This window comes from Phocoena phocoena, chromosome 21, assembly GCF_963924675.1.
Source record: "Phocoena phocoena chromosome 21, mPhoPho1.1, whole genome shotgun sequence".
Classification (NCBI taxonomy): domain Eukaryota; kingdom Metazoa; phylum Chordata; class Mammalia; order Artiodactyla; family Phocoenidae; genus Phocoena; species Phocoena phocoena.
The window spans coordinates 12704412-12816898 of record NC_089239.1 but is presented as its reverse complement, the minus strand read 5'-3'; the positions used below and the strand labels follow the sequence as shown (position 1 = coordinate 12816898).

Here is a 112487-nt window from a genome sequence, read left to right as displayed (position 1 = left end):
AAACATCAGCCCAAATTAGCTAGATTTCACAGAATTCATGATTTGGAGCTAAACATATAGACTTTTATTCTGCCTCCTCATCCTTGTTACACAACATAGACACCACGTGAATTGCTTCTGAAGCAGCCTCTAGCTTAGGGAAGGCATATGAAAAACATTTCACTCTGAGGTGAGGGCCATGACTATTTATAAAGACACAGCTGTTTGTGTAATATACACAAAGTCTCCACCACTGATGCTTAAATAAAATAAACCTTTATAATAATTAAAACCATCTACATATTGGCAGCCTCGGTATTTCCAGATCAGAAGGGTGTGGTGAATGTCAAATTATATGAAGAAGGATCCAAGCTATTCACGCAATAACAATTTATGTCTTATCTCATGGATGCTTATAATACACCGCATACTCTTTGGTAGAAAGTGTGGTGACTTCTTCAGGGAAATATACTTTGCATATTTTAAAAAACATCCTTTCCTCCTGGCCTGTCCAAACCCCCCCATCCCCCAAAACAACTCAATATATCCACATGATTAATTCAACATGGTGCATAAATTTTTTTTACTATTTTATTTAATTGTGGTCTATGTATATAATTTTGCCATTTCAACTATTTTAAAATGTACAATTTGGTGGCATTAATTACATTCACAACACTGTGCAACTATCATCACTATTTCCAGAATTTTTCATCATCCCAGACAGAAACTCAGCACCCATTGAGGGATAACTCCCCATTTCCTCCTCTCCTCAGCGCCTGGTAACTTCTAATCTACTTTCTATCTCTATGAATTTACCCTAATTCTAGATATTTTATATAAATGGAATAAGACAGTAGATGTCTTCTTGTGGCTGGCTTGTTTCACTTGGTGTAATGGTTACAAGGTTCACTCATGTTGTGGCATGTATCAGAACTTCATTTTTTTAATGCGGTGGCTTAATTTTACATTTTAATTTTTCGCATTAAACAGTTGCTTGGTAGAGGAAAACTGAGGTAAGGCAAATAAATTCACTTCATTTTGCCATCAAACAAGAACTGCTTTTCAACTCCCCTCACCAGTTAATCCATCTCAACTAATTAAACAGATAACTGCATTCTCAAAATAGCCGACAAAGCAAATTAGCCCACATCTACCCAGATCAAGAGCTGTAGTCAATACTCTGCTCATCACCTGTCCTAGATTTCTCTAGCATCGACAGTCTCTGCTCCCTTGGAGCCTTTTGCCCGGCTTTCTTTTTTTTTTTTTTTTTTTGCGGTATGCGGGCCTCTCCCGTTGCGGATCACAGGCTCCGGACGCGCAGGCCCAGCAGCCGTGGCTCACGGGCCCAGCCGCTCCGCGGCACGTGGGATCTTCCCGGACCGGGGCACGAACCCGTGTCCCCTGCATCGGCAGGCGGACTCTCAACCACTGCGCCACCAGGGAAGCCCCTTTGCCCGGCTTTCTGATGCAGGCTGCCCAATCCTGAAAATATCTTTCTAGGACTCCACTTCTGTCTCAAGCATTCATCCCGTGAGGGAAGAAAACAGTCTTTTTCCTCTCAATCCATCTTAAATTCTCAGGCTGGGGCCCTCTAATTAGACTAACAAAAGGCAGACTAACAAGAGAAAAGCAAACAGAAGTTTATTAGCATGTGCAACACACACACACACACACACACACACACACACACACACACACACGAGTACCAAGAGATGAGTAATGCAAAGAAGGGGTGGTTAGAACTAGAGCTTACTTAGCATCTTTTTTTTTTTTTGGCCGCACTCCACGGTTTGAGGGATTCTACATCCCCGACCAGGGATTCAGGGACTGAACCCGCACCTCAGCAGTAAAAGCGCAAAGTCCTAACCACTGGACTGCTAAGGAATTCTCTTACTTAGCATCTTAACAAAAGAACAATAATTTTTTAGAGAAGAGACGAGATTTTGAGCAAAAATGACGTTGAGTTTCTAGGGTGGTAAATTGTGTAAAGGTAAACATTTGGGGAAACTAATGGAAGATAAGGGCTAGTTAGTAAAGTTTGTTATATAGCTTCCTCTGGTGCCATCTCTGGGGTGAGAAGGGTATAAAGTTGTCTCCATTGATTAACTTTTGTCCTTCCTGGTAGAGAGAGGAGGGGGCACACCTTCACAAATTTATGTCCTACTTTTAGGCAAATAGGGGGAGGACAGAGAGCTTTTCTTATATCTGCTTCTACTCAGTTGTCTTCAGCTCAAAACAATCCTTAAGCCCAGGTGGCATATTTTGTGCTGGCACATTCTGCGACCCTACAATCATCTCTCACAAGCTTTCTAAAAAAAAATTGCTATTGCCTCTGCTTGATAAGTTTCAATCTGCAAGGGTTAAAATACTGGCCTTGGAGCCAGAACTGGCCTGAATCTCTGCTCTACCACTTACCAGTAGTCATATGACCTTAAACCAATATTTAATCTCTGTAAACCTGCATTTCCTCACCTGTAATGGAAAGGATTATCTCAGATTGGGCTGCTATAACAAATTACCATAGACTGGGTGGCTTAAACAAAAAACATTTCTTTCTCACAGTTCTGGAGGCCGGAAAATCCAAGATCAAGGTGGCAAAAGAACCAGTGTCTGGTGGGAAACAAGCTCTCTCCTGTCTTTTTTTTTTTTCATTTTTTGGCCATGCCATGTGGCATGTGGAATCTTAGTTCCCTGACCAGGGATCGAACCCGTGCCCCCTGCAGTGGAAGCCGGAGTCTTAACCACTGGACTGCCAGGGAAGTCCCTGTCCTGTCTCTTCTTATAAGCACTAACCCCACCATGAAGCTTCCACCCACCTAATTATCTCCCAAAGACCCTACCCCCGATACCATCCCCCTGGGGGTTAGGTTTCAATGTATGAATTTGAGGGGGACACCAACATGCAGCCCATAACAAAGATTACATGAGATAATAAACGTAAAAAACTCACCACAGTATGTGGACTATAGCAGGTAATCACTAAATTATAGTTATTCTTATTATTAGAATCCAAGTCTCCAGTTAAATTCTTTTCAAAGGTCACTGATGATTTCCCAATTGCCAAATCTAATGGCCTCTGTGGTAGGTTGTATAATTGTTCATAATGATTCACTTCTTCTTCCTGAAGGAAGATTATACTGTCCACCCTGCTAAACATAGGAGTGGCATGTGACTTGCTTTGGCTAATGGACATGTGTAACATCTAAGGAGAAGCTTTAATTTAAGAGCTAGCTTGTGATTCACCGTCTTGCTTTTCCCCTGCCATATTCCAGATTGGGGTACTTTGTCAAGCCAATCCTGGAGTGAAGATAACATGGAGCAGAGCTATGGCCCATCCACAATAGACATGTAGCATGTATGAGAAATAAACTTCATGGTTGAAAGCCACTGAGTTCATCCCTAGCCTGACAGAGTGTGAATGCACTGAAACTTTTTAGCTTTTGCTCCCATAAAGCTAAGTACCAACCTATGTCCTACTGACTTCATCAAAACTCTTCCTAAGTAGTCAACTGATCTCCCCACACAACATCTATAGTTAGTCTCTCTCTACTTTAACACCATCCTTTTCTCAATCAGGGTCCATAGTATGAAAGTGAGTGGTCCCAATAACCCCTTGCCTGGCAGCGCCTTCATTATAAGCCATCAAAAAAACTTTCACTTAAAGAATGAACTCAAGGATGACTACAAATCTTTATTTTGAGTAACTGAGTGAGCGGTGATCCATGTACTGAGATGGGAAGCACCGGGAAAGAAGCAGGTTTGGAGGAGGAAGTGAGTTCATTTGACCACATTAAGTTGACAATGCCTATTAGCTACCTAGATGGAGCTGTTGGGTAGGCAGTTGGCTATAGGAGTTCGTTTAGAGACGGTACTTAAAGCCATGGAACTGGATCAGCTCATCTAGGGAGTGAATGAAGATAGAGAAGAAAAGAAGGCCAAGGATTGAGCGCTAGGACCCACGAAGGAAGACCACCAAGGATGCTGAGAAGGGGGCAGTGAAGAGAAAGAGAACCAAGAAAGAGTGGGTGTCCCAGAAGACAAGTGAAGAAATATTTCAAGAAGGAAATGTTGACAAAATGTCAAATACTGGTGGGAGGTCGTGCTAGATGAGACTCGAGAATTATCCATTAGGTTTCGTATCATACAGTCATTGGTGACCTTCACAAGGGCAGTTTCCATAATGTGGTGGGGATGAATGTCTGAGAACTGACAGAATGCCTAGACGACTCTTTTTTTTTTTTTTTTTTTTTGCGGTACGCGGGCCTCTCACTGTTGTGGCCTTTCCAGTTGCAGAGCACAGGCTCCGGACGCGCAGGCTCAGCGGCCATGGCTCACGGGCCCAGCCGCTCCGCAGCATGTGGGATCTTCCCGAACCAGGGCACAAACCCGCGTCCCCTGCATCGGCAGGCAGACTCTCAACCACTGCGCCACCAGGGAAGCCCCCCTGTATCACTTTTAATGGATAAAGAAAACCTCTACCAGAGCTCTGATTCCCTACCTCGACACACAAACAGACTTCCTCCTGGGTAGCTCTTGGCCGGGATGAAGTTATTGATTCATGCCTTTGCCTAAACCAATCGCTATTAAAGGGAAAGAAACCACTGACAACCTCAGGCAAACATGATTCATTTTTCTGTGGGTGGGAAGGGAGTAGCCTTTTTTGAGTGCATGAATAAGCAAAGTGAAATTTAGAGCAAAATTGAGGTTTTGCCAACAGAACTAAGAAGGGGATTAATTACTGAGCAGATAATCACCACGGTCTGCACCCATGTATGTAGAAGAATATATCATCAGACATATATGTTTTAAACGTAATGGGAAACTATACCCATTTTTATTTGCCTGATTGCTAGAGAAGTTGAACATTCTCTCATATACCAGCCATTCAGTTTTCATTTAAGTGAATGGTCTGATCATTTCTTTTGCCTACTTTAAATGAACAGCTTCTCATTAATTTATAGGATATATATACAGAAAGAGAGAGAGCTCTATATAGATACATCTCTATTTCTATATATTGTATATACTATACACTGGATACCAGTATACTGGAGAAATCTCCAGATAGATAGATGATAGATAGACCTGTCAAAAAGTGTTAACTTTATCAATAGGGAGAAGTTTAATGTTTTGGGATAATTTGATTCACTTGTCCCCGGTGTACTTTGATTCCACAAATAAACGTTTATCATCTGTGATGTTTGAGTGTGAGGAGGAATAAACAAATACTAGAGTGAAAAAAAACATGCTGTCTTCGGAGAGTTTAACAAAGATCTTGAGTGCAAGTCAGGCTGTGAAAAGTCCTCTAGAAGGTATAATCAAAATGCTTCGTGGAATTCCCTGGTGGTCCAGTGGTTAGGACCAGCGCTTTCACTACTGGGGCCCAGGTTCAATTCCTGGTCGGGGAACTAAGATCCCACAAGCCGAGGCCAGGCCAAAAGAAAAAAAGAAAAGTGCTTTGGAAAGAGGTCAGAGAATGTGCTTTGGAAAGAGGTCAGAGAATGTGCTTTGGCCGGGAGACAGGAGTCAGCGCTATGGAAGGGAAGTGCAGGATAGCACAGGCAGAGACCCAGAAGAGGCCATGAGAGGAGATGGTGCTGGAACTGGCGAATACACTATCTTTACCAGACAGAAGGTGTTGGCTAGGATGGAAGAGTTGTCCTGCCAGTCTGGCTGGAATGTGGAGTCTGAGATGGGACATAAGGCTGGAAAGGTAGATTGGGGCCAGTGTTCAAGTTTGGGGTTGTCCATCTGAGGAACCGTGGATCTATCTCGGAGGTTGGCATGGCATTAATAAGGATAAACACATCATTATCCCTAATCTTGAAGCAAACAGATCTTTTTGCCCACACAAAATGAAAAAAAAAAAAAAAAAAAGACATCTTAAAAAGCATTAAAAGAGGATTTCCTGGCGGTCCAGTTGTTGGGACTCCGTGCTTCCACTGTGCCGAGGGCCCAGGTTTGATCCCTGGTCAGGGAACGAGGATCCCACAAGCCGGCGTGGTGTGGCCAAAAAATAAAAGAGGCATTAAAAAATGTTCAGTGTTTGTTGTGGTTTGTTGTGAAAGAGTCTATTCCTTCCATTATCACCTCTTGTGTCAGCATCAATTCCCCTCCCTCCTTGGTTACTGGCTCCATCCCCTCAAGAAACATACGCAGATGTTTTTTTTCATCTTCAAATAGTTTCACCCAGCCCTCCCTAGCAATCTTCTTATCTTCAGAGATGGGCCTTAATAGGCAGAAAATGAATTCTTTTGAATGAGTGAGTAGTTTGAAGTTGCTGCTTTCTCAACCAAGGAATCTCCTTTTAGCCACTTTTATTTTGCTCTTTCTCCCTATAAATCTACTAAAATTGGAATCTCAAAAGTCCCCAATAACCTCCTGGGAAAGAAAAGAACAGCCCTGATGTCTGAGAATGGATCTGAGGCTCACAGCTGAACCATATCGTTCTCCTGTTGGACAAAAATCTCATAGATTTAGACAAGGTCGCCGTGCAGTACAAAATACCAAACATCCCCTCTCTTACTGAATGAGTTAATGCTGCTTCTTTACCAATTATTAGTAATGGGGGTTAGGGGAGCTGCCGCCCCACTGCAAAACCCAGTCATAGAATTGCCCCCCGCTTTCTGCTATCAGTCTACAGCCAACCTCTGCTTCCTGAGACCCTCCCCAAAGATACCCAGTGAAAGCCCATATCCTATAATAGGTTCTGTCAGAAAGAACTCTTACTAACACGCCCCATAACCCTCTATGTCACTCCTCACCACCACCAAGTAATAACCCACCTTGTTCAAAGACAGAGATTCCTGTGGTCTTTGGCTGAAGAACACTGACACTGCTGTGAACTTTCTTCTGCCTTTAGGCTCAGTGGCCTAAGACCCTTTTCTCTCTCTTCCTGGAGCTCCTTCCCCACGACTTTACTTCTGTTCTGTCCCTTTCTTCCAAGGTCTTCGCCCTTTATCCATCCCTTAAATGTGGGCATTATTGATGCTCTGGCCTCTTCTCTCTCTTCACACTCCTTGTCTTAAGGGTCATAGATATACTCGTGGCTTTAACTATGACCTCCAGGCATGTAATGCACAAATCTGTCTCCCTAGTCCTGACTTTTCTCCCAAATTCCAGCTTTTTTATTTCCAGATCCCTACTGAGACCACAAACTCAACATGTCTAAAACTTAGCACCTGCTCCCTTTCAACCAGTTTCTGTCTGTCTTGGTATTTTATTAATGGTCTTTCTATTAATGGTATCATCCTTCTCCCAGTTCTCATGCTGGAAAGGTCAGGGCTAGTTTTGACTCTTCCCTTTCCCTCAAGCCCCAGACTCAAATCAGTTCACAAATTCTGCAGATTCTTCTATTGCAAATTTTCTTGCACGTGTTCCTTTCCATTCCCACTACCACCACCCTAGTCCAGGCCCTTTATGAACTCACACAAAGACAGTCACAGCCTCACTGCTCATCCCCACCCAAGTCTCTACTTTTTTGCTATTTCCACCTTCATCTTCCAACCCCACTTTGATGGCATTTCCTCCTTTCACAGTCTTCAATGATTCCTTATTGCTAATCTTTTCATCCATTTATCAAGGTCCTCTCCAAACATCACAACCTAATTTTCTAGTGTCATCTTCCACTACTCCCAGTCATTCAATTCAACAGTACTGGGCACTGCAGTAAACAGGAGGAACACACAGTACAAAGATGTGTAGGGCATGCTCCCTGGCTTTGAAAGGAGCAAAGGACAGGTACATGGACACATACTTAATGGCAATGCACAAGTGCTGTAATAGATGGATAAGCTTTCTTGTAATTTAAGAAAATAAAACTGTATTAGTCACAGTTCTTAGAGAACCACTGAAAATTGACATGGGCTAATTTAAGTCAAAGGAATGGTATACTATGTACGGTACCTCACAGAATTTTGGGAGGGCTGGTGACCCAGGTTCAGAAGTTAGGCAGCCAGAGACACAGTGGTCAAAACCATGACTCTGAAATGGACCAGTGAGGTCAGCATTGCTGTCACGGTGTTGTAATCACTGTAGCTAGAAACCAACATGGCAAGCACTGGGACTGCCGCCAGGCTGCCCCTTGATATTATTACCACAACTGCCATCACTTGCCACTAGAATGGATTCTCCTATACCTGTTTCTTTGCATCACTGGTTTCTGAATAGTCAGGAATGGGTGCATCTGATCGGCCAAGCCTATGTCATATGCCTCCTCCCTAGCTGCAAGGGAGCCTGAGAAGTCACGCACCTAGCATTTTGGGGTTCTATGTGGGGAGTTGGGCTTTGTCTCCAAGGCTCACAAGGTTGGCATTCCCCAAACTTATGGAGTCTTGAGGTTGAACAGGCAAAAAGGACAAATGTCTACTTACACAACTTACAGAGAAAGAACTTTAAAGGGGAATTCTTTGCATAAAAATTTTATGTAAAATCTAGATTTAACCCCAGCTCTACCATCCACTTTTTATTTTTTGAAACTGCTCCTAACACATTAAATAGCACTTAAAATATACTATATAAAACCCAGAAATGACTGTATACAATTATTCTTACCTTTAAAATGTTGACTGTGGTCTTGATTGATGAATCAACATGCTAAATTACTGTATCAATGGTAATGGCAATAAAAGAGTATTTCTTAGAGTAGGGCACAATGGAAATCTTCTATATCCACCTCTTACAGCTCTTCATTTATATCCAGGAGGTCAGATTCACGGAAAGGTTCATGCAAAGTTTGTTGAAGACCTGAAAATCCTGCCTACCATTTTTCAAAAAGATTAAGGATTAAAATGTTGGCTCTTTTTTATACTATAGATCCTAGTGTCAAAAATCACACAGTAACAAACCTTTGTCCTCTTTCAGCCAAAGTTACTGTATGATATACCAGGAATATTATGAAACTGAAATAAAGAATATAGAAATGATTGACACTAAGTAGAAAGTGACATACACAAGGTGAACGCAGAGTGTAGACCTCGTATGTGACAAGGTGTTATGGGAACACATAATACATGCATAAGACCACAAAAGAAATGTCTTCACAAAGGTGTTTTTAGTCAAGCCCTGTAAAATGAGTAGATTGCTTTTAGTGTGTGTGATAAAAGGTGACCACAAATTGACCACTCTCCCCACTGAGAGCCAAAGTCCAATTCACTCCCTCTTAAATCCTTTGTGACTTGCTTAACTGATAACACTTAGCATTAGTGACATTCTAGAACTTCCAAGGTTAGGTCATAAAGCTTGCAGCGGCTGCCTAGGAAGCACGGAACAATCTCTGGGAGCCCTGAGCTTCCATGTAAGTCCATTAACTCGGAGACGACCATGCTGGAGAGGCCACACATGGGCAACTCTGGTTGACAGTCCCAGCTGAGGCCAGCCTTCCAGTCAGTCATCCTTGCCCAAGTGCCTTACACGTGGGTGACTGTTTTAGACTCTCTAGACCAGCCCATCCTCCAGTTGACTACCACCAAGTGATTTTTATCAACATCAACAGAAGAATCATCCTTGCAAGCTCAGTCCTGCTCCAATTTCTGACCCACAAAATCATGAGATATGATGATTGCTATTTTAAGCCACTAAGTTTCCAGGTAGTTTGTTATGTGGCAATATATAACCAGATCATGAGGTTCACAAGTGGGGAAGAACACTCCATACAAGGCTATCACATACTCTTGCGCTCCAACCAAGTTGAGCTCTATCATTCCCCACGGATACGTGGCCCACGTCTGCCCCACTGTGCCTGCCCCACGCTCTGACCTCCTGCACAACCCCCAAATTCCAGATCTTACCTGACCTCTTTCCTTCTCATAGCCTTCTTCAGTTCTCCCAGCAAAATGGTACTTTCTGCCTTCTCTGAACTTGTATACTTCCACCTCTCCAATGCCTCCCTAGGGTGGCACTGTCCCATTTTCCTCCAACAGTACAAATCTGTGTCTACTGTCCCAATTAATTAACAGTGGCCCCCTCACTCCCCAAAGTGTCCCATCCTAGTCAATAAATCATACGGTCACCCCGTGCTTAATGCACTGCTTTGAACTGCAGTTACTTGTGTAGAATTTTTTCTCCTATTCTAGATTATATGGTTATTCAAAGAAAGCAAGTACCATGTCTTTCCTCCGATAAACATCTACTGAGCACCTACAATGTGCTACCTTGTGTACCTGTACCTTCCCCAGTGCCTTGTGGAATGGAGGTGGCAAAGGGTGAGATCAGCTCGCGGGCTGGACTGAGCCGAGAACTGATGAGAACGAAGACCCACCCTTGGAAAAGGTTACTTCCAGGTTGGTTTACTCCAGAACCAGAAAAAAAGTAGTGCAGAGGGTTCCTGAGATAAAAAACACATGGTGTGGACTTCCCTGGTGGTGCAGTGGTTAAGAGTCTGCCTGCTAATGCAGGGGACACGGGTTCGAGCCCTGGTCCGGGAAGATCCCACATGCCACGGAGCAACTAAGCCCGTGCACCACAACTACTGAGCCTGCACTCTAGAGCCCGTGAGCCACAACTACTGAGCCCGTGGGCCACAACTACTGAAGCCCACGCTCCACAACAAGAGAAGCCACCGCAGTGAGAAGCCCGTGCACCGCAACGAAGAGCAGCCCCCTCTCACCGCAACTAGAGACAGCCCGTGCGCTGCAAGGAAGACCCAATGCAGCCAAAAATAAGTAAATAAATAAAATAACTTAAAAAAAAAAAAGAAAAAAAACACATGGTGTGAGAGTACACATGACCGCTGGGGCCTCTCCTTTTTCCTTCTGGAATCACACCCAAAGCTTGGGCCCTGTGCAGAGTGAGAAACCCACCAGGTCAGTGGAGCTCAGGACCATGGTCCACTACCTTTTAGGCTGGTGGAGGAGAGGGGGCAGTGTCATGTCAGTCTACGTCCGGGTTTTTAGACCCTGTTTGCTTGCTGCAACATTTACATTACCTGGTTACCAGTGGTATTTTTCTTTCTTTGAGACTGGACTTACTTGTCAGTGCAGCAGCCTAGCCATGGCTAACCAGAAAGACATTCAGTAAAAGCTTAATGACAGAGGTCAGTAGCATTAAGTCCCTGCTGAAAGCTGTGGAAAAATTTAACCAGCTTATGTAGCTAGTAAAGGCTAATGGAAATAAAATGCTAAAAACTTGGGCTTCCCTGGTAGCGCAGTGGTTGAGAGTCCACCTGCCCATGCAGGGGACACAGGTTCGTGCCCTGGTCCGGGAAGATCCCACATGCCGCAGAGCGGCTGGGCCCGTGAGCCATGGCCGCTGAGCCTGCGTGTCTGGAGCCTGTGCTCCACAACGGGAGAGGCCACAGCAGTGAGAGGCCCACGTACTGCAAATAAATAAATAAATAAATTAAAATTAAAATTAAAACCTATATGATTTCTAGACTGTGCTTCCAACTCAACCATTAAATTTGCTAAATGTTTCTTTTATACCTCTGGTCTTTATTTATAAAAGTGAAATCTCTTTTCTCCCCCATAAGGTCTTAAGCCGACTTAGGGTAGCTCACTATTGGCATCTGACCCTTCAATGTGAAATATCCTTAGAAAATGAACTGTTACCCATAAACTCATAACAAATTTTATAAGAAGACTGTAATTTTATTTTCAGATTTTTGGAAATAGTTTTCAAAACATAAAATGACAAGAATACATACAAAAACTGAAATCATTCACTGAACTGTGAACTCTTAGCAGAGGAAAGGACTTTTGAAGTACATGTGAAAACACGGATCACTTCTAAAATGTCCCTCTCACTTGTGCAACCAGCCTCCTCAAATCTTTCCCAAATTTGATGAACTTCATCTCATAAAAGTAACACAAACCATTTTTAATCATTTAGAACAAAAGAAAGAATAAAATACAGGAGGCAGGCCTCTCAAGTTACATGCTTTTAGAGAAAACTCACATCCTTGGAGCAGCTTTGTAATATGCAGAGCGCAGTACTGGCTTCAAAAAAAAAAAATGACTCTGTACTTGCGTTATTTAAATGTGAAGAGCAGCCGTCATCTTCCTCTATAAAAATTAGCAAGTGACATTCATTCAAGTACATTAATTTCACTGTACTTCATATGGTTTTATACTTAGGATGAGGCAAAAACAAAACAAAAAACAGCTAGCACAGAGCTATTAATAAAACAAATAGTAATTATTGAGAGATGTAATCAAATGAAAATCAATCCTGGATAACAAAACAGATTTCTAATTACATAAATAAGTTTACTGAAAATTTCCACTACTGGAAGATCCTGATTACAATAAAGAAATACATACAATGGGAATGGTAAGTAAATGTGATGATTTGGCTCCTTTCTGAAGGTCTAGTGGTCCAGCTGCTGGCCATACGAGTCTCTGGGTTCTCAACGAAGTGTGACCAGTTCTTCTGAAGAGGTAGGATGAATGGCAACAGTGTTATCAAAGTCGGATTTTGTTGCTCCCATTTTTACTGCGACCGCAAAACCCTGCAGCATTTCATCACATCCAATTCCCTGCATGTGGATCCCAACCACCTGCGACAGAAAAGACAAAAATCCTTCAAGTAAAAATTTTTATCTCCATAACTGTATGAGCCAGCTCCTTGTAATAAATCTCCTTCTAGGTACACACACACACACACACACACACACACACACAATTTTTTTTATCAGGTACACTAATAAATTTTTTATTAGTCATGAGAGATACCTGATATTTAAAAACCTCTAAAAAAAACTTACATCTCTAATCCCAATATAGCATAACACAGCTACATGGCCTGCGCAGCCCTGACGTCCCTCCCCTGCCTACCTCACTCAGCTCGCCCCACTCTGGACTCACCAGCTTTCCTCCTGTCCTGAGTATTCGCCATGCTCTCCCCTTTGCACAGGCTGTTCCCTCTGTCTGGACACTCTTTCCTCCCCTCTTTTAAGTGTTAAAGCCCATTCATTCTTCAGATAGCTACACCTGCCTTCCTGAGTTAAATTGTCCATCATGTGAGCTCTCAGTCCCAATATTTCTCCATCATGGTTCTATCACAATTGCAAAGTTGTATTCATCTGGGGACTGGACAATTACAGTCCATCTTTCCCAGGAGATGTTAATCTCTAGATGGAGGGGACCCTGCGCACTTCTGCTCCTCACTCTACCCTCCTGGCCGAGCACAAAGACAGCCCTTAGAGGCACTCAGCCCATACGTGCTGGCTGCCTGGACAAATGACCAACAAGAGGCATTTGTTTCAAATCACATTTTTCAGTCAGGTTTCTGAATATATTTTAAAATGACTAGTTAATATTCACCTCCAGCAAATACTTTTAAGGTCAGTAGACTACTGAAAAGCAAAGTTAGAGAATATAAACTAAATACGTTGCTTAAAAACAAATCAAGGATATACTTAATATTAATGAACAGTACATGTAAAAATGATTGATGCAAACTTAATGTTATACGTTTCTTTACAATTAAAAAAAAAGTATATCTCAAGTAAGACAAAGAAATCCCAAATCATGTACTGTATATACATTCAGCCAAATTTTTAGATATTGTGATCTAAACTGAATTTACAAAGAGCTTCTGGTGATAGCAGGAGCCTTATGTTATTTCTCTCCATACGGTATCCCAGTTCTTACTCTTCAGTTGATTGTCAGGTGATGTTGACCAAGTGAATGAATGATAAATGGCATAAAGAAATAACTGATATGAAGAGATAAGTAAGGACCTTGCTGATTCAACAACTGGAAATCTCAGGCTACTGAGGAACATTCAGGGCAAGAAACAGCAACCTTTATCTTCCTGCCAAACCACTTACTTTCTTCTCTTTGCACTGATTCTCTGCTTCTGTCAACTGTCAGTGATGTTGATTTTTATAAGCCAGAAGCCAGGGACCATCTTGTGGCTTTTGGTGTAAGGGCCACTGATTTAGATACAGACTATGTTCTTTTTTAATAAGAAAAGTTGGAAACCATACCTGAATCTTCAGTTAAATTACTGTTCCTCACAAAGCCATGTTCCCAAGGCATATTGCTAAGTTCCACTTTAATATTTAAATCAATTTATAGAAAAGCCCAAGAGGCTGACCTAATATCAAAACAACACCTATTTCAAAAATTATTAAAAAAAAAAAAAAAAAAACCTGTTCAAACTCAAATCACAATGAGATACCACTTTGCATCCGGTAGGATGGCTACAATAAAAAAAGACAGTAACAAGTGTTGACGAAGGTGAGGAAGAACTGGAACCCTCGCACGTCGCTGAAGGGGACATAAAATGACACAGCCACTTTGGAAAACAGTTTAGCAGTTCCTCAAAAAGTTAAACCAAAAATAGATAACTGATTATCTCAGAACATTTTACTAAATAAACTTCTTCCTCACTGATTGGTTATGTTAAGTCTAAATTTTTTACATTAAATTCTTACACTTACCAATATTTCTGAGTTGCCTATCTATTCTGGCCTACTGGTCAATGACAATCCCGACCTCTCCCCTTTATATTTTACGTGCTTTTTTTGGCCACACCGTGTGGCTTGCAGGATCTTAGTTCCTTGACCAGGGATTGAACCTGAGCCACAGCAGTGAAAGTGCCAAGTCCTAACCATTGGACTGTCAGGGAATTCCCCCCCCACCTCCACTTATGTTTTTAAAGTAGTGGAACCTTCTTTCTATGTGAAAGATTATGAAGAACCGCAATAGAGAGAGAGAGAGACAGATAAAGGTGGGACTGTGCCAGTTGAATCAGAGAAAGCTTTACCTGGTCTTCCCTTCCCACCTCACCAAAATACCCCATCCCTGCCAACCTTGAAGACAGTCTTGAGCTTACTGGATTTTTCCCATACCTTTTCCTCTTTGTTGGCACAAACCATTTTCATCACACATTTTGTTTTCCTTTTGGTAACTGCATGATACATTGGGGTAAAGCTGGTGGAATAAATCTTCACATTTTCTTTTCCATATTTATAAATGGCCTCATCTATAATGCACAGGGGGGAAAAAAAAGCATCTATCAGAGACTTAAACAATTCCAGAGCTATCAGAGAGATGGCAGGAAATACATAACCTGAATCAAAGTACAAGGAAATAATAAACAAAACCACAATGAGCTGGGGCTTCCCTGGTGGCGCACTGGTTAATAATCCGCCTGCCAATGCAGGGGACACGGGTTCGAGCCCTGGTCCAGAAAGATCCCACATGCCGCAGAGCAACTAAGCCCGTGCACCACAACTACTGAGCCTGCGCTCTAGAGCCCACGAGCCACAACTACTGAGCCTGTGCACTTAGAGACCGTGCTCTGTAATGAGAAGCCTGTGCACCATAACGAAGAGCAGCCCGCGCTCGCCGTAACTAGAGAAAGCCTGTGCGCAGCAACAAAGACCCAGCGCAGCCAAAAATGAATTCATAAAATATATTTAAAAAAAAAACCCACAATGAGGGACAATCTACAACATAAATGTCAATGTCATGAAAGACAAAAGACAGGCTGAGGAGTTATTTCTCTTGACTAAAGGAGACCAAAGAGGTATCAAAACTAAATATACTACATTATCCTGGAATGAACCCTGCACTTGAAGGGAAAACTGTTAAAAATGAAATTATTTGAGATAACAGGCAAACTTTGAATAAGGTCTAAAGTTTAGATAATATTGTATCCACTTAAATATTCTCATTTGAAGCTATGCTTCTGTAAGGGAATGGCCTTGTTCTTAGGAAACAGATACTGAAGTGTGTGTGCATGTGTATAGAGAGAAAATGATACGGCAAGTGTTACCAGTAGACAGGAGTCTTCTGTAGTATTTTTGCAACTCTTCTTTAAATTTGAAATTAGTTCAAGTAAAAAAGCTTAAAAAATCAAACAGATAGGGTGGAGTGGGGAAAGGAGTTATACTCTCAAAGTACTAGTAGCTGGGGAGGAAACTGGACCTGTGATGAGAAGTTAGTAGCTAAAAAGAAATATAACTCGGGGGCTAAGATAGATTTAGTCAGCTAACACACACCTAGTTTAACGTTAGCAGAGGAAGGGAAGAAACCATAAATGACCTTTATTTTTAAACACCTACCTTCTGTGAGTCCCACTGTCCCAATAGGGGGGTGGCTGAAGACCACCGTAGGGATGTTGTCGTAGTCTAACTTGGAATCTTCTTTGCATTCAAAAAGTCTATGGGCAAGTTTTCGGCCAGCAGCAATCGCAACTACAAAGATATTTTTAAATCAGTGTTTAGCTTATTGTTTATCTTAACATAGCAGGATTATTCTACTAACCGTTTATCCATCTGGCTTAACATACGAAGTTCTGACAAAGTCTTCTGTCAATGCTCATTACAATATCTAGTTCAATATAATAAAAGACCTATCCATACCTTAGTTAACAATTCAAAACTATTGGCTTATGTCAATTCTGTACATTCTATGATGACCAAAAAAAAAAAAAAAAAAAGACACATTTACAAGTTCCCAACCACCTGGCAAGTTACCTCTTAATGAGATATTAGCTTTTTGATATATTTATGGAGCACACTACATTAGTTTCGAGCATCCTCAATTCTACTTTATAACCACAGTCATTTCACAGGAATATTTTGTTTCTTTTTAAAACTATTTTTATTTCTTATTGATTTTTTTTAAAGTTTATCCTCCTTAGCCTGTTTTTATTCTTAATGGTCAAAAAAAAAAAACCCCTGAGTTCAGAAAAAGCATCAGTTACTAATTTTATTGACTTCAAATTGACAATTTTTTTTCCAAAATAAGGTATCAGTAGGATACATAAGAAATATTTTTCACCTCAACAAAATTTTCAGCTGTTAGATTATGTTATGAAGGTTCTGAAACTTTGCTTGTTAGTTTGCTTTTGTGGAGAGAGCTTCCTTAAAGAGCTAAAAAGCTTTGGGGGTGTGTTTCCATTCTGAGTAAGACCCGGGCTATTTTGGAAAGGATGGTGAGGCCCCGGAGGGGTACAGGTGAAAGCAGATGGATGGATACCACCAGCAGAAGCAGGACAAAGAGCTTGAAATGATGCCAGTTAACTCATGAAGTAGGCTGAAGTATGGGATTCTGAGGATGGGGATCAGGTTGTATCAAGACTAAACAGTCATATAAGAATACTACTTCTGGGCTTCCCTAGTGGCGTAGTGGTTGAGAGTATGCCTGCTGATGCAGGGGACATGGGTTCGTGCCCCGGTCCAGGAAGATCCCACGTACCGCAAAGCGCCTAGGCCTGTGAGCCATGGCCGCTGAGCTTGCGTATCTGGAGCCTGTGCTCCGCATCGGGAGAGGCCGCAACAGTGAGAGACCCGCATACCGCAAAAAAAAAAAAAAAAAAAAAAAAAGAATACCACTTCCTTCCACATCTCCAGATGACTGTATCATCTGTATAAAAATTTCAGTCTTCACCAAGCATTTTTTAAATCTTTTAAAGAAAAATAAATATTATTCAAAGCATTTTTAAAGGAAAAAATGAATATTACTCATAACATGTCAGGTTCCCAACCAACATCTATCTCAACACATTTTACCATTTTGATGACATGAAGACACTCAGCCTTTTAACTCTGCTTGAGCTGATTTGACTATGAAGAGCTGAACAGTTTTTTTGGTTTTTTTGGTTTTTTTGTGGTACGTAGGCCTCTCACTGTTGTGGCCTCTCCCGCTGCGGAGCACAGGCTCCGGACGCGCAGGCTCAGCGGCCATGGCTCACGGGCCCAGCCGCCCCGCGGCACTTGGGATCTTCCCGGACCGGGGCACGAACCCGTGTCCCCTGCATCGGCAGGCGGACTCTCAACCACTGCACCACCAGTGAAGCCCTGAACAGTTTTATATAACACACAGAGCCTCCCTTAGCCCCCAAAAGAAGAAACATTACCTGGAGTAAGAAGAGCTTTTCCACACACATCCCCAACTGCGTAGACACCTTTTACATTCGTATTCTGGAATTCATCTACTAGGATATGACCTTTGTCATCAGTCTGAATCCCCTAAAATTGTAAAGGGACATCATGTAAGTATTTGGCTCATCTACAGAAAAATAGCAGCTCACATCTCTGGATCCGCCTCACTTCAGGCACCTCTTCCGCCTGAATCTCCAAGAAACCACAAGACTCAACCACAAGATGAAAAACATCTTAGCAAGCTGGCAGGTTTCATATCCTTTGCTTAATTTAAAAGGTAAATATTTAACTCAGTTTTGAGGAGTTTTAACAGGATTTGTCTTTGCATTGTACGATTCAGCTGGCCAGGCAAGCCTGAAAAGGAATCACTCAACTATCAGACATGGTACCTGGCATCCCCATGGAGTCCACCTAAGACAGTGATTTTCAATTCCTTGGAAGCGCTCCTCCAGAAGCATGCTAACTCATACTTTAGACAGGCACAGCCTGAAGCAGTCATCAAAAGTAGACTTCTTTGAAGTTTACAGTTTTATCTTTAAAAATCCAAGCAAAATTTGTATTCTACTCTAAAAGATATCAATGTTTCCTTTAACCAAAATTTCTCCCTATACATTGAGTCAAATTTTTGCCCCAAGAATATGTGTCATGCTTATCTTGTGGCTTTGCAGATCCCCGGTGTATATACTCCCATGTGAGAAGTAGAAGGCCAGCAGGCATAGGGAGTAGGTAGTGTAGTGGTTAAGAGTAAAACCTTTGGAGCTGGGAGATCTGGGTTCAAGTCCCAGCTCTGCCACTTATTAGTTATGAGACCACCCATTTATCAACAAATACTTGACCCACACCCCAGGCTACTATACTTGACTGTCCTTCAAAATTTAAAAGAACAAATAAGAATGCTAACTATAGCACTGGTACATGAGCTTCATATCTGTACCCATCCCCGAGTGCCACAATGTCCATGACGAGTCACACAACCATCCATTAGGATTAGAGCTGCAGACAATAAGAAATAATTATAGGGCTTTAAAGAGACAGGTATCATAGTAAAAAAGAAATTTGTAGGGAGAAGGCTAGTCAGGAAATGGCGAGACGATGACCTGATCTAGGGTGATGACACCAGAAAGGGGAAAAAAAACCTTTATTTCCATTCCAAAGGCAGAAGCAATGGGATTTAATGACAAACTGGACACATGGAATAAACAGAAAAGAATCCAACAGAACCCACTCAAGTTTTGGGGGGTCTGGGGTTGGATCAGGGGAAATCACAGGACTATTGACCGATTCAAGAAGGTTTTAGGGGGCTTCCCTGGTGGCGCGGTGGTTGGGAGTCCGCCTGCCGATGCAGGGGACCTGGGTTCGTGTCCCGGTGCGGGAAGATCCCGCATGCCGCAGGAGCGGCTGGGCCCGTGAGCCATGGCCACTGGCGTCCGGAGCCTGTGCTCCGCGGCGGGAGGGACCACAGCAGTGGGAGCCCCGCGTACCGCAAAAAAAAAAAAAAAAAAAAAAAAAGAAGGTTTTAGGCAAGGAAAGTGGTCAAAAGGTACAAACTTCCAGTTACAATATAAATAAATACAATACCAGGGATATAACATCCAACACGGTGACTACAGGTAACACTGCTGTTAGGAGAGTAAACCCTGAGTTCTCAACACACAGAGAAAATTTTTTCCTTTTTTCTTTTCTACTTTTATTGTATCTACGTGAGAAGATGGATGTTAGCTGATCCTCTTGTGGAGATCATTTCACAATGTATGTAAATCAAACCGTGGTGCTGTATGTCCTGAACTTATGCAGTGATGTATGTCAGTTATTTCTCAATAAAACTGGGGGAAAAAAAATAGAACATCGTAGGCAGACTAGGTCAGCTTACCAGTTTGTTTAAATTCAGGCCGCTGGAGTTTGGGTCCCGTCCAATGGCCCAGAGTAGACAGTCAACATCTGGAATGGTGGTCAAGGTGGGTTTCCTACCAGGAATTGAAGTGACCATGCAGAGTTCCAGGCCTGAAGAAGTCTTTTTAACTTCCTTGACCTATTGGGAGATACAGTTTGTTAACTAGGGGTGTGGGGATGGGAAGGAAAGCAAATAAAGAGGAAACTAGAATTCTTAACATTTAAAAACTCTCCACTGAATCCTACATATGAGTTTTACATGCTGACACATGTAGTTTTGCCCAAAAGCCACCAACACTGGAACTCTCTGGAACCAGCTTAAAAACAAAGTATTTGGGCTTCCCTGGTGGCGCAGTGGTTGAGAGTCCGCCTGCTGATGCAGGGGACACGGGTTCGTGCCCCGGTCTGGGAAGATCCCACATGCCACGGAGTGGCTGGGCCCGTGAGCCATGGCCGCTGAGCCTGCGCGTCCGGAACCTGTGCTCCGCAACGGGAGAGGCCACAGCAGTGAGAGGCCCGCGTACCGCAAAAAAAAAAAAACAAAAAAAAACAAAGTATTTTAAAGCGTACTTCTTCAAAACTGTGATAAAATTTTAAACCACAAATCTAAGCACAGTGATTTGCAGCTGGAATCGGGGGAGGAAACGGCTGTAGCAGCATCATTAGAGAGTTCTTAAAATTGCACCACCCTTGCTCCTCCCTGGACATTCTTAATCAGGACTTGGGGGAGGAGGGTAAGATCAGGTCCAGAGAGTGAAGGGCAGACAGAGTTCAGTGAAAGTCCCAAGGGGATTCTGATGTTGACCTTAACCACCAGTCCAGGACTTCAGCATTTACAAAGCAACTTCACATTTATTGTTTTACTTATGATATGGCCTATGCTGAAAGGGCAAAGCTTTGGGGAAGAAAGTCATTTTTACAAGGCTAATGTTCCAGGAAAAATCTGACATGTAGGTGATTCCCTGAGAATAAAAAAAAATACAAAGTAACTTTGTCATTGTTTCCATCTATAAAACCCAAAGGTGTTCTTTCAAAAATAGAGTCCATGGGACTTCCCTGGCAGTCCAGTGGTTAAGACTTCACCTCCCAGTGCAGGGAGTGTGGGTGTGATCCCTGGTTGGGAAACTAAGATCCCACATACCTCACGGCCAAAAAGCCAAAACATAAAACAGAAGTGATATTGTAACAAATTCAATAAAGACTTTAAAAAAAATAGATTGCATAATAATATTTCCTGAAATAAATAAATAAATATAAACCTGAAAAATAAGGATGTTCAATGAGGCCTTTGAGCACAAAAATTGTAGATTTAGTTCTAACTAAACTAAATTCAACTTCCAGATTTCTAATCCTTTATACCTTGGATTTCATTAAAACATTAATGTGAAATGCAGCTTCTGAGGATAAAGAAAAGTCTTGGTAGTACTCTAGAAAAGAATAAACTGACTGGGGTAGAGGTAGTTTGTGTTTATAAAGCTAGTGGGGTTCACAACAGATAGACGACCAAGGGCCGTAAGCTCGCCCTGGGCTCGGTCATACCTGCGAGTACTTCAGCACCTCTATGCCAGCGTTCTCCAGCTCCTCAGTGCAGTTGGAACTGATTATTGAATCAAAACTTCTGAGCACCTGTATACACAGGCAGCAGAGGAATGCGTGGTGGGAAAGGATAAAACTTCATTAAAGATATGCTACAAACCTGGGAGGGAAATTTCAGTATCAACCCCCCTCTTATGTCCTTCTTCATTCACGGCTGCACTTGAGTGGAGTTTTTTTTCTTTTTAGTCATCTTTAAAAAATTATGGTTCTGAAGAACCCAGGGGCAGGACAGGAATAAAGACGCAGACGTAGAGAATGGACTTGAGGACACGGGGAGAGGGAAGGGTAAGCTGGGACGAAGTGAGAGACTGGCATGGGCATATATACACTACCAAATGTAAAATAGCTAGCTAGTGGGAAGCAGGCGCATAGCACAGGGAGATCAGCTCGGTGCTTTGTGACCACCTATAGGGGTGGGATAGGGAGGGTGGGAGGGAGACGCGAGAGGGAGGGGGTATGGGGATATATGTATACATATAGCTGATTCACTTTGTTATAAAGCAGAAACTAACACACCATTGTAAAGCAATTATACTCCAATAGAGATGTTAAAAAAAGAAAAGATTTAACCAAAATAAATAAATAAAATAAGTTGCTATAAAAAATTATAGTTAATTTACAACGTTGTATTAGTTTCGGGTATACAGCAAAGTGATTCAGTTATACATACACACACACACACACACACACACACACACACACACACAGTGTCAGATTTTCCTTTATAGATTATTATAAGATATTGAATATAGTTCCCTTTGCTATACAGTAGGTCCTTCTTATTTATGTATTTTATATATAGTAGTGTGTATATATTAATCCCAAACTCCTCATTTATACTCCCCCAACCCTGCTATCCCCTTTGGTAACCAGAAGTTTGTTTTCTATGTCTGTGGGTCTATTTCTGATTTGTAACTAAGTTCATGTGTATAATTTTTTTAGATTCCACATATAAGTTATATCATGTAATATTTGTCTTTCTCTGGTGAGTGGAGTTTTAATAAGTCTGTTTTCCGACATCACTACCAACGTCTGCATTACACCTGACTTCACCCACTCCTGTTCTAGAGTTAAATCCATAGGCAACCTTCATGCCTCTACTGTCTTTGCCATGTTCCTCTCCTCCCAAGCTCTTCTCTTTTCCATAAGAATAGGGACCAGAAATTCTCTTTCCCCTTTCAGTATTCCAGGGCCAGCTTTCCTGCTGATACAATTTAAGGGAAGATTCTTGAACAAAATCTCCTATTCTAGGCAGAAAAGTCAACAACATGGCCTTAGAGATTTTTTTTTAATACTAGTCTTAGTATTTGTTTAAGGTTTCAAGCTATGTATTTTAGGGTTCTAAATTTGGTAAAAATGGGATCCATTCCAATTAAGGTTCCCAACAAAGTTGAAAACACTGGTTTTTCTTCTGGAATGCTAGATGTTGTTCTATATGAGCCATGGCCGCTGAGCCTGCGCGTCCAGAGCCCGTGCTCCACAACGGGAGAGGCCACAACAGTGAGAGGCCCGCGTACCACAAGAAAAAAAATAATAATAGTTGTTACTGTCTAGCAACTTTTTTCTTTTCTTTTAATAAATTTATTTATTTATCTTTGGCTGCGTTGGGTCTTCATTGCTGCACGTGGGCTTTCTCTAGTTGCAGCGAGTGGAGTCTACTCTTTGTTGCAGTGCACGGGCTTCTCATTGCGGTGGCTTCTCTTTGTTGCGAAGCACAGGCTCCAGGCGCACAGGCTTCAGTAGTTGTGGCACGCAGGCTCAGTAGTTGTGGTTTGCGGGCTCTAGAGCGCAGGCTCAGTAGTTGCGGCACACGGGCTTAGTTGCTCCGCGGCATGTGGGATCTTCCTGGACCAGGGCTCAAACCTCTGTCCCCTGCATTGGCAGGCGGATTCTTAACCACTGTGCCACCAGGGAAGTCCCTAGCAACTTTTCTTTACTAAGGCTTCCTCCTTCTTTCTCTAGAGATTTCTTTGGGATAACACACAGGTGGGGTAAAGGTGGGAGGTCGTGATTTATTCATAGAGTAGCTCTAGAATGCAGTTATACCAGGAAGGGGAGAAGATGGAGAATGCACTGGGGATGGGGGAGGGCAGGAAGCCCAGATATATGTGGCTCTCTGCCACAAGCCAATTTTCCAAATGCAGGAATTATCCACTCTACTGATAAACTGATGTGATTTATTTACTTATTTATATATTAGATTCAGGCTACCTATACCTCTGCCTTTCTCCTGCCATCTAATTTGCTGGACATATTCCAGCAATGCAAAATAATACTGACCTATGAAAAACATTCTTCAGGACAAAAATCTCCTGGGGGTTAATTTTAGGACAAGTCTAAAAGCCAAAGAGAAAGTCCTCTGGAGTCCACACTGACCAGGATTATCGGTTTCCCTCATCTGCCCCACTATTTGCTCAAATACTCAGGAATTTGAGTCATTGTATTTGAGTTGTCAGGGATCTGATAAATGTTCCAAAGGCATTAAATGACTTGCCCAAGTCACACACTTGTTGGGGAAGGCCAGATTCTTAGGGACCAGATTCTTAGGGACCAGATTCTTAGGCCAACACTCTTGTTATTGCCCCACATGGTGTCTCGGAAAGCTCCAATACGGTGCCACGACCCAGTGGTGCTCAGTCACGATTAATCAACACAACACATAAAGCAACACTTAATCAAGTACTGAGAAACATGGAGGCTGAATTTTAGCAGAAAGAATATTGGCCTGAGCTTTCTCAGAATTTCATTGACTCTCAGTTTTGATATTAATTAGCAGTCATGAAACCTCACTTGGCCTTAATTTCTTCATCTACAAAATGAGGTTCCAGTCGATGAGATGATCTATAAGTTTCTTTTATTATTATTATCTTTTATTGTGGTGAAAAACACATACCATTAAATTTACCAACTTAGGGCTTCCCTGGTGGTGCAGTGGTTAAGAATCCGCCTGCCAGTACAAGGGACAGGGGTTCGAGCCCTGGTCCAGGAAGATTGCACATGCCGCAGAGCAACTGAGCCCGTGCGCCACGGCTACTGAAGCCCACGCGCCTAGAGCCTGTGCTCTGCAACAAGAGAAGCCACCATAATGAGAAGCCCACGTACCACAACGAAGAGTAGCCCCTGCTCGCTGCAACTACAGAAAGCCCGCACGTAGCAATGAAGACCCAACGCAGCCAAAAATAAAATTAATTAATTAAAAAAAAAATTACCAACTTAGCCATTTCTAAGTACGAAGTTCCATGGTGTTAAGTGTATTTACATTGTTGTGTAACCAGAACTTTTCCCTCTTTCAAAACTGAGACTCTGGGGGTGGTGGGGAGGGATAAATTAGGAGTTTGGGATTAACAGGTACATACCACTATACATAAAACAGATAACCAACAAGGACCTACTGTACAGCATGGGGAACTACACTCAATATTTTGTGATAACCTATAAGGGAAAAGAATCTGAAGAATAATATATACATATATAACTGAATAAGTATGCTGTCCACCTGAAACTAACATAGTATTGTAAATCAACTATACTTCAATAAAAAAATAAAAAAACCTGAGATTCTGTATCCATTAAATGATAACTCCCCATTCCCTTTCCCCCCCGCCCCTGGCAACCCCATTTCTACTTTTTGTTTCTATGAGTGTGACTACTCTAGGTACCTCATATATGTGGAATCATATAGTGTTTGTCTTTTTGTAATTAGTTTATTTCATTTAGCATAATATCCCCAAGGTTCATCCATGTTGCAGCATGTGTCAGAATGTCCCTCCTTTTTAGAGCTGAATAACATCCTATGGTATGGATATTCCTCATTCTGTTTATCCGTTCATCAGTGGACACAGGTTGCTTCCGCCTCCTGGCTATTGTGAATAATGTTGCGATGAACATAGGTGTGCAAATATCTTTGATACGTTTCCTTTTAATGCAAAGAATTTAGTAAATTTTTTGACTGAGTGTTAATAATCCAACACTATCTGATCATGTTAAATTGATTTTCAGAATATGAAATTAACCTGACAGTTGGCTCAATTTAACTAATATTTATATTTAAGGACGTATGTTGTATTAAGGCATGCTATCTACCACTTCATGATGGAAACACCAGCCAGTCTGATCAAATCTAAATCAGTATCATCAACTAGCAGTTGGTGGCTGGGAAGGATGTAAGCCCTTATTCAGATGCCTTCAAAGCAGCTCCATGTGGAACAGACCAACCAGCTCCACATGCTTTGCACCCTAGTATTTAATGACAACATAAGAGAAAGTTCTCCCTGTAGATTTTTAAAAGGATTAACATCAAGGAAAAGGACAGAATTTACCTTATCATGCCGTATGATTAGTGATGTCTTAGAACCCAGGGCAGAAAGGATCCCAGCTATTTCCACAGCAATGTAACCAGCACCAACGATGACACTGCGGCTACCATGAGAGTAGAGGGTTAAGATCGTTAAATAAACTTATTTTAGAATAATTTTAGATTTACAGAAAAGTTTAAGAATATAGATAGTATACCCCCTGCCCAGTTTTTCCTAAAGTTAACATCTTACATTCATAGCAGCACTATTTGCAATATCCAAGACATGAAAACAACCTAAATGTCCATCAACAGATGAATGGATAAAGAAGACATGGTACATATATACAATGGAATACTACTCAGCCATAAAAAAAGAATGAAATAACGCCATTTGTAGCAACACGGATGCAACTAGAGATTATACTAAGTGAAGTAAGTCAGAAAGAGAAAGACAAATAACATATGGTATCACTTACATGTGGAATCTAAAATACGACACAAATGAACTTATCTATGAAGCAGAAACAGACTCACATAGAGAATAGACTTGTAGTTGCCAAGGCGGAGGGGTTTGGGAAGGGATAGACTGGGTGTTTGGGGTTAGTAGATGTAGAATGGATGGACAAGTCCTACTGTATAGCACAGGGAACTATATTCAATATATAGTCCTGAGATAAACCATAATAGAAAAGATACAAAAAATAATGTGTATATATGTATAAGGGAGTCACTTTGCTGTACAGCATAAATTAACACAACATTGTAAATCAACTACACTTCAATTAAAAAAACATAAAGTTAACATCTTATAAACCATGGTACAGTTGTCAAAACTGAAACTGGAGGGCTTCCCTGGTGGCGCAGTGGTTGACAGTCCGCCTGCCGATGCAGGGGACACGGGTTCGTGCCCTGGTCCAGGAAGATCCCACATGCCGCGCAGCGGCTGGGCCCGTGAGCCATGGCCGCTGAGCCTGTGTGTCCGGAGCCTGTGCTCCGCGATGGGAGAGGCCACAACAGTGAGAGGCCCGAGTACTGCTAAAAAAATAACTAAAAAAAAAACTGACACTGGTACATTACTGTTGACTAAACTTCAGACTTTATTCAGATTTCACCTGTCTTTCCATTCATTTCCTTCTTCTGTCCCAAGATCCAATCCAGGATAACACAGTAATTTTAAATAGAAAATATCCTTCTGTAGAACAGAAATATATTTTTAGGTGTTTTAAAAATTCCTTAGCTTCATTTCCTCAGAGAGGAAATAGAAACCCTTTGGAGCTAGAGACGATTCCTTATGCAGAGATCTTTGCACCTAAAACTAAAATTGGCACCATAATTTTTTTTTTTTTGCTTGTCCGAGAAAGTCTTTATTTCTCCACCACTTTTTTTTTTTTGCGGTACGCAGGCCTCTCACTGCTGTGGCCTCTCCCGTTGTGGAGCACAGGCTCCGGATGCACAGGCTCAGCAGCCATGGCTCACGGGCCCAGCCACCCCACGGCATGTGGGATCCTCCGGGACCGGGACACGAACCCGCGTCCCCTGCATCAGCAGGCGGACTCTCAACCACTGCGCCACCAGGGAAGCCCTCTCCGCCACTCTTGATGGGTAATTTTGCAGAGTAAAGAGTTCTATGTTGGTGGGGTTTTTTCCTCTCAACACTTTAAATATTCCACTCTCTTGTTTGCATAGTTTCTGAAGAGTTGTTGTAATTCTCATCTTTGCTCCCCTTATAGGTCAGGTGTGTTTCATCCTTCTGGCTTCTTTCAGAATTTTTTCTTTGATTTTCTACAGTTTGAAAATTATATGCCTAGGTAGTTTTTTGACATTTATCCTACTTAGTGTTCTCTGACCTTCCTGGATCTGTGGTTTGGTGTCTGACGTTAATTTTGGGGAAAGTGACAGTCATTATTGCTTCAAATATCTCTTCTGTTCCTTTCTTTGGCATCACAATCCTCACCACCGTTATTCTCCTCTGGCTCAGTATTTTCCCTTGATCATTGCTAAATTCTATCAATCTTTGCAATATGATGAAAGGCCAATTTAAGCAAGCCATTTTAACTTGTAGCACAGATCTGCAATGAAACTAGATACCCTGAATAAATTCTGGTCTAAAAAAGCATCTTAAACACTAGATAAATGTTTGGGTGAAGGTCTGAGTCCATGGTGGAGAAGCTGAGCCCAGCCCTAGAGTAATCGCTGAAGCATACAGAATAAGTGCCCTTCAGCTGGAGCTAACCCTTTCAGGGCTGGAGTTCTCTAAAGCATGGTCCTACCACTGGTGCAATGCTTGGGTAAGAAGAAAGCAATCAGGGAAGAAGAAAGGAAATCTTTCTTTAGTACCTTCTACAAGTAAGGTACCTATGTTGTGACTCCCTGCCTTCAGAGGGCTATGGTCTAGATGGAGGATGAGGTATGAACCTGAATGGCTATGTATTAGAGGTAAGGATGCTCTTATCCTACAGCCCAGTGTATAAAAAGAGAAATGTCTAGTTTGGAAACTAGGAAGTAGCTCTTCTTCCATCTCTACCATCCTCTCTCCTATTATATGTTGACCGCTTTTCCTTTCTTTAGGTCTTCGCTCCTTACTTTCTTCTTTCCTCTCTCCATCTTCTCTCTCTTCCCCAAACATTTCTCATGTAAGTCCTACTTCTGTTAAGCATTGCGCTGGACACAATGGGTAGCGATCCCTGTCCTTGAGGAATTCCTGAGGGGAAACACGCCCAGGGGTCTGTTAAAGCTCAGAGGGCAACACTTAGTTCCTGCAGGGGAGAGGGCTCAGAAACACTCCAGATTCCTGAAAGATGAATAGCTCTGGCAAGGGTTGGGAGAAGTATTCCCAGTAGAATGGATATACGAGAAACACGTGTGAAACGTCTTGGCTTCTTCAGAGAGGAGACAAAAATCTGCAAGGAGCTCAGTGTTTCCCCCTCAGCTTCCACAGTCCCCTCTAGTCCACCTCGTACCACTAAAGTAACCACTGGAAACAATCTTTTTTTTTCTTTTTGGTTTAAAAAAAAAAAAGGAATTTATTGATTCATGTAACCAAGAAGTCCTGACTTCAGGTATGGCTGCATTTAAGTGTTCCAATGATGTGTCAGGACCTGGTACCTTAAAGATGCTCAGCTTTGCACTTCATGTTGGCTTCATTCCCAAGCTCTGCATTGTGATACAGAGACTGCCAGAGGAATGGCATGGTCTTAACAAGCTGAAGCTCAGGCTGGGGAGCTGCCATCCAGGCTTTTGGAGTCTTGATTTTTCTTTTTAATTAATTAATTTATTTATTTTTGGCTGTGTTGAGTCTTTGTTGCTGCACGCAGGCTTTCTTTAGTTGTGGTGAGCGGGGGCTACTCTTTGTTGCAGAGCACAGTCTTCTCATTACGGTGGCTTCTCTTGTTGCGGAGCACAGGCTCTAGGCGCATGGGCTTCAGTAGTTGTGGCTCACAGGCTCTAGAGCGCAGGCTCAGTAGTTGTGGTGCACGGGCTTAGTTGCTCCGCGGCATGTGGGATCTTCCCGGACCAGGGCTCCAACCCGTGTCCCCTGCATTGGCAGGCGGATTCTTAACCACTGCGCCCCCAGGGAAGCCCCTGGAGTCTTGATTTAAAACACCAGTCTTCAGTATATGAAAAACTCAGTAAGTTAGGTAAAAACTGTGAACCAAGCACAATCTCCTTCGTGCCCTCAATGCCTGTTGGTCTTGGAGAGTCTCCAGGAGAGGAGGGGGGGAGGCCGTGGCTCACCCTGAGGACATAGACACTTTGGCAGCCACACCTGGGAGCCCTCCACCACCTAGAAACAATCTTATATTCTGCTGAGTCCCCAGAGCACTTCTCTTTCCCTCATTATCGCCGTCAGAACCTCTTGTCCCACAATGTTCCACAGAATCCATGCTCCAGCCTCCCCTCAACCATAAGCCCAATGAGGGTAAAAGCTGGATCATACAGCCCAGAGCACATGTTACCTCGCCTATAAATTTGTTCCTTCTTTGATTATTTACTTACTTACCAACATAACAATGATAAAGGAGTCTTAAAAAAAGAAGACAAAAATCATATACCAATTGTTAATTCATTTTCCCAGAGTCTTGTTTATAACACGCATACATTCCTTTCTTCAACCTGTAGTGCTACCAGCACAAGTTTAATAAATGGTTTAAAAATAGGTAATGGACAGATATCTACAATGAAGCTTCTTTGAGTCCAGATTGAATTGTATCATTTAAACACAATGAGTCATGACCACATTTCTGCATATATTCTCACATGTCTCATATCCGTCACACCTAAAACCAAACAGATCACGAGGAAAGAAAGGCTGCTCTCTAACACACTGCCCTGCCCCACAGACAGCAAATCTAAAATGCCTGTTTGCTTTTCTCAAAGTCAGAAGATGACCTGGTCTGAATGTCGTAACAGGACATTTTCACAGCAGCTATGGGACTGCCAAGACGCCTTCTTGTCCCTGATGAACCACTTGTGGTTCCAGGTGAATGAAGGTAAAGGAACAAGCAGGGATTATTAGTCACCCTCCAGAAAGGTCTTGATGGAAAAGCACGGGATTAAGACTTCCCACTGCACTGGCAGTACCTACCGAGAGAGCAGCAGAGTTGAGCAATAATGACTCCAGGGTGAGTGCTGCTCAGAGGGAACTAAAGGCCAAACTCTGGGCTAACAGGGTCCCTCCTCCAGTTCCCAGGTGCCCTATCACTTATCATGAGTGAAGGGAGGACCCCTCTAATCAAGGAAGCCTGCAATTGGCAGCTTCTTCAAATTAGAGAAACAATCCTCCTCATTATGTTTTTTCTCTCTGTGTTATCTAAATCCATGACAGAAGTCTACTAAGGTTATTAGGACAAACATGTATAAAGGCCAATTTCAGAAAACCTATTTTTGTGAGACTGACAGAGCCTTCATTTATCCAGATGCCTCTGTACTAGCTGCTTTGAAGACCAGAATCACTTTAGACACATTATCAACTGATGCTCTATCAAGTTGAAGAAAGAAAAGAGTTTTAGGACTTGAGTGTTTATTCTCAAAACCACCCTGCATTTGAGTCTGGTCCTAAAAATTTTACAATGGCCTCTGACCAAAAGCATGAAAGATTTGAGTCATTTATTGTGGGCTACTCATGGATGAGATACCCAAGGTCATAAAAAGAGAAGAGGTAGAACAGAATTCTGGAAATTCCTACATTTAATAGTTGGGAAGAGGAGGTAGAAACTGAGGGAGAATGAACACGGAGGTCAGGAAGAAAAGCAGCTTACCTAGGCAACTCTTCCAGCTGAAAAAACCCATCACTGGTTATTCCTAGGCTGGCACCTATGTAGGAGAATGCAATATAGGTCACACAGATGGAGTTTTCCCTTGTAAAATAATCACAACATTTTATGTACGAACCAAACACTTTCTCAGCCATCACACTCTCTGTTTCGACAAGTTCTGTTAAAGTCTCCACTTGGGAAGCTGCCAATCAAATCTTCCCTGAGTCAACATTTTTATTTCCTCTGTAGAAATAAGAGTACTGATGACTAAGTAACTATTAAATTTCTTTGAGGAATTAAGAGCTCCTCAGCTTGGGACTTCCCTGGTGGTCCAGTGGTTAATAATCCGCCTTCCAATGCAGGGGACTCGGGTTCGATCCCTGGTAGCGGAACTAAGATCCCACATGCCTCAACTATAGACCCAATGGCAGCCAAATTAATTAATTAATTAATTAAAAAAAAAAAAAAACATCTCCTCAGCTCTCATGAATAGACTCCTTGCTGGCTCTGCTTCATTCTCCCGCCCCCAAATGGGCTCAGCCTTGGTTCTCTTCTCTCTGCTTTTTTCCTTCAAAGGTTTTAACCAACTCTCCCTTCATTGTGGGAGACTTCCAAATGTGTAGTTCCAGTTTTGACCTTCTCCCCAGGTTCTAGTTCCATATTTCTAACTGTCTTTCTATACCATTTAACTTTGTTTCAAACTCAGTTATTTTCAAAATAGAATCTTAACTTTATTTCCCAAGCCATATCCCTCTTGTTTACCACTTCAGCTGAAAAGACTACCTTCCATCAATAAGCCAAAGTCTTGAGTTATCAATCCGTAATTCCTTCTCTCAACAATGGCCATCTCATCAGTTATTTAAAATACTGCATTTCGCCAATTTCAATGTACAATGATTAAGGACCCATCCTGATTTCAGAGGTTTTAATGTGTCTTGGAGTCAATGAAATATACTAGCCGATTCATCCTTCTGTGTCTCTTATGTCTGTCCTCTCCTCCTAGCACCTGGCACATAGCAGTGGCTTAGTAACTGTCTGCAGAGCGGAACTGAGTATTTCCACCACATTTCAGACGCTAACCCTGTAGTTCAGAACCTATTACCACCTCCTGTACATTCTATTGCAACAACTTGCTAACTGGCCTTCCGCCTCTGTAGATCACTACCAGATCAGTTTTCTATAATTATCACTTAGGTCTTGTCACTATCCCATTTATAGGCTATTAATAACTGGTTTTCGTGAATGACAGAGATTCCTTAATTTGACTTCATAAATGTCCACAATTTGGCCCCAACCTTCTTCCAGTTTCAGTTCAATGTACTTGCTTCCAGATTTCACTGCCAGAAAAACTGGTTTAATTGACTGAATGTCCTTTAAAGACCTATTTCTTACCCACTGGCTCTTCTGGTCTTTCTCTTCTTCGGCACATGGTGCTCAATTTGTAAGCCCTTTTCCCAGGAAGTCTTTTTGGTCCATGACAGCTCATAGTAATCCGTCCCACCTCTGAGGACCCCGACCCTCACTGTCTGGCAATCACCTTGGAACACTTACCTTTTATTTTATTTCTTTGCATTTGTTTTTTATTACACGTTTTAAATTAATAAATGTATATCTTTTTTTTTTTTTTTTTTTTGTGGTATGCGGGCCTCTCACTGCTGTGGCCTCTCCTGTTGCGGAGCACAGGCTCCGGACGCGCAGGCTCGGCGGCCATGGCTCACGGGCCCAGCTGCCTCGCGGTATGTGGGATCTTCCCGGACCGGGGCACGAACCCGTGTCCCCTGCATCAGCAGGCGGACCCTCAACCACTGCGCCCCCAGGGAAGCCCAATAAATGTATATCTTAAAAAATTCAAAAAGCACCACAGAGCATCTAGTGAAAAGCAGGTCTCTTTCCCAACCCAGAGCTCTGGTCCTCTCCTTGGAGGGAGTTGGCACTGCAGGGTTTTGAGTGTCCTTCCAGAGATCCTAGTGCATCTGTACAGTCTCTCTGTCTTTTTAAAAAGACATAAACTGGGGCTTCCCTGGTGGCGCAGTGGTTGAGAGTCCGCCTGCCGATACAGGGGACACGGGTTCGTGCCCCGGTCCTGGAAGATCCCACATGTTGCGGAGCGGCTGGGCCCGTGAGCCATGGCCGCTGAGCCTGCGCGTCTGGAGCCTGTGCTCCGCAATGGGAGAGGCCACAACAGTGAGAGGCCCGCGTACTGCAAAAAAAAAAAAAAAAAAAGATGTGTATATCCAATCTTACCAAATAAATTTTAAGTTACTTGACAACAGCATCTTCACATTTTTTACAGTAGTTGTTCTTTAGCTTTTGGGGAGTCACAGACCCTTTTAAAAGCTGGTAAAATTTTATCGATCCTCTCTCCAGAGAAAAAAATACATAAATACACACACACTCAAAATTTTCCATATAAATTCAGGTTGGTCATGAGTCGTAAGAAGCCAGTCCATGGTCATGGGTCTTAAGAAGAAGTTGTATAAACTATGATCACCATCCACAAAGACCTTATAATCTACTTGGCGAAAAAGATACGGACAATGTTTCCTATGAGAGAACAAGGCAGTATGTTATAACTCATGCCTGTGTATACAAAGGTAGACAAGACTGTCTCGGAGATTCCTTACTTCTTTAATTTTCTAATTCTTTATATGACAGAAAAATATGCATATAAGAAGGTTTAATTAGCTGATGAAGTTACATCTCTACAAGATTTCTCTCTCTTAAAGAAAACAGTAGATATCTCATGACAAACTGAGGCTGAAAACAATCTCTACTGTGCCGAGAAGGGAAGGATGGGGCTTTTGCTGATTCTTCCCCCTGTGTTACTGTAGTATGTCTGAGCCTGGAGCTGGATGAAATATCTTCCTTTGCCCCGTCACTAGGTACCACTTAGGCCAATTACATTTAGGTTCTGCATAGACCTTCTCTCATGTGTCCAAGACAAAGAACTGGTACAGGGCAGATCCCCTGGCATGGCTTGTAAGGTGGCAAACAACGGTAAATTCTTTCTGACTATTGTTAACAAGCATACACCTTTGGAAGACTCACCAGGGATCTGGCTCTCCTGAGGAAGTGAGGGCACGCCACCTGTGGCAATCAGTATGTGAGGGGCAGTGTACTTTTCCCCGTTGACCTCCACTGTGGGCTGGGCATCACCCGTGAATACTGCATGGCCGCGGATGATTTCTATGTGGGACTGGAGAAGGAAGCATGGTCACTTTAGCCTGTTCTTAAGATTAAAAAACAAAGGGGTGGGGAAGGGAAGTACTGGGAGTTTGGGATTAGCAGATGCAAACTATTATATATAGGATGGATAAACAACAAGGTCCTACTGTATAGCACAGGGAACTATATTCAATATCCTATGATAAAACACAATGGAAAAGAACATGAAAAATATATATATTTATAACTGAGTCACTTTGCTGAACAGCAGAGACTAACGCAACATTGTAATTCAATTATACTTTGATAAAATTAAAAAAAAAGAAGAAGAAAAAGATTGAAAAATAAAACAAGGGAATTCCCTGTCCAGTGGTTAGGACTGGTCGGGGAACTAAGACCCTGCAAACCGTGTGGTATGGTCAAAAAATACCCAAAAAACAAACAAAAAAACCAAACAACAAAACTTGCTGCAACTTCTTGCATCTTTCCATTCTCTACTGAGGATTGTGATTTATGGTTTGCTGATGCTAAGACAACTCTCCAACGTTCGAGTTTCTGCAGAACTTCTGACTGTTAATTGATACTTAGGTTGGGGGTTGCCATTTGATGCTAGAAGTATGCAGTAAGAAAAAACAAAGGGACTATCTTGGGCCAAAACCCAGAGACTAAAAAAAAATATATGCAAGTCATTCCCACAAGGAAGAAGATTACATCTTTGTCCCCAAGAGTTGAAGGAGAAAGCCTTCCTCACTTAGAATGAAAACACACTGAAGAATGATGTGTCTGGAGGAAAGAAAGAAGGCTGAGAAAACAAAAGGATAAAGGTGCAGGGAGCTGAGGCCAAAGGGAAATACTCTGGCCAACGGAGGGAAAAGCAATGTTTCTGTTTTCTCAAACGAAGGGGGGAAGAATACCACAAAATTCCATGACCGTGAAGCTCTACACTAGAGGTGTTGAGAACTCAGACTTCATTTGCTCTTCCTGGCAGCCTCTGTGCCTGGGCCTGAGTTTGGACTGCCAGCAAGCTTCTGCCTGCCAGGATACACATACTGGCAAGAAATGTGGGCAACTCACAAGGATAATGGGATCCTGTAAGCACGATCACAGAATGGAGCGTTGCAACATTTTGGAACACACCTGGTTCTGAATTGAGCTATTTCCTCCTTTCTAATCAGCCCTCCAGGCCTGTTCTGCAGGTGCCCTGCTTAATCAAGGTGAATCAAGATCGATGCCAAAAGCCACAAGGCTCCTGAAAAACTTTCCTTCAGGAGGTAATGATTTCCTACCGGGTGCTAGACAAAAAGGAGACTGAGTCGAGTGGCAATAATATGGGTAATCGCTTGGGGAAGAAACTGATGAAATTTTTATTTTCATTTCCTAGGATATTTCACAGAAAGTTTCCTATTCCGAATTTCTGGATTGCCTGTGATTCCTTTTCCATAAGGTCATGGTAAATTCTGCTACACACCAAGATTTTTGAGTATTAAAAAATGCTATTTCCTAAGTAATTTTCCTATCTCTTTTGCAAAAGTACTTTAAGCTAGCTCCATTAAAAAAAATTTTTTTTTTATTTGGGTGTTGTAGTATAGCAAATGGCATCTCATATTCATGTCTAGCCACCTTAAAATCTCTTGAACTCAGTGCACAGGGGTCTGAAGACCAAATACTTTCCCCTTGAATTTGGGGGTTAAGGTCAGAAAATATCACCCTCCAAAAAAATAAACCCAATGAATGATAAGAATTAATATAAAAATTATGAGGTTAGCCATCTGTACAAGTAACTCACCCTAAAAAGGGGTTTATAAACACGTGCTAATGAGATTACAGTGGCCCAAATACCGTCCCAAATATACTGATCTAGTATAACCTAAGCTATGTTGATGTCTTAGAAATTGCAGAGTGAGACTACAGAGACCAATTAAGGGTGCTGGGAGTCACACTGTCAAGAAAAGGGAGAGTTGGGACTTCCCTGGAGGTCCAGTGGTTAGGACTCCGCACTTTTACTGCCAAGGGTGTGGGTTCAATCCCTGGCTGGGGAACTAAGATCCCACAAGCCGCACAGCGAAGCCAAAAATAAAGAAAGAAAAAGGAGAGTTGGATGGTGCTTCAGTACAGTCCAGTGGAACAGGAATGACAGCAAAGCATGAGGGTGGGAAAAGCCTCAGCAGAGCAAAGGACAACATACATTTGCTGAAGGCAAACACACCTTTGCCCAATTTTCCTGATTGGACTTCATTCCCCAAAACGTCCTTCTGAACCATAACATGGTGTCCTGAGTAGATTTAGCCACCAAGGACGAGGGTGTTCTCAGCAGACGAACTATGGCAGGTTTCCAGCCAGATAATGGTCCTGATTTTAATCCATAAACTGGCACATTGTTACATAATCAGGCTCTTATGTGCTTGGTTTCTGGAACTGAGTGGAGGGTCAGACAGGTGCAGGCAGGCATCAGGTGAGACCTGATTCGCCGACTTAGGCACATACGTCCCACTTTCCGTAGAAATAGAAATGAGACTGGCCTACCGAGTCCGACTTACATTCTTACAGGTCAATATCAAAACCAGTAATCACAAAAGAAAGAAAAGAAACAAGAGATAAATGTAAAGGCTATGTCTGGTCAGATTTGGTTCTCCGGCAGAGAACAGCTTCTTCTCAAAGTTCAAAACTTGGCACGCTCACCTTGATTAGATTATTCTGATAGATGGTGTTTAGGCGGCTCACGTAGGCATCCCGCTTTTCCTTTATAACCCTGCAATGAAACCGGAGTCAGTACTGAGGATCTGGACCCTCCTCTTTCAGTCGTAACTAGGGCCTCTGACCCTGAACACCTCGGAGCAGAGAATCAGACTGTCCATAAGAGCCCTGGGAGTGAGTGTCTCTAAAGGCAGGCACACCTTCCCCTGTGTCCGTCCACGTTCCGTATGTGCAGAACCCTTATTCTACTCTATGGAGAATGTTCACCTGGCACGCAAGGTTCGTAAATTTCTTTCTGCAAAGAAGGCAAGGAGAGCTGCTTTGGCACAGTGCCTAGTATATGGTGGCCACTCATTATTTCCTCAATAAATGAATGAATATGCTAAAATTTTAAAAAAAATTTATGGCTAGAAAAGTTCATGGCAGGGAATCCCCTGGTGGTCCAGTGGTTAGGACTCCATGCTTCCACTGCAGGGGGCTCAGGTTCGATCCCTGGCTGGGAACTAAGATCCTGCATGCCGCAAGGCATGGCCAAAAAAAAAAAAAAAAGTTTATGGCAGTTCCTTTAGAAGTTAAACACGGGGGGATTAAGAGGTACAAACTATTATGTATAAAATAAATAAGCTACAAAAATATATTGGACAGCACAGGAAATATAGCCAATGTTTTGTAATAACTCTAAATGGAGTAAAACCTTTAAAAGGTGTGAATCACTATGTTGTACATCTGAAACGTACATAATATTGTATATCAACTATACCTCAATAAAAAAAATAAATAAAAGGTATAAAACTTCAAAAATAGTTAAATATAAATTGCCATATGACCCAGCAATTCCACTTCTAGGGATAGTCCCAAAACAACTGAAAACAGGGACTTGTAGACCAATATTCATAGCATCATTATTCACAATAGACGAGAGATGCAAAAAGCCTAGGAGTCCATTGAAGGATGAATAAAGAAACAAAGTGTGGTATACAAATATTAGGGAACAGCATTCAGCCTTAAAAAGCAATGAAATTCTGACACATACCACAGCATGGACGAATTCTAAAAGTGCTACGCTAAGTGAAATATGCCAGGCATAAAAGGACAGATGTTGTATAAGGTACCTAGAATAGTCACATTCATAGAGACAGAAAACAGAATAGAGATACCAGGGGTTTGGAGCAAGGGAAGACTGTTTAACAGGTACACTGTTTCTGTTTGGCATGGTGGAAATCTGGAAATGGATGTTGGTGATGGTTGCACATATAAATATACCTAATGCCACTGAACTGACAACTTTAAAAGGGCTAAAATGAACCTTTCATGTTGTGTTGTGTATTTTAAAACCACTTTATTGATGTATGACTGACATACAAAAAGCTGTACATATTTAATGTATCAACTTGATGAGTTTAGAGATAAGTATATGCACAAGTAAGTCATCACTGCAATCAATGCCAAAAACATATCCTTTACCTCCAAAAGTTTATGTTATATACATTTTGCCACAATAATACACCCTCAAAAAATTTATGGCTTACTTCACTATGAAAGAAAAAATGTACGTTTGTAAACAGAGCCCTCTCAGCGTTTACACTTACCGCCAGCTGAATTTACCCTCACAGCTTTGAAAGCCATAATCAACGTGGTCATGCATGAATTCCGAGTGGACAGCTGTGTTCCACATTACCTATAAAAAAAAGTACCCAAGACAGTAGTGCATGAGTCCAGAGAAAAAAGAGAAATTTTTTTCTACAGAAAGGTAACTATATAATAGTAGATAAAGATACTGACCTCTAACTTACAAACAAAACTAAACATTTTAAAAGAGAAACTTCAGAAATATGACCAGATAGATTTCATAGTGAGACTTCTGAAATGTTGGGGGAAATTAATTCTACTGTTGAATTCCACAGTTTATATACTCTGTAAAAGCAGAATATTATATGTCTCACAGTTCTTCCATTCAAATTTACTACTGCTTACATTCATTTTAAGTTTCAAATTTCTTTAAGCCTTGCCTTCTGTGCTCAATTTAAGAAATAGAATTGCACCTGTAACTTTAAGATTTAGAAGGAAACTATTAGATCAAATTGAGCGCTGGAAACTTTAAGAAAATGGATTCCTATTAACTACAAACGTGTCCCTGTAAGGATATATGTAATCAGACGTGTGGAACTCAAAGGTTAGCTGCGTCTCCTGTGGGATGTAGCCTATAATCTGTAAACCAACCGATCATCATGAGAACTGAATTGAAACTGGCATCCAGAACTCTAGATGACAAACTACCATCTTCTTTGTCAGACACGCCAGAGACATGACTTTTATTTATTTATTTTTGGCTGTCTTGGGTCTTCGTTGCTGTGCGCGGGCTTCTCACTGCAGTGCCTTCTCTTGTTGAGGAGCACAGGCTCTGGGCGTGCGGGCTTCAGTAGTCATGGCACACGGGCTCAGTAGCTGTGGCTTGGGGGCTCTAGAGCGCAGGCTCAGTAGTTGTAACACACGGGCTTAGTTGCTCTGTGGCATGTGGGATCTTCCCGGACCGGGGCTCGAACCCGTGTCCCCTGCATTGGCAGGCGGATTCTTAACCACTGTGCCACCAGGGAAGTCCCACGACTTTTGACAAGCCTTTGATTCCTTCTTTGTACCTTCCTCCCTTTATGCCTAAAGAAGAATAAATTGATGACTGTGCTGGATTCTTTTAACTGAGGTGCAATTCTATCAACTGCTTACCACAATGGTACCCAAATACTGTCCTCAGAAACATCATTCAAGCAACTTGAGAAATGCAATTTTAGAGTGGCCAGGAGATACCCAACGTCACAGGCTATATGATTTTAACTTGGATAATTTATAGGGAAATAGATTTCTGTTTAAAAACAAAAACTACTAACATCAAAATAAAACAAAAAACCCATGACAATCTTGACACATCTTTCCAGGAGAAAAACTATTCTTGTCTCTCTGGGAAAAATTGATTCAGAGATGCCCTGGAGCAGGTGAAAGACCAGATGGCTTGAGGCAAACACCTCACTCCGTGCAAAGTCACCCAGGTTCCATGTAGTTAACCAGAGCCACATGTAGGAGGGACATCCATCCATCTGCCACCATCATCTACTTGGTCTTGGTCATATCAGCACTTGGGCTTACAGTGGGGTATAAACTTTTTTATTTCCTGGCTGGATCTTCTATTGAGAAAAAGTTATCCCCTGCATATGGACAGTGCTTTTCTTTTACACCATGACTATAAACATTTTGTTGGTCTTTGTTCCTTCTAGACCATCAGAAGCTTGAGACCAGACACTGTGTTCCATTCCCCGTTATCTCCCCTCTGTGTTCCCACAGGGACTTTGTCACTATGGGAACTTAACCACAAGGTTCATGGCCAGGATGAATTTCCTTTGTATATATGATGCAGTTAGTATCCAGGAGCTAGTATTTCTGTGGTTATCTCTCCAGCAGACCCTTCCTCCTTTCTTCCTGGCTGAAAATGCCACTCACTTGCCCATTCTCCCCTGCAGGGGTAGCTCATCCTAGCCAGGAGAATCTAAAGCAATCTGCAGGGGCAGTGCTGGGTGAGGACACCCTGCCTGGAGCTCCACGAGCCATCCTGTGGCCATGAGGGGGCAGGGGTTACCATTGACCATACACCTAGGATACCAGAGTGGAAAGATGGAGAGAAGCCAGGGTTCTTTCAGATATCCTTAAGTGCTAAGCCAATCTCAGAAGCTGCCTATCTCCAGGCCTCTTTATTTCTTCCTCCAGGCTTCTTAATAAATGACATTTAAAAATACAAATAAAAACTATCCTATTGAGCTTCCCTGGTGGCGCAGCGGTTGAGAATCTGACTGCCAACGCAGGGGACACAGGTTCGAGCCCTGGTCTGGGAAGATCCCACATGCCGCGGAGCAACTGGGCCCGTGAGCCACAACTACTGAGCCTGCGCATCTGGATTCTGTGCTCTGCAACAAAAGAGGCCGCAATAGTGAGAGGCCCACGCACCGCGATGAAGAGTGGCCCCGGCTTGCCGCAACTAGAGAAAGCTCTCACACAGAAACGAAGACCCAATGCAGCCAAATAAGTTAATTAAGTAAATTAAAAAAAAAACTATCCTATTGTTTAAGCCCTTTTAGTAGCTTTCTCAGTTATTTTTTGCAGCAAGAATTTTAACTGGCACATTTGAAAACACCCTTACTCTGATCATGATTTACCAAATATGTCAAAGGAGTGTGGAAGGAAGGAGAAGTAAAAGTTCTACCTTTTTGGGTACACATCCAACATTCACCTAGAAAAAAAAAAAAGCACATATTTTAAGATTATTAAACTCAAACCATCAAACAAACATGCAGGAGATGAATTCCAAGCATCAATCTAGGAGACTTCCTTGAGTTCTAAGTCACACTCTACAGCTACCTCCTTTTTTCTATTAGAGTTGGAAAACATAGGAACATTACTTTCCTTGTATGAGGAGGCAGAGAATTTTACTTATGAGTATTTTCTCAAGAAAAGCAGTTGAGGGCTTCCCTGGTGGCGCAGTGGTTGAGAGTCCGCCTGCCGATGGAGGGCACACGGGTTCGTGCCCCAGTCCCGGAGGATCCCATATGCCGCTGAGCGGCTGCGCGTCCGGAGCCTGTGCTCCGCAGCGGGAGAGGCCACAACAGTGAGAGGCCCGCGTACCGCAAAAAAAAAAAAAAAAAAGCAGTTGAGAAGACGAGGAGGAGGGGAAGGGGAGAGGAGGGAAAGGGAAGAAGGGAGGGAAAGGGAAGAAGGGAGGGAGGGAGGACAATTCCATTTCCGGGGGAGGGGGATGCTCTGCAGGGATGGTAATAGGTCAGGAGGTGGCCAAAGCCTGAGCTTGCACAGGTCCAAAGGAACAAAGCAGAGAGAAACAGCAGCACGGAGGTGAGAGGACCCACCAGCTGAATAAAGGCAACTGAACCATTTGAGCAATTGTCCTAAAGGATTTCTGGGAAACTTACCATGGCCTAGGCTGGGTAAAACACCCAGAATGTCCCCTTTGAGAAAATCTCTAGTGGAAAAACTACATTATTTTTCAAGATCAAAGGACAACTGATGAATCAAGCAGTCAAGTTCATCCATGCTATTATCTAGCCAGCTAGCTATTGATCTATCTCCATGCTTATACACTTGTTAGAGATAGACACAAACTTGACTCAGCCTTCTGGCAGCCTACACACAAAGGAAAACACAAATAGTTGTAAGATTTCACGTAAAAATTAGACAGTTGTTTAAGAAAGTAACTATTCATACCCCTTAGACTAGAAAAAAATTCCTTGCAACAGTCCTTGTAAACTGTGATGTACATGTTTATACACACATTTTTGTTTACATCTGTTTTTTCCTTTTGATCACATCCTAAAATAACTTGGAAAAAAATTGTGGTTAAGAGTAACACTAATTAGAATTTAGACAATGACATTGTACTGTAATTATGTAAGATGATAAATATCGCTACATGGCGATCATATTACAACCTATAAATGAATCAGAGTAACACACTGTACGCCTTAACCTTACACAATGTTACATGTCAAACTTACACAATTAAAAAATATTTTTTTAAAGAGTAAGACTGATTAAAACTGCACATACCATTAGAACTTAGCAATTCTAAATTTAGGAATTTATTACACAGAAAGAGTCACATGTTATGTTCAAGCATCCAAAGATACATGTATAAGGATGTTCCCTGTAGTGCTGTCACAGTGAATAACTGGACACAAGTTAACTACCCAACAGTACGGAAGCATTATTACAGGGAAATTATTGTACACTGAGCCTATGGAATACTCTGCAGCCGTTTAAAAGGACACAGTAGATTTCTATTTACTGTTACAGAAGGTGTTCTTAGGATATTAGGTGACAAAAAGAAAGCTGCAGAACAATTTGTTCTGCATGTTCCAACCTGCATTACATATAATTGCAAATGTACACATACATTTAAACAGTTTGAGCAAATATTCCATGTTCTTAACAGCAGTCATCTCTGGGGAGGAAGAAAACTTTCATATTTCCCTCTAAATACTTTTTATAATATCATTCATTACTGTGTAATTCATTTAGACCAAGAAATAAACCAAAATGATTTTATCTGGGTAGTGGAATTTAGATGGGTGATTCTTTGATCTCTCTTGTCTATTTTCAATATGTTTTTATAATACAATTATTTTTCTTTTATATGGAAACAAATGCCTTCTAGACATAACATGTCAGGTGCCTGTAAGCTCTGCTGATCATGACCATAAGGAAGGAGGCGGGCTCTCTTGGTGTCCAAAGAACACAGGTCTGGTGCCAAGTGTATGACTAACGTTAATTTTTTAGAAGTTTCTGAACTTTTTAACTTGCGACCATTCATTCACTCAGAAGTACTGATGAAGTGCTCACTGCTGCCAGGCATTATGCAAAGCAGAGCACTCAGTGGATATGGTCCCTGCTCCCATGGAGCCCACGGTCCTGACCTGGGAGAGGTGCTCAGCCTATCCAAGATGCTGGCTCAAGAGACAGCAGCAGAATCAGCCACATTCCCTAAAATTGCCAAGTCTTCGGCCAGAAATCAGAGGAAGAAGGTGGTAGAAAATTGTGAGCTTCGGGGGCTGGAGAATCTGTATTCCAGCACGGCACACTTTGGGTCCGGGGGCTATGGCTGAATGGAAGCCCTTGACCTTGAAGCACTCCTCCTATTTTGGCAGCTCCTAGTGATAGGCCTCCAGGGTTTCCGACGGTTTCAGAAACCTCGAACACTTCAGCGCAACACAACTGATTATCAGATGCCTCTCTGACTTGGAAGGGAAGAAAAGAACAATTGGTTACCTACAAAGCTGGGGAAGCCGGGATGGAGAGCTCTGTGCAGTCCTGTTCAAGCCTCCGTCTCGCTCTCCAGCTGAGGTTGCTTTAGGTTGTCAGAAAGAGAGCTCGGGGCGTAGAGTCAGACAGACAAGAGTTTGAATCCTTCACTTCCTGGAAGTTGGTGGGTAGCTTTCTAAACCCCTCTGAGCTCAGTTTCCCGTTCCACAGAACAGGAATGATAATACTTACATTCCAGAGATTTTGCGAAGATCAGAGATAATGTATGTAAATTACTCTCTTCTAACTCATGATCGGTGTGATGATGCCACTGACCCCTCTGAATTATTCCTGCAGTCTGCCAGCTCCCCATGGGTACAAAAGCCGTATGGCAAACAGAGGAGGTGAATTCCCCGGTGGCCGGCTCCCTTTCAGAAACAGATCAACAGATGGCAAAGAAAGCTTGCCTTCCAGAATGGGGCACTAGGGTCACGGGTTGTCAGGGCTCTGACCTCCCAGGAGTGCACACAGCTAAGACCTGCAGCATACCACGCTTTCCACCTGGCAAATCCCCCTGCAGAGCCCGCATTCTCTAGGTGGGCACTCACCAACAATAAGCCATAGGAACAGAGACAACCCAGTGCCAGAGAGACTCCTGCAGCTCTGCCTCCCTCTGCAAGCTGATGGTCCGTCTCTGAGAACTCCCTCTTCCAATCTAGTGCTTAGAATCCTTCCGTTCCGTGGGCCTGCCAGCACCGGCTCACAGTGAGGACGGGGGCCTCTCCAAACAGGGACAGAACATGTGAGGAGTCTGATGACACCTGTGGCAAAATTCAGAGGCTCTCCACTTCCCTAGGGCTGGCCCTCCTACCTTCAATTCTGCCCAGATAAGTAAAAACCGCATGCTGTGCCTGTCACTGGTTAATTTACAACCTCACCTGTCAAGAATGTCACCTGTGCTTAAGTAATGGGAAGCTTCCTTCCTCTGGTTTCCCCCTTTCTGTTCCCCATCACAGAGTTGCCTAATGGTTCCTATCAAGTTCAGGACTGATATGAGGAAGGAGCACTTAGAAGATGACCAGTCATCATTCACTAAGCAAAACAGCATTGGTTCATCAACATTCTTTCAGATTGTGCAAGACACTCTTCTAGGGGCTCAGAATTGCTGACCAGAACAGATAAAGACCCCTGTTTTTATCAGCTTTACACCAACAGTTATCAAGCGAGATGCTGTCTGGACACCACTTGCCCATGTCCTTTCACAATTCTGACACTAACTCTGATGTGTGTTTTACTTCTCCACACAATCAAGCAATTAACTCAATTCTGACACGATCTACCTGGAGACAGCATTAGATCCCAAAGGTGAAGGGCTCAGTCCTACAAGACTGTCCTATCCCCCCCGCCCCTACTTCAGTCACCAACCACAAGTCCAGGCTGTCAGCTGTGCTTCTGAACGACCGGCTATAGACCCAAGGTTCCAAAGACCCCTTCCCCTTTCTTGGGTTTGATTAATGTGCTAGAGTGGCTCACAGAACTCAGAGAAACATGTGATGAAACATTTTACTTACTAGATTACCAGTTTATTATAAAAAGTTATAATGTAACTCAGGAACAGCCCAATGGAAGAGATGTACAGGGCAAGGTACCTGGGAAGGGGTGTGGAGCTTCCGTGTCCTCTCAAAACCCCTGTGCTCACCAACCCAGAAGCTCTCTGAACTCTGTCCTTTCGGTTTTCTATGAAGGCTTTGTTACATAGGCACGGCTGACTAAATCATTGGCCACTGGTGACGGTCAACCTCCAGACCCTGTCCTCGCCTTGCCAAGGGCAGGGGGTTAAGGCTGACGTTCCAACCCTCTATCACATGGCTGGCTCCTCTACCAACCAGCCCCCCTTTGATGTTCTTTCCAGAAGACACCTCATTAACACAAACTCAGGTGTGGTTCAATATCCAGACACCCTTACCCCTCAGCATGTAGTAAATTCCAAGGGTTCCAGGAACTCTGTGCTAGAAATGGGTACAAAGACCAAATACATATTTCTTATTATAAATCCAATATCACACGCTGGCACGTATTAAACATTCAACATCCATGTCTTTACCTTCAAATTTCAGATAAAGGTTAGCCCAGTAAGGCATCTACCTTGAAAAAGAGAGAAAGAAAGAGGGAGGGAGCAAGGAAGGGGAGAGAGAGAGAGAAGAAGGGAGGGAGAGAGAAAGAAAGAGAGAGAGAGAGAGAGAAAGAAAGAAAGAAAGAGAAAGAAAGGAAGGAAGGGAGAAAGAGAGGGACAAAGAAAGAAAGAAGGAGAAAGTATTCTGTGTAAGGCAGAATCTAAAGCAAGAAAATGAACTGATACAAGAGGTATTCAAATGTTAGAACTAAAATTATTTTGGTTCAATTCTTATTTCAGCAGAACTTTAGATGAATGTGAAATCTCCAGTCCCAGGGATCAAACTTCAATGAACTCTTACTCTGGGGCAACCGGGGAGACCCAGACACAGCTACAAGAGTGTCAGTTCTGACACAGCTCTGGAGTGTCAGTTTCCTCTACCACCTGACACCCACTGAGCGATATCTGGCCCCAAATCTCTTGCTTCCCCCCCTCAAAAGAAAAAGGATCTGGGATCCCATATCCTATTTAATATCTCATGTTGTAACACTCACTGAATAAATGGTTACTAATTATGACTGTTTGAAATCCACTTACAAACGCGGAAGGTCATTAGAATTTCTGTAAAATTCCTTTAATTCCACTCTACCAGAAAAATTCTCTGCTGCTACTTGTTCAAGGTACCTTTCGCAAAGAAACAGGAACTCTGAGGGATCAAGAGGAAGTCTTTCCTTTTCTGGCCCTGCAGATTTAGTGGGTCCTGAGGCAGACGGCAAAGCAGTATTACTAAGACTGATGCAAAAGATTAAACAATCAGTAAGGTAAATCACATATATACACTCATATGTATAAAATGGGTAACTAATACGAACCTGCTGTATAAAAAAATAAATAAAATAAAATTCAAAAAAAAATAAGGTAAATCAAAAGACAAATTTCAATAATAGGATTTGCCTGCTTGAACTAACCCTACCCTTTCTGATCACTCCTTTCTTTGGCATTTATGAACACAGGCGTGCCGCATTTTATGAAACTCTCAACCCAGGAAACAAATTAGGATTCTTTTCTGGTTTTGAGGGATCCTTGTTAACACTGAAGGAACTAATGGCAGGGCTCCTTAAACTGAGATCTCCTTTTAGTAAATGTCCATTTAAAAATTCACGTTCAAATAGAAGGGACTTTCACTTCTATATTAACTTTTTACAATGAGCCAGTATTACTGAGAAGAAAATGAAAAACATTTTTGAAGCTGCTGTAGTACATGAAATATATGTGGTTTAGCACATTCAGGTGAACTTGGTTCTGTAATCCCCAAACATTTCTGAAAACAGTCCTTACTTAATGCTGCTCCTTGTTTATGAGGAACAAAAGGAATGAAAATCACGACAATCATTACAATAACGATAATCTCAGTTCCCCAGCACCATTCTCCTTCCAAGTCAAACCCATAAACGACATCCACTCTTGTCTGCTCATCTTTGTTCAGACTTTTCGATTTATGAACAAAATATCACCAGACTGACACAGGCTATCAACTTTTTACTTGCTAATACCTACTTTAAAACATACAACTCTTTACTATCATGCTCATTTCATATAAGAAAGGATGTTTTAACACCAAACGACATTGCCTTAAAATACTATATTGAACTTTATGAATAAAACCATTACACTGTCAAAAAATATTTAAAAATGCATGTTCAACCTTGGAACAGCATACTAATATAAGTGAAATAAGCTAGTCACAGAAAGACAGATATTACGTGATTCTACTTACATGAGGTATCTAAAATAGTCAAATTCATAGGCTCAAACAGTGGAACAGTGGTTGCCAGGGACTGGGGGGGTAGGGAGTGGGAGAGGGCAATGGGGATTTACTAATCAATGGGCCCCAAATCTCAGGTAAGCAGGATGAGTAAGTTCTAGAGATCTGCTGTACAACGTTGTACCTACAGTCAACGATACTGTACTGTATGCTTCAAAATTTGTTAACAGGGTAGATTTCGAGTTAAGTATTCTTACCGTTAAAAAAAAAAAAAGAAGAAAAGCATGTTCAGCCTACTGGGGATACAGACACTATAATACCAAAGTACACGCTATCACCTCCAAGTTAGTTGCTGATTTACATGTCGCTGAGTAGTTGTTTTCGGCCTAGATGAATACAAACAACCCACCAAGTGGCCTGTTTCTCAGGCCTCTTCCAAAGCCCCCGCTCCTCCTGCTGGCCTCTCCAACTGGTGTGTACAGCACAGCTCACTGTGACATTAATGATCAAGAAGGCTTTTGCTAGGTACAAACTTCCAGTTATAAAACAAACAACTTGGGCTTCCCTGGTGGCGCAGTGGTTGAGAGTCCGCCTGCCGATGCAGGGGACGCGGGTTCGTGCCCCAGTCCGGGAAGATCCCACATGCCGCGGAGCGGCTGGGCCCGTGAGCCATGGCCACTGAGCCTGTGCGTCCGGAGCCTGTGCTCCGCAACGGGAGAAGCCACAACAGTGAGAGGCCCGCGTACCGCCCAAAAAACAAAAAACAAGTCACGGGGATGTAACGTACAGCATGGTGACAATATATTGTTAATAACACTGTAGTCCATAGATGTATATTTTATTGAATGACATCACTTCTATGTGGAATCTAAGAATTACAACAAACTAATGAGTACAACAAAAAAGAAGCAGACTCATAGGTACAGAGAACAAACTAGTAGTTACCAGTGGGGAGGGAGAGAGGGGGACCATAGGGGCAGGGAAGTGGGAGGTACAAACTATTGGGTGTAAGATAGGCTCAAGGATGTATTGTACAACATGGGGAATAGAGTCAATATGTTGTAATAACTGTAAATGGAAAGTAATTTTTTTAAATGATATAAAAATTTTAAAATGAATAAATAAGACACTAAATTTCAATAATAAAGATTCACATTCATAAAAATACTTTATGTGCAAGCAAAAATGTTCACTTAACAAAAGAAGATCATTATATCAATACTTTGCAGTTTACACGGCTTGTCACTATTTTTTTAATAGATTTTTATTGGAGTATAATTGCTTCACAATACTGCATTAGTTTCTGTTGCACACCAAAGTGAATCAGCCATATGCATACATATGTCCCCACATCCCCGCCCTCTTAACCCTCCCTCCCACCCTCCCTTACCCACCCCTCCAGGTCATCGCAAAGCAACCGAGCCAATCTCCCTGTGCTATGCCGCTGCTTCCCACTATCCAACTATTTTACATTCGGTAGTGTATATATGTCGATGCTACTCTCACTTGGTCCCAGCTTCCCCCTCCCACCTCGTGTCCTCAAGTCCATTCTCTATGTCTACATCTTTATTCCTGCTCTGCAACGAGGTTCATCAGTACCAGTTTTTTTTTTAGATTCCATATATATGTGTTAGAATACGGTATTTGTTTTTCTCTTTCTGACTTACTTCACTCTGTATGACAGACTCTAGATCCATGCACCTCGCTACAAATAACTCAATTTCGTTTCTTTTTACAGCTGAGTAGTATTCCATTATATATATGTACCACATCTGCTTTATCCATTCATCTGTTGATGGACATTTAGGTTGGTTCCATGTCCTGGCTATTGTAAATAGTGCTGCAATGAACATTTTGGTACATGACTCTGTTTGAATTATGGTTTTCTCAGGGTATATGCCCAGTAGTGGGATTGCTGGGTCGTATGGTAGTTCTATTTTTAGTTTTTTAAGGAACCTCCGTAGTGTTTTCCATAGTGGCTGTATCAATTTACATTCCCACCAATAGTGCAGGAAGGTTCCCTTTTCACCACACCCTTTCTAGTATTTATTGTTTCTAGATTTTTTGATAGTATCCATTCTGATAGTGTGAGGTGATACCTCATTGTAGTTCTGATTTGCATTTCTCTAATAATAAGTGATGTTGAGCATCTTTTCATGCGCCTCTTGGCCATCTGTATGTCTTCCTTGGTGAAATGTCTATTTAGGTCTTCTGCCCATTTTTTCACTGGATTGTTTATTTTTTTGATGATGAGCTGTTTGTATATTTTGGAGATTAATCCTTTGTCTGTTGGCTCATTTGCAAATATTTTCTCCCATTTTGAGGGTTGTCTTTTTGTCTTGTTTATGGTTTCCTTTGCTGTGCAAAAGCTTTTAAGTTTAATTAAGTCCTATTTGTTTATTTTTGTTTTTATTTCCGTTACTCTAGGGAGTGGGTCAAAAAAGATCTTGCTGTGGTTTATGTCAAAGAGTGTTTTTCCTACGTTTTCCCCTAAGAGTTTTATAGTGTCTCGTCCTACATTTAGGTCTTTAATCCATTTTGAGTTTATTTTTGTGTATGGTATTAGGAAGTGTTCTAATTTCATTCTTTTACATGTAGCTGTCCATAAAAGCTGCTAAGAGGGTAGATCTTAAAAGTTCTCATCACAAGAAAAACTCGTAACTATGTATGGTGGCAGATGTTAACTACATTTAAGGTGGTGATCATTTCCCAATATATACAAATATCGAATTATTATGTATACACCTCAAAGTAATACAATGTTACATGTCAATTATACTGCAACTTAGAAAAAAAAGGTTTTGTCTGGTGACCAGTCCTTATTAGTAAGAACTGTATGCCTATACCACAAGAAGTGGGTCAGTCTTTACCACAGAATCAGTACAGTCAGAAAGAACACTGGAACACATGCTCCTACAGGCCTGGGGCAAAGGGAATAGTAAGTCAGAAATAACTTTTTCCTCAACCTGACTCTTCCCGTATCTACATGGGCAGAGAACTGAACCGCCCTGAATAGCAGAGACAAAGCTCCCAGAAGGCTCTAACTCACCTTGGCTTTGGACCATCTGTGCATTTCTTCTTGGTTTGCACTTGATCATGAGAAGCACTGTACCAGCAGACCTTGGAGATATTGCAGATTCGGTTCCAGACCACCGAAATAAAGTGAATATCGTAGGAGTCACACAATTTTTTTGGTTTCCCAGTGCATATAAAAGTTATGTTTAGGGACTTCCCTGGTGGTGCAGCGGTTAAGACTCCGCCTGCCAATGCAGGGGACACGGGTTCAAGCTCTGGTCTGGGAAGATCCCACATGGCGTGGAGCAACTGGGCCCGTGAGCCACAACTACTGAGCCTGTGCGTCTGGAGCCTGTGCTCTGCCACAAGAGGTCGCAATAGTGAGAGGCCTGCACACCGCGATGAAGAGGGGCCCCCGCTTGCCGCAACTGGAGAAAGCCCTCGCACAGAAATGAAGACCCAACACAGCCAAAATAAATTAATTAATAAAAAGTTTGAAATATTGCGAGAATTACAGAAATGTGACAAAGAGACATGAATGAGCAAATACTGTTGGAAAAATGGTGCCAACAGATGTGCTCACCGCAGGGTTGCTGCAAACCTGCAGTTTGTAAAAAAAAAAAAAAGCAGAACCTGCAAAGTGCTAGGAGTTATGCCTATATTTGCCTTTTTGGAGACTCCCAAAAACTGAACTTGAAAATTAACTCATGTATTTTTCTGCTCTCAGAAATTACTTAATCGCAGTAGGCACTAAAAGATTATTTTTAATTGAATCCTAGAAAAACATGATTTCTTTCAGTTTCCCTTCTTTAATGCCTAACCTAGTACTATTATAATTTTTGCCTGATCCAGAAAAATAAAGAGTAATTTAAGAGTGGAATCTGGGCCTTCCCTTGTGGTGCAGTGGTTACGAATCTGCCTGCCAAGGCAGGGGACACGGGTTCGAGCCCTGGTCCGGGAAGATCCCACATGCCACGGAGCAACTAAGCCCGTACGCCACAACTACTGAGCCTGCACTCTAGAGACCATGAGCCACAACTACTGAGCCCACGTGCCACAACTACTGAAGCCCGCGTGCCTAGAGCCCGTGCTCCACAATAAGAGAAGCCACTGCAATGAGAAGCCTGCGCACCGCAACAGAGTAGCCCCCGCTCACCACAACTAGAGAAAGCCCGCGTGCAGCAACGAAGACCCAACACAGCCAAAAATTAAAAAAAAAAAAAGAGTGGAATCATGTTGGAGACTTCCCTGGCAGTCCAGTGCTTAAGACTCCATGCTTCCACTGCATGGAGCGCAGGTTTGATCCCTGGTCGGGGAACTAAGATCCCACATGCTGCACGCGATGTGGCCAAAAAAAAAAAAAAAAAGAGTGGAATGTTATTAGAGCTACACCTGCCTCTTGACCTAGTTTACCCATCAGAAGTTTAGTAGCAGTACTGCTCTCATTGCTTATTTCACTCTGAACTTGAGGGGATCAGAATATGCCACCCCAAAACATGCTCCTTTGACATAAAAATTATTTTGAGGTAAAGACAATTAAGAAACAGCAGACACAGGAGGAACTCTGCTCTCCCCCCTTCTACCTAAAAGCAAAGCTTAAATTTCCCTTTATGAAGGTGTTTCCCACCCTTATCCTGTACCAGCAGCAGAAAAACCCTTATCACTGGAGATGGAAAGGTAGCACTGAGATGAATTTGCACAAAAAAACCTTACTAAAGTAACCCTTATCTTCCATTAGTTTCCCCCCATATATTTACCTTCCCACAATTTACCGCCTCTAGAAGCCCAAGCCCCCTTTCCTCTGTCTAGTCACTTTTCCACAATTTGTCACCCTTTGTTAAGTTGGCATTAAGCTCCCAGGCCTAAGAGTTCCTTTTTTTCCTCACTTCTTTTCTGTGACACTCATGTGTGCATATGAAATAAACCTTCTCTCCCATAATCTGTCCATTTTCTGTTTAATTTGCAGGCCCCAGCTACTGAACATAAATGGGAAGAGAGAAAGTTTTTCCTCCCCTAACACAATACAGAGCAAAGTCATTTCATACCTGAGTTTCTTAACAGTTTAAAGTGATAAACTCCCTCAAAGAAAAGTGAACTCTCAGGTACACCAACACAGGTCACTCATCTTGAAAATACCTGTTTGCTCGGAAGGGACCTACTCCATTGTATCACAGAAGAAGAAAAAAAAAAAGCATTCCGGAAAAGGAAAACTGAGGAGTCAGGAGATCAAGGCAAACAGTCACACCATACAGACCCCCATGGAAGGCTCTTACTCCAGAAGCATGAAATTATGAAACCAGGAAACGAATGACTCTAGGCCCAAACTCATTACCATCTGATGTCCACAACTGTGCAGGGTTCTCCAGATTCATTCTAATGCTTCCATAGGGTTAAAGTCTTCACACAGTTCCTGCTCCCCATGAAACCCCCGGCGCTGAGTTGGGCTCAGGTACACCAGAATCAGAATGGGGCTCTTTAAAAATACACCTGCTGGGGCTTCACTCCAGACCTACTAGATCAGGAGCTCTGAAGTGGAGACCCACCTAGTAGATAAGTGCTTTTAAAGTAAATAATGACTGTTTCCTAAGAGGCAGAAGTAGGAAGGTTCCTCCCCTGTAGCTGAGAAGAATGCTTAAAAATGTTCATCAAATCATAAATTACTCCACACAATTACACAGAAGCCATGGTGTGGCTGCTAATTAGCACAGCTAATAACCTATGCTAATTCCATAGGTTATTCTACACTTGGTTTGTTTTCAACCACATTTTAATTGACATTCAATTTGCTCCTTGGTAAAAATGAGGGTCCAGGGCTGGAACAATGCTTCTAAATTCCTATAAGGATTTGTGTTAGTTGGATCCTTAATGAAATGAAAGCAATGGGGCCCATGCTCCGTTTTTATAAAGCTAAAAGTATTCAATTTAAAGGACAGTCAGGACTTCCCTGGCAGTCCAGTGGTTAGGACTCTCTGCTTCCACTGCAGGGGACACGGGTTTGATCCTGGTGGAGGAACTAAGATCCTGCAAGCTGCGTGGCAGCCACCCCCCGCCACAAAAAAAAGAGTTAAATAAATAAAGGGCTATCCCTTACTTGAAATTATAAGCTTCCTACTTTTAATCAAAAAATCATTCTTGATAAAAATTATAGTGATAGAAGAAATTTTTAATGGTCATTACTCTAAAAAAAATTAAGTCAGCAAGCTTATGTAAGTGCTTCCTATTAAAAAAACAAACAAACAAAAAACAACTATTGTCAGACTGGATTAGTAGATCTCCAAAGTCACTTCCAACTCCATCAGTCCATGAGTCTAAATTTTCATGGAGGAAGGCTGAAAACAAAAACTTGTATCCACAGCAACTTAAAAATTTTACCAAGCTTTAGAATTAACATGCATTAATTAACATTTAGAAAAAAAAAAAAAAAACCTGGTTGGAGAGTCAACAGTAAAGAAACTTCTGACTTTCCCAAGGGACATTTCTCAATAGTATCTCCAATACAAAGCCACTTTTATCGTGTCACTCTCCCGCTCAGAACCCTTCCACAGTTCACTGTGCTTCCAGAAACTCTACCTTTTTACTACCACCTAACCATCAGCTTTATAGGAGACGCCCTCTGCTCCACTCAATTTTTTTTTTTTTTTTTTTTTTTTTGCGGTACGCGGGCCTCTCACCGCTGTTGGCCTCTCCCGCTGCGGAGCACAGGCTCCGGACGCGCAGGCTCAGCGGCCATGGCTCACGGGCCCAGCCGCTCCGCGGTACGTGGGATCCTCCCGGACCGGGTCACGAACCCACGTCCCCTGCATCGGCAGGCGGACTCTCAACCACTGTGCCACCAGGGAAGCCCTCCAGTCAAATTTGATTACACAACATACCTTGCTTCTGTGCCTCTGCCCCTGACCTACCCTGTCAAAAAATGATATTCATCCAGTTCAAGTTCACAAGGATACTATCTCCATCCCAAAACTATCCAACGTGCCCAAGCAGAAGTGATTACACTCTTCTCTCAACTACCGTAACAGCAATTAACATAGACCCCCTCACTCTGGGGTTGACTGTCTACATTTTGCTTCCCCCCACCTTATCGCAAATTCCTTGAGGGAAGGGACCTTTGTCTTACAAATGTTGGTATCTACCCTTTTATCTCAACCAGCCGCGATCAAATACTTAGCACTTACATTAGAGGAGAAGTGAAGACAGCAACAAGTGAAATGTGCTTCAGAACGCCTCAATTTTCCCTAACACCTGTTTGGAAATCACTGCACTAAGAAGTTTATTAATGCATCTGTGGATAACCCAGATAACTAGAATACTGAGACAAATCTAAGCAGGTCTTATCAGTTGGTTTTCTCTTCTCTGATATTCTAAGGCATACTACATCCTTCCTTGAATTCAAAACCAAAAGGCAGTTTGAGAAGAGCCCACATGGAATGAAATAAAAATATTAAATAGGGGATTTACCCCAAGAGATCAATGCTTACTAAAAAATAAAAGTTGCTGCAGCATAATGAGATAAGCAAGGCCAGGCACTCCATAAAGAAGCAGTCGACTCCTAAGCTGTCCTTTACTTGCTCTCGGAAGTAGTTGATCTCTTAAAGCATTCACGTTTCTAAACAGGAACCTAAAAATGGGGTCAGCCCCTCCTTGATCAATACCAGTGGAACCAGGCAACGATGAAGGCTGCCACAAGCTGATTATAACACACATGGCGAAGGAGGAAAACAGAAAAGTAGAGAGGGACAAAGATGAGCAGTTATCAAGTGTTGTCACCAGTTGCCCGGGGGGCCTCTTAGTGGCACCCCTCCATCTGCTTTCTGCAGAGCCAGACTTCTCCTAAGAGTCTGTCTAGACTAAGGTGTCAAGGTGCAAGTTGATAATTAACAGGGATTTTTCCTTTCCTCGTTCCCACTTCCGTTTTGAACTTAAAAAGTGAGCACGGGACACTGGAGACAGCCCTTTCACAGCTGTTAATTTTGAGTTTCATTCACATACGGTTATTGAGCAAGCTCTTTGTTAAGGCGATGAGAGTTTGCAAACATATGAACCCATTTCTGCCCTTAAGGAGTTCCCAGTGTAGTGTAATTTAAGCATCCCTCTCCAAAGGAACTTCGAGAACTCCATGCCCAAGCCCAGGTTACACTCGGATACAACATTTTAATACTAACAGCAAGTACCTCGCCCAAGTCTTGTGACAGAAGAGCCCACACCAATAACTTGGGAACTAAACTTATTTTTTAAAGCAATAGTTCCTGAATCGCAGGATTTACAACCCTCTTTTGGGGGTAGGTAGTTTTAAAATCCCTCCAAAACAAAACAAAAGGTCTGTAAAGTCTTTTAACGATAAATCCTACATCAATGTCAACTGTATGTCAATGTCAAGGTGATTCTCAACCTTGGCTGCAATTAAGAATCACCCAAAGCTGAGGCTGCACCCAGGCAGCAGAATTTTTTCAACTCCTCAGGTGATTCCAATGTGCAGCCAACAGTGACAACCGCTGCTGTAAATTCTGCCCTTGAAACTGAAGGGAGACGACCGGGATCCTAATTCAGTGACACGGGCTCCATCCTCCCTTCCCCTCTCCCCACAGAGACTCAGACCAGCTGCAACTATTCTAGATGCAGTTTTACGTTCCATGGATCTGGTGATGAGATCGAGCATGGAACCCTTCCGCCTTAAGGAGTGACGATGCAGGAAAGTTATGTTAGATTTCACCATCTCCGGCCAGCGTTATTATGATACCTGCGCTGGAACAGACGCAGGCTCAGCTTCGGGGTCCGCGGAAAAGCCCCTTTACACTTGTCTCATCAAACCCCGCCGGGATCCTAACTCCGACCCGCGTGGGAAAGCGGACAGCGCAGAGCTGGGGGCCCATCCTCAGGGAGTCGGGGGAGGTCGCACTAGGCAAGGGCACAGGCTGTTCCTGCAGAGAGAGGCTGAGACAAAGCGGGACGGCGGGACGCGGCGCTGCAGGAACCCAGGCATGAAGAGAAGCGCCGGGAGCGAGCGGGTACTCACGCAAGTGCCGCCCAGCTTGTGGCTCTCCACCACGGCGGCCCGGGCGCCCAGCTCGGCCGCCCGGCGCGCGCTGGCCAACCCGCCCGAGCCGCCCCCGATCACCAGGTAGTCGTAGCAGGCCGCGACGCCTGCGGCGGGCGGCGGGCACGAAGACTGCGGCCCGTGCCTAAACGCCATGGCGCGGGAGAAGGCGCAGGCAGCCCGGGCCCAAGGTGGCGCGTAGCCGGAGAAAGTGCGCGCCGCCTGCCTCCAGCCGAGCCCCTCGCTCGCGCTCAGAGTCCGGGCCGGCAGGGCCATGCACGCGGAAGTGCGCGCCGCGGGGGTGCGGCCCGTGGGCGGGCCCGGGGAAGGAGGGGGGCGGGGGCCGGCGCAGCCTCACGGTGACTAAGCACTCAGCCGGCGCGCGGCGGCGTGCGGGGCGGGCTGGCGATGGGGCTACACGGCTTGGCCGGACCGGGGCAGGGGGAGTCGCCCCACTCCGTCCGGCTGTGCGCGAGCCAGCCCGCCCTGCTCCAAGGGAGGGTCTCTCTTCTGGGAACTCTCCGCTTCCGTCTTCACCCCAGCATCTGGGTCCCCGCGCCCGAGTGGCATCAGCCGAATGTAGGTTTCTGAAGGCTGATGGGGCGAGGAAGGATGAACGCCCCCTTTTGTTCCCCCAGCCTTTTCTGAGCGGGCCCTTTGGGAGTTGCCAGTGGCGCCGACTTCTCCTGGAAGGGAGACTTGCCCACCATCATTTTGAGGGTGATGTTTCTCAAGGTTTGATCCGCAGACCACCTGATCCCTGGGCCCTAACCCAGATCTACTAAATCGGACCCTCTGGAGCAGGACCCCAGCAATCTACATTTTAAACACCCCCCACCCCGGCTTTCAGCACATTTAATTTGGGAGGCTTTGGAACAAATGTTTTTGTGTTCCACAGATGAAGCATAAAGATAGCGTAGAGATGGAGACACAAAAGCATTTTCCTCCCAAGCTGTAGAGACTGGGGTGTCATTTTAGAATATCTGGAGCAACCAATTGCACAACAAAATAGTAAGTCAGTCAGTTTGTGTGGCTGACGCCCATCACCCACAAGGCTGTGAGCACTGGAGGCAAAGGAGTAAAGGTCCGGGTCTCGGAAGCTAGGCCCAGCTCGCTGAAGGGGAAGGGGGACCAACCATATGCCAGTTAGAATGGTATCCAGTTATTTTTTTAGGTTTTTTGTTTGTTTTGTTTTCCTGATTAAAAAGTAATAGAGGGAAAAAAAAAAAAAAAAAAAAAAAAAGTAATAGAGGGGAAAAAGGGAAAGATCCTCCTTCCACTAGGCTGCCATGTAATAAATGTAGACTAAACAAGAGTTAGAAAAATCACTTTACAACTATCATAGTGATCACTGTCATTAAACATCAGTGAATGTTAAAACCACTGGGTGAAAGTTTGATGAGGAAAAGGTTGTTTACAGTCAGACTATGTCCCCACAGATTGCTTATTGATCACAAAGGGGGAAATGGTGGCTTTACAGTGGGCCACACACCACCTTATCCACGTGGTCAAAGGTGAATATTGCTGGGAATGAGACAGCTGTCATCGTGTGCCTGGTGATGCGATGCAGTAAGAAGTATACAACTTCACTTACGTAAGATTCCTGCTAAAAATCCATAACCTGAGTCTGTTCGTGAGGTAACACTCAGAAAAAGCCACATTGAGGGAAATTTTCAAATAACTGGCCTGTACTCCTTAAAAGCTGTCAATGCCTTGAAAAGAAAACAAGGCTTCAACTTCCCTGGTGGTGCAGTGGTTAAGAATCCGCCTGCCAATTCGGGGGACACGGGTTCGAGCCCTGGCCCAGGAAGATCCCATGTACTGTGGAGCAGCTAAGCCCGTGCGCCACAACTACTGAGCCTGAGCTCTAGAGCCCACAAGCCACAACTACTGAAGCCTGCACGCCTAGAGCCAGTGCTCCGCAACAAGAGAAGCCACCACAGTGAGAAGCCTGCGCACTACAACAAAGAGTAGCCCCTGCTCGCGGCAACTAGAGAAACCCCGCACGCAGCAATGAAGACCCAACACAGCCAAGAATAAATAAATAAATTTTTTAAAACTTAAAAAAAAAAAACGAGGCTAAGGAACTATTCCAGGTTAAAGAAGATTGAAGAATTATGAGAATGAAAGGCAAGGTTTGATCCTGAATGGGATTCTGCATGGGGAAATCTTCCTATAAAGGATGATTGGTGAAATTTGAGTATGGCCTGTATAACATATAATGATACTACATCAATGTTAAATTTCCTGAGTTTGAGAATTGTACTGTGGCTAAATAAGAGAATATCCTTGTTCTTAAGAAATATGCACAAGTATCTAGGAGTAAAGAGTCTGAGTCAGAGAAACTTGGTTTCATATCCCCCCACAGGTGCTGTCATAGTCACTTAATCCCTCTGAGAGTCAGTTTCTTCGCACGAAGTAGGAAGGCTGACAAAAAGGAGACAGGCTTGTCAAACAAGAATAGCTTACAGTGGAGGAAATGAGCTAGCAGTAACTGGAGGAAGTAAGCGGAGCAGTGCCGACCAGCTGAACTGTCGACAACTTAAAGGGGATAATGGGAGGTGGGTGGAGTCCTGGAAAGCCTTGCTAGTAGCCAGGGTAAGGTGTTTAGACATTACTCCAGAGGCAATAAGGAGTCTCTGGAGATTTCTCAGGGCATCTTTCCCTGGAAATAGATGAAATGGATTGGAAATGGTGAAACTGGCAGTGTAGGAGGCAAAGGTAATAGGTGGCAGTATTGAGAACAGGCAGGAAGAAATAGATTGGACAGACATAAGGAAGTGAAATTGACAGGGTATGAGTCAAAGATGACAAGTCTTGAATCAGGAGATACGGAAGGACAATGATGCCATAAAGCAAACATAAAGAAGATGAAAGGAGGTCTATGTCTCTGCTAGTTTTAACAGAGGAAAGAACTTTTCATCAACATTTTCATTAAATACAGAATCCCATGCGATACGTTGAAACCAAAGGTTCATAAGGTATTATTTGGGACTATAATATTTTACATTCATGTAAATGTTTTTCCTCTTTGAACTTCTGACTTAGGTTGGAAGGGGAACGGGTAGCCATATCCCCAACACTTGAAGACTTCAGACTGTATCTAAACTTTCTCTTCTTCAAGCAAAGAAATATCAGCTAAAGTAAAAATTTAGTCAATGTAGTTAATAAGAGGTAGTTTCAGGATATTAAATGCTGAGAATGAAAATCGACTAAGTTATCATTCAAGTGTGCGGTCTTATGACGTCATTATAAACTAGCATGATTTGTGAGGGACAGCAGAGCCCCAAGGGATTATTTCACATTTTAATAATTCCATCATTAAATTTTTCTTTTGAACACTATACAAATTTAGATGATTTCCACAAAGACACTGAAATATTTGTCAAAATAATAAGCCAACGATTAGTACAGATTGAACTAAGCACTGTCCTTAAGAACTTTATTAGGCACGATGCTAAGAGCTTTCTGTTACCCCTCCTCAACCCAAGAAATAAATACTATCATTACCCCCATTTTGTAAATAGACTAAGGCTCAAAGAGAGTAAATGACTTAATAACTTGTATTAGATTACACAGCTGGTGAATGGCAGAGCTGGGATTCAAATCCTGGAGGCCTGACTCTGAAGCCTATTCTCTTAACCATTACTGGAAAGAAACCATCAAAGATATTGTCCTATGGTTAAAATACAAGATCCAAGATTTTTTTTTAATGGTATTTTTTGAAGGAGAAAATATTGAACATCACTTATTTCATTTAAAAAATTGTCGCCTCTGGGCTTCCCTGGTGGCATCGTGGTTGGTAGTCCGCCTGCCGGTGCAGGGGACCCGGGTTCGTGCCCCGGTCCAGGAGGATCCCACATGCCGTGGAGCGGCTGGGCCCGTGGGCCATGGCCGCTGGGCCTGGGCATCCGGAGCCTGTGCTCTGCAGCGGGAGAGGCCGCAGCGGTGAGAGGCCCGCGTACCGCAAAAAAAAAAAATAAAAAAAAAATTGTAGCTTGTCTCCCTCTGCGTTTTTTTAAATATTTACATGATGCAAATGCCACACACTGTTCTAGATCCTTTAATATTTTATTCATTTATTTATTTTAAAATTTTTTGGCTGCATTGGGTCTTCGTTACTGCACGCCGGCTTTTCTCTAGTTGCGGCGAGCGGGGGCTACTCTTCATTGCGGTGCGTGGGCTTCTTATTGCGGTGGTTTCTCTTGTTGCGGAGCACAGGGTCTAGGCACGCGGGCTTCAGTAGTTGCGGCTCGCGGGCTCTAGAGCGCAGGCTCAGTAGTTGTGGTGCACAGGCTTAGTTGCTCTATGGCATGTGGGATCTTCCCAGACCAGGACTCAAACCCGTGTCCCCTGCATTGGCAGGCGGATTCTTAGCCACTGAGCCACCAGGGAAGTCCCTCCCTCTGCATTTTTTCCTAAAGTGTAATTTATAGGAAATGTATTCATGTCTCATAAGTAACTCACTGATATTACAACTCTGTTATTTTAAGGTTACAGGTCAAGAGCTATTATGTTAGAAGGAAGGTGGAAATGGTACTTTTATAGAAGTACTTTTATAGATTGTTTACAGACGATCTGCGAAGTCTGTACAGGAAATAGTAATACATAAAGAAGCTTGCACATCTAGGTTGCTCAATGAAATGTATTTCTCATGACGCATATATGAAAATAATTTCAGTCACTTATAAGAAGGATAAATATAATATGAGAAAAGGAATTAAATAAAGATTACTAAATTGCAGTTTCATTGTTTAATATTGAGGCAACGAATAAACACTGAAAAGACAGACAACAATAATTATGACTGAATGTGAGATTAACAAAAAGCAAATTTTACAACAAGAGGAAGGAATCTTTCCAAGGGAAACAGCAAGTCTGCTTTGTTGGAAAATGGGCTACTACCTTAGAAGACACGTCTAGAGAGAAATCACACATGCACTGATTAGCTCTTTCACCCTTTTGATCTCTAATTTTTTACCAATGTATTTTCAAAGAATATGGGTGGGGGAGATCATAAAAAAGCTTTAGCAATAACATTAATATACCTATTCTGGATCTAAATAGTATTATGATTTCTGTAATTACTTTTTGTTTTACACCGTACATTTCATCCCCATGACTTATTTATTTTGTAACTGGAAGTTTATGCCTCTAAATCTCCCTCACCTATCTCGCTCATCTCCCCATCCCCTCCCACTCTGGCAGCCACCCGTTTCTTCTCCATGTATATGACTGTTTCTGCTTCGTTTATTCATTTGTTTTGTTTTTTAGATTCCACATAAAAGTGAAATCATACAATATTTGTCTTTCTCTGCCTGACTTATTTCACATAGCACAGTACCCTCCAGATCCATCCATGTTATTGCAAATGGCAAGATTTCATTCTTTTTTATGGCTGGGTAATATTCCATTGTATATATTTTTTTAATCCATTCATCTGTCCATGAGCACTTAGGTTGCTTCCTTATCTTGGTTATTGTGAATAAGGCTGCAATGAACTTAGGGGTGCATATATCTTTTCAAATTAGTGTTTTTGTTTTCTTTGGAAAAATACGCAGAAGTGGAATTGATGGATCATAGGGTTGTCCTATTTTTTTATTTTATTTAATTTATTTTTTTTTTGCGGTACGCGGGCCTCACTGTTGTGGCCTCTCCCGTTGTGGAGCACAGGCACTGGACGTGCAGGCTCAGCGGCCATGGCTCACAGGCCCAGCTGCTCCACGGCATGTGGGATCTTCCTGGACCGGGGCACAAACCCATGTCCCCTGCATCAGCAGGCGGACTCAACCACTGCGCCACCAGGGAAGCCCGGGTTGTCCTATTTTTAATTCTTTGAGAAAACATCACACTGTTTTCCATAGTGGCTTCACCATTTTACATTTCCGTCAACAGTTCACGATGGTTCCCTTTTCTCCACATCCTCGCCAACACTTGTTATTTATTGTCTTTTTGATAATAGCCATTCTGACAGGTGTGAGGTGATATTTCATTGTGGTTTTGATTTACATCACCCTGATGATTAGTGATATTGAGCATCTTTTCATGTATCTGTTGGCCATCTGTATCTCTTCTTTGGAGAATGTCTATTCAGATCCTCTGCCCATTTTCAAATCAGGTTGTTTGATTTTTGATGTTGAGTTGTTGGAGTTCTTTGTATATTTTGGATATTAACCCCTTATCAGATATATCTGGACAGATCATCCAGACAGAAACTCAACAGGGAAACACTGGCTTAAGCAACAGATTAAACAAGTCTCAATAAATTTAAGAAGACTGAAATCATATCAAACATCTTCTCCTACCACAACACTATAAGACTAGAAATCAACTATACGAAAAAAAAATGCAAAAAAGAACAAATACATGGAGGATAAACAATATGCTACTAAACAACCAATGGGTCACTGAAAAAATCAAAGAGGAAATTTTAAAAATACCTAGAGGCAAGTGAAAATAGAAACACAATGATCCAAAATCTATGGGCTGCAGCAAAATCAGCTCTAAGAGGGAATTTTATAGCAATACCTAAAGGAACTAGAAAAATATGAACAAACAAAACCCAAAGTTAGTAGAAGGAAAGAAATAATAAAGATCAGAGCAGAAATAAATTAAATAGAGACCTAAAATCATTAGAAAAGATCAATGAAACTAAGAGCTGGTTCTTGAAAAGATAAAAAAAATTGATAAACTTTTACCCAGACTCATCAAGAAAATAAGAAGACAGGGCCCAAATCAATAAAATCAGAAAAGAAAAAGGAGAAGTTACAATTGACACCATAGAAATACAAAGGATCATAGAGGTTACTACAACCTATTATTATCCCAATAAAATGGACAACCCAGAAGAAATGGACAGATTCCTAGAAATGTGCACTCTCCCAAAACTGAATCAGTAAGAATTACAAAATATGAGCAGACTAATTACCAGTAAGGAAAGTGAACCAGTAATTTAGAAATCAGACAAGAAGAAGTAAAAGCAATCCAAATTGGAAAGAAAGAAGTAAAACTGTCACTGTTTGCAGATGATAATATATTTTGAAAATTCTAAATATGCCACCTAAAATCTATTAGAACTAATAAATGAGCTCAGTAAAGCTGCAGGATACAAAGTGTTTCTATACACTAACAATGAACTGTTGGAGACATTAAGAAAACAACCCCATTTACAGTTGCATCGAAAAGAATATAGGGCTTCCCTGGTGGCGCAATGGTTGGGGGTCCACCTGCCAGTGCGGGGGACACGGGTTCGTGCCCTGATCCGGGAGGATCCCGCATGCCGTGGAGCGGCTGGGCCTGTGGGCCATGGCCGCTGGGCCTGCGCGTCCAGAGCCTGTGCTCCATGGCGGGGGAGGCCACGGCAGTGAGAGGCCCGCATACCGCAAAAAAAAAAAAAAAAAAAAAAGAATATAATACCTAGGAATAAATCTAACTAAGGAGGTAAAACACCTGTACTTTGGAAAACAATAAGACATTGATGAAAGAAATTGAAGACCAAATGAAAGATATATTGTGCTCATGGATTGGAAGAATTAATCTTGTTAAAATGACCATACTAGCCAAGGCAATTTACAAATTCAATGCAGTCCCTATCAAAATGCCAATGGCATTTTTAACAGAACTAGAACACATAATTCTAAAATTTGTATGGAAACACAAAAGATCCCGGACAGCCAAAACAATCTTGAGAAAGAAAAACAAAGTGGGAGGTATCACACTCTTTGGTTTCAAACTATACTAATAAGCTACAAGTATCAAAACAGTATGGTACTGCCACAAAAACAGACCCATGGATCAATGGAACAGAACAGAGAGCCCAAAAATGAACCCATACTTACATAGTCAATTAGTCTACAAAAAAGGAGGCAAGAATATACAATGGGGAAAAGACAGCCTCTTTAATAAATGGTGTAGGGAAAACTGGACATCTACATGCAAAAGAATCAAGCTAGACTACTTTCTCACACCATATACAAAAATAAACTCAAAATGTTTTAAAGACTTAACTGACAGATGGGAAACCATAAAAATTCTAGAAGAAAACATATTCAGAACACGCCTTGACATAAATTATAACAATATTTTTTAGGATCTGTCTCCTAAAGCAAGGGAAACAAAAGCAAAAATAAACAAATGGGACCTAATTAGACTTAAAAGGTTTTGTACAGCAACGGAAACACTGACAAAATGAAAAGACAACCTACTGAATGGGAGAAGATATTTGTTAATAATATGACTGATAAGGTGTTAATATCCAAAATATACAAAACTCTGACAACTCAACATTTAAAAAAATCGATTAAAAAATGGACAGAAGACCTGAATAGACATTTTTCCAAAGAAGACGCACAGATGTCCAACAGGCATATGACAAGATGCTCAATGTCTTTAATCATCAGAGAAATGCAAATTAAAACCACAATGAGATATCACCTCACACCTGTCAGAATGGCTACCATCAAAAAGACCACAAATAACAAATGTTGGCAAGGATGTGGAGAAAAGGGAACCCTCTTATATTGTTGGTGAGAATGAAAATTGGTGCAGCCACTGTGGAAAAAAAATATGGAGGTTTCTCAAAAAACTAAAAACAGAACTATCATATGACCCAGCAATTCCACTCCTGGGTATATATCTGAAAAAAAACAAAAACACTAATTCAAAAAGATACATGCATATGCACCCCAATGTTCATAGCAGCATTATTTACAACTGGCAAGATATAGAAGCAACCACCTAAGAATCCATCAACAGATGAATGGATAATAAAGAAGATGAGATATATACACACACACATATACACACACACAATGTAATACTACTACTCGGTCATAAAAAATAATGAAATTCTGCTATTTGCAGCAACATGGATGGACTTGAAGGGTATTATGCTAAGTGAAATAAGTCAGATAGAGAAAGACAAATACTGTATGATATCACTTATATGTGGAATCTAAAAATAAAACCAGTGACTATAACCAAAAGGACACAGGCTCACAGATACAGAGAACAAATTAGTGGTTACCAGTAGAGAGAGAGAAGCGGGAGGGGCAAGATAGGGTTGGGGGATTAAGAAGTACAAACTGTTATGTATTAAATAAATAAACTACAAGGATATATTGTACAACACAGGGAATACAGCCAAAATTTTATACTAACTACAAATGGAGTATAACCTTTAAAAATTGTGAATCACCATGTTGTATACCTATAACATATAATATTGTGCATCAACTATATCTAAATTTTGTAAAAAGGGAAAAAAAGAATAATGAACATCCACACCTTTCGGCTTAAGAGATGAAGTCTTACCACACTGTATAGCTCCAGATATCTATCCCTGTCCCATCCTCTTTCCTCTCTTCCTCCCCTAAGAGGTAATCAGTATCCTAAATTTGGTCTTTATCACTTCTCTTTTCTTGGAAATAAATGTCCATCATCAGAAAAATAGATATTCATGTTCTTATACTGGAATATTATGTGGAAATGAAAATAAACTAGAGCTACACAAATTAACTGGGAACAATCTAACATTAACATTAAATTAGAAAAGAATATATGACATTTTAAAATATGCTAAACAACATTATAGTACTTAGAGATACATAATATGCTAATATTTAAAACTTTTCTTTATATATATATTTAGAAGTTTTTAAAAATCATCCATAATTTAAACACTCTGATGTAACCATTTTTCCTTGTTGGCCTACTTTAAAGTTATGTCTCCTAATTCATCATCTGTGTCATTTATGAGTCTGTTTCCATTGATTTTCTTCTGCTTATGTGTCACCTTCTCCTGCTTCTTGTTATGCCTAGTAATTTTTTAATTTAATGGTTGACATTGTGATATTGAATGTCTGAATTTAAAAAGTGTTGTTCTTTGTTTTCCCAGGAAGTTGTTACTTATGGATCAATTTGATCCTTTTGTGGATCAAAACTTAAGTTTATATAAGAACTTGTAAACAAATGGTTGTAGCAGCTTTATTCATAATAGCCAAACCTGGAAACAATCAAGATATCCTCTAAAGGTGAGTGGTTAGTCAAACTATGGTACATTCATATCAAGGAATACTACCCAGCGATAAAAACGAATACACATAACAACTTGTATGGATCTCAAGGGGATTATACTGAGTAAAAAAGCCTATCTCGGGGACTTCCTAGTGGTCCAGTGGCTAGGACTCGGCGCTTTCACCGCCAGAGCCTGGGTTCAATCCCTGGTCGGGGAACTAAGATCCTGCAAGCCACACGGTGTGGAAAAAAAAAAAAAAAAAGGAAAAGCTATCTCAAAGGCCAATATTAAAAGCTTTAATATGCCTCAGTTTGTCTTTTAACAATGCTTATATTGGAAGTCAAGGAATGGTACAGTTAAGATATGTGCATGTCATTGTAGTTAATGAATGCTGTATGATTCCACTTACATAATATTCTTGAAATGACAAACTTAAAGAGATGGAGAACAGATTAGTTGTTGCCCAGGGTTTAGTGAAGGATAGAAAATGAAGTGACTGTGGCTATAAAAGGGTAGTGCAAGAGACTCTTCTGAAGGAACTGTTCTGTATCTTGACCGGTGGTGGTCACATGAATCAGCACAGGTGATAATATTGCATCCAACTAAATACACATCCACAAATGAGTGTATGTAAAACCGGTAAAACCTGAATAATGTTGGTAGATTGTGTCAACATAAATCTCCTGTTTATGATATTGTACTATCGTTATGCATGGATTTGCCAATGGGGGAAACTGAGTAAAGAATGCATGTGATCTCTCTGTATTATTTCTTATAACCCTCTGTGAACCTATAATTATTATCTCAAAATAAAAAGATTTTAAAAATTATGATGTGTGTACAAAGCCTAATCCAAACAGCACATTTTGTATAATTCCATTTATAGAAGTCCTAGACGAGACAAAACTAATCTATGGTGGAAAAAAAATCAAAACAGTGGTTACTTTCTGGACAAAATCTTTTATCTTGCTGTAGTATATGCTGTTAAGAAACAAGACAAGAGGCCTAAAATGGAGTTGCTTATGCTAAACCCCACACCAGCAAATGCAGAATTAACTTAATTAGTTTGGGCTCTCCCAGAAATGGAATCGCTTGATCAGCACTAGTTAGGTAATCTGTTTGTTGGACCCCTGCCATCCCCTAAAGGAAAGTAAACTTGCAATAACCAACCCACTTTTTTGCCTGGAATAACTTCCTTGTCCCTGCTCCCTTCTGGCTAGAAGTATCTTTCATTATACAGCTCCAGCTCCTCAGAGCTCCTTTCTATCTGCTATATTGGATGCTGCCTGATTCAAATCAATGTTTGCTCAAATAAACTCTTAAAAATCTTAACATGTTTCAGTTTATCTTTTAACAATGTTTATATTGGAACTCAAGGAATGGTAAGGTTAAGATGTGTGCATTTCACTGTAGTTAATGACATACATGCTGAAATATACATATCATATGACGTATGCATATGCACATAATAGTTAATGATATGACACTGAAGTATTTTGGGGGAAGTGTACTAAAGTCTCCAACTATGAAATGCATCAAAATAAGACAGATTAAAAAAAAAAATAAGACAGATTGATGAATGGATAGATTGCTAGATATGTGACAATATATATAATAAAATGTGGTGGGTATATGGATAGTTACTGTAAATTTTTTTCAACTTTTTTGTCTGAAAATTTTCATAATAAGATATAGGAAAACTTTACTAGTTGATTTTTTTAATGCAAAAATTCCAAATGTTAGGTCACAAAAGCAGTTTGGATACACTTAATACATACAATTTAGGCTACATTTTAATTAACATTTGTCCCCCCCAACCAAATATGATTATATGTAATTTAAAAATGTGTCGGGACTTCCCTGGTGGCACAGTGGGTAGGACTCTGCGCTCCCAACGCAGGGGGCTCGGGTTCGATCCCTGGTCAGGGAACTAGATTCCACATGCATGCCACAATTGTGTTCGCATGCCACAACTAAGGAGCCCATGTGCCTCAACTAAGGAGCCCTGGAGCCGCAACTAAAGGAGCCCACCTGCTGAAACTGACCTGCACAACCAAATAAATAAATAAATATGTTTAAAATGTGGGACTTCCCTGGTGGCACAGTGGTTAAGAATCCACCTGCCAGTGTAGGGGACATGGGTTTGATCCCTGGTCCAGGAAGATCCCACATGCCACGGAGCAACTAAGCCCGCGAGTCACAACTACTGAGCCCGCGTGCCACAACTACTGAAGCCCGTGCACGTAGAGCCTGTGCTCTGCAACAAGAGAAGCCACCGCAATGAGGCGCCCCTGCACCACAACGAAGAGTAGCCCCCATTTGTCGTAACTAGAGAAAACCCATGTGCAGCAATGAAGACCCAGTGCAGCCAAAAGTAAATTAAAAATGTGTTGACAATCCTATTTCTTTATACATAAAGAAAACAAGTAGCATCACTTCTTAAATTAAAAAAAATGTGAAATTTGTGTCTGAAGAATGTTAATAGAAAATGATTTAATATAAACTATCAAGATTTAAAAGTCCCTTCCTCTTATACAGTATTCAAGGTATTCATAAGATTTTATTGTGAGAACTGAGCCATCTATAACCTATGGCTTAATTATGATCACTGAAAACTATGACCTTAAATCAACATAACTTTACTGTTTGTTCCAGGAAATTCTTGCCAACAAGGACAGGCTGTAAATCAGTACATAATTTCATTGTTAGCATTAGAAGCTTCCTGAAAATCCATTCATCTGAACAACAGGTTGCTAATCTGGATAAAAAGCTTCCTTCTCAGGCACTGAGAAGTTGAATTGATCACTCAACTGGGCAAATGCCCTTTCTTATCAAAAAGGGGGCACATCTGACTTCAAGTCCCTCATCTTGCTGTGTCCAGCAGCCCTAAACTATTATACCATGTACTATGTCCAATCCCAGTAAGGTCCCCACATCGAAAAGGCGAGCTTAAACTACTCCAACCTAGACTCTAAAAACCCTATAAAAATCACCCTTGACTTCCCCTCTGAGTCACTACAGAGATTATGTCACAACAGTGTTCTCCCTTAAATCAGTGAGAAACTTGGTTTTAGATGAATAGGTTATTTTGGTGGTTTGGGGAGGGAGTAAGAGTAGATAAATGCAGTGAAGAGACTTCACAATCAACAAAGTTTGGGAAATGTGTAAGACCCCATGCAGATCTGGAGTACGCGGGAGCCGCCACTTTATTGTCCTGACAGAGATTCATTGGTGTCAACAGATTATACTAGGAATATAGAAAGAGGAAGAAAAATACCTAAAGGAGGAAATCATACCAAAATGAAGATGTTTAAGAGGTGAACTTCCTTTCTTTCCTGTCTTCATGTAGACGAGAACCTCTGAATGAGTCAATATAGTTAATTATTTAATTGGTATGTCATGTTAGAATTTGTATTACTTCACCTCGACTGATTTTGAGATTGTGCGCTCATATCTTGCAACTTCACATCCAGGATAAAGTTCTTAGCCTACACACAAAGCCAAGCCCTCTCTGGTCCTAGCTCCAAACTAATGCACCTCCACTCAAACTTGGAACTGCAATATTTTAAACTGCTGCTTGTTCCTCTGCATTCACAGTTTCCTAAATTTGCAATCCCATTCTTCCTTTTGCCCCCTTCCCCAATTCCTAAACTTTACAGCACAATTTGGGCATGGTTTCCTTCAGGAAAGCATTCAAGCCCTCGCTGGGAATAGGGTTCCACAGACCCCTGTGCACATCCTAATCACAACACTCAGGCACTGTATATATCTGTTTACAGGGCTCTTTCCCACTAAACTGACTTTCTGAGCTTCTTGAGGACAAATTCAGTAACTTCCACATATTTGAGTCTCCATGAGTCCTTCTGTACCAAATTGTGGGGCTCAATAAATGTTAGCTGAAGTAAATTGAAGGGTGAGAAAATTGATGGCTAGGTCAGAAAATGAATTTTCAAGCAAGAAAGCTTGCAAATTGTGACGATCTCTGTAGCTTAATTGCGTTGCAGGTTGGCAGAAGCACCAGAGGTGTATCATGGGATGGCAATGAGGTAATAGACCTGTGAGGCTGAGTTAAGTCATTAACAGTAACACCTGCTGGCAAAACTGATGAGAAGCGGAGCAAGGGGTAGTGGGTCTCCAGGATTCGGTGCCAGGCCCCACTTCTGAGTCATCTTCCCTCGGGTACTAGAGACCACGAAAGGGGCCAGGGATCGTTACGGTGATAAAGAAGGTGCTTCAGCAGAGAGTGGTGCTCAGTTGTCTGACCCAAAAGCCCACAATCACCCACTACGGACACAAGGCCCAGGGGCAGGCTGCCCCCAACAGCGTCAACACCCAGTACCCTTTCTCTTCAGGTTCATTTTACTTTTTTTCTTTTGGCTGCGTTGGGTCTTTGTTGCTGCACACGGGCTTTCTCTAGTTGCAGCGAGCGGGGACCACTCTTTGGTGCGGTGCATGGGCTTCTCATTGTGGTGGCTTCTCTTGTTGCAGAGCATGGGCTCTAGGCTCGCGGGCCTCAGTAGTTGTGGCACATGGGCTCAGTAGTTGTGGCTCGCGGGCTCTAGAGCGCAGGCTCAGTAGTTGTGGCGCACGGGCTTAGTTGCTCCGCGGCATGTGGGATCCTCCCGGACCAGGGCTCAAACGCCTGTAACCTGCTTTGGCGGGCGGATTCTCAACCACTGTGCCCCCAGGGAAGCCCCTCATTTTACTCTTGAGCTCTTCCTCAGTCTCCAGGGTCCCACGGCCAAAGGCGCAGGTGCAGCCAGCCTCACTGGACCCCACGTTTTGCTTTCATAGAACTTGGTTAGACGGGCGCCAGCAAGGCCGTCTCCCCTGGACATCACGTGACGTGAGGAGGTGATCTGTATTTGTTCTAAGGCTACAGATTATTAGTTCAAAAACCTGGTCTTCTCTCAGTCCGACCAACGACCTGACTTTGGAGTCTAGCTGTCTCCCCAAATTCCTCCCTTAGGCAGGGCTTCTGCACTCCACCTTCCAAAGGAGGAGAAACCGGAAGGGGCGGGCCTTCCGCCCGGAAGCGGGGCGCCCTCCACTATGGCTTCTCGTGGCGTTGTTGGCGTCTTCCTCCTTGCTGCTCTCCCGCTCTTGTGTTTGGAGCTCCAGCGTGGGATCCCAGATCTGGGTAAGTGTTGGCTTTTCCCTCTTGGTGCTCATACCCAGGTGACGGTCCTGTGAACGTTGCGTAGAATTTCCGTTTCCCAGCCGCGTCCCCTCTAGGCAGCTTTGACTACGATTCCCAGGCTGCACCGCGCCTGCCTCTCTTTTCCGGCGCGGATCCTTGGGGGAGCGAGACTTCCGCCGCCTTGGGGAGGCCGACTCACCTTGGGGAGGCTGACTCCCTTTGGCGCGGCTGACTCCCCTTGGCGCAAAAAATCTCTCCAGGTCTGGTGAGGTTTTGCGTGAAAGGGAACTGAGGCAGAAAGCACATGAACAAGCATATACACGACTTTCAAATTGTGTTGAATGCTCAAGAGGAAATAAACAGGTTGATGTGATGTAGGCCTACTGAGGAATTTAAGCAGAGATTTAAATGATGATAGGAACCACCACTTTGAAAAGCCGGGAGAAAACGTTCCAGACAAAGGAATTGTGATGTGTTGGAGGAAAAGGATGAAGAAAATTGAGGCTGGATCAAGGAGACTGACTTAAGAGGGAGATTGGCTCAAGATAGAAACATTCATTTAGCATGTACTGTAAACCAAAGTCTAAGTGTTTATTCATTATCTCATCTAATCCGCTTTACAATCAGAGGGTGGGTACTATTATAATCCCTTTTTTACAGTTGAGGAAACAGATATAGGGAGGTTAAGAGACTTACCTAAGGTTTTAAAACAGGTCACTGGGTTCTGTGTGCAGAATGTTTTGTAAGGAAGCTGCAAGGCATCTTAGGCTTCTGAACTAGGGAAGTCGTGATGATTGTTTGATGGTTGGCCTGACTAGGATAACAGAGGAGGTGAAATGTGCACAGATTTGGGATATTAGCCAACTAGGATTTGTTGATGGATTAATGATTCGGGTGAGGGAAAGGAGAGATTCGAGGGAAAGGAGAGATTCAAGGATGGCTCCTACATGTGGAGTTGAACAACCTCAAGTCGTTGGTGGTGCCAGTGATAAAGGAAAAACTGAAAGGAAACTGGTGGACCAGTGGTGAATCAGTTCATTTTTGGACATATTATTGATCAGTTTACATGTCTGTTTCCCTCTTTAAACTCAGTCCTAAAATTAGAGACTGTGATGAAACCGAGCTTTGTATATTTCCTCTCTTTCTCCCCACCCCCAAGAAGTCAGGTACCCAGAATGCTGCTTGAAATAAGAAATTAAAATAAAATGCTTTTCAAAAAATCTACAGAGATTCTCCAGAAGTCTCAAGCAGTATTGGAATCTAACAAGACCTTTATCCAAATGATATACAGAAATGTTAAACTCACACTTATTTCAGAATTTACCTGCTCCCTTACCTTAAAGAATTCACCCTTACTCTGCTCATCTAGAATCTTCTACATTTGCACTAATATTTGAGTCACTAGTCAATGAGAAGGTGTTTACTCAGGGTTGCAGAAGGAGATCTGTTCACATGATCAGCTCTGACCACAGGGGAACGTACTTCCTGAGACCAGAGACCCCTCCTCCCCCTCCTCCCCCTCCTCCCCTCCTCCCCCTCCTCTCTTTCCTCCCCTCCTCCCCTCCTCCCCTCCTCTCCCTTCTCCCCTCCATCTCCTCCTATTGAATTACCAAAGGGAAGAGGAGTGTTCATTCACCTGGGCTATATTTTTGGACATGTATTGAAAAATGATTCCTGTCTTTTTCTATTCTGTAAAAGCCTTCATTGCTGATACATTTTTACTTGTACTTAAGCTAAATACTTTAATGCTGGTTCCTCACGTTTGTTATCCTTTGAAGTGCCCTGCATATGGGCTCTTGAGAATAGGTATAAACAAAGCAAAACAAAACACCTCAACTTACTTTTAAAAATTTTTAATTGAGAGGTGCACACGTTAATCTAGTTCTTTTGTATTCACATATGACATTTGAAATTGCTTGCTAGAACAAAAAGCAATATATGGAACATAAATCCTATAACACAACAGTTTCTCTAAATACTAATACTCTAGGTGTCAAATTGCTTTTGAAATGACCACAGTTACCTGAGATTTAATCATGTGTCATATTGAGCAATACCTGAGTCAGTAGTAATGCTGGCAAGGGTTGGAAGGGCTGTAATGCAAAAGAAAAAAAAAAAAAACCTCGCTAAACAACTTGAAACTACTTTTTTTTTAAAGAAAAGGATTATATATATATATATGTTTTCAGTTAAAAATTAAGTCTGTATATAATTCCTTCTTTAATTTTCAGCTAATTGGCTAACTGCCAGCCCCTATCACATTGGTAAGATGGTTCCTCTGTACGTCTGTCTGGTAACTTTTGAGAATTATAAAACAAAACTGAACATTCCTGGAGGGTAGAAACCATTTTTTATCCTACTTTATATGCACACTCCCTCACCATTTGGCAAGTTGTATTACACAAAGTAGGTACTTGTTACATTTCTGCTGATTAATTTTCATCTTGGTTCTTAAGGTAATACAAAACCAAATTTTTTACTTTTTTTCTAGGCAAACATGTATCTAGTAATTTTATTTACATATGATAGAATAAATATTGAGAAATAGAGAAGTACAGAGTTGCATAATTTAACTGTCAGAAATAAGAATTTGCTGTTTCAGTGAGAGTGACTTATTTTTAAATAGAACTAGAATTTAATAAGATGATACCATCACAATTTAATTCCCAATTATGTGGATAATTTTCTTCTCTGGGAAGAAGGGAAACCAGAATTTATGCATTATTGATAGTCATATATTTATAATGTAGCCAATCACTCGAATTCTCCTTATATTCCTGAGACATAAGATGTTCCAGAATCATTTTCTGAAAACTTGCTCTGGTAATGACAGTCATTATGAATTTTGGCACCCAAAGGAGACTATATGAAAAATCTTAAGACAGTTGCATACCTTAACTTTTACTGTACTTTTCCAGTACAAATGATCTTCTAATGTGTTAATACCTAGTATCAAGAAAAATGTTTTGAATTTTAATTGTATTTTTTTTAACCTTTATAAGGAATCAAAGATCTGATTTTGCTGTGTGGCCGGATTTTCTTACTGCTTACTCTCCTTACGTTAATTATTTCTGTGACTACCTCATGGGTTAACTCGTTTAAATCTTCCCAAGTTTATCTGAAAGGTAAGTTTATTGTTTATGCTACTCTTTTATACTTTTCTACCGAAATTTCTTTCCTTTATTTATTCTAGAACTTTGCACAATAAGAATCATTTTACCATTAATTTGTGCTGTGTAATTTCAAGGTAGAGTAATCATTACAACTTTAGTTACAATTTTGGATAGGCTATAAATCCCAATATTTTTATGAGAAATTATACTTTTTTCTTGTATATACATTGGAAACTATAGCATTTCTGCACGTTTGCTCATTTTAAATTGTGTGTTCGTGCAGCTTATCTGCTGTTTGGTGCGCACAGCTTGTAAACTGTTCTACAAATGGTAAATATATCTATCGTTAAGATTAAGAGGTAAAGATAATCTATTTTTCATTCCATTCTGGCAGTTTTTATTTACGCACTTATATCGTATGTATAGTTAAGTGCTCTTAATTTTAGGAAACCATGCTTGTTCTTATTTTTGTTTTGTTTTGTGGTAAGTAAAAGTTGTGTTAGAAGCCTTTTAAAAAAATATTGTAGTGGGCTTCCCTGGTGGCGCAGTGGTTGAGAGTCCGCCTGCCGATGCAGGGGACAAGGGTTCGTGCCCCGGTCCGGGAGGATCCCACATGCCGTGGAGCGGCTAGGCCCGTGAGCCACGGCCGCTGGGCCTGTGCGTCCGGAGCCTGTGCTCCGCAACGGGAGAGGCCACAACAGTGAGAGGCCTGCGTACCGCAAAAAAAAAAAAAAAAAAAAAATTGTAGTGACTTCCCTGGTGGCACATTGGTTAAGAATCCACCTGCCAATCCAGGGAACACAGGTTCATGCCCTGGTCTGGGAAGATCCCACATGCCACGGAGCAACTAAGCTGGTGGGCCACAACTACTGAGCCTGCGCTCTAGAGCCCGCAAGCCACAACTACTGAGCCCGCATGCCTAGAGCCCATGCACCGCAACAAAGAGTAGCCCCCACTCACTGCAACTAGAGAAAGTCTGCACGCAGCAACGAAGACCCAACACAGCCAAAAATAAATAAGTAAATAAATTTATTAAAAAAACAAAACAAAAGAAAAAACAATATTGTAGTTCACCTCAGAACAGATGAATCCTGAAACTGATGTCTACATTCTTATATCCTATTAGAAAGAAGCTTGCCCATAGTGAATTTGGTGCATTATGTTCTGTTTTACTGTTTATTTATTTATTTAAATTTTATTTATTTATTTATTTATTTATTTATTTATGGCTGCATTGGGTCTTCGTTGCTGCACGTGGGCTTTCTCTAGTTGTGGTGAGCAGGGCTACTCTTTGTTGTGGTGTGCGGGCTTCTCATTGCGGTGGCTTCTCTTGTTGTGGAGCCCAGGCTCTAGACGCTCGGACTTTGGTAGTTGTGGCACGGGCTCAGTAGTTGTGGCTCGCGGGCTCTAGAGCGCAGGCTCAGTAGTTGTGGCGCATGGGCTTAGTTGCTCCGTGGCATGTGGGATCTTCCCAGACCAGGGCATGAACCTGTGTTCCCTGGATTGGCAGGTGGATTCTTAACCACTGTGCCACCAGGGAAGCCCATGATTATTCTTGAAGTCTCCTCACCAAAACTGTAACACACAATACATGTCAGAGAATTTTAGTTTTCAGAATAGACCTTTTCTTACAGAAAGAAATTTCTTGCAGATTTCCTTGTTTCAGCTGTCTGTGTGTATCTCATTTTCATTATTTGAAAAATACAGTCTGTTTCTTGAAGGCTTTTCTCTCCCAAAATGTGAAGATCTACAGAAGATTTTCAGAGAAAATAACATTCAACGTACTGATACTTGGGAATTAAAAAGTACTTATATGTTTTGATGTCTTAGAAGAAGAAGAGAAGAATGAGAAAAGGCAAAAACTTGTGAGGAAAAAACAGCAAGAGGCACAGGGTGAAAAGGTAAAGCATACGTTTCAGAGAGTATATAAAGAGAATACAAAAATGTCTGGGGCATTTTAAACTTAGGTCTGTTGCTTTATGTGTTTGTGTTCAGATTTTTTTATTATTGAGGTTAAATTCTCATGACATGACCATCTTAAAGTGTATAATTCAGTGGCAGTTAGAACATTCACAGTGTTGTGCAACCACTACCCCTGTCTAGTTCCAAAACATTTTCTTCACCGCAGGAGAAAACCCCATACCCACTAAACATTTATTTCTGCAACCAACAATCTGCTTTCTGTTTGTATGGGTTTATCTATTCTGAATATTTCATACAAACAGAATCATATAACGTGTGACCTTTTGTGTCTGGCTTCTTTCACTTGCATAATGTGTTCTGGGGTTCATCCATATAGCATATATCAGTACTTCTTTCCTTTTTATGGCTGAGTCATATCCCATCGTATGGATGGATCAGAATTTGTTTATCCATTCACTGATAGACATTTAGGTTGTTTTCACCTTTTGGCTATTGTGAATCGTGCTGCCGTGAATATTTTTGTGCAAGTATTTGAATACCTGTTTTCAATTCTTTGGGGTATATACATAGAAATGGGATTGCTAGGTCATATGGTAATTCTATATTTTAACTTTTTGAGGAATTGCTGAACTATTTTCCACACTGGCTATACCATTTTGTATGCCCACCAGCAGTTTCTGAGTGTCCCAGTTTCTCTGCATCCTCACCAACATTTATTATTTCCACCCCTCACCCCCCCAGTACTCATCATAATGCATACGAAGTGGTATCACATTGTGGTTTTGATTTGCATTTCCCTATTGACTAATGATGTTGAAATCCTTTTCAAGTGCTTGTTGGACATTTGTATATCTTCTCTGGAGAAATGTCTGTTTAAGTTCTTTGCCTGTTTTTAAATTGGGTTGTTTGTCTTTCTGTTATTGAATTATAGGAGTTCTTTATATATTCTGGATACTAAACTCTTATCAGATATCTGATTTGTGAGTATTATCTCCCATTCTGTGGATTGCTTTTCACTTTTTTGTTATTGTCCTTTGATGCAGAAAAATGTTTTTAGTTTTTTGTTTGTTTATTTGTTTGTTTGTTTGTTTTGTGGTACACGGGCCTCTCACTGTTGTGGCCTCTCCCGTTGCGGAGCACAGGCTCCGGATGCGCAGGCTCAGCGGCCATGGCTCACAGGCCCAGCTGCTCCGCGGCATGTGGGATCTTCCCAGACCAGGGCACGAACCCGTGTCCCCTGCATCGGCAGGCGGACTCTCAACCGCTGCGCCACCAGGGAAGCCCAAAATGTTTTTAGTTTTGATGAGGTCTAGTTATCTATTATTTTTGTTGTTGCTCACGCTTTTGGTGTCATATCTAAGAATCCATTGCCAAATCCAAAGTCATGAAAATTTACCCCTCTATTTTCTTCCAAGAGTGTATAGTTTTAGTTTTTATATTTAGGTTATTAACCTACTTTGAGTTAGCTTTTGTGTATGGTGTGAGATGAGAGTCCAATTTCATTCTTTTTCATGTGGATATCTAGTTGTCCCAACAGCATTTGTTAAAGAAACTATTCTTTCCCCATTGAATAGTCTTGGCACCCTTGTTGAAAATCAATTGGCCATAGATATATGGGTTTATTTCTGGGCCCTCACTTCTATTCCATTGCTTTATATATATATATATCTATCCTTGTGCCAGTATCATACTATTTTAATTACTGTAGTTTTTTAGTAAGTTTTGAAATCAGGAAATGTGAGTCATCCCACTTTGGTTTTCTTTTTCAGTGTTGTTTTGGCTGTTGAGGCCCCTTGCAATTCCATATGAATTTGAGGATTGGCCTTTCCATTTCTGCAAAAAAGGGCTGTGGGACTTTGAGAAGGATTGCACTTAAATCTGGATATTTCTTTGGGTAGTACTGACATTTTAATGATATTAAGTCTTCTTTGCTGCGAGGAGTATTGGCATCTTAATTCTTGCAATCCATAACCATGCAATATCTTTCCATTTATTTCTATCTTTAATTTTTTCCAACAATGTTTTGTAGTTTTCAGTGTACATAGCTTTCACCTTCTTGGCTAAATTTATTCCTAAGTATTTTATTCTTTTGGTTGCTATTATAAATGCAATTGTTTTCTTAATTTTCTTTTTTGATTTTTCATTACTAGTGTACAGAAACACAAATGATTTTTGTGTGTTGATCTTGTGTGCAGCAATTTTACTTATTTTTTATTAGTGCTAGTGGTTTTTGTGTGTGGATTCTTTGGGATTTTTAATGTATAAGATCGTATAATTTGAGAATAGGGATAGTTTTACTTCCTCATTTCCAAAAGTGATGTCATTTATTTCTTTTTCTTGCCTTATCACTCTGGCTAAAACTTTAAACAGTGTTGAATAGTAGTGATGAAAGTAGGCATCCTTGTCTTATTCCTGATCTTAGAAAACTTTTAATCTTTCACTATTGAGTATGATGTTAGCGATGGATTTTTTTTCCTAGATGCTTGTTATGTTGAGCAAGTTCCCTTCTATTCCTTGTTTCTAAATAGTTTTATCATGAAAGAGTGTTGAATTTTGTCAGACGCTTTTTCTTCATCAATTCAGGTGATTATGTGGTTTTTTTCCCCACTTTGTTTTATTAATATGTATTACATTAATTGATTTTCTTATGTCAAACTATCTTGCATTTTTGAGATAAATTACACTTGGCATTGGTATATACTCCTTTCAATAAGCTGTTGGATCAGTTTGCTAGTATTTTGTTTAGGATTTTTGCATCTGTATTCATAAGGGATATTGGTCTTTAATTTTCTTGTAGTGTCTTTGCCTTGCTTTGGTATCAGGATAATGTTGACCTCATGGAATGAGTTAGGAACTGTTCTCACCTCGTCTGTTTTTTGGAAGAGTTTGAGAAGGATTGGTGCTAATTCTTCTTTAAAGGTTTTATAGAATTTAGTGGTGAAACCATCTGGTCCTGGACTTTTCTTTGTTGAGAGGTTTTTTTTTTTGTTTTGTTTTTTTCGCGGTGTGTGGGCCTCTCACTGCTGTGGTCTCTCCCGTTGCGGAGCAGAGGCTCCGGACGCGCAGGCTCAGCGGCCATGGCTCACGGGTCCAGCTGCTCCACGGCATGTGGGATCTTCCCGGACCGGGGCATGAACTCATGTCCCCTGCATCGGCAGGTGGACTCTCAACCACTGCGCCACCAGGGAAGCCCCTGTTGGGAGGTTTTTAACTACTGACACAGTCTTATGTTAGGTCTGTTGAGAGTTCCTATTTCATGTTGAGTCAGTTGGTTTAGGTAATTGTGTGTTTCTCAGAATTTGTCCATTTCATCTTGGTTATCTAATTTGATGGCATACAATTGTACATCTTTATAATCCTTTTTATTGCTGTAAGGTTGATAGTAATTTCCCCACATTCATTTCTGATTTTAGTTGTCTTCTCTTAGTCAAGTTAAAGTTTTCTGGAATTTGTTGATCGTGTTGATCGTTTTAAAGAAACAATTTTTGGTTTCATTGATTCTGTTGTTTTTCTATTCCATTCTCTGTATATCTCTTCCTTATTATTTGCTGCTGTGTGCTAGCTTTGGGTTTAATTTGTTCTTTTTCAAGATTTTTAAGGTGTAAAGTTAATGATTTGATATCTTTTCTTCTTCTTTAATTAGATATTTACAGCTGTAACGTTACCTCTGAGCCCCGCTTTTGCTACATCCCATCCAAGTTTGGTTTTGCTAGCTAGGAATCGCATTTACCATGGATGACTATCTAACAGTTATTTTCGTGACCTTGAAATGTCAGGTAGCATTTGGGCAGTTGCCAGATTGATGATTGACCTTTGTAAAAGAGGAGACTCATCATGGACTTTTACCTAAATATTAAAAACATAAACCCTTTACAAAGGCCTAGGTACAAAGGCATTAAAATTTTGACATCTACCACTTGTTTTTCTGGTGAGCAAATTATTCCTTTTTTAAGTAAACAAGTGAAGGCTGAAAGAAGATCCCAAGAGTAAAAGCCTATATATTTGTCAGGGGGTGGGAGTAGTTCCTGTTCAATATCTTTGTAACTACCCTGATCTGAATTCAGTAGCAAGGAAAGTGTCCTTGCCAGATCTTTTGTAAGAAGTTCTCTCGTAAATATTTGAGCTTCTAATGTTTAATGTTATTTTCTGTGGAAGTTACTATTCATTTTTAAAGACTTGCATGTGAGATGGATTAGTTAACTATAATTCCATCTATATGCCAATTATATACTAATTGGCATCTGTAATTCCTGAGGGTTCCAAAAAAAAAAAAAGTTGGGATTCTTCTGTTTGGCAAAAGTCTGAAAACTTTAACCTTCTGTCTTCTCTCTTTGGACAAAGGGAAACTAATAAATCAGTATCTCACAGTGTATCTATGTACATGGTGAAGTGCCCAGCCTGGGCAGACATGTGCCTGGTGATGCATAACATTTTTGAGTCTTTGGATTCTAAAAAGGTGATTTTTCTCCTCAGACACATGATTGATAGTTTGATTTGGTATAGAATTACAGGTTGAAAATCATTAGAATTCTGAAGTATTGCACCATTAGCCTCAAAATTCCAGTGTGGTTTTTCAGGTTCCCTTTTTCTGTTTGTTAGTTCTAGTCTCCATTTTTCGCGTCGGAGGCTTTCCTTAATCATCTGGTAATTCTTGGCTCCGTCCTTTCAGTTTAAGAATCGTACACTAAAAGCTAACTGATGGTGTCAGTATTTGTAAAATTTCATCAAACTTTGTGTTTTACTTCAAAGAAAAAGGAAAATCAAGCTAATTGGAATTTCTGTGTATGGAAGCAAAGCTTGATGGGTTGTCTGCTGATATAGGGTAGACACCAATTTAACTGTAGGGTTACTGAGGAGTAAGTTAGCTTTGTCAGTATCTCCGGGTTTCTCTTTTGCAACTCACCTCCTCTAGACAATGCATCTCCATTCTCCCAGGTTGGGTGGGGGTGGGGGGGGGTGGGGGGGGCGCTGTTAAGGCCTGGCTGCCAGCAATCTGAGTCAAGTTGGGAAGGGCTGGGGAGTGTCACCTTCCAGTGGGAGCATTTTCATGTGCTTTTTCTGTTTTAGTTTGCATTCCTGCCCTCCACTAGGCCTGGATCTGTGACTCAGCATCCTTTCTGGTTCATATTCCCAGAGAATAAACCTTCATGCCTGGATGTGTGGTAGAGTAGTGGGTCTGGGGGTCCAATAACTCTCTTATAATTTTCCCCCCTTTTCTCTAAGAAACTCAGATGCAAGGAATTGGAATAGTCCTAATCCTTGGTTCAGTACAAACTCATTGTGAGACAGGCTGGGACCTGGGACCCTTTACTGCAGTTCTTGCCCCTGGACAAAGCAACAGAATCCAAAGAAACTGTAAGGGACTAAAAATAACAGCATGCCTGTGCAGTGGGACAAATTATGAATAATAAGATACAAAAAGGCCAAAATCCAACTGCCTCTCCTGAGGTGCCAGGAGCAGAAGCAGGGTACTGCTCGTGACCCCTGTACACAGTACCACCATGGGGGTGGGCAGGCCACCTAAGCGCCCCTCCAGGCCTCTCCTCACCCTATTTAAGGGACCAGCTCACCCCCCTGCCCCAGGGAGTGAGCAAGGGAACCTGCTACTTGTTCCCGCTCCCAGGTGCTGCAGCAGGAGTCCCAGTAAAACGCTGCCTGAATTTCTCATCTGGCTTCTTACCAACTCTGTTGATTAGAGTCCCAGAACTCAGGTTGGTAGCACTTGGCTGATGCATGGTTTCCTCCGACACCCCCAATATTAGCTCTGCCCCTCAACCTGTGTCCCCACCAGGGAACCTGGTGTCTCTCTTCCTGAGCTGTTCCAGTCTGTGGCGTGCACGGCTGGCTTCCTGTTGCTGTCATCCTTTGCAAGCACCTAGGTTGCAGTTTTCTCACTCAGATCAGTTATCATTCCTCTATCTGTCCTTACATATAGTGGTTTGGGGGTTATAGTGTTTCTCTGTTTTTCATTGGTGATGGAATTAGGGTTTCTGTTTCTTGTTCCCTTGGTTGTTTTGGGGTGATTTTTCAAGAGGCAGGGGAGGCAGAAATAATTTCACTCTGTCATCTTAAAACCAGAATCTCCATGTCTTTTGAGTCTAAAAATATTTTCTACTTTACCATGATCGAGCAACATTTAATTAATGCTCTTCCAAACCAGTTCATGCCTTAGACATCATGCCGTGAGCAAACAGCTTTGGGTTTAAGTTCCTGGAAGTCAAAGGCCTTGTCCTCTACATCTTTGTATTCCAGCCCCTCGTAAATTTTTTGTTGCATTGAAAACACATTAAAGGATATATAGGTACACTGCCATACAAGCAGAAGTGTAGAACATTTGTTTTTATTTGCATTAAACACGAATGCAGATTTTTAGAGAGTGATGCAGAAGTGGAGGATGTTGCTTTTTTGGCAAAATTGAATTAGTGTGAAAACACCGTTTCTTACTTGGTTCTTATTTACAACATTATAGGCAATGTAAATAAGATCTTAGGAATGTTAATGTATAGTAACACCACCTAATTTATGTTTTTTGGAACAGGCCAGCAGATACATAGAGAATGTTCTAAAACCACACCAGGAAATGAAATTGAAAAAGCTGGAAGAACGCTTTTATCATATGACGGGTGAAACCTGGAAGTTAAGCAATGGTCATAAACTTGGGGTTAGAAAATATTATACTTTGAATTCTGCTACTGCTTATGTTTTCTTTAGCATGTATTGATTTTTAAAAAATTACAAATGATTAGTCCAGTCTATTTTTTAGGAGTCTTTATTTATAATGATTGTATATCAGTTTTTATTTAGCATATTAGTATGTCACATGTGTTTAAGTGGTTTTTGATGTCTAAAGAGTATATAACTTAGATCCTCGAAAAGCTCTAACAGAAGGCAGTCTTTGAGAAAACTGTTGACCAAATCACATCTTTCATTTGAGGGAATTCAGATCTCTAAGGTATTATAAGCTCTCATAATATTCATCATGTTTAGCTTTGTTTTTTTAAAGCCAAATTGACCTTTGACTCTTTTTTCCTTTGGCATTGAGTATGAATTTTGTCATTTGCTAATGGATGTTTACAATGTTAAGTTTTCTTACAGAGAAAAAAAGGCTATTCATAAAGGAATTCAGTTTTAGAACTGGCCGCAGACTTTTTGTGTAAGAGCCTTTCTGTCCCAAAGACATTTTTGTTTGTTTTGTTTTGCTTTCTGTTTATACTGCACCTTTCACCATTTTGTAAAGAAAATGATCCAGTAGAGGTAAGCAGGATTCTGACAGTGAAGCAGAGTGTTTGTGTTCATCTCATAATGGTAAATACGTCATAAAACGATCAAGCGTGGGTAATAAAATTAATGTGAAAGACGGCAACATAAAATGCAACTACTCTATGTAGTGACTTCACTTCTGAGTTGCATCTGTCTTCTGTTAGTTTTGTATGTTAGACGTTGACAGCCTGACCTTAGCCTGCCACGTTTCTTTCTGACCTTAGCCTGCCACGTTTCTTTCTGAAATGGTCACGATGTGAATTAGTCATTCTGCCCCTTGCTTTTAGGCTATGTCTCCATGGTACTACTAGTATATATTTTAACCTAATTAATGGAGACAAAAGAAAGTCAGGGAGCGAGTAGACTGTTGGTGTTATGACCTGAGACTCTAGGAAGGAAAGTGTACCCATTGCTGATCCAGCCCCTAGTTTTGCAGTGAGGCGGCTTAAGTTTGGCCAGTTAATTGTTCAGGATCAATCTCTCTCTTTTTTTTTTTTTTTTTTTTGTGGTACGCAGGCCTTTCACTGCTGTGGCCTCTCCCGTTGCGGAGCACAGGCTCCGGACGCGCAGGCTCAGCGGCCGTGGCTCACGGGCCCAGCCGCTCCGCGGCATGTGGGATCTTCCCGGACCGGGGCACGAACCCGTGTCCCCTGCACCGGCAGGCAGACTCTCAACCACTGCGCCACCAGGGAAGCCCTAGTATCAATATCTCTTGACTCCCATGCCCCATGCTCCTTCCAACAAATTCTCTTAGGATAAAGGAATGGGGTAAACAGCCCACCAAAATGGTGCCCATTTTTAGTTTGATAAAGAGAACTTTTCAAAGGTCAGTACATATAGAAGAAAGGCATTATTGAACTAATAAGTATATATTTGAGACTTTGACATTTAAGTGAATTATCTTGCTAAGGAAAAGGTTTAAATAGATAATAAAATGTAATCTTTAAGATTTCTGGAATAAAATCCTATCCCTCCTAAAGTGATTAATTCAAATGGGAGATCAAAGTTTGAATTTGAGAGCTAAAATATATTTATATATAACAAGATACTAGGGCCACACGCAGCTATGGCAGTATTGCCTGGTCACGTGCATAGACCTGTGTTTTTACACACATGTTCTATTTTCACAGCCTTTTAAAGACACAGTCTCTTGCACTGCTTTGCTTCCTTTACTGCAGGGAGGAAAGGATATTCAGGTTTTCTTCTTTCTTCTTACTGAAAAACTTAGGGGTCAATTAAAATGGAACAGTCCCTCTCAGCCTTGTACTATCAGAGGGAGCCCCAGAGCTGGATCAGGGTGGTTTCTGTGAGACGTTAGTTAAGTTCCATGTGTTTTTGGTCTAAGGAGATAATGCTTTAAATTTCTGGGTCTAATAATGACTTAATTATATTTTTTTTACTGAAATGCCATCAGGGTAAAAGAAATAACCATTGTGAATAGAATAAAGTCGATAGAGAGCATCTCTTTAGAACTTGTCTTGTTTTTGACCAGGGTGATGAAGATTTGGTGCTTGAAAGTGAGAGTCAAACATCTTCTGAAACATCAAACAGAGAAGCAGCAAAGAGACGGAACTTGCCTAAGCCTGTAACCAAAGTTTCACCACCCGCTGAACAGCCCACGCAGAAGGAGGTTCATTACTTAATGCCTGCTCACTGAGCTGTATCCGCGTGCAGTAAGAGTATTGTTCTGTGGGTGAAAGTGTTATACTGAGGGAAGATTAGGACTGGCTTTTAATCCAGATGGTGTCTCCATCTGGATTCATTAAGCTTCAGCTTCATTAAGAATCACTTTTCCTGTTTAATATTAATGTTCTGAGCCAAACTTTAGAAGGAATCTAAGAAGATAAATGGTGATAAATTTAGAAAATAGTTCTTTTTGAGGAAGTAATTAAATTATATAGAAATGAAAAATATTATGTTTACTAAGGGAAATATTCCTATGGGTAGGTAAGACACAATGAAGTCATATTTAGTGAGTGGCTAATATTATTAACATGAGTGTATCACTGTTCTCAGTGGCCCTTCTAAGGGAATGAGTTAGCACCTGTTCACTTTGGAATGATGCCCAGGTTTATCAGTCCTTTTTTTTCTTTCAAATCTTTAATCCCTAAGTTGACTATGATTTGGAGCTGGTTAAGGTTGAAATAAGTCTGTTTTTATTGAGTCTTAGGGAAAGCTAGTAGGCTATCCAGTCCCTAAAAGTAGTTTCTAACATATTGCTTTTCAGTCTGAGGTTTCCTGGTCCCTTCATGGAGCTTGAGAGTAAGAATCAGATCATTGAACTATGTCTAACATTTAGTCCATAGGACTAATTAAAATTTCAAGATTCTTTGCTTTTTGTTAATAGCACAGATTATCTCATGCTGATGGTAACCTTCGGTTGACTGTCACATACGCTTTTTATACCAAAGAAAAACAAATGGTTTATTTAATAAATGCAGTTAATGTTTGTTAGACCAAATGTTATAAAACATGGCATCTATGGTATTAAAAAATAAAAAGCATCCCTGGAGGGGAGGTGAAATTGTTCATAACAAGTGTTTTAATGAGAGAAAATGGTCCGTACATCTGTTTTTTTAATAGATTAACAGAAATAGGGAAACATGAGTAAATCATGAAAGCAACCAAAGTGAATGGTGGTTATCCAGTCCCCTAGAAGATGCTGGTGAAGAAAAATAAATATGCACTCATCTTACTGTGTATATGTATGACCCAAAATAATTTGGGGGTCTTATTGAACTTAATTAATATTTACCCTCTGTTTCTGTAAATAGTACATTTTTGTCTAATATCTTGGAACATCATAAACATGGAGTTCTTTAAATGTGTATAGATTGGTAGCTATCGTCTCAAATCCTGCTTTTATGATCTACTGTTAGCACAAAGTTGCTTATCCAAAAATGTTCATTAAGTGAGTCTCATTCTCACTGTAAATGTTTCATAAATATATATTAAAAGAAAATATTTCATTAAGGATAGATATGTCCAAACACTATATCGAAAGGAACTCTTCATGTTGAGATTATTTTTTTCTTCTTCAAACTGTTTACATTCCTGTTACTAAATACTTACTTTTTTTTAGGTTCTTGATTTACCTGAGGAGCCTCCTGAAATAGCTGAAGAAGTAAGCTTATTTTTTTTCTCTTTGAAAATTAAATATATTTTCTATTTTCTTTAATATCAAGTAAGTACATTTTATCTAAATTTGGGTTTAGATGGGAATTCCCTGGTGGTCCAGTGGTTAGGACTCGGCACTTTCACTGCTGAGGCGTGGGTTTGATCCCTGATCGGGGAACTAAGTTCCCACAGGCCGTGAGGTGTGGCCAAAAAATAAATAAATAAATTTGGGTTTAGAGAGGAGAGACAGCACAGTGCTTATGTGATTGCACTATGATTAGATCTTGTTTTGAATATGGGATAATATCAAACTCCTCATCGCGAGTCCTATTTTGGAAGCCTGCTGTCTCCCGAGCTTGTGTTTCACAGCCCTCCCACTTCATCAGGCAGAGATAGGATACTTGGGCTTTTCCAAAACTTTAGGTCAGCAAATGAGTTACCTATTAAAACAGAATCAAAATAGGCAGATGACTTCAAATTGTAGTTTTCCCCTTATAGAGAAAATGAAGAATGCAGCTACTTTTTAGGTGTTAGAATTGAAGGCTGGTTTGGTGTTTGCACAGCGGGGTTGGACTGAGCCCCGCCCCTGCATTGAGCTGCCCTCTGCCCAACTTTGTCATAATCTATGCTGCCTTCCTGCGGTTGCCCAGCTCAGTTTCAGACAGTCTCTAATGTACGGGAACACGTGTCTTTAAAACCACGAAGTGGCTTAGGCAAAGGAGAGCTAGATGGTTTTCCATTTCCTGAGGCTCAGCAACTGTTACACTCCCTGAAAACCATTTTTGAGGCAGCCATAAAAGCCATAGGAGGGTCTCTTTTTTGTCAACACATTTGCAACATTGAAGTTTAGTATTTTGGATGTCTGAGGAAAATCTGAAAGTCATACAGAAATAGAGACAATGAAGTGTGCGATCAATCCTCAGGAGAATCACAGTCCCCGGGAGAAACTCAATTTAAGGAAAAACCAAACGTCTAATTCCTCCCTGTTACACCCATCAAATCCATACCCATGACATGTTTGTCCTGAGTCTCCTGCACCCTCACCTCTCCTTAAGCTCTGGGTTGGTATCCATAATAAACACTTACAATACAGGAGTGATTAAGTACAGCTCGGGTTGACAGGGAACACCTTTTAAGAAGTTACTGGGGCTTTAAAGCACGTGATGTTACTCCTACAGGACAGCAGTCTGTCACCAAAGGTGATGATAGACATCAGATTGTCAGTGAATCCTTTGAAATTGTACCTTTTTGTGATTATAGGTAGAAGGAAGGACAGTGTTGTTCTTCAGAATCTCAGGTCTGTGCCCTTTTAGGAGACCTCAAGAGACCTCCACCCAGAGGCATTTGATGTTGCTCTCCTCTTTATAAGAGTTATTGATAGTTATTCCACTTTGTTTCTTTTCTACCCTTTTCCCATACTGGGTAGATGACATTTTGTGCTACACTTAGTAAAGTGTATGTCAGAGTAATGGAATTTTAGAGCTGGAATGAACCTAAATGAGATCTCCTCCCGTCTCCTCACTTGAAGCTGAAGCCATAGGCAGGAGTTTCCGAGGTCCCTGCTGGGAGAGCCCTGGCCCTCTGGCTATGCCAGAACTTTTCCTTTATTTTTGCTATGAGCAGTACTATCCCTATTTTCTTCTCCCTGCTCCTGTTTGCTCTTCCTCTGGCTCTGCTCTGATTTTTGGTTCTCTTTGCTCTTTTTTTGGTTAATAAAGTCAACAAAATTAAGGTAAATAATTGTTACCTGAAAATCACATGTTAAATGTATGCACCGTATATATAGTATATATATTGTTAAATGTACTGTATATATATATATATATATATATATATATATAGTATTAATGAGGTACAAGCAACCTTATATTATGTAATGAAGCTTTATGAAGAGTGCTGCTTATATATAGCTGATACTGGTTGATACTTTTACAGTGTATTCTACACTAATCAAGAAAAGCAAATAAGTATTGGAAGATTTTGATTCTATTAGAATCATCATTGGGCAAGGCATTTTCCACCTGTGCAGTTGTTACTTCTCAGATTTCTAAGAATTCAAAGCATAAACTCCTAATTCCCGCTAACCATTCACCAGCCATTAGTTTTACCTCCTTGGATGAGTCTCCGTGTCCCAGTCCCTCTTTCAATAACGCTCCTGTTCTCATTGACCTTGTTATCCTACTCTTGATCTAATGACCTGTTTCTGGGCAGTTAGCCTGGTCCCTCTGGACATCTGCCTGGCTTTTCCCCTCCCTTGTGGTTGACTGTTTCCTAATAGTGAAAGTAGACCTTAAGTGTGGAGTGTCATCGTCATCATCAAAGTTAAAAACAAGAAAAAGAAAGCATTCTAGTTTGGGGAGTGTACCTTTCTAACCCATCCTTCACCCTATCACCCTAAAGAAGTGTTTTCAAAGTTAAAAAGGCACACTTTAGTAGGCAATGAGTGCTTTGCCACAGTTACCCAAGATTTTAGGATGTTTGTAAGGCATGTAGTCATATTGTTTCTGGATTTCTGCAAAGTACCATTTTGTATTTGGCCAACTTCGCAACTTTGCTCTGGTATCATAATCATGATATATCATCATACATAAAGCTTGCCCTGGGGCTTCCCTGGTGGCGCAGTGGTTGATGGTCCGCCTGCCGATGCAGGGGACGTGGGTTCGTGCCCCGGTCCGGGAGGATCCCACATGCCGTGGAGCGGCTGGGCTCGTGAACCATAGCTGCTGAGCCTGCGCATCCGGCGCCTGTGCTCCACAATGGGAGAGGCCACAGCAGTGAGAGGCCCAAGTACCGCAAAAAAAAAAAAAGCTTGCCCGATCATAACTAATATACACAAGCTACACAACTATTTCATGAGTCCATATGTAAAAGAATAATTTCACTTTTAGGAATACTGGAGGTTATAATTTTCAAGAAATTCTCTATTTCCTTATTAGTTAGGCCCATTAAATGTGTGGTGTCACCCACAGAATAGAGGGACATTTTTTTTTTTTAATTTCTATTGGAGTATAGTTGATTTACAATGTTGTGTTAGTTTCAGGTATACAGCAAAGTGAATCAGTTATACATATATCTACTCTTTTTTTAGATTCTTTTCCCGTATAGGCCATTGAGAGACATCTTTTTTTTTAATATATGAATTTTATTTTTTTATACAGCAGGTTCTTATTAGTTACCTATTTTATACACATCAGTGTATACATGTCAATCCCAATCTCCCAATTCATCACACCACCATCCACACCCCCCTGCCACTTTCCCCCCTTGGTGTCCATACGTTTGTTCTCTGTGTCTCTATTTCTGCCTTGCAAACCAGTTCATCTGTACCATTTTTCTAGATTTCACATATAAGTGATATTATACGATATTTATTTTTCTCTTTCTGACTTACTTCACTCTGTATGACAGTTTCTAGGTGCATCCATGTTCCTGCAAGTGACCCAATTTCTTTCCTTTTTATGGCTAAGTAATATTCCATTGTATATATGTACCACATCTTCTTTATCCATTCGTCTGTCCATGGGCATTTAGGTTGCTTCCATGACCTGGCTATTGTAAATAGTGCTGCAATGAACATTGGGGTGCATGTGTCTTTTTGAATTACGGTTTTCTGTGGGTGTATGCCCAGTAGTGGGATGCTGGGTCATATGGTAATTCTATTTTTAGGTTTTTTTAAAATATGGAACGCTTCATGAATTTGCGTGTCATCCTTGCGCAGGGGCCATGCTTATCTTCTCTGTATTGTTCCAATTTTAGTATGTGTGCTGCCCAAGCAGGCACTATTTTTAGTTTTTTAAGGAACCTCCATAATGTTCTCCATAGTGGCTGTGAGGGACATCTTTATAATTCTTTGTTGCTCGGGAAGGGACTAACATTCATTTTAAAGGTTATCAGAACAGAATGAAGTTTTCACTCTGTGTGTGTGTGTGTGTGTGTGTGTGTTTCTGTATATGTAGTAGCTGTGGCTCTATAATAATGAGCCATATGAGAAAATTCCTGTTATAGTGGAAGCCTGCTTGGACTTAGGAGCAGACTAATAGATGAGTGAACTAATGGCTAACATGAATTTCTGATAAGGGAGTGGGGAATCTGAAACATGATGCAATTCTTAAGCATTATACCCTGATTTTTTTAAGTGCCTGTTATGTATTTCGTATTACAACTATCCATAGAGTTCTAAAATAATACAGTAAGATTTTTTTAAATGAGAGGGAGAATTAACTCATGGTAGTCTAGAATTCACAATGGAATAGTTACCATATGTTACTCTTTACTTTTAAATTGAAAAGACAATAAGTATAGAATTTAAGATAATTTGAAAATAGTTTTGTAAATCATCATATTGTTACCATAATACCATAGCAACTATTTTCATTATTGTATGCTATCTTATTTCATTCTAAAGGGAACTACATTTTAATTATTGCTGCTACTTTTCATTTAGATTTCATTTAATAATCCGTATTTGGGACAGTGATTTACTTTCCAATTTACACTGTGTCCCAGGCCTTTTACCCATTCATAGGCCAGTCCACTAGACTGTCAGTAATCTTAGGAGAAATTGGACACGCACCTTTCACAGTAATTGTAATAACAGAACAGTAGCTGGGTTTCAAACAACGATAGTTCATTTCTCTTAAGTATTTAATCATAATAGAAAAAACTCACTGTATTTTTTTTTTAATTAAAAAAAATTTTTTTTTTTTTTTTTGTGGTATGTGGGCCTCTCACTGCTGTGGCCTCTTCACTGCTGTGGCCTCTCCCGTTGCGGAGCACAGGTTCCGGACGCGCAGGCCCAGCGGCCATGGCCCACGGGCCCAGCCGCTCCACAGCACATGGGATCCTCCCGGACCGGGGCACGAACCCGTGTCCCCTGCATCGGCAGGCAGACTCTCAACCACTGTGCCACCAGGGAAGTCCTGACTCACTGTATTTTAACCTTAGTTTTTCTTAAAGCATTTGGCTTTAAGTGTCCTATCAGAGCATTAAAGTTTGAACAAAACCTCACTGTAAAAGTTAAGTTTTATTGTTTCTAAAAATAAACATAATTGGCTTTTAATCTCTGATTGTTAGTTTGTGATTTCTTTGTTTTATTATAAAATTTTCTTTAGTAGAAGTAGTGACAGAGCTAAAGATTGCACTGATTTGGGTATGAGTCAAACACCTTACCTACTTGAATAGAAATATTTTCTAACATGGCTTTCCTGAAGGGTGGCGGGTGCTGCTATAACACCACCATTTCTGCAAACTGTGCTGCCAACAGAACTCCCAGGACAGTTGGGATAATGTTGACCATAGTAAAGGGTTTCCTAACGGTAAATAACGAACATCAGAATTAATAACTAAATCGTCATCTTTTCTTGTTTTTAAGTTGAAGTATAGTTGATTTACAGTGTTGTGTTAGTTTCTGGTGTACAGGAAAGTCAGTCAGTTACACATATATACACGTATTCTTTTTCATATTTTCCGTATGGTTTATCACAGGATTTTTTTTTTCTGGCTTTATTTATTTATTTTTGGCTGAGTTGGGTCTTTGTTGCTGGGCGTGGGCTTTCTCTATTTGCAGCAAGCGGGGGTTACTCTTCGCTGCGGTACACAGGCTTCTCATTGCAGCAGCTTCTCTTGTTGCGTAGCATGGGCTCCAGGCGTGTGAGTTTCAGCAGTTGTGGCTTGCAGGCTCTAGAGCGCAGGCTCAGCAGCTGCTCTGCGGCATGTGGGATCTTCCTGGACCAGGGATCGAACCCGTGTCCCCTGCATTGGCAGGCAGATTCTTAACCACTGCGCCACCAGGGAGGCCCTATCACAGGATATTGAATAGAGTTCCCTGTACTATACAGTAGGACCTTGTTTATCTCTTTTATATAGAGTAGTTTGTATCTGCTAATCCCAAACTCCTAATGTATCCCTCCCCTTACCTGCTTTCCCTTTTGGTAACCATAAAGTTTGTTTTCTATGTCTGTGAGTCTGTTTCTGTTTTGTAAGTTCATTTGTGTCATATTTAGATTCCACATACAAGTGATATCATATGGTATTTGTCTTTCTCACTCCACTTAGTGTGATAATCTCTCGGTCCCTCTCACTCTTTTCTTCTTAGAGTGTCCTTTAATATACTAGCACGTTGCAAGCTCTTTTTAGCTGTTTAACTCTTTTATCAGAGGAAAGATGGTGGGGAAACTCAACATGTAAAACGGACAAAGCTGCTCCCAGGAGGAGGGTCTCCTGCAGCCCCAGCAACCAGGACCGGCTCCAGGCTTGTCTCTCATTTGCACACATGATGTAGGCATGGAGCACAGCCTACAGTGTTGGAGTGAAAAGGGTAGTTTTTTGTTTCCTTCCAGTCTAGTGTTTGTCTTGTCTGCAGACTCTGAGGTGTCCCTGGATCTTCTTGGTTTGGTAGGTCACTTTCAGAGCCCGGCTGCAGTCTTGATGTTGTCTGGCAGACAGAAGCCTTGCGTCTCGGTGTCCTCTCTGGAAGGCTCTGTCACTGGTCTCCTCAATCAGTGGGAAGATGTTTTTCAGGTTTAGAAGAATTATTTCTGTGTTTAGGGTGAATTTTATCTGGACCTTAATTTTTGTGTACAACTCTCAGAGCTAAATTCCTACAAAACTTCACGTGAGCTCTTAGAACTCTGTACAGGTGTTTCGTAGGAGTAGTGGTTTTGGAATTGCAAAGAGCAGTGGTTGGAATTTTCATTTGAACATTTTTATTCCTCAGGTCGTGACTGTTGCTCTTCGATGTCCAAGTGGGCGTGTCCTGAGGAGAAGGTTTTTTAAGTCTTGCAGTTCACAGGTGAGGAGAATCATATTTGGAGAAAATTTTTTTTTTTTTTAAAGAAGATGTTGGGGGTAGGAGTTTAGTAATTTATTTATTTATTTTTGCTGTGTTGGGTCTTCATTTCTGTGCGAGGGCTTTCTCTAGCTGTGGCAAGCAGGGGCCACTCTTCATCGCGGTGCGCGGGCCTCTGACTATCGCGGCCTCTCTTGTTGCGGAGCACAGGCCCCAGACGCGCAGGCTCAGTAGTTGTGGCTCACGGGCCTAGTTGCTCCATTGGCATGTGGGATCCTCCCAGACCAGGGCTCGAACCCGTGTCCCCTGCATTAGCAGGCAGGTTCTCAACCACTGCGCCACCAGGGAAGCCCTGGAGCAATATTTGTGTTGAATTTGGCAATAGTTTATTCCCATGCAGGGAGGAGGTGTTATCAGTTGTCTGTACTCCCATCAGGTGAGGATAAATGGGATTTTTTTTCTTTTTAAATTTGTTTTTTGGCTGTGTTGGGTCTTCGTTGCTGTGTGCGGGCTTTCTCTAGTTGCAGCGAACAGGGGCTACTCTTTGTTGCGGTGCACGGGCTTCTCATTGCGGTGGCTTCCCTTGCTGTGGAGCATGGGCCCTAGAGCGCACAGACTTCAGTAGTTGTGGTGCATGGGCTCAGTAGTTGTGGCTCGTGGGCTCTAGAGTGCAGGCTCGGTAGTTGTGGCACACGGGCTTAGTTGCTCCGCAGCATGTGGGATCTTCCTGGACCAGGGCTTGAACCTGTGTCTCCTACATTGGCAGGCAGATCCTTAACCACTGGGCCACCAGGGAAGTCCTAGTAAATGGGATTTATATGTACTCTATGTGGAAGAAATTTGGAGAATTAGGTATGCTGAGCCTTCTTGAACTGTGATTTTTGCATTCAGATTTTTTTCAGTTCCTTTTTTTTATTTGTTTTTTGTTTTAATTACATTTTCACAGCTTGGTGGGTAAGATGCTTTCAAAGCTTTTGGAAGCAGGTGGTATTAACTTTGTTCTTATTATCCCTGATGGATTATTAACGTAAACCCCATTGCTTGTATGTAGTTTTCAGGTCATTCTTTTTTTTTTTTTTTTTTTTAAATTTTATTTATTTTTGGCTGTGTTGGGTCTTCGTTTCTGTGCGTGGGCTTTCTCTAGTTGTGGCGAGCGGGGGCCACTCTTCATCGCAGTGCGCAGGCCTCTCACTGTCGCGGCCTCTCCTGTTGCGGAGCACAAGCTCCAGACGTGCAGGCTCAGTAGTTGTGGCTCACGGGCCTAGTTGCTCTGCGGCATGTGGGATCTTCCCAGACCAGGGCTCGAACCCTTGTCCCCTGCATTGGCAGGCAGACTCTCAACCACTGCGCCACCAGGGAAGCCCTTCAGGTCATTCTTTAAAGCTTGTTTCTTTTTGTTCTAATAGACTTTTTTTCTTTTGAAAACAATACTGTGTTCACTAGCAATAATTTGAAAAGTAGAAAGAAATTTTAATCTGCAGTCTGGCACCAAAGCCAATTACTAATATTTGGGTGTATTTCTACTTTTAAGTGCATTTGAACATATTATGTGTGTGTTAAAAATTTCTCTTATTATTTTACTAATTTTCTATCCTTACTGTTACATTTAACCTTCTATGTCAAGAATACTATAAACCATAATAGAAAATACTGACAGATTTGACTACATAAAAATTTTTAAATTCTATAAAGTTCATCAAGTTAAAAATTTGGAAAAGTTATTTTTTTCTATAAGGAGCTTATATAAATCAAGGAAAAGAAATACCTTAGTGGGCTTCCCTGGTGGGGCAGTGGTTAAGAATCCACCTACCAATGCAGGGGACACAGGTTCGAGCCCTCTTCTGGGAAGATCCCGCATGCTGCGGAGCAACTAAGCCTGTGTGCCACAACTACTGAGCCTGCGCTCTAGAGCCCATGAGCCACAACTACTGAGCCTGCGCTCTAGAGCCTGTGCTCCACAACAAGAGAAGCTACTGCAACGAGAAGCCCGTGCATCGCAACGAAGGGTAGCCCCTGCTCACCACAACTAGAGAAAGCCCGCACGCAGCAACAAAGACCAAACACAGCCAAAAAAAAAAAAAAAAACCTCAGTGGAATGTTAGGCCTCACTTAGAATCAGAAAAATGCAGATTAAAATGGATACCGTTTTCTACCTATCAAGTTGTCAAAGATCAAAAAGAATAGTACCCAGTTTTGGGCAGTGTGTGCAGAAAACAGGGATTCTTATTAATTGTTCATGGGAATGTAAGTCAGACCACTGTTTCTGTGGGATAATTTATCAGTATATATTTTAAAATACATCTTTTGGCCCAGTAATTCCATTTATGAGAACTTATTCTTTGGAAATAAGACAAATGGTCAAAGGTATAAGTGTTTATGGAAGGATTGGTTAAAAGAAGGCATATTCATGTATTGGAAAATTATGGCACTCTATGACATAGTACACATTTATTACATGGAATATCAGTAGGTACATGGATGGTGGTAGAAGTCAGGGATTATCTATAATTGATACACCACCATCCCCTGGGAACATTCTATCATTCAGCTTTCTTCCTAAAGCAACAAACCATCCTTTAACAGGCATTATTTTTAGGCAATAATAAGTGGAAATTTGGACAATTACTAAGGGAATCTTCATGAAAGGAAATGTGATACATTTATAGGGATGGCCCATTGAATACTGGGTTATCAAAAGGCAGAGTCTCTGGGACATGGACATGTCTGTTGTGACAGTTCCTGGGTGATTTCGATGTGGACTGTTGGCTTAGATTATAATCTAAATGACTTTTTTTCCCAAATGCTAACCTTTTGTTCTTAACCTTTTTATTGGATAATCTTTCCATTCCTGTTTGGTTGGGGCTTTCCTAATTGTTAAATGCTTCTGCTGTCTGTAGGTGCCAGTAGTCCCTAGGCCTTCTCTGAAACAACAGGTATTAAAGGTCATTCACATCTCAAAATTCATGGCATGCTCTTTTCCTTTAAACTCTTGAAAGTTCCTTTGAGAGGTATGAAAGTTGTTTCATGACTCCTAGGGGCATGGTTTAACAATGAAAGAATCGTAAAATATTATGGTGATCTAGAGGGACACAATTTTGTACAGTATTTGATAACTAAGCTTTTTATCTTTTAGGTCTTGTTTGACTGGATGATGAAAAGTGGGTACCACACATCCCTATACAGCCTTTCTACTTCCTTTCCCAGAAGGGCTCTGGAAGTGGAGAGAGGCTGGTCACTGCAGGACGTAGGAATAACTGCGGATACTGTACTCAACGTGGAAGAGAAAGAACAGAGCAACTAGTTAAGAAATGCGAACCACCTGTTCTCCATGAAGTCAGTTATGCCGTGACCTTACAGGACAATAAAGGATTCACATGAAAATCATGCCATATCTTGATTGCACTCAAGGCAGTAAACACTTTAATGTTGATCTCCATGGAAATATATGGACATAAAGGATTAGAAAAGGACTGCTCTCTGCATATAATAATTTTTGGAGTGTGCCATCTTACAGTGTACCAAATGAGAACGAGATAGAAATATATACAGTAAGGTGCTCGTTCATTTGTATTTTTGCTAGCTGATGCCATTTATCAGTTTCTGCCTCTTCCGTCTGTTTTGCCACATTGAACATTTCACAGTTCAGCCAAGCTCTTTAAAGTCTTATCAGCCGGAATGTTTTTTCTGCTGTAATTCTAGAAATTAAACTTTGAAGGCATGTCAAAGCTCTTTTAAGGCTTTAAAGTTCTTTTTGATAGTAAACATTGTAGGTACTAATGTTAACTAATGTTTGAGATTTATTTCATTTTGTCTTGCACTGAAGTGTAATGTTTACAACATTCCAGGTGGATCAGTATTTTTAAAGATAAAACAATGAAACCAGTGTAGGCGAGTTTTTAAAATATATCTGGTCATTTCATTTCCCTGCTTATACTCCTGTAATGGTGCATCCACGGACTGTAATGCCAAGTCCAAACTCCAAGGCTGGTATAAAGGCTCTTTGTTCTAGCCACGCCCTTTCTCTTTCCCATCTGTCTTAAGGAGTCAGTTTAAGTTGGTTCCACTGTGTATTGCCCTTTATTTAATGCTCCTTTATTCCTCTTCTGTAGAATTTATTACATGTATTATAGCTGTGTTTTTGTCTTCCCAAATACATAATTCCTTAAAAGCAAGGATTATATCCTTTTTTCCCCTGCAGAAATACCTAGTGTCTAGTAATGCTTCATACAAAATGTTTGAAAATAATAAGTTGTCTCAACCTTTACCTTTTTTTGTCTCTGGAATGTTCCACATTGAAAAAGATGAAAAAGAATTCTGATTATAAATTAATTATAAAAGCATTGGGAAACCAAGTTACAGAGACAAAAATAAAATCACCCGTAATCTCAATAGCCAGAAATAAACATGACTGACATTACGATTCTGCTGGTCCTGCCAGACTTTTCTATGCTTATGTGCCATCGATTAAAAAAAGAACAAAAGACCTCATATTTTTAGACATTTTGGAAAAACCGATTACCCAGTAATTATGCTACTTAGGAAATGTGATAGCAGGCTCCGAGGTGGTCCCCGCTGATCCCTGCCCCCTGGCTGCCACATCTTGGTGTGCTCTTCTCCCTCATTGTACCAGGGTTGGTCTGTGCAGCCAATTAAAGTGAACAGAAATGGTGTGTGTCACTCTGAGATTAGGTTATACAAGACTGTGGCTTCTGTCTCGGTGTCTGTCTGTCCGGTCACTCACATGGGGGAAGAAGTCGTGTTGCGGGCAGCCTCCTGGAGAGAGGCCTGTGTGGCACGGAACTGAAGCTTGCCAACAGCACCGGGGCTCGTGCAGTTATGTGGGAAGTGGACGATGGAGCTAACGAATTAAGAGATCTAGCTAAATATATTCCCAACCAGATTATTGAAGATACCAGTGGTTTCTTCTTGCTGCTTATAGTAAAATGTGTGAGCAAAGAGAGAAGTTAAAGAAGGGACTTAAAGAGGAACCAGGCTCACTGGTTTGCAAGATGCCAAATAATGCAAAATTAAATGCCTTCAGAGTGAAGATTAAATCTAGAGCACAGTCTAAAGATTAAGCCAAGAGTGTAAATGTAAAATCCCTTGTTAAGATCTGAGACAGAGCAAAGGTGATGTCTCAGGATAAGACTCACAGATGATTCAAAGTTTAAAAAAATACATCAGCGGTAACCTGGCCAGCTTGGACTGAAAGAGAGAAGTGAAAATGAAGAGAGGCCTGTGGACCCCCCAAATTCTACTGCTGGGAAGCAAGCTGAGAAAACGGCTTGGCTCGGTTGTAAACCTGTCCAGTAAAAGAATGACTCGGAAGGTGAGTCCGAGGCCTCCGAAGGCCAAGTCAAGAGCCGTTGGAAAGTCATTTCCTGGCAGGAGGACTGAGTTCTAGTCAAGGAATTTCTAACACTTGCCCAGCTGGGTTGCAGAACTGCTCACCAACCAGTAACTTCTGTGTGCCGTTCATTTTCTTTCTTTGTGAGCAGGAATCATGCTGTCTGATCGGCATTTATACTGGGCAAGGGGAGGGGGAATAACGTTTCTATTCACAGGCCTACAGATCTGGAGGAACTGCTTGAGAGCTGGGCTTACGAGCTACATATACTCCCGTAGTTCCATCTTCACCTGGACCTGATTTAGGTAAGATTCTGGACCTGGAGCTGATGCCGTAGTGGGTTGAGACTTTTGTGTCCCTTGGGAGGGGGTGGGCTGTGGAGCCAGCCTCCCAGATGGCCCCAGTGATCCCTGTGTCCTGGTGTTCACGCTGTTCTTCCTGCTGTTCCCTCCTGCGATGTACCAGGGCTGATCACAGGAGCAACAGAATTAATCGGAAATAATATGTCCTTTCTTCGGTGAGATTACAAAGGACAGCTGCTTCTCTCTTGGTTCTCTCTGTCTCTGTGTCTCATCAGTTACTCTGACGGAATCACGCTGTTCGCAGCCCGCTGGAGAGGACCCCGTGTCAAGCAATGGGAGCCTCCTGCCAACGGCTCTGCCAGTGAGCTTGGAGAGAATCCTCCAGCCCCAATCATATCCAGAGACTGCAGGCCTGGCCGACACCTTGACTGCAGCCTAATGAGAGACCTAAGCTGCTCCTGGATTCCGGACCCTCAGAAATGGCGGGAGAGGTAACACACGTTGTGTAAAGCTATAGTGTTTTGGGGAAATGTGTTATGTGGCAATAAATAACTAGTACAAGAAATATTCAGGGCATTTCCCCCAACAATATAAAGACGTCCTTAGGAATGACTTTTACTTTTCTGGATAGATTCTTTGGTTCCTCTAGGTGTTGATATCTCTTTATCAGGGTTCCTTTCAAAGAATTCTTTGAAATAGACTCAAATGCAAATAGAAATGCAAAAGAAAAAAATCCAAACATTTCCGTATTTACCTGTTCTGATCACAGGCTCTATTTTCAGTTGTCCATCCACATCCATTTCCAAGGGTATTGACTACAGAAAAGAATTATTGCCATTTTAAAAAGATCTGTGTTATCTTTTAAAAAGCTAAAATTTCAGGCATTAACAAATAGGTCCTAAAATTTGTGGAATAAAGGTTCCTCTAGCCCCCCACTCCCCAATTTCTAACACAAAAACATTAGGGCCATTTCTTTGCCTGGCAATACGTTTTTCTTTAACACAAAGAAAAAACACTATCAGTCATGTGTACAGGTAAAGGGCTAAAAATAGATGGTTAATTGTTTCCTTGGTGACAAAAGCTAATTCTTGCTCTGAATTTAGGGAAATTACAGATGCCTTAAATCTTTAGATTCTTGGTTAATAATACTATTCTTTTATACTGTAGTCCTCGTGCAATGAGTTGGAAAAATTAGAAACATGATTAAGGAATTATTTTTTCTAGGTGTGATGATGGTATTGTGGTTGGGTGAGAGAGAGGACAGTATGTGGGGATATAGGTGAATAAATATTAAAACTAAGTAAAAGGTACATTGAGGTACCTTATACTCTTATTTCCACTTTTGTATAGTTTTCCACGATAAGATGTTTAAAGACATCAATAGCTTAAGATAAAAAAGGGGACAGACTTGTAATTCATCAAGTGATATATGAGAAAGGTGTGACTTAAAATAGCTTTAGATTTTTTAAAAGAATAGCCCCAGGGAAAAGTAACTTGAATCCTCTTTCAGCTTAGCCTGTTTATTATTGTTTTTAATAATATCCTTCAGTGAAGGAGGAATACTGAAAAATTTAGAAGACCTACATCTTAAGTATACTAAAGAATGTTCCGAGTGTCGACTGAAAAAAAAAAAGCACAACGTTTGAGAGTTGTGAGTTAAGTTTTATTTGGGGCAAAATGAGAACTATCGCCCAGGAGGGAGAGAGAGCATTTCAGGGAGCTCTGAGAAACTGTAATGGCAGAGAGGCGGGGGGAGGTCGGTGTTCCCCGTGACTTTAGTGACGGGGTGCGTGCGGTGAAGCACGCGTTTTGGCAGAAGCTCGTCACGAGGAGCAGACATCACCATCAGGGATTTCAGTGCTTTTCTAGATATGAGGAGATTCACGAATTGGGCTCATAAAATCGGCTCCTGAAAATATCGAACTCTCTGCAGACCTGTTCCGCCAGTTTTTCCCAGAGCGCAGAGGGCCTCATTTCTGCTCTCCACCCTGAGCTCCTTTCAGGGGGTGTTGAAGGTCAGCCGCTGCAGCAGCACATGGTTTAATCCTTGTAGAGGTAGATGGCAAGTGCCAATTTGTAGTTGGCACGGGTATTTAAAAATAGTGTGCAGTCAGCACGGTGAGGCGTGCATTCTATAACCTGTTTATCTCTAGCACACAAGCCACATATCCTTATTTAGAGAATTTCCCCTACTTTTATTACTCTTCCTCTCTGTTCCTACCTCAGGTCGTAACTTTCTCCCTCACTGTCATGGACCGATGTGGGAGATCAACTGAGTAATTGGGTTTAATGGTACAATGGATGCCTGTTATCGAAACAACCTATAAATGTCATTTCAGGCTGTTCTACTATCGACAGTGACACTAAGGCGTATTTTGTTGTGGGGAGCAAAGAAAATAAAAAGCATAAAGCCATCTTTTTTTGAAGGAAATTTTTAAAGAAATGTGACATTCCTCTTTAAAGGGGCGGGGAGTGGGGTGTAGGGGAAGAGACTAGCCTTAATGAGTTCATTGTTCAGCTAGCTGAAATTGAGATCCTGAAAATAGCAAGTTCTAAACCATACAGCAGTTTTGGACTTCCACTTAGGATCTGAAGAAATCCACTTAGAAAGCTGCAAAAAATGTTTCTCCCACCCTGACAAGAAACGGCTGGATGACAGACAAAAGCGTTACGTTTTTGAGCCCTCAGGTGACTGAGGCTGCGAGGTAGACACAGAAACTGAATTCCGAAGAGGGAAAATCCACTGAGAGGAGAGACGGGGCACGCAGACTCTCTTCTGTCTCACATCAATGGGAGAAAAGGTAGCTGCTATATAAGCAGGTAAGAAAAATTTAGCCAAGATTTTAACATTTGTAAAAGCCAAGCGTGGGCTATTGCATCAGTTTGGAACGGGACTGGCTACTTAATTTGTGGGTCTTGGCACGAAATGAAAATACGAGAACCCTTGCTCAAAAATGAAGACTTCAGGATGGTGACAGCAGAGCATGAAACCAGACGCAAGGACCTTCTAAGCGTGGGCTGTTCGTGAGTGCACAGGTCATGTGCCTTGAAGCCAGTGCTCAGACGCAAAGGCGGTTCCCACTCACCTGAAAGCTGTTCGCCCTCCCTCCGCCTTCACCAGGTGTCCGCGAGAAGGAGAGAGAACATTGCCGACCTCCGTGCAAACGAGGAGGTGATTGGTGCCTGCGCAGGAACAAGCTCAAAGCCCCACGAGCTTCCCGGGATCCTTCTCCCCCGCAGAGCCGAAGTCTTAAGGTGCTGGGGGTGGTACACCAGGTACTGTGGCCTCAGGACACTGGCAAAGATTTACTGTTTGTAGAGAAACAGTAAAAGCAAAACCCACCTTCCTCTTCCAGGACGCAAGCAAAACCCGCCTTCCTCTTCCAGGACGCAGGCGAAGACTTGTTGCTGCTGGGGGCAGGGTAGAAGCAGAAAGTCTCTGCTGCTGGGGGAGGGGCAGATACAGATACCAGATGATGGCTGTCCTGCTACGGGTGGCGCAAAGAACAAGCACCCCAGACCCACCACAGTTATCAGCCCGAGTTTGGAGGCCACAGGTAGGAGGAACAGGAATGCCAAGAAAACCTCACCCCTGAAGCCAAAGTACAAAGGGCCTGCCTGAGATTTGAGGCCGAATTGGAACAAACAGCGTGTCACCTGCTCCTACCACGAGTTTAGCACCCAGCCACAAGCAACAGCTGTCTACAACCGGGGGCGGGGTCAGAGCATGGAGGAGGACCCTCTCTCTGATACAGGTATGTGGGGACCATGGAAAGCTGAGGGGGACACAGGGACACAGGAAGCCTAACACCCAGCCCCTGCCCTGAGCACAAGGTAACAGCAGCCAGCCCACCGTTAGTGGAATCTGAGGCCTCCATAGGCCTGAGGCTCTGAGACTGTGAGCGATACTGAATTCTATACCTAGTGAAAATATCTTACAAAAAATGAATCATGAGGGAATGCCCTGGCGGTCCAGTGGTTAGAACTCGGTGCTCTCACTGCCGTGGGCCCGGGTTCAATCCCTGGATGTGGAACTAAGAGCCCACAAGCCATGTGGCATGGCCAAAAAAAAAAATCATTTTGGCAGAAAAAAAAAAAGAAAGAAAAATCAGATTTCAGTTGCCAGGTGCAGCATTGGACATCCAAAAAGGCTGTCAGGCAGGAGAAATATTTTTTAAGACATACAAAAGCTGAAGGAATTCATCACCAGCAGACTTGCACTACAAGTAAATCTTTAAGGCAGAAGAATAATTATACCAGAGCGAAATATGAATCTAAACAAAGGCATGAGGAGCCCTGGAAATAGTCTGTATTTAAATGACTAAATACATAAAATCCTTAAAGATTTTTATTATTTATATCCCTTTAAATAATAATCTACTGTTTAAACAAAAGCAGTAATGTTCTATGTGATTTTTATTTCTCATTAAAAAATTTTTTTTTGGTCTCTCTTCCCCCCATCCCCCCCCCCAGCACCACACAGCACTGCACCACATGTGGGGTCTTAGTTCCCCGACCAGGATTCAAATCTGTTCCCCCTGCATTGGAAGCATGGAGTCTTAACCACTGGACCGCCAGGGAAGTCCCTGTGATTTTTAATATGTGCAAAAGCAACATGTATGACAATAGCACAAAGTTTGGGCAGGGATAAACAGAAATATTATAAGGTTCTTATACGGTATGTGGCATGGTATAATATTACTTGAAGATAGACTGTGTTCAGTTAAAGGTATACCACAAATCCTAAAGCTACCACTTAGAGTAACAAAACAGTAAGCTAATTAGCCACTAAAAAGATAAATGGAATACAAAATATTTAATTAATCCAGAAGAATTAAGAAAAAAAGAATGTATGGGATAAATAGAAAACAAAGAGCAAGATGATAGACTTAAACCTAACTGTACTGATGATCACATTAATTGTAAATAGTCTAAATACCCCCAGTTACAGAGTGTTAAATTGGATTTATTTTTTAAAATATTTATTTATTTATTTATTTTGGCTGCCCCAGGTCTTAGTTGCGGCATGCGGGATCTTTAGTTGAGGCATGCGACCTCTTAGTTGCGGCATGCATGTGGAATCTAGTTCCCTGACCAGGGATTGAACCCAGGCCCCCTGCATTGGGAGCGTGGAGTCTTACCCACTGGACCACGAGGGAAGTCCCTAAATTGGATTTAAAGAATAGCATCCAACTGTATGTAGCCCTAAAAAAACAGTGGTAATGGATAAACACCTCCAAAAAAAAACTACAGCGAATATGAAATATTGGTTGTCTTAGCTAATACAATGATGAAACATGTAAGAAAAGTCACAAAGATTAGGAAGGAAGTAAAGAGCTTTGTATTCACAGACAACATGATTTTGTAATTTAAAAAAATCCAAAGTAATTTCTAAGTATAAGAATTAAGTGTCTTGGGCTTCCCTGGTGGCGCAGTGGTTGAGAATCTGCCTGCCGATGCAGGGGACACGGGTTCGTGCCCCGGTCCGGGAAACACGCCGCGGAGCAGCTGGGCCCGTGAGCCATGGCCGCGGAGCCTGCGCGTCCGGAGCCTGTGCTCCGCAACAGGAGAGGGCACAACAGTGAGAGGCCCGCGTACCAAAAAAAAAAAAAAAAAAAAAAAAAAAGAATTAAGTGTCTTTAATATGGCTACTGGATACAAGCACGATACTTTAAAAATCACTTTTATTTTTATTTATTATCAGTAAACAATTAGAAATTAAAATAGAATGGTATCATGTTTTACAACAGCATTTTAAAATCAAATAGAGATAGGCAGAGAAACATTTCTGATACAGTGAATCCCAGAAACAGCAGAGAACATGTTAATCTCAGGAAGGGGTGGAGGGACTGGGGAGGGATCCCAGAGGAGATGTTCTTGAAGCTGAGTCTCAAAGGCACCCTGCGAGGAGAAAGAGTGGAGTTTGGGAGAGGAGCTGTGGGCTACGTGCCCTGAGTCTGGGGTGAGACTGGACAAGTACACAGGACCGAGCTAGATAGAGTTTGGGCACAGAGGAGTTTGGGCACAAAGATTTTGAGAACTTTTCCATGTTTCTGTTGACTTGGTCTAGGGACCACCTGCTCTGCCAACCCCGCCTGCCTCGTTCCTCCCAGGTGCTCCCCACCTGGAGTCAAGGTACCAGGTGTCTAAGCCAGAAACGTGGGAGTCACTCTTGACCCCTCCCTTGTCCTCTCCTCCATCCATTTAATTATCAGGGCCTGCCCTATCTTCCTCCTAAACCCTCCCCAGGTTCACTGTCTGCTCTCCATCCCCGTGGCCATTCCCCTCCTCCAGACAACCCTCTTCACTCCTGAATCCAGTGGCTGGCAGTGACTGGGTCTCACCACCTCCAAACTTTCACATTAGAGAAATCCTTCTAAAGCACATCTGACCACATTCCCCCTCTGATTGAAAACCCTTTTCATCCATCCATTTCACAAATACTGAGCAAGAGTTTGTTACATGTCGAATACTGTGGACACAGCGAAGAATAAAACATAGAATTTAAAGCCGATTGGGGTGGCAGACATCAATCCAGTGATCCTCCACCACCAAAACAATATATAATTACAAACTGGGATGTGTGTCATAGGAGGGCCTGACCTAGTGAGGGAGGTCCTGGAATGCTCCCCAAGGTATCCAGCTGAAGTGTGAATAGCAGTCATCCAGATCAAAGAGTCAAGAATGGGGAAAGAGCTGATGCAAAAGCCTTAGAGGTGCTTCTCTAAGCCTCAGTTTCCTCATCTGTATAATGGGGATATTTAGAGTTGTGAGGATTAACTGAGTTACTATGTATAAAGTCCTTAGAACAGGTCCTAGGATGTAATAAATTTTCAATAAGTGTTTAATAATAATAATTTTTTTTAAAGTAGAGCTGTTGGAAGCCTATCAACAAAGGAGTTAAATGAGAAAGTAGCATTTTTTAAAGGCATTCTGGCTTCAGGGAACATGGATTGGAACAAGGAAAGAACAGATTTGGGGGATTTAATGAGGATTCTTTTGCAGGGGAGAGCCATGGGACATTTAAACTTAAGGAGGCAGAGGGGACTTGGAGAGATTTTGTGATTTAGGCAGAAGAAACTAGTAACCTTGATGTTTGATTGGCGGTGGGATGCCATAGGAGGCAGCAAGGGGCCTCCCAAAATTGTGGCCCTGGCAGCAGGGGGTGGTGGTGATGTTCTTCACGCAGGTCAGGGGAGCCTGGAGGAGGACCAGGTCGGGGAGGTGCTGAGCCCAGTTCTGGACATGTTCAGATTCAGGTACCATGGGGCATCCAGGATGAGGGGCTGCAGAAGCAGCTAACTAGGTCTGGAGTTCAGAGGAGAAATTGTGGCTGGAGACGTAAGATTGAAATTGTTGGCAAATACATGAAAACTGGACCACAATCAACCCTTCTGGAAAAGGTGGGAGGAAGGCAATAGCTACATGATTTTTAAGGTTTCTCCTGGTTCCAACATGTGTAGGATTCCAAGTGTTGAGGTTGGTAGGACCCCAGAGACAAAAACCCTGCAAAAATAAATAAATTAATTAATTAATTAAATGAAATACGGTTAGATGGCAAGATTTTTTGTTTGTTTTTTTGCAGTACACGGGCCTCTTACTGTTGTGGCCTCTCCCGTTGCGGAGCACAGGCTCCAGACGCGCAGGCTCAGCGGCCATGGCTCACGGGCCCAGCCGCTCCGCGGCATGTGGGATCTTCCCGGACCGGGGCACGAACCCGTGTCCCCTGCATCGGCAGGCGGACTCTCAACCACTGCGCCACCAGGGAGGCCCTAGATGGCAAGATTTATACACCAAATATAATACCCCAAATAGTATAATACGATGTTGAGAGAAATTAAGGAAGACTTAAGGGAGGTATATGCCATCTCCATGGAGTGGAAGACTCCATGTGAAAACATCTATTCTCCCCAAAGTGATAGATACTACAGTCCTGGTCAAAAGCCCAGCAGGTTTTTGGTTTTTTTCTTCTCCTATGTGTGTGACTATAACAAGCTGATTCTAAAAAGAAAAAAAATTTATTGTGGTAAAATATACAGAATTTACCATTTTAACCATTTTAAAGTATATAATTCAGTGGCATTAAGTACATTCACAATGGTGTGCAACCATCACCACCACCAATTTCCAGAACTTTTTCATCATCGCAAACATACTACACATTAAATAGTAACTCCCTCTTCCCTCCTTCCCCAGGCCCTGGTAATCTCTATTCTACTTTCTGTATCTGTGAATTTGCCTATTCTAGGTACCTCATATAAGTGGAATTAAACAATATTTGTCTTTTTGTGCCTGGTTTGTTGCACTTAGCATGTCTTTGAGGGTCATCCATGTTGTAGCATATATCAGAATCTATCCTTTTTATGGTTGAATAATATTCCATTGTACGTATATACCATATTTTCTTTATCTACTTGCCGGTTGATGGACATCTGGGTTTTTTCCACCTTTTGGCTATTGTGAATAACACTAGTATGACCATTGGTACCTAGTGTAGTCTTTGTAAGATTTAAATGAGTGATTCAGTTTCTTTAATAGTAACAGTAGTAAGACTGCATTTTTTTTTCCTTTTCCATTATCGTTTATTACAGGATGTTGAATATACAATAGGACGTTGTTGTTTATCCATTCTATATATAATAGTTTGCATCTGCTAGTCCCAAACTCGCAATCCATCCCTCCCCTCCCCCCCTCCCCCTTGGCAACCAGAGATCTGTTCTCTATGTAGTGTTTTTTTTAAAGTAGTGTTTAGATTTCTCTTTTTTAAAAAATTATTTATTTGGCTGTGTTGGGTCTCCGTTTCTGTGCGAGGGCCTTCTCCAGTTGTGGCGAGCGGGGGCCACTCCTCATCGTGGTGCGCGGGCCTCTCTCACTGTTGTGACCTCTCCCGTTGTGGAGCACAGGCTCCAGATGTGCAGGCTCAGTAGTTGTGGCTCACGGGCTTAGTTGCTCCGTGGCATGTGGGATCTTCCAAGACCAGGGCTCGAACCCGTGTCCCCTGCATTGGCAGGCAGATTCTTAACCACTGCGCCACCAGGGAAGCCCTCCATTTATTTATTTTTTAAATTTTTAAAGTGTATTTATTATTATTTATTTATTTATTTTTGGTTGCATTGGGTCTTCATTGCTGCGTGCAGGCCTTCTTCAGTTGCGGCGAGCAGGGGCTACTCTTTGTTGTGGTGCGTGGGCTTCTCACTGCGGTGGCCTCTCTTGTTGCGGAGCACGGGCTCCAGGCACGTGGGCTTCAGTAGTTGTGGCACGTGGGCTCAGTAGTTGTGGCTCGCGGGCTCCAGAGCACAGGCCCAGCAGCCGTGGCACACGGGCTCAGCTGCTCCATGGCATGTGGGATCCTCCCAGGCCAGCGCTCGAACCCGTGTCCCCTGCATTGGCAGGCGGGTTCTCAACCACTGCACCACCAGGGAAGCCCCCCTCCATTTATTCTTGAGTCAGTTTGATAAGGCCAAAATACCCTAGTAATTTGCTCAGTACTTCTTTTTTGCTCAGTTTTCAAATTTATTGGCAAATATTATTCATAGTACCCTCTAGACTTTTTAATCACTTCTCTTTTATTCTGCAAATTCATGCTTTTGTTTGTGCCGCTGAATGTTTTCCTTCATTTTATTAATCTTTTCAAGCACCAACTTTGGTTCTGTTGATATTTTCTTTTGAATCTTTTCTTTAGATATTTGCTCTTAACCTTTTAACTTTTATGGAATAGTAAACACTTAAATCAATTTTCAGCTTTTCCTCTGTTACAATACAAGCATTTAGTTATAAATTTCCCTGTAAAGCCTGGTTTGGTTGCACTGCACAAGTTTTGTTTCTGTAAACAGCTTCATTGAGGTATATTTTACATATGAAATATTCCCATTTCAAGGGTAAAGATTTTTGGTGAATTTACCAAAAGGCGCAATCATGACCATAAACCGGTTTTAGAACATTTTCATCATTCTAACAAGAACCCTCATGCCCATTTACAGTTAATTCCCATTCCCACTGGCCAGGCAACGACATTCATTCATTCATTCAGCTAGCTGCGCCAGGTCTTTAGTTGCTTCATGCAGGATCTTTTAGTTGTGGCATTGGGGATCTAATTCCTTGACCAGGGATCGGACCTGCTCCCCCGTTGGGAGCATGGAGTCTAAACCACTGGACCACCAGGGAAGTCCCAGGGCTAATCTCCTTCTTTCTCCATAAATTTGCCTTTTCTGGGCATCTCATAGAAATGGAATATGTGTAGTTTGTCATGTCTGGCTTCTTTCATTAGCATGTTTTGAAGTTCATCCATGTTGTATTATGTTTCGGTTCACTACTTTTTATTAATGCAGGTTTACTATTGTATAACATTTTTGTCTATCCACTGAACAGTTGATGGACATTTAGAATGTTTCCAGCTTTCAGCTATTATAATTAATGTTGCTGTGAACATTTGCATGTATGTCTTTGTATGAATTTTTTTTTTTTTTGCGGTACGCGGGCCTCTCACCGTTGTGGCCTCTCCCTTTGCGGAGCACAGGCTCCGGACGCGCAGGCTCAGCGGCCATGGCTCACGGGCCCAGCCGCTCCGCGGCATGTGGGATCTTCCCGGACCGGGGCATGAACCCGTGTCCCCTGCATCGGCAGGTGGACTCAACCACTGCGCCACCAGGGAAGCCCTGAACATGTATTTTAACCATATACGTGGGTAGCTATGAACGAGTGGCATTGCGGGGTCATAGTTACTTTACATTTAAGAAGCTGTCAAGTTTCCCAACGTGGCTGCACCATTTTACATTTATCAATAGCAATGTGGGAGGGTTCCAACTTTTCCACATTCTCACTAATATTTGTTATTTGTTCATAAATAAGAAAGGCTTATTATACCCTTTCTAATGGGTGTGAAGTGATATCTCAATTGTGTTTTTAGTTTACATTTCCCTAATGACTACTGATGTTGATCTTTTCATGTATTTATTAGCTATTTGCATATCTTCTTTGGTGAAATGTCTTTTCACATCTTCTGCCCATGTTCTGATTGTCTTATTGAGTGGTAAGAATTCTTTTAAAATCTGGATACAAGTCTTTTATCAGATTGTGATGCAAATATTTTCTTTCAGTGTATGTCTTTTCATTTAATTCTGTCCTTTGAAGCACAAGTTTTGAACTCTTTCACAGTGCAGTTTATCAACTTAAAATTTCTGTGTACCATTCTTTTGGTGTTATTTAAGAAATCTCTGCTTAACCCACGTTGTCAAAGAGGTTCTGTATTTTCTTGTTAAAGTTTGATCCATTTTTAGTGAATTTTTGTGTATGATGGGAGGTAAGCATCTAAGTTCATCCTTTTGCATTTGCATATAACAATTTTCCTAACACCATTTGTTGAACAATCCTTCCCTTAATCAATTGCCTAGCTATTTTTGCTGAAAATTATTTGACTATAAATGTAAGGATTTATTTCTGGACTTTCAATTCTGTTCATTGATCTCTATGTCCATCCTTACATTTTGGCTGCGTTGGGTCTTTGTTGCTGCGTGCAAGCTTTCTCTAGTTGTGGTGAGCGGGGGCTACTCTTCGTTGCAGTGCGCGGGCTTCTCATTGCGGTGGCTTCTCTTGTTGAGGAGCAGAGGCTCTAGGTGTGTGGGCTTCAGCAGTTGTGGCTCGTGGGCTCTAGAGCGCAGGCTTAGCACTTGTAGCACATGGGCTTAGTTACTCCATGGCACGTGGGATCTTCCCGGACCAGGGATCAAACCCATGTCCCCTCCATTGGCAGGTGGATTCTTAACCACTGTGCCACCAGGGAAGTCCTATACTACACTGTCTTGAAAACTGTACTTTTATAAAAGTTAAATTTTGACATAGGGAAGTGAACATGCTCTTTGTTCTTGTTTTTCAAAATAGTTTCGGCTATTCTATTTTATCCACATAATTTTATATGTATTTTCATAACCAGTTTTTCTAAATTCTGTTTTATGGAAGTTTAAATTTCCTTTACTTCCTCTTTGACCCTTATTTTTGAAGTTTCAAAATATATAGGTATTTCTATAAATAATATTTTTGCTATTAACCTCTAAATTAATTGCACCATAGAGAATGTCAATTTTTTGAAAGTTTTTGAGACTTGCTTTATGGCCTAATAATTGCCAATTGTTATAAACGTTCCATATAAACTTGACAAGAATGTGTATTCTGTTAGGATACAGAGATGTATATGTTTATTATATCAATCTTATTCAAATGTGTTGTTCAAATATTCCAGTTGTTGTATTTTACTTTATAATAACAGAGAAGAGAGTTGAAATCTGCCACTGTAATGAAAACTTGTCAAGCTTTCTCTGCATTTTTTTTTTTTTTAACACTTTTTTTTTTTTTTGCCCCGGACGCGCAGGCTCAGCGGCCACGGCTCACGGGCCCAGCCTCTCCGCGGCATGTGGGATCCTCCCGGACCGGGGCACGAACCCGAGTCCTCTGCATTGCAGGCGGACTCTCAACCACTGAGCCACCAGGGAAGCCCTTTCTCTGCATTTTTAAGGCTTTTTGTTTTTAACATATTTGAGGCTATTTTGGTATATGCATTCAGGTTTAGAATTATGAGATAACTTTGTATTGGTTCTATGCTCTTAAATTTTGTCTCAGTCTATTTTAATATTTATATAGCTACTCCAGTTTTCCTTTTGGTATCTTTTCTTGGTCTATCCCATCTTCTAATTTCAACCTATCCAAGTCACTTTGCATCTGGTGTGTGTCTTGTAATCAGGTATATAGCTGGATTTTCTAAAAAACCAACTCTTACCCTTTGTCTTCTAACTAGAGGATACAGTTCATTTACGTTGATTGTAATTTTGAGATGTTTATACCTATTTTTACCATCTTGTTTTCTTATATAAAGACAAAAGAGTTTAGTTTTCCTCTGTGTCTTCCATCATCTCCCCCCTGCAGACTCAGCATGTTCCCTTCTGCCATCCGGAATTCATGCTGTACATTTAAACAGCACTACGACTTGTACTAAACTTTATGTGGAGGTTAATTTATTCTCATTTCTAGATCAAAAGGTAAAGATAAAATAACGTTTT

General features: G+C 41.6%; 2 protein-coding genes and 1 non-coding gene across 8 annotated transcripts; 1 reads left to right on the top strand and 2 right to left on the bottom strand.

Annotated features, from left to right (window-relative positions):
- Positions 1 to 11552: 11552 nt before the first annotated feature.
- On the bottom strand, positions 11553 to 56710 carry GSR (glutathione-disulfide reductase). Of its 4 annotated transcripts, XM_065899848.1 has the most exons (13): positions 56414 to 56710; positions 40962 to 40988; positions 38305 to 38393; positions 36701 to 36770; positions 33905 to 34052; positions 30860 to 30914; positions 25624 to 25723; positions 21248 to 21334; positions 19689 to 19847; positions 17794 to 17905; positions 15995 to 16126; positions 14777 to 14910; positions 11553 to 12475 (listed from the first exon to the last, which is right to left on the bottom strand). In XM_065899848.1, exons 1-13 carry the CDS (start codon positions 56708 to 56710, stop codon positions 12326 to 12328), a joined length of 1560 nt encoding a protein of 519 aa, XP_065755920.1. In that variant the 3' UTR covers positions 11553 to 12325. The 4 variants fall into 4 exon arrangements, with proteins under 4 accessions (XP_065755920.1, XP_065755922.1, XP_065755921.1 ...); XM_065899850.1 differs by lacking the exon at positions 19689 to 19847 and having other exon boundaries at positions 12326 to 12475; XM_065899849.1 differs by lacking the exon at positions 21248 to 21334 and having other exon boundaries at positions 12326 to 12475.
- A 14772-nt stretch (positions 56711 to 71482) lies between these two features.
- On the top strand, positions 71483 to 97503 carry UBXN8 (UBX domain protein 8). 3 transcript variants are annotated; one of them, XM_065899957.1, is made up of 8 exons: positions 71483 to 71589; positions 74592 to 74714; positions 76533 to 76603; positions 83164 to 83286; positions 85378 to 85515; positions 86968 to 87009; positions 93718 to 93792; positions 96923 to 97503. In XM_065899957.1, exons 1-8 carry the CDS (start codon positions 71502 to 71504, stop codon positions 97088 to 97090), a joined length of 828 nt encoding a protein of 275 aa, XP_065756029.1. In that variant the 5' UTR covers positions 71483 to 71501; the 3' UTR covers positions 97091 to 97503. The 3 variants fall into 3 exon arrangements, with proteins under 3 accessions (XP_065756029.1, XP_065756030.1, XP_065756031.1); XM_065899958.1 differs by having other exon boundaries at positions 71502 to 71589; positions 74703 to 74714; positions 96923 to 97090; XM_065899959.1 differs by lacking the exon at positions 83164 to 83286 and having other exon boundaries at positions 71502 to 71589; positions 96923 to 97090.
- On the bottom strand, positions 90676 to 90782 carry LOC136141940 (U6 spliceosomal RNA). The gene has a single exon (XR_010657799.1). It is a non-coding gene; the product is annotated as a U6 spliceosomal RNA (small nuclear RNA).
- Positions 97504 to 112487: the final 14984 nt, after the last annotated feature.

What these genes read in the sequence shown, in the direction of transcription:
- GSR (XM_065899848.1), bottom strand. Translation starts at nt 56,710, where the DNA reads ATGGCCCTGCCGGCCCGGACTCTGAGCGCGAGCGAGGGGCTCGGCTGG. An exon ending in ATCAGAATAATCTAATCAAG is followed by an intron (nt 34,053 to 36,700) that starts GTGAGCGTGCCA and finishes TTCCTTCTCCAG; the next exon opens with TCCCACATAGAAATCATCCG. An exon ending in TAATCATACGGCATGATAAG is followed by an intron (nt 21,335 to 25,623) that starts GTAAATTCTGTC and finishes CTGTGTATACAG; the next exon opens with GTGCTCAGAAGTTTTGATTC.
- UBXN8 (XM_065899957.1), top strand. Translation starts at nt 71,502, where the DNA reads ATGGCTTCTCGTGGCGTTGTTGGCGTCTTCCTCCTTGCTGCTCTCCCG. An exon ending in GCAATGGTCATAAACTTGGG is followed by an intron (nt 83,287 to 85,377) that starts GTTAGAAAATAT and finishes GTTTTTGACCAG; the next exon opens with GGTGATGAAGATTTGGTGCT. An exon ending in AACAGCCCACGCAGAAGGAG is followed by an intron (nt 85,516 to 86,967) that starts GTTCATTACTTA and finishes ACTTTTTTTTAG; the next exon opens with GTTCTTGATTTACCTGAGGA.